At 39.8% G+C, this 121,896-nt stretch overlaps 4 protein-coding genes and 1 long non-coding RNA gene across 6 annotated transcripts in view; 2 read left to right on the top strand and 3 right to left on the bottom strand.

Moving 5' to 3' along the window:
- Positions 1-249: 249 nt before the first annotated feature.
- On the bottom strand, positions 250-22,580 carry LOC148901093 (melatonin receptor type 1C-like). The gene is made up of 2 exons (XM_089019855.1): positions 21,880-22,580; positions 250-3,577 (listed from the first exon to the last, which is right to left on the bottom strand). Exons 1-2 carry the CDS (start codon positions 22,070-22,072, stop codon positions 2,712-2,714), a joined length of 1,059 nt encoding a protein of 352 aa, XP_088875981.1. The 5' UTR covers positions 22,073-22,580; the 3' UTR covers positions 250-2,711.
- A 5,167-nt stretch (positions 22,581-27,747) lies between these two features.
- On the bottom strand, positions 27,748-78,571 carry neurl1b (neuralized E3 ubiquitin protein ligase 1B). Of its 2 annotated transcripts, none has more exons than XM_089019827.1 (6): positions 78,397-78,571; positions 44,344-44,585; positions 42,625-42,958; positions 36,130-36,849; positions 31,386-31,511; positions 27,748-29,313 (listed from the first exon to the last, which is right to left on the bottom strand). In XM_089019827.1, the coding sequence occupies exons 1-6, from the start codon at positions 78,485-78,487 to the stop codon at positions 29,075-29,077; spliced, it is 1,752 nt and encodes a 583-aa protein (XP_088875953.1). In that variant the 5' UTR covers positions 78,488-78,571; the 3' UTR covers positions 27,748-29,074. The 2 variants fall into 2 exon arrangements, with proteins under 2 accessions (XP_088875953.1, XP_088875960.1); XM_089019834.1 differs by lacking the exon at positions 78,397-78,571 and adding an exon at positions 52,381-52,505 and having other exon boundaries at positions 27,749-29,313.
- LOC148901092 (uncharacterized) lies at positions 31,417-41,898 on the top strand. The gene is made up of 3 exons (XR_016118206.1): positions 31,417-31,543; positions 39,462-39,572; positions 41,430-41,898. It is a non-coding gene; the product is annotated as an uncharacterized LOC148901092 (long non-coding RNA).
- An 11,225-nt stretch (positions 78,572-89,796) lies between the features above and the next one.
- dusp1 (dual specificity phosphatase 1) lies at positions 89,797-95,394 on the bottom strand. Its single transcript, XM_089019816.1, has 4 exons — positions 94,782-95,394; positions 94,429-94,574; positions 92,961-93,180; positions 89,797-90,739 (listed from the first exon to the last, which is right to left on the bottom strand). The coding sequence occupies exons 1-4, from the start codon at positions 95,188-95,190 to the stop codon at positions 90,384-90,386; spliced, it is 1,131 nt and encodes a 376-aa protein (XP_088875942.1). The 5' UTR covers positions 95,191-95,394; the 3' UTR covers positions 89,797-90,383.
- Positions 95,395-105,146: 9,752 nt separating this feature from the next.
- ergic1 (endoplasmic reticulum-golgi intermediate compartment 1) overlaps positions 105,147-121,896 on the top strand; it is a 38,429-nt gene continuing 21,679 nt past the window's right edge. Inside the window, exons 1-2 of the mRNA XM_089019801.1 lie at positions 105,147-105,312; positions 114,052-114,113. Coding sequence (XP_088875927.1) covers positions 105,293-105,312; positions 114,052-114,113 — 82 coding nt within the window. The 5' untranslated portion in view covers positions 105,147-105,292. The remainder of the gene's footprint in view (positions 105,313-114,051; positions 114,114-121,896) is intronic.

Here is a 121,896-nt window from a genome sequence, read left to right as displayed (position 1 = left end):
GTTGCCAACTTGAAATCTGATTGGTTAAAGCAACAGTTTGATTGACACATTTGATGCGACAGGGCCCATAGGACTGATTGTGAAGGCGTCCAGGTAGATTTCTGACCCTGGAAGCAAATGATTGCTGAAATGTGATTGTTAAATGGTTAAATATGAAAACACAAGTCTGGAAGCAGTGCAACAGTGGAAAAGCAATGAAAGGAAGCTGAAAGACAATTTGGAATTATTTAATAAGATTTCATGGTCAACATTAACATCAGTTCATGATTCAGATATTTTTAGGCCTTGACGGTCCACCACTGCTAGAAGCAAATGTTGCTAATTTTGTGTCGCCGTTAGCTGCCTGAAGTCTCAACCCTACTAAAATAGTGCTCGCATATTCCTTCTTATTAACAATAGAGACATTCCTTCATACATCAAGCAAAACTCCTGAAGTCTAAGGTAAAAGGTCAGCACAAATTCATGGACTTTTACCTACTCAAAGTGGGCTCGCGTGTACATGAGAAATGACACCTTATGTTCTGTCTTGGGTTGTTAATAATTATATTTATTACATTTGTATTAATTTGTACATATTCTTTGTCTAGCATTTGCTCGTTCTTTTGGTGAGCCTGCAGTAAAAACCCTGAGGAATTTCATTTTCAACGATCACATAAATGCCATACAACAATTGAATTATGACATATAATGACACTTTTTTGTGGATCGGACCCACCGCAAAAACATTATTATTATTATTATTATTATTATTATTATTATTATTATTATTGTTAATTAAAGGACAACCGACATCACTTTTTGGTTTCCTGACATCAGAAAAACGTTTTATAGCATCTAAAATACCCAAAACACGCAGTGTGATATTTTTATTCAAATGCAAAACACCAATAAAAATGACTTAAAGTGTCCAAAATCTGCAAAAAATTGAGCTGCGAATTGAGCATTTTCAGAAAGTCCCGCCCCCAGTTCGTGACGTCACGCCAAGACGTCTTGCATTGCTGGAGAATCAAAACAATGGCTTCAGAATCGGAGAATATGCTTTCTTGTTACACATCCAGTTATGAATATGATTCAAATAGTTCTGAAGAGGAAAGCATACATGTTTGCAATCGATTAAAGAATTTATTCCATGCCATTTTGAGGCAACATTGGGGGGAAATGGATCATCAAAAAAGAGGCACAAAATGGCGTCCGAGCTCCTGTGAGGAATTAATCAGCCCGTTTCCACAGGCTGATAAATTCCTTCCATGGAGCTTGGTCGTCCTCTTCCGGCGGCTTTTTGGTGCAACACAAGGTTTTCAGACCAAACAAGTACAGCAAAATACATTGACGTGATGGAAGGGCTGCTACAATGGGGTTTTTTTTTCCGGTCAGGGGCATTCCTTCAGTGATGTCACGTACAGACTCGTCACCAACTCAAAAACAAGACTTCCTGAATATTCAGGGCGAGTCTTAAAACGTAAAATATAGCTATATGCGGTGAAATCTTTGTAAAATACGTTCAGTAGAAGTCATTTGAAGCCATTTTACAAATTATGGACACAACTGGTCCCGAGACGTCGGTTGTCCTTTAAGTACACATTCTTTGTGAGAAAACAATGTTTTGAACAACTGCAGTGTATGCTTAGATGATGAAATTCTACAGCAGTATTACATTCAGTCATCACACTTTCAATATTCGAGGCCATTACATTCCAAGTAAGTGTGTGTAATCCTTGGAATTTGAACTAAGTGATTGCACTTAAGAGAAACATCTCTTAATTATCACTAATGTTGCATCTCAAGACCAAAACACGCACTCATATTTTCTTTTTTTTTTATTTGCTGACGTGTTCATAATGAATCTGACCAAGAGATGCAATGAGTCAGTCGCACACGTGACATGGCAATGCGGCAATAGGCTTAAAAATACAAAAAACAAAACCTGGCATTGAGGAAAAAGTTTTCTTCAGCTGTCATCTGTACTTCTTTGAAGGCGTCGGATGGTTCGCTCCTCATCCGAGAAGCTTTGTCAGCGAACTAAAATGTTGCTGGTATATCCCTAATGGACAGAGGTGGCGGTGCCAGACCTCTGCTCTGATAGGTCCTTGCTCTAAGGTTGAGGGAGCAGTGGACTCCTCCCTGATGCCAATTTGATTATTTCTATTGTTCTATCCCTGGCACTGGTTGGCCTCATTAGCATGACAAAGCCTATGTGCATGGTCTAAATTAAACCCTTTAAACCACCATGGCGATTTAGTGAAGGTTTTTACTGTTTTACAAAAATAGCCTCTTTTAGTCCTCTTTCAAACCATCTATTTTCTTTAGCTAAGATTTTAACCTCACTGTTGCCAAATGAGTGGTTGGTTGCTTTTAAGTGCAGATTGAGTCCCTCGAGTGGCTGAAGAAACCTTTTCCTCAATGGAACACTCCTGTATGACTGAGAGCCTACACAGACAAAAACCTGACATTGTTTTCTAAACTTTGGACAATCTGTCGGCACTGCTTATCACAGGAGTTGGGCTTTGCAAATTGTGATATGTATGCACCACGGCTTATATAATTGTGGATATGCTTTGGAGTTATGGATTCATTCCGACAAATATCATGTTCGTAACTGACCAACAGTCCAGGGATGAGTCTGTCTTTGGTTCGTTTGTTGTGACTGTGACTATATCAAAAGGCACTGGTGGAACACAAGATTCTTGACTTTCCTCAGGACGATATTTCAGCTATACATTTATCTCCGCTACATTATTGTTTGTTGCAGCAGCAGAGGGTTTGCTCTTTAGGCCCTCTGTGGCACATCGGGAGGTTTCCACTAGAAGCAAACGTGGGAGACACACTGCAAGGAGAATTGTCTTGTATTCTTTGCGAAAGTTTTGGTTGAGTAGTCCATATATGATGGCGTTGAGGCAGCTGTTGAAGTACGCCATGAAGTAACTGGTGACAAAAAGCCACTGGGGTATGCTGGGTGCGACTTTTGCAGGGTTTATCGCCACCGCCAGGCCTATGAAGTTCAACGGCGCCCAGCAAACTGCAAAGAGTACAAACACCATAAACATAGTCAGAAAGTTCCTCACGTCGCTTGGTTTTAGTTTGGCCCTTTGCTCTGGTTTCACCCGGTGCTTCACTTGGATGACTCTGACCCATATCCTCAAATAGCAGTAGGACACCACCAGTAGCGGGATCAGGAAGTGGATGACCACCACTGAGATGGTGTAGTATGAGCTGACAGTCTGAGCAAAAGTGCAGGAGTAGATGCGAGGATCGTACTGAAGCGAGCCCACAAAGAAATTGGGCACCGTGGCGATGGCGGTGAAAGCCCAGGTCAGCCCCAAATAGCAGCAGGTGTTCCTCAGGCTGAACACGCGATCGTATTGTAGACTGTGGCAGATGTAGCAGTAGCGGTTGATGGCAATAGCCATGATGTTGAAGATGGAGCCGATGACGCTGATGCCCATGATGAAGCCACTTGCCTGACAGTGCAGGTCCCCCATGGTCCAGTCATCATGGAAGATGGCTGTCAGGACTAGAGGATAAGGGTACAGTGCCACCACCAGGTCCGCAACAGACAGACTCACCACAAAGACGTTGCCTGAAAAAACAACAGAAAATCAATAGCCCACAGCAGAGAGCCATCGATTCCGTCTCAACTGTGAGTCTGGAAGCCCAACTGTGACTTTGCATCATTGGGTCAAAATGATTGTAGCCTGGACTGATACCACCCACTGACCCATCCATCCTTAAATCCTTCCATCTATCCATCCATCCACCCATCCACCCACCCACCCGAACCCCATCCATCTACCCATCCACCAACCCAACCCTATCCATCCATTCAACCACCCATCCATCCATTGATCCATCCATCCACCCACCCTATCCAACCATCCATCTATCCTATCCATCCATCCATAGAACCAACTCTATCCATTCATTCATCCATCCATCCATCAACCTATTTTCATAAAACATTGTCTTAACATTTGGATTTCTCGTCCTTCAAAACATTTCCACAAAAATAACCCTAACCATCCATTCATCCATCCATAACATAACGCAAATTGCCTGTATGCAGCAACGTCTGGTTTGCACTTCTGCCTCACAGTGCTTCAGTTCGGGTTCGAATCTCGACTTTTAGCTTCCTGTGTGGAGTATATGTATTCTTTTTGGGTCAGCTGCCATGTGCAGCAAGCTTTATTCACGGCACAGAATTGTGATTTTAGTGTTTCTATCCTGTGAGTGACACTGGATCATCTCAGAGGGCATGAGTCATAGAAAATGACGTTCAATGTTGTTATAGTGCAGCTGTTACTGGGCCAGGAAGATAAAATATAAATCAATCTATTATGTTATGTCAGATTACATGTCAGATAATAGAGTTCATCCACTGGACTCACAATTCAATCTGTAGTACTTTAAAAAAAAAGCATAAGGAGTCCTTTCCCCCATAGAATAATCTGCCGGTGTTTGTTTTGGTCAATGTATTTGATGAACACCTGCAAATAATCACATTTTTTTGGGGACAAATTAAATGGTCCTAATTTTAAAGATTAACAAAACTTTATTAAATCAGACAAATATAATTGGGATGATTGGGTATACTTCTAATATACTTGCAATATACTAATAAGTACGCTGTCATCGAATCCATCCTGTGTTCTTCCATCACCGTTTGGTTCGGGGCCGCCACAAAAATGGACAAAATCCGACTTCAACGGACAGTTAGGACGGCGGAAAAAATCATTGGCACCGCCCTACCCACTCTCGAGGACTTGCACACTGCAAAAATCCAAACTAGGGCGCGGAAAATCCTACTGGACCCTCCGCACCCTGCCCACCACCTTTTCCAGCTACTCCCCTCAGGCAGGCGCTACCGATCCATGCGCACCAAATCCAGCAGACATTTAAACAGCTTCTTCCCCCAAGCCATTAACTCTTTGAACTCTTTCAACAGTAGCCAAAATGGAACTGTATAGTGCCACTTAGCAGTTTTTTTTTTTGACAACGATACTAGTGCAGCGTGTTCTACCGGAAACAAATTCCTTGTGTGTTCTACATACTTGGCAATAAAGATGATTCTGATTCTGATTATGATTCTGATTCTGATTCGATAAAAAGGTTTCCTTCGCCGTCATCTGTACTTATTTGAAGGTGTCAGCGTTTCGCTTCTTATCCAAGAGGCTTCGTCAGCGAACTAAAATTTGCTGGTAGTTTTGGCCCTATATATATATATATATATATATCCCTACTGTACAGACGTGGTGGTGCCTGAGGCTACACTGATACAGTGTAGACCACTGATAAAGTGTGTAGCCTCAGGGAATAGTCCTCTGCTCCCCCCAACCTGTGAGCAGGGACCTATCATAGCAGAGTCTGGCACCGCCACGTCTGGACCTATCATAGCAGCAATGTTCGTTGGCTCATTTCTGGACCTGGATCTGATAATGCCCGTCCTCATTTGTCCCTCATAAAAAAATATAATGAAAACATTTACCTCTTTTGATACGGTTGCTTTACCGTTGCTATTTTCACACTGGTGTGCCTTTTTAAGATAGCATCAGTAAAAACAGCCTTGTCAAAATAAAAATAAATGGATATTTTTCTTCCTTCTTGAGTCAGCTCATAAGGCAAACCTGTCAGTTTGTGTTTGTGACACTCAACTTGTTGTGTGCGTTTGTCATTTTGCACATGTTTAAATTCTGGATGACAGGGTGTCCGCCTGAACTATGACAGAGCTCAAGTATCTCTCCTTCTTATTGTCAAGAGGATGGTGTAATTAATAAAACATAGCTGGGATGAGACCAGCAATTTATTTCGACATGATTTCCATCACTTTTCTTGAAAGGACTGTCTATCTTGTAATTCATCTTGCATATACCAGTTTCATTATCATCATCATTTGGACAAGGACTATAAGAAATAGTGTCATTGTCCGAAGACTGTACATCTCGTTATTTGTGCTCGTGCTAATGTACAATATAACGGTGTTAATTAAAACATGATATATACGGGCCTTAGATTTCATTGCTAGGCCTTCAGTAGTGCTACGTCTGAATAAATCTAGACTCAAAAAGGTATGGTGTGGTGTTTACTTCAAGTCCCCTCAAGGGTACCATTAGCCAGGAAATAACTGACCAACCTTTCTTCATTATGTCCATTTTTCTTGAGAAGTCCGTCTTGAATGTAGCTTAAACAGCTACATTCAGCCATTGTAGGTTGACAAAAACTGTGAGAATATCAACACAATATATATTTGTTTAGGCAGCTTGCTACCCATACAGTATGCTAGCTCTGGCCACTATGCGGCTTGTGATCAGAGCAGTTTTTGCAAACTATGATTGGCTAGTAACTATTGCCAATCACAGTTGACCACGCCTTCAAGAACGCGTTGGTACCACTTTTACATTGCCAACACTGATCGGTTAGAGCAACAGTTTGATCGACATATTTAATAATAATAATAATAAATTTAATTTCAAGCGCCTTTCAGAACACTGAAGGATACTTTACAATAAAAAACAAAGCACAATAATAAATAAAATGATAAATAATAAAATAGCTGATTGAACTAGACCATGAATGCAATTTTAAACAGATGGGTTTTGAGGTGGGATTTGAAAGTGTTACTATTACAGATGTTGGGTGGAAGTGAATTTGGGAGCAGAGCGGCTGAAAGCTCTGCATCCCATTGTGGTGAGACGGGCAGAAGGCACATAGAGGTGAAGTGAGGATGTGGATCTGAGGGACCGAGAGTGAACGGAGATTTGATGCAACAGGACCCGCAGAACTGATTGTGAAGGCGTCCAGGTAGATTTCTGACCCTGGTAACAAATGATGGCTGAAATGTGATTGGTTTAAATACTTAAATATGAAAACACACACCTAGAAGCAGCGCAACAGGGGGAAAGTAATGAAAGGAGGCTGAAAGACAATTTGGAATTCATGGACAAAATATCATTAACATCAGTCTGTGATTCAGATAGTTTTATTGCCAGCAGTGAAGGCTTGTAGGCCTTCACACACACACACACAACAGTTTTCCATGTGTCTGCATGCTGCATTTTGCTGTATTTGCAACACTTTCACAAATGTAATGTGACTCATTCTCTCCCAGCCAACAAGCTTGCATGCCAGCATAAAAATAGATTCTATATGTTGCCATGTTTATGACACCTAAAATCTTGCTGAAAGGCATACACAACAAAAACAAAGTGTGAAAGATCAGCTTAATACAATGCCATTTTTTTGCCATTCCATGGTCGCACATGATTCTCCAATTTCTCCGGTTTTATATTTATCCCTCAGTCTCACCTCACAACTAAGAGCATTAAAGTGTGCTTTTAAAGGACAACCGACACCATTCTTTTGTTTCCTAACTGACATCAGAAAAATGTTTTATAGCATCTAAAATACCCAAAGCACGCAGGCTGATATTTTTAGTCAAATGCAAAATACCATTAAAAATGACTTAAAGTGTGCTAAAACTACAACAAATTGAGCTGCGAATGGTGGCTTTTCAGAAAGTCCCGCCCCCAGTTCGTGATGTCACACCAAGATGTCTTGCCTTTCTCGAGAATCAAAACAATGGCTTCAGATTCGGAGAAGATGCTTTCTTGTTACTCATCCAGTTATGAATATGATTCAAATAGTTCTGAAGAGGAAAGCATAAATGTTTGCAATCGATTAAAGGAGTCCTACCATATCAATTCGAGCCGTCAATGACAGCAATTTAGCACCCAGAAATTGCAGAAGATGGCGCCCAAGCTCTGTTGGAAATGGGCTGATTTGTCTGCTGGGAATTTGTGTCAGCCAATATCAAATAGTTGTCTTGGTGCAACACACAACGATTCACCATCGATGTGTTTTTCTTCTAATTTTGCCATCAACACAGATCAACACGAATTTTTCAGACCAAACAAAGTAAGGCAAAATGCATTGTGTGTGGCTATCTAGGTCAGGGGCGTTCTAAAGGTGACATCACGTGGGGATCGTCATCAACTCGAAAACAAGACTTCCTGAATACTCAGCGCGAGTCTCAAAATGTAAAATATAGCTATTTGTGGTGGAATCGTTGTATAAAAACGCTCAGAAGTCATTTGAAGTGATTTTACAAATTATGGACACGACTTGTCCGGAGGCGTCGGTTGTCCGTTAAATGACTGAATGACAACAACGCTTGACGATTGTCTCCATCCAGACCACGTACTGTCAATGACCTTTTTAATCCATATAATGCAGGCATGGCCAACCCCAAGCCTGTAGGGCTATTGTCCTGCTTGTTTTTTTTTCCAGCCCTCCCGATTCAGGTGATGAGCTCATCAACCAGCTCTGAAGCAGCATTGGAACCATTCTGAATATTTGAATCTGGTGTGCTGGAAAACAGACAGGACACGAGCCCTTGTGGACCGAGGTTGAACACCCCTGATGTAATCATTGGGTGTTTGATCAAAACAGCTACTGTCCTTGTTTTCCATGTCGCCATGTTGAAACACACCTGATTCAAATGAACAGGTTGAATGTCAGTCTTGCTCAGAATCAGAATCATCTTTATTGCCAATTATGTAGAACACAGAAGGAATTTGTCTCCGGTAAAACACGCTGCACTAGTATCATCATGAAAAAATTGCAAAGAGGCACTACACAGTTAGATTTGGGTTATTGTTTAGAGAGTTAATGGCGACGGGGGAAGAAGCTGTTTAAATGTCTGCTGGATTTGGTGCGCATGGATCTGTAGCGCCTGCTTGAGGGGAGTCACTGGAAAAGGTGGTGAGCAGGGTGCAGAGGGTCCAGTAGGATTTTCCACGCCCTTGTTTCGCTTGTTGCAGTGTGCAATTCCTCGGGAGTGGGTAGGGCAGTGCCAATGATTGTTTTCCGCCTTCCTAACTGTCCGTTGAAGTCAGACTTTGTCCATCTTTGTGGCGGCCCCGAACCAAACCGTGATGTAAGAAGACAGCATTGATTCGATGACAGCTGTGTAGAAGCGTCGTAGCACCTCCTGAGGCAGGCCATGCTTCAGTTTTAAAGTCTTGACATAAATGTTCATGATCCAGTTAGTGCAGCATTTTAAGAAAACGTATGGAACATAAAGTGAAATTTGGATCGTTAGTCTTATTTTTTCCTATTTTAACTCTTTCCCTGCCATTCACAAATTTATTCAGGAATTCTAAATATGATGTAGAGCGCCATTCCCGAATTTGTTCGGGTTTTGTTTTTTTTTTTCTTTTTTGGGTGCCCATAAACTGCTTTTTTATCCTTTTGTTCCTTGAATTCCAGGACCCATAGAATATTGAGTTTTAGGACTTCGTTAAAACATTTAATGCAGCGTAAGAAACAGTACACTCTCTTCTTTCATCAGAAAAAAAGAGTTAATTCCTAAATTATATTGGTATGGAGTTAAATGAGCTTGAAATGAGGCCGGCTGTCCAAAAGGCGAATGCTGCCACCTCATGGGAGGGAAAAACATTGCCTGAAGTCTGACCAGCGCTTTATCGACACCCCCCGCAAGAAAAAAAAAACAAAACCCAAACACATTTTAGAGTTATTTCCTAAATTATATGGGTCTGGAGTTGTATGAACTTGAAATGAGGGTGGCTGCCCAAAATACAACGCAATACATACATGGTTTATATAGCACTTTAACAACAGCTGAAGCTGGAACAAAGCGCGAACATGGAGAAAAAGGTCAATGCTAACCCCATTGTGGAAAAGAAAATTGTCGGAGGTCCGGCCAGCGCTTTATCGGCACCCAAACATGAAAACCCAAACAAATTTGGGAATGGCGCTCTATGTCATATTTTCAACGCCCGAATAAATTCGGGAATGGCATTGAATGAGTTTTTAAAAAAAATCCAATCTACTGTAGCTCCACATGAGACATTCCGTTTTGCAGAAAATGTATCGGAGTGACGGAATGTAGGCATGGTTCCAACTCATACTGCAATGAGTACGTTATTACAGTAGTGCATTAACTCGGTTCATGCACAGTAAATGTTAGCCACTCTACCATATTATGTGGAGTGAAACATAAAGCAACATTGTGTGATTGTTGCGATGTTTTGCGGTATGATTTCATTTTCTAACTTCCTCCATGCTTATCATATTACAAATAAATAAAATGTCATCTTTTATTTTAGCTGCAGTGGAAATTATAACACGTAATGTGGCTTCTTAAAAGACAACTGACACCATTTTTTCGTTTCCTAACTGACATCAGAAACACGTTTTATAGCATTTAAAATACCCATATTTTTAGTCAAATGCAAAACACCAATAAAAATGAGTTAAAGTGTCCCAAAACTACTTCAAAATGACCCCGGAAATTGCAAGTTTCAGAAGGTCCCGCCCCCTTGTTCGTGACGTCACACCAGGACGTCTTCGCCTTGCTCTAGAATCAAAACAATGGCTTCAGATTCGCAGAAGATGCTTTCTTGTTACTCATCCAGTTATGAATATGATTCAAATAGTTCTGAAGAGGAAAGCATAAATGTTTGCAATCGATGAAAGAAGTACTTGCGTATAAATTCAGGACTCCAATGTAGCGTCCCAGAAAATGCACAAGATGGCGCCCAAGCTCCGTTGGAAATGGGCTGATTTTTCTGCAGGGAATTTGTGTCAACTAGAATCAAATAGTAGTCTTGGTGCAACACACAGCGATTCACCATGGCGTTATTTATGTGTTTTCCTTCTAATTTCGTTATCAACGCGTAGTTTTCAAACCAAACAAAGTACCCAAAATGCATTGTGTGTCGCTTTCTCGGTCAGGGGCGTTCCTTCAGTGACGTCACGTCAGGCATCGTCACCAACTCAAAAACAACTGAATATTCAGCGCGAGTCTTAAAACGTAAAATCTAGCTACATGCCGCGGAATCTTTGTAAAATACGCTCAGTAGAAGTCATTTGAAGTGATTTTACAAATTATGGACACAACTTGTCCGGAGGCGTCGGTTGTCCTTTAAGTGACATCTTACACCCCAAAAGCCAATTTGTCAATTTAAAATATCTGGCCTGGTTTGGCTCAGTCAGTCCAATGACTCGATTTAACCCCCCAAACCCCCCGCCACGACCACCGTAGACTCCGCCAACTCCACAAACCCTCAGTGACACCCCCAGTTTTAAGTTTTTGCTCATGACAGCAGCACGAGCTGCATTCAAAGTACCTTCCCAAATTTACATGAAGGACATGGTCTGAAATGGGAGTTCAAACACAAGTCATTTTTTCCACCATCTGTTCGCTCTGCTCTTCTCTGAGCACGTTTTCTGAGGGTATTTTTAGTTTAGTTAACCCCACTGGGACATTTACATGCTTAACACTGTTGGCAATGCCACTCTGTCATGTCCCCCTTATCAACATTCACTTTGCGGTGATCTTGGAACTGTATAGTGCCACTTAGCAGTTTTTTTGACGACGATACTAGTGCAGCGTGTTCGACCGGAAACAAATTCCTTGTGTGTTCTACATACTTGGCAATAAAGATGATTCTGATTCTGATTCTGATTCTGATCTTCTGATTCAAATGAGAGCTGAACAATTGAGAAAATACAAATCGATCTCTTATTGTTTTTATATAAAATTTTGAAATGGGAAAGGCTGCAATTTGGGAAATGTCATTTTAATCGGCTATTAGGATTTGTTTTTTCATAGACGGTATATGTGTCTGTGTAAACTCTCAGTCGTACAGGAGTGGTTCATCGATGAAAACGTTTCTTCTGCCGTCATCTGTACTTCTTTGAAAGTGTCGGACGTTTCGCTCCTCATCCGAAAAGCTTCGTCAGTGAATTAAAGTTGTGCTGGTAGCTCTAGCCATATATATATATATATATATATATATATATATATATATATATATATATATGGCTAGAGCTACCAGCACAATTTTAGTTAGCTGATGAAGCTTCTCGGATAAGGAGCGAAATGTCCGACACCTTCAAAGAAGTAAAGATGATGGCTGAAGAAACCTTTTCATCGATAGACTGTATATGTGTTCCCTTATTTTGTTGAATGCTCTATTCTAATACAAAAGCATGATAGAAAAGTTATTTAGATCCAGATTTACTCATAATATGTGCTAGCTGGACTTGCTTTTTAGAAACATGTCACACAGTGATGGACCAAATCATTATTTTTTTATTAGATTTGATTAGATGAGCCTTAGAGTCAGAGTTTTGAAAGGCGCTTAGAAATGAAATGTATGATTATTATTATTTGTCTTACAAAGGAGAAATTTACATTTCACAGCAGCAAAAAAAAATAATAAAAACAAGAGCTGCTGTTAAGGCAGCCACTCATGCGGAGCGCCATCTTGAAGTCAAAAACAAATAATGTGACACAATACAAAGGACACAGACACTCACTCATTCTTAAGCACTTGCTGTACCCTCTTTGTTCGATGAAGCAGCTCTACATAAAAGAGGAGAGTATCAAAGCGTCCCTTTCACCAATGGATCAGGGACGTCAGAATCAGAATCATCTTTATTGCCAAGTATGTAGAACACGCTGCACTAGTATCATCATCAGAAATTGCTAATTTCCATTTGGGCTACTGTTCAAAGAGTTTAATTTCTGGCTTGGGGAAGAAGCTGTTTAAATGTCTGCTGGATTTGGTGCGCATGAATCAGTAGCGCCTGCCTAGGCGGAGCAGCTGGAGAAGGTGGTGGGCAGGGTGCGGCGGGTCCAGTAGGATTTTCCGCGCCCTTGTTTCGATTGTTGCAGTGTTCAATTCCTCGAGAGTGGGTAGGACGGTGCCAATGATTTTTTTCCGCCATCCTCACATCATAGTGAAATATACACGTCTACAAGCTAAATATCAAAAGCAAACACGAAGCTGTAGCATCCATTGACGAAAACAGACTGTCTCACATCTTCTGTCCCCCATAAATCCGCTGCGACAGACTGTCCAACAGCACCGACCTTTCTGCCGAACAAAGCGGGGCTGTGAAAATGCTGCCCATTTCAGGCTCAAAATGCCACAATCGCCCCATAGTTGTTCAGCAATGACAGTAAAATGGAACGGACATTCCTCCCAATCAAAAATCGCTCTGCACAGTCTCCAGCTTGATGAATGTCATGACGAAAAATGCTAAAAAAAAAAAAAAAAAAAAATCTGTATCCGTTCCACATGACGCACAACAACACAAAGTGACAAACGAAAACGACAACAAAAAGATGTCGTAAGAGCACTTGTTGACGGCTACCTACTTGGGCGCCATCTTGGACATTGTGGGCTTTAAGGAGTTTTAATCAGCATGCTAGCAGTAATTGCTATTTGGAAGGCGAATACAGATGAGCTTGTAGTTTCAAGTGTGTTTATATGTGCATGAGAAATGCTATGTGTCAAACACTAGTCCTACGGTCTGAACTGTTTTGATAAATGAGATGGCTCGAGCGTGCACAACAAACGTAAAAGACTGTCAAGCGATGGATCCATGCTATTTGAAAAGAAGATTACATTGTGTTGGACTTTGACTCACGTAGGCAGTCCGTCCGTCCCCAAAGTTGCGAGAGACCAGAGTGTCATCAATAGCACTGACATTTAAGTGCAAGCGCCAGCTCCCCACAATCTTATCAAGGATAAGCGGTATAGAAAATGGATGGTTGAACGTTTACAACATCAGGCAATATAAACTTGAGCAGAATGAGAGCGGCATTCATCTTCAAAGGTGCTGTTTGGAGAGGCAGAGACGGTTACACACAGAGAGAGATTGAGAGAGAGAGAGAGAGAGAGACACAGTGAGAAGTAGAGTGTGAGAGGGAAACAGAGAGAGAGAGAGATTGAGGAACACGGAGAGAGAGAGAGATAGCGAGAAAGATGGATCGAGCGAGAGAGAGCAATAGAAAGAGAGATCAAGAAAGAGAGAAAGAGAGATCAAGAAAGAGAAAGAGATCAAGAGAGAAAGAGCAAGAAAAAGCGAGTGAGAGAGCAATAGGAAGAGAGACAGAGAGAAAGAGAGATTAAGAAAGTGAGAGAGAAAGAGAGATCAAAAGCAAAAGAGCAAAAGAAAGAGAGAGCTAGAGAGAGGATCAAGAAAGAGAGACAGAGAGAGAAAGTGAGAGAAAGAAAGAGAGACTGATCAAGGAAGAGAGAGAGGGGGAGATAGAGAGAGAGAGAGAAAGGGCGATCAAGAAGGAGAGAGAAAGGGAGATCAAGGAAGAGAGAGATCAAGGAAGAGAGAAAGAAAGATCAGAAGGAGAGAGAAAGAGAGAGAAAGAGAGAGAGATCAAGGAAGAGAGAGTGGAGAAAGAGAGAGAGACATCAAGAAAAAAATAGAGAGAGAGAGAGAGAGTGAGCAAGAGAGAGAGAAAGAGCGATCAAGAAAGAGAGCGAGAGATCAAGAAGAGAGGGAGAGAGAGCGAGATCAAGAAAGAGAGAGATAGAAAAGGAGAGAGAGATAGCAAGAGAGATAGAAAGAGAGAGGAAGAGAATGAAAGAAAGATCAAGAGAGAGAGAGAGAGAGAGAGAGAGAGAGAGAGAGAGAGAGAGAGAGAGAGAGAGAGAGAGAGAGAGAGAGAGAGTCAGAGAGAGGGGGAGTAACAGAGAGAAAGAGAGAGTGATGGGGGACTGCCTTGAGCAGGCAAGCATCACAGGGTTAAAACTACGTTGGAGTCAATGATTGAAAGCGAGATTAGAAAAAGGTGGATTAGGAGCTCGGGAGAAAAACATTTGGGATTGATTTATTCCACAAACAGACACACATAGTAAGCAGTAAATGTTGTGTTTCAAAATAAAACTTACCAACGAAGAAAGACAAAAATAGCTCCTCCTACTTTAGCTAACTAACGTGTATGAAAATGTGCATCGGTTGCTCTTCAAGGTGCCTCTCGTTCCTTCAGATCCTCTTCTCCCCCCCCCCCACCACCACCACCTCTGTGTGCCCCCCTCCCCCGTGCCCGTCTCAGCACGATGGGGGACAAAGCTTTCAGCTGCTCTGCCCCCAAACTTTGGAACTCACTTCCTCCCAACATTTGTAACATCGATTCTCTTCCCACCTTCAAGTCCCATCTCAAAACCCACCTATTTAAAACGGCATTTTCTGTGTAGCTCTCGCTCTTGTTTCTATTTATAATTGTATTTTATTGTAATTGTATTTTATTTATTATAGTGCCGATGCTTTTCTGTGACTGTAAAGTGTCATTGAGAGCTTTGAAAGGCGCTTAAAATTTATTATTATTATTATTATTATTATTATTATTATTATTATTATTATAAGGTGCCTTTCAAAACTCTCAAGGTCACTTTACAGTCACAAGATCAGTTTTTCTGTGGGTGAGCAGCGGCAGCCATATGCGCCACTCAACCTTCACTCAACCCGGAAGTAACTCAAATAGATAGAAAGCTCGCTAGCTAATTGATAGATGATAATAATAATAATAATAATAATAATAGTGCGTTGTTCCAGCTTCAGCTGTTATTAAAGTGCTATGTAAACCAATATGTATGAATAGCATTGTATTTTGGACAGTCGCCCTCATTTCAAGATCATATAACTCCAGATCCATATAATTTAGGAATTAACTATTTTTTTCTGATGAAACAAGAGAATCTAATGTTTCTTACGCTGCATAGAGTGTTAATGTAGTTCTAAAACTCGATATTCTGTGGGTCCTGCAATTCCCATGACAATGACAAAAACCCTGGCACTGGAATGGCCGCATTTTTGTACATTGTCTGGCAGTGAATGAGTTAATCTAATGCTCCATTTCTCGATCTACCTATTTATTTTTGGAGACTCTCATCACACATAGCAACAAAATGGGAAAACTGTAAACTATCGTACGACTGCTCATCAGTCACTCCCGCTTGTTTTTGTGTCCAGTGGCTGTGGCTAACAGAAGCCATACCTCCACGCACGCACGCAAGACTTCTTAACGGGGCTTTTTACCCCGTCAGGCTCTTGTCCGAGATCAGCCAACTGTGTGCTTTTGCAAAATCGATCATCAAAATGCCCCGCACCCCCCGCCCCGTTGGTGCGATGCTTCTTGCCAACTCGTTTTTGGCACATGAATACTGGACCATTTCTTGTTATGTAATATATTTGAACTTGGAATGGCTCATTATTGCAAGCACTCTCTGACCCAACACATTGACGGCTGGTTTTCATGTCCTCATTAGCATCCGCGATGCTAGCAGTTACTCTTGGTCATTGGCTTTCTCACAAGACTTCACCTTCACTGTGAGGCTATGGTACAAATGACCTTCCTTGTCTTTTAAGTATCAAACCTTTTATGTTAAAAACCCCGTGTGGAAATTGCTAGTGGAAATTTCCTCCAAATACAGTAAAGTCTCGTTATATCGATATTCAAGGGAGTCCGAAAAAATATCGATATAACCGGGACTATCGATATATCCGATCCTGTTTGCATGTAATTTTCTCCGTGCGTGCATAGAAATAGTATCGATATAACCGGGACTATCGATATATCCGATATCGATATAACGAGACTTTACTGTACTATAATACCCGAAGAATGACTCGGTTCTATTCAAGGTTCCAGGGCTGGCGGAATTGGTCAAAACCAAAATAACTGCATCACCCAATCACTGTCAAGTATTGTACTGAGGGTTCTACTTGGTGCGCTTTTGTTACAATTACCGTATTTTCCGGTGTATAAGGGGCACCGGGGCATAAGGCGCACCGCCAAAAAAAATTGTATTTTCAAACTTTTTTTCATATACAGTAAAGTCTCGTTATATCGATATCGGATATATCGATAGTCCCGGTTATATCGATACTATTTCTATGCACGCACGGAGAAAATTACATGCAAACAGGGTTGGATATATCGATAGTCCCGGTTATATCGATATTTTTCGGACTCCCTTGAATATCGATATAACGAGACTTTACTGTATAAGGCGCACCTTCAATGAATGACAAACATTTTCAAAATAGAATATATAAATATCTTTAAAAAAAATCAAATACTGTACAGGTAACATCCGAATTACGATCGGGTTCCGTTCTGACAAAACGGTCGTAAGTCAAATGGTCGTAAGTCGAAATCCATTCAAAACGGCTAACGTGGTGACGTTTACATGACAGGATAGTATACGATGTCAATCTGTTGTTTTAAGCAATGTTTTCTATTGAATACTATTATATACCAAACCGTTTACAGTTCATTTATAAATGGTATAACTTTTAGCATCATTTTTATCATTTTATATTTCGTATTATCAATTTGTATTACTGCATAACTGTACCTGTAATGTATACAAAACTGTTTACTGTAGAGTTCATTTATAAATATTATACTTTCCTTTTAGTGTCGTTTTTATCATTTTATGTTTCATATTATCGATTTTTTAATATTTAATATTTCACTTTTATATAGTGGGTTCAAGAAAACACTTATACTTAAAGAATACAGCTGTCCCTGCTAACGACCAGAAGAGGTCGCCCGATACACGCTCGGACTAAGATGGACGCTGAAGGAAAAAAGCAGCGTCCAGTACTACAGGAGATGTTGCCGGTATCTGCACTGTTTAACTATTGTATTGAGTGAAGTCACTCAGTAGATTGCTGTGCGGGTGTGTGACATGCTGACTGGTAAAAATTGTAGTATGCGTCGGCGGCTACTTGTGCCATGCGTAGAATTTAAAATTTAAAAAAAAGGTTCTGGTGGTCATAGTCGTAAGTACGGGTGGTCGTAAATTGTGCCGGTCGTAACTCAGATGTTATACCTATATAAGGCATACCACATTATAAGGCGCAGTAGCGGCTGGGGTCACACATTACTTTTTGGGTGCGCCTTATACACCAGAAAATACGGTACTATGAAGTAGATGCAGCCATTGCCCAAATAATGTCATCGATAATACTTTAAAAGCACAACACTACTGTGTGTACTTTAAAGTAGGCCGTGTTCTGATCTCCATAACAAATTACAACATCAGTAGGATGCTTTTATTTTGAAACTATTTTCCACCCACCACTTTGTCATTCTACTTTGACCAGCAAGGTCAGAGTGAATATTTCCTGTCATTTCACTAAAGTCCCGTCTTTTAGATAACTGCATTTTCTCAGAAGCATGAAAAATAGTTTTCAAAGTAGCTTGAATGAGCATCTTGCTCACCTTCACGATACGATGTTTGTGTGAAATGAAGCAACAGTCTCTCTCTCACCTTGGCACTACAGGTCCCTCATTCAAGGAAAGGATGTGATTTATCAGGGATGGTGGACCAAGGATAAAACCAAATGGAGTGAAGGTGGGGGGTGGGGGGGGGGGTGTTATTATTTATGGAGGGATGTGACAGAAGACAGGCAAGGCTACAGAAATTCCATCACACTTCGAGGGACTCGGTTTAGATAACAGGTTGTCAAGCATCGTGACTTCTTGGTCATTTTATGAGCATTTTAAGAAAGGATTTAGGTGCAACCAAGCTGTGTACGGCGAGAATATAGAGTAAGTGAGAATCTGTAACATCACAAACTGAAACTCTAAGTATCCGATCCGGATGAAAGATTGTGTGTGTATTGAGGAAAAGGTTTCTTCAGTGTCATCTGTACTTTTTTGAACGTGTCGGACATTTCGCTCCTCATCCGAAGAGCTTCGTCAGCGAACTAAAATTTTGCTGGTAGCTCTGGTGGCAGATCTCTGCTTTCTGTCAAGCACCGTGACTTCTTGGTCATTTTATGAGCATTTTAAGAAAGGATTTAGGTGCAACCAAGCTGTGTACGGCGAAAATATAGAGTAAGTGAGATTCTGTAACACCACAAACTGTGAAACTATGAAACACTTATGCTGTAACTGTAAAGTGACCTTGAGAGTTTTGAAAGGCGCTCAGAAATGACATGTATTAAGTATCCAATCCAGATGACAGATTTTGTGGGTATTGAGGAAAAGGTTTCTTCAGTGTCATCTGTACTTTTTTGAAGGTGTCGGACATTTCGCTCCTCATCCGAAGAGCTCCGTCAGCGAACTAAAATTTTGTTGGTAGCTCTGGTGCCAGATCTCTGCTTTGCTAGGTCCACGTTGGGGGAAGAAGTGGACTACTCCCTGAAGCTAATCTGATTACTTCTTTTATCTCATATGATTGTGTTCTATGAATGGCCCTGATTGCCCCATTCGCCCAAGTATCACCTCATCAGCATGACTAAATCTATGTGGTAACGATCTAAGAAGTCTGTTGTATGCACGATCCAAATTAAACCTCAAACTACCATGGCGATTTAGTTCAGGGTTTTGCTGTTTTACAACAACAAAAAACTGTAAACTCCGCAACCTGCTCTAAGGTTGGGGAGAGCAGTGGACTACTCCCTGAAGCTAACCTGATTACTTCTTTTTTTTTTAGAACAATAGGGGTAATCAGACAGAACCGCATGAAGGAAGCCACAAGAGCTGAAGGATTAAAAAATAAATAATAGTATTTCATCCCAACATTGCAACTGCAATATTTCATTGTATACTTCCACATTTTTTTAAAAAAAAAAAAAATGAGCCATACAATAACCCATTTACTGCCATTCAGGAATTTATTTGGGAATTGATAGTATGATGTAGAGCGGCATTCCCAAATTTGTTCGGGTTTTGTTTTATCATACTTGGTTGCCGATAAAGCGCTGGCCAGACCTCTGCTAATGTTTTTTTCCCATCCACAAGGGGCAGCATTTCCATTTTTTTCCATGTTAGCACGTTGTTCAAACTTTTTTGTTAAAGCGCTGCATAAACTAATAGGTATTCCCGAATTAGTTCGGGTTTTGGTTTTTCTTGCGGTGGTGCCAATAAAGGGCTGGTCAGACCTCTGGCAATGCTGTTTGCCTTCCACAAGAGGGCAACATTCCCTTTTTTACCAATATTAGCGCTTTGTTCCATTTCAGCTTTTGTTAAAGCGTAATATAAATCAATGTATGTATTGTGTTGTATTTTGGACAGCCACCCTCATTTCAAGCTCATATAACTCCAGACCCATATAATTTAGTAATTAACTCGTTTTTTTTTTTCAGATGAAAGAGGAGACCGTAAAGTTTCTAAGGCTGTATTGAATATTTATGTAATCCTAAAACTCAATATTATGTGGGTCCTGGAATTTGAGTGACCATGACAAAAACTCTGGCACTGGAGTGGACACATTTTTTTTTCATATCTGGCAGTGAATGAGTTAATTGTCCATCCTCATTGTAGATCACTATAATTCATTCCAACAGACTGCTGGAGCTCACTCGTGAGTTTCAAACACAGAACCTCCAAGCCCTGAGGCAGACGTCTTAACCACAAGGCAAAATTGCAAATGATCGCAAACCATTTTTACAAATAGCTATCATAAAAAACAGGAATCTATATCTAATCGTGAATCCAACTTGATATTCTCGATATGTGGGTCTATAAATCATAATTGTGCGGTTCAGGGCTTGTAAAATAAAACAGAAATGGGTGGAATGAGATTCTGGCCGGAAAATGTTTGTGTGTAAATTGTGTAAGGATTATAAAATGCATGCATTTGTTCAACAAATCCAATTAAATCAAGACAATGAAAATAATGTTTATAATAATAATAATAATAATAATAATAATAATAATATTTCATTTATAAGCGCCTTTCAAACCTCTCAAGGTCACTTTACAGTCACAGGATAAGTTTTTCTGTGAGCAGTGGCAGCCACACGCGCCAGCGTTCACGCAAGCCGGAATAATTCAAAAAGATAGAAAGCTAGCTAGCCAGCTAATAGAATGCTTGATATATAGCTAATAGCTAGCTAGCTAACTAGATAGCTAATATGTTTCCTGACTCAAATAGCTAGCTAGCTATATTGCTATTAGCTAGCTCTCTAGCTATCTCGATAGCTAATAGATAGAAAGCTAGCTCGCAGGATACGTTATTCTGTAGGTGAGCAGCGGCAGCCACTCGTGCCAGCGTTCACTCAACCCGGAAGTAACTCAAATAGATAGAAAGCTAGCTAGTTACATAGCTAATATATTGTGAATAGATAGCTAAATAGCTAAATAGCCAGCTAGCTATATAGCTAATAGATACCTAGCTATGTAGATAGCTAGTCAGCCAGCCAAAACGGCTAATAGCTAATAGATAGCAAATAGATAGCTAGTTAGCTTTTTCTGGAATTCAGACAGATACTGTATGTAACAGGCGACAATGTTGTCATTGGTTGCCATGACAACAAAAGTATAATTTTATTGCATCCAAACTTTAATGACGTAAATTTCATCGTTCTTTTGGCACACCGAAACACGTGACACGGAACTGGAAGTGATCATGACAAAATATAAATAAAGTATCGAGGATTTTAATTTAAAAAAAAAACATGAATATGAAGGTTCACATAGAAACGTTTAAACACCTTTACAAAACAACCAGCCCGAAATGATCATTTTGTTGTCATGGCAACCAATGACATTATTGCCAGTTACACTGTAAATAGAATCTTGGCTTGTTTTTCGTTTGTTCGTTTCATGCATGAACTCACCACTTAAGGGTACAGTGACCTCGGTTTACGAACCTCTTGGCTTACCGGCACAAGAAGACTTATGTCCCCTTGTGGCTACAGAACAAGCAACTCGCTCAGTAAAAGGCTCCCAAACACAACATGGTCAGTGGCACAGCAACAATAAAAATGAGTTAAAAGTGTCCCAAAACTACTTCAAAATTAACCCGGAAATAGCCAGTTTCAGAAGTACAGTTTATTTATTTAATTATAATACCATAGCTCATTTAATATACATAAAATAACGTATATTTTGTGTAGTTTCAAGGCTTAGAAAATTAGAAAATTATGTTTTATGGGGAAATGGGAACAGATTATTCTCATTTTAATGGTTTCCTATGGGAAATATTTTTTTTGGGATACACACTTTTCGCCTTACACACTCTGTCCTGGAACCAATTAAATTTGTAAACCAAGGTATCACTGTAGTTTCAAATCCGCATAATTTCAATCCCTTACCTGCATTCCGAAGTTTTTTATTCCTGTACACTGACAAAATGACGAGAACGTTTCCCAAAATATCGACCACGATAGTGAAAATCAGCACGCTGGCCAGCGCAGTGGACAATCCGGTTGAGGCTCTCAATCCGGTGCCGCTTTCATTCCCGGATAAACACGTTGAGCAGTTCAGCTCCCTCCCCTCGAAACCCATTGCCCTCCTCAAGGCACAGCGACCATGGTACAAGTGTTCCTCACGCTTTTTAGTGTCGCTCGAAAACAAAGTAAACAAACAAAAAAACTTAGCTGGAAGGCATCTGGAACTTCTTGCTCGTCGCCAATCAAAAACACGGTCCGACACGTGTCGTGTTGGAACAGCAGCAACGATGACAATTTGACGCCATTACGCGAAATAAGTTAGCAAACAAAGTGCTAAATACGAGAGTAATATCCATGTGGTCCTTGTGTGTCACCGAAGATCCTCTCAGTCCAGCACGGTACCGAATACCGCTGCTTCGTGGTGACGAGAGGGGAGGGGCATTTGAGACCTCCGGTGCGTAATGGAAGGATGCGAGCGAGCTTCATCATTCATGCACACGGAGCTCGAGTCCCGTGTCGACTTTTTTTTTCTTCTACCTATCTATATAAAGAAAGCACTTGTGCTCACGCTCTCTCCGAGGCGGATGACTCGTGAACGGTTCATGACAAAGCGTGGCGGGCTGTGCGTCCTGACCCGATCCGCGGAGCACCCACCCGGTGACTACAATGATCTCGCAGTTCAAGAGGCGATTTCATTTTGTGGTGTATATTTAAAAAAAATAAAAAAAAGAGAGAGAGAGCTTATTGATCCTCACTGCAAATACCAAGCAAATGGCGCCGTCGTGTGTCCACAAGAAATTCTTACAGCTGCAAGTATGGAGGGAGGTGTGAGGGATTGAGTTGAAATAAATCAAGTGGTTTTATTGATTAGAAGTATACGCGACATTTATGACCACGAGTACAACCAAAAGACTTTCATAGTGTTGTAGCAACTATTTTAAAGTTAACAGAGGTGGGAAAAAAATAACTTTGTATCAATGAAAAGGTTTTTTTAGCCGTCATATGTACTTCTTTCAAGGTGTCGGACGTTTCGCTTCTTATCCAAGATGCTTCGTCAGCGAACTAGTCTTTTGTTGGTAGTTTCGACCCTATATATACAGTAAAGTCTCGTTATATTCTCGGGAGTCCGAAAAAATATCGATATAACAGGGACTATCGATATATCCGACCCTGCGCGCATGTAATTTTCTCCTTGCGTTCATAGAAATAGTATCGGAATAAGCGGTACTATCGATATAACCGATATCGATATAACGAGACTTTACTGCAGGGTTGTCAAAGTCATTTTTTGCCGCGGGCCACAATGTAGTTATGGTTTCCTCTCGAGGGCCGTTATGAATTTGGGGAACCCATTACAATGTTTAAATCCCTTCAAATATTACATATAGAGCACACAGCAAATTAATGAATAACTCGTTTTCAAATCTGAAGTCAAGAATAATGACTTTTATTGTGGATGACATCCAAAAATATGAAATTTTGGCTCAGATTTTAGCAATCATCATGGAATTTAACAAGTTTGATTTGCTTTCGCGGGCCGAAAAAAATGATGTGGGGGGCCGGATTTGGCCCGCGGGCCTTGACTTTGACACCTGTGCTTTACTGTATATCCCTACTGTCCAGACGTGGCGGCGCCGGACTCTGCTATGATTGGTTCCAGGGAAGATCAGGGTGTATTTGACAAATTATATGAAATAAAGTCGACAGAAACAAAATCTCAAACAATAAAGTCATCAGAACAGAAAGGTCCAAAGTAGCAAACAAAACCACGAGTTAAAAAAATGGACAAGATGAAACAAACAATAAAGGACCAACAGCTGTGCAGCTGCAGGCATGGCCTTACTATATGCCACCCGTCGGTCACAAATGGAAATGTGACAGAGTGAGCTATTTCACACATTTTGACTCTGAAGATTGATCGAGTGGAGAGAATAATAATAATAATAATAATCAAATAGTCTACATAAATCTAAGCGTTAAAAATGCTCTTTCAGTTGTGCAACCTTGATTATTTATTGGATACAATACAAACCTTGACTTGACGAGGCATGTGCTGTCGTCTGATGTGATTCATGTGAATTCATGCTTAATGCATTTTTGACGCATAAACATTGCAGTTTTTGTTTGCCCGGGAATACAGATTTTGCCGGTCAAAAAAAGCTCATAGAACGTAATAAATAAATAATAATAATAATAATAATACATTTCATTTACAAGCACCTTTCAAAACTCTCTCTCAAGGACACCTTACAGTCACAGGATATTTTTTTCTGCGGGTGAGCAGCGGTAGCCACACGCGCCAGCATTCACTCAACCCGGAATAACATAAAGTAAAATAATAATAATAATAATATGACAACACAAAGACACAGAGTCAATTATTCTTTAGCAGTTGCTGTACCCTCTTTGTGACATGAAGCAGTTCTAAATGAAAGAGGAGGGGATCAAGGTGTCCTTTTCAGCAGTGGATCAAGGACGTCACGGTGGAATGTGCACATGTATTACAAGCTAAATGTTGAAAGCAAACACGCAGCTGTCGCATCCATTGACGTAAAGAGATTGTCTCACATCTCCTGTCCCTCATGAATCCGCTTCAATTCTAAGCCGCGACAGTTCCACATACGCATCGGCGCTCTGCGCTGACGCTCCTTTCTTCTTATCGTGGGCTATATAGCTAATAGATAGCTAGGTAGATAGCTGGCCAGCCAGCTAGATAGCAAATAGCTAGCTAGCTAGTGAGATAGCTAGCTAGCATGGATTTCGACTTACGACCATTTGACTTACGTTATAGTTGTATTAAGTTCATCCTGTCTACTTGATATCTAATTTAAAACTATTTTAAAACTATTAAAAGAGTGTCGGACACTCACTCTGACGAAGGCGGACGTATACGCCGAAACATGTCAGGTATTTGAACACCTACAACACACTGTCTGTAAGAAAATAATCCATTTTAAATTAAAAAACATTTGACTTACGACCGTTTTGTCGGAACGGAACCCGAGGGTGTTACCTGTATATGTATATATATGCAGGTAACATCCGAGTTACGACCAGGTTCCGTTCTGATAAAACGGTCGTAAGTCAAACGGTCGTAAATCGAGATCCATTCAAAATGGCCGATGTGACGTTTACACTACAGGATAGTATACGATGTCAATCTGTTATTTTTATGCAACGTTTTCTATTGAATACTATTATATACCAAACTGCTTACAGTTAAATTATAAATCTTGTAAGTTTTCATGTCATTTTTATCATTTTATGTTTTATATTATCGATTTTTATTACTGTGTTGTTCTGCTGACCCAAATACGCACGATTTCCCACGCATACGCGCTTTTGAAAAATGGCTTTCCCTGCTAACGGAGAAGTCCGAAGAGGTCGGCCAACACACACGCTCAGATTTAGGCGGACGCCGAAGGAAAAAAAAGTCTCAATGAGGCGGTGGCGGAGTGGGCCCGAGATTTGTATACCTATATCCAAATGTATATATAATGTTATATAAAACAATAACGTGTATTTATTTTAATATAACCAAAAAAACTTTTTGGGCTTTTTTTCTGACATCAAGATGTTGTGAAACTTGCAATTTTCGATGAGTTCTAAAGGTGTAAGATTAACAACATGAATGGACCAGTGGAGGAGAAGAAAAACAATGACTCCAAGAGTATTAAACATAAGCGGCAGAGCATAACAAAACACTCCATTTTACCTGCTTGCAGCTGAAATGCTGGGAAATGAAGTCACGCAAAAGTGTATTCTTCCATTTGCGCTCTTCCTCCAACTCTTACTTCATCTTTAATTTACAGTCAGCGTCATCCTTAACAATTATTAATCACTCGCTGTGAGCTGCTGTTTTATCCACGCAGCACGCATCGCCGCACAGTGCTTTTTGCACACCAAAAAAGAAAAAACACCCCAGATTCAGAAACACACACACATCCATACACACACACACCACTAACTTATTTATATTATGTCTCTTGAAAATCACGTAAAAACTTGAAAAGAAAAAGAATGACATCTCAGATAGATAGATAGATAGATAGATAGATAGATAGATAGATAGATAGATAGATGGATAGATAGATAGATAGATAGATAGATAGATAGATAGATAGATAGATAGATAGATAGATAGATAGATAGATGTAGATGGATGTAGATAGATGTAGTTGTAGATAGATGTAGATGTAGATGGATGTAGATGTAGATGGATGCAGATGTAGATACATGTAGATGTAGATGGATATATAAGTAGACAGATGTAGACAAAGGTATAGATAGATGTAGATAAAGATATAGATAGATGTAGATGTAGATAGATGTAGATGGATGTAGATAGATGTAGATAGATGTAGATGGATGTAGATATAAATGTAGATGTAGATGGATGTAGATAAATGTAGATGTAGATAGATGTAGATGTAGATGGATATAGAAGTAGATAAAGGTATATAGATGTAGATGTAAAGATATAGATAGATGTAGATGTAGATAAAGATATAGGTAGATGCAGATGTAGATAAAGATATAGATGTAGATGTAGATAAAAATAGATGTGTCTATATAGATATTGATAAATATAAATGTATATATAGATATATATACACTAGATATAGATGTAGATATTGATCGATATAGATGTGGATTAGATGTAGATATAGACAGACATAGATGTTGATATAGATAGCTATAGCTATCTAGCTATCGCTCCAGATATAGAAATAGATATAGATATAGAAATAGTTATAGATGTACCTGCGTATGCGTGTATATAGATGTATATTTTCCGATATTTAGTTATATCCTATGAACAGTGGTCAGGAAATCCGCCTCACAATTTTTTGGGATCAAGGTTTGATTTTTGCGCTCGTCTTTCTGTGCCACAATTCTCTCCGTTCTGCCAGCTGCCCCAAAATGATGTATGTTCACATCAATGGCAAATATAAATTGCATTTTAGTGATGAGACAGTCAAGTCAGCAGCTGGAAACTGCCGATGCCATTAATGACCACAAGGGGGGGCTAAAGTATTTTCTCTCAATACTGTGTTACGTTGGGCAAAACACCAAGTCTGTTGTGAAATTACAATGCAGGTTTTTGAAATTGTGTTACGTGTAATTTAATAATAATAATAATACATTTAATTTATAAACGTCTTTCAAAATTCTCAAGGACGCTTTAAAGTTACAAGATTTTCTGCGGATGAGCAGCGGCAGCCAGACGTGCCGCATTCACTAAATCCGGAAGTAACACACACCACCAATTCAAACATCTACTGCTCATATCTGACTTTGTTTACAATAAATTTACATGACATAACAATACAAACAAACAAGAGAGTTGGTATATTAAAACCTCGTTGTGTAAAAGGGTGGTATTTAATCGAAAAAAATGTCGACGTTTATAAAAAATCGCTCGTCTTGTTTCGTCCTGAGGTTCCTGAACGCAGCGGCAGGTCAGCGGATGCTCGAACAACTTAACAAATACATACCATACTGTACAATAATGATAATAATAATAATAATAATAATAATAATAATAATAATAATAATAATAAAATTATTTATAAGCGGCTTTCAAAACTCAAGGACACTACGGTCACGGGATAAGAACATTTTTTTCTCCCCACGGGTGATCATCGGCAGCCATTCACTCAACCCGGAAGTAACATAAACTCATGAAGCGATTGAATGAATGCACTCATTTTTATACATGATCATTATGCTGATTGAAATAAAAATATAAACATAAAAAATATATTTATAGCGCTGTTTTCTGTTGAAATAAAAAACACATTCAAATGTATTAACTCAGATTTATTGTTGTCGTCTCAAAGTGCAAACATTCCTTTAATGTGTGAAAATATATCTTTGTCCATCACAAACGTTATTGTACTGCACTTTAAAGGACAACCGACACCATTTTTTTGTTTCCTAACTAGCATCAAAAAAACGTTTTATAGCATCTAAAATACCCAAAACACGCAGGCTGATATTTTTAGTCAAATGCAAAACACCAATAAAAACATGACTTAAAAGTGTCCCAAAACAGCTTCAAAATGACCTCGGAAATGGCGAGTTTCCGAAGGTCCCGCCCCCTTGTTCGTGACGTCACGCCAGAATACTCCAGACACAAAACAATGGCTTCAGAGAGTTCAGATTCGGAGAAGATGCTTTCTTGTTTCTCATCTAGTTATGAATATGATTCAAATAGTTCTGAAGAGGAAAGCATACATGTTTGCAATCGATTAAAGAAGTCATTTCGTGTCATTTTGAGGCGTCTGGACTCCAATGTAGCGTCCCAGAAAATGGCACCCAAGCTCCGTTGAAAATGGGCTGATTTGTGTGCTGGGAATTTGTGTCAACTAGTATCAAATAGTAGTCTTGGTGCAATACACAACGATTCACCATTGCGTTATTTATGTGTTTTCCTTCTAATTTAGCCATTAACACGAAGTTTTCAGACCAAACAAAGTACCCAAAATGCATTGTGTGTTGCTTTCTCGGTCAGGGGCGTTCCTTTAGTGACGTCACGTACGGACTCGTCACCAACTCAAAAACAAGACTTCCTGAATATTCAGCGTGAGTCTTAAAAGGTAAAATATAGCTATATGCGATGGAATCTTTGTAAAATACGCTCAGTAGAAGTCATTTGAAGTCATTTTACAAATTATGGACACAACTTGTCCGGAGGTGTCGCTTGTCCTTTAAAATCATATGGTCCAGATTGTCAATTCATCACTTGAACACAACACGTGAGAAAACGATCATCATAAGGCACTAAATGTCTTTTTTTTCCAGCTGTAGCAAAAAAAAAAAAAAAAACATTTGCAACAAAGACATGTATTATTGTGGGAATACATTACAGAAAGCATGATGGGTAAAGAACATTGGCACATAATGCATCGCATCAATTGATACCAAAAATAGAAGCGCTCATGTATGTAGTCTTATTTGTTAAAATGATGATTAGACAGCGTAGCTTTTGTTTGTTGCTTCCAGAGATGATTAACATACAAAAATCCCACAAGCACAATGATGTCCTTTTATGGCTAATCTGCAGTTGGCATCCAACCATATGAAGCGAGACTGTTCATGCTAACAGCCATCATCACGGCCTATATGTTTTGATCACATCTTTAATGGGCTTCCTGCATATCGGGCAGCAGGCGTTGATCTGCCTTTTGAGCTTCAGTCCGCAATCGTTGCAAAGGCACATGTGACCGCACGTGTAGATGACCGTGTCCACTTCTTGATCGAAGCAAATGGTGCATTCCGCGTTCTTTTCGCTAAAGAGCCAATCGGAGCCAGCCGAGACGGGAGGACTGAGGGAGGGACTGGGGCCAGTTTCTATAGAGAAGAAGAGAACGTGTTTAGGACATATATTGATCGCAATTCTTTCTGTTTTCTAGGTGTTGGGAATTCTTACTTCTGGTAATGTTGTATCCCTTCCACAAGAGGGCAGCATTTCTCTTTTTTCACATGCTATAGTAACAATACAGTGATACCTTGGCTTACGAACTTAATTGGTTCCCAGACAGTGTGTGTAAGGCGAAAAGGGTGTATTCCAAAAATTAATTTCCCATAGGAAAACATTAAAATGAGAATAATTCGTTCCCAGGTCCCCATGAAACATTATTTTCTACTTTCTAAGTTTCTAAGCCTTAAAGGACAACCGACACCATTTTTTTTGTTTGCTAACTGATGTCAGAAAAACGTTTTATAGCATCTAAAATACCCAAAACACGCAGGCTGACATTTTTAGTCAAATTCAAAACCCCAATAAAAATGACTTAAAGTGTGCTAAATCTGCAAAAAAATTTAGCTGCGAATTGGGCATTTTCAGAAAGTCCCGCCCCCACTTCGTGACGTCACGCCAAGACGTCTTGCCTTGCTCGAGAATCAAAACAATGGCTTCGGATTCGGAGAAGATGCTTTCTTGTTACGCATCCAGTTATGAATATGATTCAAATAGTTCTGAAGAGGAAAGCATACATGTTTGCAATCGATTAAAGAATTTATTCCGTGCCATTTTGAGGCATTAAGACTGAGGTGTAGATTCCCAGAAAATGCACAAGATGGCGCCAGAGCTCCATTGGAAATGGGTTGATTTGTCTGCTTGGAATTTGTGTCAGCGAATATCAATAATAGTCTTGGTGCAACACACAACGATTCACCATCGCGTTATTTATGTGTTTTCCTTCTAATTTCGCCATCAACACGGATCAACACGAGGTTTTCAGACAAAACAAAGTACCGCAAAGTGCATTGTGCCGTCCTCATTTCCAACTCATTTAACTCCACACCCGTACAATTTAGGAATGAACTCGTTTTTTTCCAGATGAAAGAGGAGAGCGTAAAGTTTCTAACACTGTATCGGATGGTTATGTAGTCCTAAATCTCAATATTATGTGTTTCCTGGAATTTGAGTGACAATGACAAAAACCCTGGCACTGGAGTGCACACATTTTTGCACATCTGACAGTGATGAGTTAAAAGTCAAACATTACAAGGCAAACCAAGCTTGTAACAAGCTTGACGCTAACGATGCTAGCTAACTTGATCTTTTTGAGTTATTCCCAGTTGAACAGGGTCACCGTTGCTGGCTACCTAGCTAGCTAGATATTTGCTATCTATTTAGCTAGCTAACTTGGATCTATTTTAGTTATTCCCGGTTGAACGGGATCACCGTTTCTGGCTACCTAACTAGCTAGCTATTTGCTCTCTATTTGCTGTCTAACTAGCTACCTAGCTATTAGTTATTTATTAGCTAGCTAGCTAACTTGATATTTGAGTTATTGCCGGTTGAACGGGGGCACCGTTGCTGGCTACCTAGCTAGCTAGCTATTTGGTATCTATTTAGCTAGCTAACTTGATCTATTTGAGTTATTCCCCGTTAAACGGGGTCACCTTTGTTGGCTACCTAGCTAGCTAGCTATTTGCTCTCTATTTGCTGTCTAACTAGCTACCTAGCTATTAGTTATCTATTAGCTAGCTAGCTAACGTGATATATTTGAGTTAGTCCCGTTTGAACGGGGGCACCGTTGCTGGCTACCTTGCTAGCTAGCTATTTGCTATCTATTTAGCTAGCTAACTTGATCTATTTGAGTTATTCCCAGTTGAATGGGGTGTCTAGCTGTCTAACTAGCTAGCTAGCTATTTGCTAACTATTAGCTGTCTAACTAGCTAGCTAGCTATTAGCTTTCTATTAGCTAGCTAGCTAACTTGATCTATTTCAGTTATTCCCGGTTGAGTGCTCACCCACAGAAAAAGTGATCCTGTGACTGTGAATTGACCCTGAGTTTTGAAAGGGGCTGATAAATGGCATGTATTATTATTATTATTATTATTATTATTACCATGAGTCCCCACCAGTTTAGCTAATACACTTTCCTATCCAGCAATAGATGTGTTGTTCTCACCCAGAGAGGATTCAGACGCAGAGGGGGATCTGTTGACACCGAAGGCCAGTTCTGAATCGCTGTCTTCTGGACTGCTGCCCTGGGAGGTGCCGGGAGATGTCGGGGGAGGATTTGACTGTATCGTTCCTGGTCACAAAGATAAAGACACTAATGAAGAGGTATGCGGTGATGCATGACAGGAAGTGCATGTTTTTCCCCTGATGTAACCTCCACCTTTGATCTGGTCAAAGTGCTCTTTATGTCTTAAAGGACAACCGACCTCCGCCGGACAAGTTGTGTCCATAATTTTTAAAATCACTTCAGATGACTTTGACTGAGAGTATTTTACAAAGATTCCACCGCATATAGCTATATTTTACGTTTTAAGACTCGCGCTGACTATTCAGGAATCTTGTTTTCGAGTTGACGACGATGCCTGACGTGCCCCTGACCGAGAAAGCGACACACAATGCATTTTGGGTACTTTGTTTGGTCTGAAAACTTTGTGTTGATGGCGAAATTAGAAGGAAAACATAGATAACGCGATGATGAATCGTTGTGTGTTGCACCAAGACTACTATTAGATACTAGTTGACACAAATTCCCAGCAGACAAATCAGCCCATTTCCAACGGAGCTTGGGCGCCATCTTTTGGGACGCTACATTGGAGTCCAGACGGCTCGAATTGATACGAAAGGACTTCTTTCCCGACCCTTGATTTAGGGCATTTAATCAGCCTCACATGCATGTTTTTAAGATGTGGGACATTGATAAGCTCCACAGAGAAAAACCCTAGTCATAGTTCAACACCAGGAGTGCGATGTCCCAGTTTTTTGGGCTTTGCTTGTCTGCCACATAAACATAAACATCTGGTGATCACTGACTCGATGCTTTTAAAGACGCTTTAAAATTCACTTGTAATCTTTGGCATTTGACTTAGCATGATTCAGACTTGATCTTAGTTTTAACTTCTTTCTTCTATCTTTGTGACTGCTTTATTCACTGTAGATGATAGTTTTCCATGTTAAGCGCTTCGTTACAACTTCAGCTATTGTTAAATTGCTATATAAATCAAAATGTAGGTCCGCTACAGTCACCTATATTCCACCGCGATTGTTTCTATCCAGTGAACCGAGCGCACTCTGTCGTATATCATTGCCTTTTTGTGAAGTACGTAATCGTTTTTCATGGGAATTTCCAAGCTATGCAGTTTATGATGACGTATTACACGTTTCCCTCCATGCTGGTTGTTGAAATTTCCGAATCCGACAAGAAACGGGGAAAAAATGATTGAAGTTTACGCTCTTTTTTTTTCGAACATTACACTTTATAAAGGTGAGTAAGTTGTATTCTTATAACTCATAGAAGTGGCAGAATATATATTTCTCTCCGTAACTGCCAAGTTTCAAGCAAAAAGAAGCATTAGCATATATACAGTAAAGTCTCGTTATATCGATATCGGATATATCGATAGTCCCGGTTATATCGATACTATTTCTATGCACGCACGGAGAAAATTACATGCAAACAGGGTCGGATATATCGATAGTCCCGGTTATATCGATATTTTTTCGGACTCCCTTGAATATCGATATAACGAGACTTTACTGTATTTCTACAGCTCGCAATTTTCTTTCCTAGTATTCAGTGACAGCCATTTTTGATTTCTGACGAAAATCTGCCTGCATTCGATCGTTGATATTTGCTAATTTATATTTTGAATCTTTTCTTGTTATTTGCTATCTATTTAGCTAGCTAACTTAATCTATTTGAGTTATTCCCAGTTGAACGACGGGGTCACCGTTGCTGGCTACCTAGCTAGCTCGCTATTTGCTATCTATTTAGCTAGCTAACTTGATCTATTTGAGTTATTCCCGGTTGAACGGGGTGACCGTTGATGGCTACCTAGCTAGCTATCTAATTCCTATCTATTAGCTGTCTAACTAGCTAGCTAGTTAGACAGCTAATAGCTACTTGATATTTGCTAATTTATATTTTGAATCTTTTCTTGAGTTCTCTGTTCATGTTTAGAATTTCAAACGCGTTCCAATGATACATCACTCGTTTAGATTCGCCAAAAATTAAGAAAGTTATGATAGTTTAAACTGTAATAAAGAACTCGGTCACAGATTTTCATTTTTTTAACTGTGTAATTACAGGCAGAAAATCCCCTTATATTTGAAAATTAAACATTCTATTATTTCCTTATTATTTGTCATAGAACAATAATCTATACGACGTCATTTGAAAGCTATTTAAATGCACTTTAATATGGTATTAGAAAATGTGTGATGAATTATTATTGACATTTTTTGTCCCATCCCTACAAAATGTATTGTATTGTATTGTATTGTATTGTATTGTATTGTATTGTCAGATTGTTCACTCCGCATCAATCCAATATTTTTCTTTGTTAGGAAACCATTTTGTACATCCTGCCCAGTTTGTTCTGAAAAACGATTAGTCTCTACCAGTATAGTCAATAATCCCTTTATCAATAAAAACACTTAATAATTCAAAGTGCTGGGTCCGAGAGGACAGCAATTTCATCTGTGCTGTATGTCATGAATATTAGCATATTTGACAATAGAGCTGACTTTGAAATGGGCTCAGTTCTGCTGGGTTTTCATCAATCGTTTTTCGAGGATTTCATGTGAAAGGATAGGCTCCTCTGACCACTCGAGGCTTCTCCGAAATCGTTGTTCACCCTACTTGTCGAGATATGGTTCATTGTCCGCTGAACTGGCAGACTCATCAGATGTATTGTAGTTTCGGAGAGAAAATTCATTTTCACTTACCATGCGGTGAACGAGACATTTGATTTGTAACACTTGAAAATACTACCACAAAAAAATGAATGCAAATGTGGATGCGAAAAACACAGTGACAACGGCTGTTACGGAGCAAGTCTTGTAACAATGTCCTTGAAATCCACCGCTATCGCGAGAATACTTGATTCGTCCATAAAATGACTCACAAAGGCTTAAAGGACAACCAACATCACTTTTTGGTTTCCTAACTGACATCATAAAAAAGTTTTATAGCATCTAAAATACCCAAAACACTCAGGCTGATATTTTAGTCAAATGCAAAACACCAAGAAACATGACTTAAAGTGTCCAAAATCTGTAAAAAATTGAGCAGTTCGTGATGCCAAGACGTCTTGGCTTGCTCGAGAATCAAAACAATGGCTTCAGATTCGGCGAATATGCTTTCTTATTACACATCCAGTTATGAATATGTTTCAAATAGTTCTGAAGAGGAAAGTATAAATGTTTGCCATCGATTAAAGGACAACCGACGTCACTTTTTTGTTTCTTAACTGATATCAGAAAAACGTTTTATAGCAAGAGGAAAGCATACATGTTTGCAATTGATTAAAGAAGTCCCAGAAAAGAGGCAGAAAATGGCGACCTAGCTCCCTGTGAGGAATTAATCAGCCCGTTTCCACAGGCTGATAAATTCCTTATATGGAGCTTGGTCGCCCTCTTCTGGCTCTTTTTGGTGCAACATGACTTTTTCAGACCAAACAAGCACAGCAAATGCATTGACGTGATGGAAGGACTGCTACAATGTGTCGGTCAGGGGCGTTCCTTCGGTGACGTCACGTACGGACTCGTCACCAACTCAAAAACAAGACTTCCGGAATATTCAGCGCGAGTCTTAAATGGTAAAATATAGCTATATGCAGTGGAATCTTTGTGAAATACACTCAGTAGAAGTTAAATGTAACGTACGTTTATGAAAATTTTACCTTGGCATACAAATTCTTTTTCGGGATACACACGGAGCTGCCACAATGAGTGAACGACACATCACTCCTAACAAGAAAATGGTCGCCTACTGTTTTGTCCTCTATTCCCTGCCCACAGTCTTCAATTAAAGCCACATGATTGGTCAAGAAATCAGCAGTGAGTGGGGGTGGGTTAAATATTAAAGAGACAGGCAGACGACAGAGAGAGAGAAGAACACACACACACACATACGAAAGGGATACGACAGAGCTTGAAACAAAAAACAAAAGTAAGAAAAAAGTGAAATGGTGAGAAAATGGATAGAAAACAGTGACATTTGGACTTGTTTCAACTTTGATAGTTCAAAAGCAGATTGTAGACTGGAAGGTTAAAATATCCCATCAATCAGGCTCCACAAATAACCCGCACAAGCCATCTGTACACTTGATGCAAAAAGCTATCAACCCAGCTAAACAGAACACAATCAATGAGGAACTTGATGAAATTATCGCATAGAAAGCAACTACAAGGGATCATTCCTCAAGATGGTGAAAGAAGAATGTTACGTTCCTCATCAAGTGTTTAATGCTGAGGAAACCGGCCACTCCATTCCATCAAGCCATCAACGACCATCACAAAGGTAAATAAAACTACTTTATTATACTGTACAGTTTATTTCTTTAATTATAATACCATGGCACATTTGTTATACATGAAATAAGGTATATTTTGTGTAGTTTTAAGGCTGAGAAAATTAGAAAGTAGAAAATTATGTTTTATGGGGACCTGGGAACGGATTATTCTCATTTTAATGGTTTCCTATGGGAAATTATTTTTGGGGATACACACTTTTCACCTTACACACTCTGTCTGGGCACCAATTAAGTTCGTAAGCCAAGGTATCACTGTACTCTGAAGTTGTCCAAAACAAACATGCGAATCAAACCTCTGAAGAAGGAGGACACTGATTCGCTGTGGCGACCCCTGAAGGGAAAACCCGAAAAGGAAAAGAAGACCTACTCTGAACGTACCAAGTATCCTGAGTCTGTTGACAGCCCCGTGCAGGGCGAAGAAGGCCCAGAGCACCTCAGAAGAGTCCACGCAAAGCAGCCTGCCACGTCCCACCCCGTTCACCCCGTGGTGCAGCTCTCCGCTGGGCAGCAGACTGAAGCTGAGTACGTCCCCGGAACACGGCATGGGAAAACCGCGATGCACCACCCAGTACTCTTTACGGTCCAGCAGAACCTCGGGGTCGGCCGGCAGGTCCCCGGCATGCAGACTCGCCGGGTCACAGGACGTCAAACCAAATAAGAGTGCCCCAAAGTAAGGCAGACCTAAATGGCCAACCTCGACATATAAAGTCTCTCCGGTGTGTAGCGGTCGATCACCGAACACCAGAGTCCGACTACCGTCTAGAAAGTGGATCCAGGCAGCCGAGCGGTCTGCGGACAGTGTGATGTCGGAGCCGCGAATGGGGTGAAAGTGCAAGTCGGCGTCCAACGGGGAAGGAAGGTTGCGGACCACTCTGGAGATTCCGGAGGAGGCTTTGTTGGATGTGTTGGAAGAGTAGCACGGGATGAGCTGAGTGTAATTACTGAATTGGATGTTAGCCATCTTGGCGGCGGCAGCCTGGTTGGTCTCCAGTTGATTGTTGCTGTAATTAGCCGAGTCGTGGCTACTCTGGGGCAGATAGGCGCTCAGGCGGGCGCCGCTCAGGCAGCTCGATCCAACGCTCTCGGCAAACGTGCTTTCTGGAGAGGGAGAAAAAGTGCGTGACTTGATTAGATCAGGATATTTTGTGTCTTAGGCTAAAAAATGGGATCTGCGTGTGTGATGGAGAAAAAGAAGTTCTCATATTTGTAAGTTTTATGCTGTTATATGCTTAGTCAACATGTGTGACTCAAATACACAATTGAAGCACAGACAACCTGGGGTCAATCTGAGGTCAATAGACACAGTTTGTTCAAACTGTCATCTTCATCTAGGAGATCTGGCTTGGACAGAATTAAGTACTTGGGAAACTCCTTTATCAACGGAGTAATTTACGACTTGAAAGTCCTACACAGGAAGAGCTCATTAGCCAGGTTACAAATGTATCAGTTCATGCAAAAGACAATGTTTTATTGCTTACAGCTGTTCATGCTTAGAATCACAATCAGAATCATCTTTATTGCCAAGTATGTAGAACACACAAGGAATTACGCTGCACTAGTATCATCATCGAAAAATTGCAAAGCGGCACTATACAGTTCTATTTGGGTTACTGTTTAAAGAGTTGGGGGAAGAAGCTGTTTAAATGTTTGCTGGATTTGGATCGGTAGCGCCTGCCCAAGGGGAGTAGCTGGAAAAGGTGGTGGGCAGGGTGCGGAAGGTCCAGTAGGATTTTCTTTGCCCTAGTTTGGTTTCTTGCAGTGTGCAAAACCTCGAGAGTGGGTAGGGCCCAATGATTTTTTCTGCCGTCCAAACTGTTCGTTGAAGTCGGATTTTGTACATTTTTGTGGCGGCCCCGAACCAAACGGTAATGGAAGAACACAGGATGGATTCGATGACAGCCGTGTAGAAATGTTGCAGCACCTCCTGTGGCAGGCCATGCTTCTTTAGCAGCCTCAGGAAGTACTCAATAAGTGTGGTATTCTAATCAAGAAAACTATGTTTTACTACTCTCATTAAATAGCTCGGCAGAGGGCTGCAGAATTCAGGCGTCTGTCATGAATGGCTACGTCTCCTGCCGGCAGTAAAAGACAATCTTTCTGGGTTCGAACCTTTGTCCACAGTGTCGAATCAAACATCTCTGACAGTGTGTCAACAAGATCACTTTGGGGTCCTGTTCAGTTTATTTTCCCTTTTTTTACTGCTAATTAGACTCCATGTGGCTAGATGGATGCATGGCTTTAGGAGCCCACGATAAGACGAAAGGAGCGTCAGTGCAGAGCGCCGATGCGTATGCGGAACTGTCGCGATTGTGCTTTTTTCCGCAGCAATGGGCAGCATTTTCACAGCCTTGTATTGTTCAGCGGAAAGGTCGGTGCTGTTGGACAGTCGCAGCTTGGAATTGAAGCGGATTTACGTAGTAGGACAGGAGATGTGACTCAATCTCTTCCATCAATGGATGCTACAGCTGCATGTTTGCTTTCAACAGTTAGCTTGTAGTAGATGTGCACATTCTACCATGATGTCACTGATCCACTGCTGAAAAGGACGCTTTGATCCTCTCTTTCATCAATTTTAGGAACAAAATTTCACATGTAAACATGAATACTTTGAACAAGTATTTCTCGCAATAATTAAGTACAGTAATACCTCGGCCTACGAACGCTTTAGCTCACAAACTTTTCGCCTTACGAACATTAAATTCGCGAGAATATAATATTGGCATACGAACAAGTTTTCGGTGGACGAACCAAACCACACTGCGCTACGGTGGCTGACGGACTAGTTTTCCACATCTCCTTCCTTTGAGTGCAGACGTGGTTTGTTATCGAGTGGAGTACTTTTGCTATTATGGTACAGAAAAAGACCCCACCACAGGCTAGTGTTAAGCCGAAGAGGACACAAAACAAAATTACGGTCGAGCAGACGAAGGAGATCATCGAAAAACAGGAACAAGGTGTGTGACACCATGATGTCTCCAATCCACTGGTGAAAAGGAGGCTTTGATTATCTCTTCTTTCATCTAGAACGGCTTCTTGTAACAAAGAGGATGCAAAAAGTGCTGAAGATCGAGTGATTTATGTCTTTGTGTTGTCATATTATTATCTAGAATAATAATCCATTTGATTTCTAAGCGTCTTTCAAAACTCTCAAGGTCACTTTACAGTCACAGTATGTGTTTTTCTGTGGGTGAGCAGTGGCAGCCACATGCGCCAGCGTTCACTCAACCCCAAAGTAACTTAAATAGGTAGAAAACTAGCGAGCTAGCTAATGGATAGGAAATAAATAGGTAATAGCTAGCCAGCTAGCTAATGGATAGCTAACAAATAGCTAATAGATAGCCAGATAGCCAACATGGTCCCATCCTCTGGTCCATGTTAACTTTGTCGTTGTTTTGTTCTTTTGATTTCAAGATGGCACCGTGAGGGTGGCTGCCTTTACAGCAGCTCCTATATTTCGTTTTTACTCCTTCTTCCCTTCGATTCATCTTACTTCCATAACTCTGCTGTTGTGAAATGTAAATTTCTCCACTGCGAGTCTAATAAAGGCTAATCCAATACATTTTGTTAGCATCTTTGTGACTTTTCTTCCCTATGATCAACTCACTGCACCGCTAATTTGAAACGATTTCATTACACAAGTGCTGTAAAGTAAACTGGCACTATTCATGTCTCATTTGACTTATGGTCCATTCCTTTATGACTATTTCTAGTGATGGCGTCGGGCAGATGAGCGCGCTGGCCCCCTCAACCAAAGCTCCTGGGATCTGCCGCCTTGACCAAACATGGACATAGCTCTCCTGTCAAGACTGAATATAAACACGGTAAGGGAGGGAACTGCGAGGCAGGCAGCGGCGGGAATAAAAAGTAACGCAATGAGGCCCCCAACAAAAGTTTGCTAAAGAAATGGCAAAAGTCAGTTGAAGGAGCCATTAAGAGTTAGAGAGGTTCAACAAAATGGAGACTTGATGTCTCCTATACTGTATGTTGTTGCTCACTCAATGATGCGACTACCCCTAAAGGACAACCGACACCTCCGGACGAGTTGTGTCCATTATTTGTAAAATCACTTCAAATGACTTCTACTGAGCGCATTTTACAAAGATTCCCCCGCATATAGCGACAGTTTACGTTTCAAGACTCGCGCTGAATATTCCAGAAGTCTTGTTTTTGAGTTGATGACGATTCAGGAACGCCCCTGACCGAGAAAGCGACACACATACACACATACAAACATTGTATTGATCGGTGTTGATGGCGTAATTAGAAGGAAAAACACATAAATAACGCAACAGTGAATCATTGTGTGTTGCACCAAGACTGCTATTTGATACTAGTTGACACAAATTCCCAGCAGACAAATCAGCCCATTTCCAACAGAGCTTTGGCACCATCTTGTGCATTTTGTGGGATGCTACATTGGAGTCCAGAGGGCTCGAATTGATACGGAAGGACTTCTGCAGATCCATTTGAATCATATTCATAACTGGATGAGTAACAAGAAAGCATCTTCTCCGAATCTGAACTCTCTGAAACCATTGTTTTGATTCTGGAGCAAGGCAGTTTGTGAAGGAGTATCCTGATGTGACGTCACAAAAAAAAAATATTGGTGTTTTGCATTTGCGTGTTTTGGGTATTTGAGATGCTATAAAACGTTTTTCTGATGTCATTTAGGAAACAAAAAAATGGTGTCGGTTGTCCTTTACGTTGACATTGGAACTGGGCCGCACAGCTGCTCTCTGCCCTCTCTGGAAGCTTCTTAAATTAGCTCTGTATATATTGACACGATGTAAATAGGGCCCTGAGGTTTAGCTGTCTTCATAGCCATTTTAAACCTTTAAAGGCTGTCAAGTTGACCTTTTTATGTATCTGTTTGAAGTATATGGGGCAGGGGGCGATGCTATGTTCCTCATGAAGTGATCATAGAGTAGTATTAAAAAAAGGGCTACAGAGTAACACTATAGGCCTACAACCTTGAATGTTTCGAGTTCAATGCATGACTGGTACAGTAGCACAACAGCGGGGTAACAGTAACGTTTCAATTTATCAGCCAGAACTTGCCTAAAACCTCCCTTGCACATTGCCCAAAAACATAGTACTATATATCAAATTACATAATCAAATTGCATACAATTTGTCACCTCAATGGGAATTAGGTGTTACAATCGCTGAAAAGGTTTCTTCAGCTGTCATCTGTACTTCTTTGAAGGTGTCGGACGTTTCGCTCCTCATCTGAAAAACTTCGTCAGAGAACTAAAGTTGTGCTGGTAGCTCTGGCCCTATATATATATATATATCCTTAGTGTCCAGAGGTGACCCCTGCTTTGATAGGTCCCTGTTCTTAGGTTGGGGGGAGTAATGGACAACTCCCTGAAGCTAATCTGATTACTTCTTTTGTCCTTTCTGATTATTGTCAGTGACTGGCCCTTATTGCCCCATTCACTCTGGTACAATCTCTATTGATTTTATTTCTTTAATTATAATACAATAGATGAGAAGGTTTCTTCAGCCGTCATCTGTACTTCTTTGAAGGTGTCGGACGTTTGGCTTCTTATCCAAGAGGCTTCGTCAGCTAACTACAACCTTTTGCTGGTAGTTTTGGACCTATATATGTGAAATGAAGCGTAGCTAAAGAAATGGTAATCAACAATGAAAAAAGGAATCCGCGTGGTCTTTCCCAGAATCGAAACTGAACAACTGAACAACAGCTGAAGGTGGAACAAAGTGCGACTATGGCGAATATCCATGGAAATGCTTCCCCCTCCTGGAAGGATAAAGCATGAAATATACAGGTAACATCCGAGTTACAACAGGGTTTCGTTCCGACAAAACGGTCGTAATCGAAAAGCATTCAAAATGGCTGACGCGAGGATCATAACAAATGACGACACGCTGGCATCTCCGATACGACAGGATAGTATACAATGTCAATCTGTTGTTTCACGTTTTCTATTAAATACTATTATATACCAAAATGTTGACAGTTAATTTATAAATCTTATAACTTTTAGTGTCATTTTAAACATTTTATATTTCGTATTATCGATCTTTATTACTGTGTCGGCGCACACGCTTTCTGCTGACCCAAATACGCACGGCTTCCCGCGCATGCGAGCTTTCCAAAAATTGCTCTCCCTGCTAACGGAGAAGCCAGAAGAGGTCACCTGTCTCAAGTCCGACGCGGCATTTGCGTCGCGGCGATCCCACCCGCTCTGCGTCAGTGGACACCCCTTCCTCCCCCCGATTGCTGTGCGAGTGAGATGCTGTTATGCTGGAGAAAATTGTCCTACGCGTTTGTTAAGAAACATCGTGATTTTGTGCAATGCTGCTCCGGCAAATAAACCTACCTACTTGTTTGATATTGTCACGTTCGGATTGATAGCTGGGGACGGGGCCACGCCTCCCCACTTCCACCACTTCAGGACAGCGGGTACGAAAACGGGACGCTGTCAACTTGTATTTGTACTTTGTATTACTCTGGACTTTCTATATCTTTGTCCAAGCCCCTCACCCCCCCATATCCCATAATCCTTTCGGGATTGTTCCGTTTCTGCACCACTGTGTGCAAGTTGCTTCTCGCCATTGTTTCCCATTGCTCCCCTCCACTCGTTGTATTTGCTAGTCTTTATTTTTGATTATTCCCCTGGTCCTCTTTTTGCGACCAGCGCTTTGTGTTGTAGCTTAATAAATCATCCTGCACGGGTCTGTGTCGCATTGCTCGCTGTAGCGGTGGCAGCCGTAGAATTAAAAAAAAAATGGGTGGTCGTAACTCACGCCGGTCGTAAATCAGATGTTACCTGTACTTATGAACATCATTAGTGTTCGAGTGCATTACATTGAGGAGTCAATGTTGACATTGAAATATAAGTTATTTACCAAGCAGCGTGACCTCTTGAGTGATGCCATAGATATCGATGATGGCCCAGAGCGGGCAGCCAATGCTGAGGCCGCAGTGGAACAAGATTGGCTCTCCATCATTGACACTGTAAAAGACTCTCCCGTGGCGATCGGCCCAGAACGCCAGCACGCTCTCCTTCAGGGCAAGTCTCTCCGGAAGGGCTTTGGCCCAATAGCCCGGTCGCGTCACCAAATCCGGACAAGCGTACTTGGGGATGTCTGATGTCATCAAGTCGCTGGGGTCGAGACTGGTGAAGCCAAATCGTAGCGCACCACTCCAGCCGGTGTGCACGCCCGTGAGACGAAGCCGCACCTGAATCGGATACATTGATTTGGGTAAGAGATGAGTGAACATAAGTGCATTTTGCATGCATTATATATAGTTTCCCTTCAGAGACAATTGAAGTACTTTGTGTCATGGAATAGAAACGCACAGCATAGTACACGTTTTCAAAACCTTTTGGATAACTCATTCACTGCCATTCACAAATTTATTCGGGAATTGAAAATATGACGTCGAGCGCCATCCCCGAACTGTTTTTTTTTTCATGCTTGGGTGCCAATAAAGCGGTGGCCATGGCCTCTGGCAATAGTTTTCCATTCCGCAAGGGGGTAGCATTTCCCTTTTTTCCATATTAGCGTTTTGTCCCAGCTTCAGCTGTTCTTAAAGCACTATATAAACCAATATGTATGTACAGCGTTTTATTTTGAAAAGCCACCCTCATTTCAAGATCATATAACTCCCTCCCCATATAATTTAATAATAATAATACATTTAATTTATAAGCATCTTTCAAATCTCTCAATGTCACTTTACAGTCACAGGATACGTTTTTCTGTGGGTGGGCAGTGGCAGCCACACGCACCAGCCCGGAAGTAACTCAAATAGATAGAAAGCTAGCTAGCTAATAAAAAGCTAATAATAATAATAATAATAATAATACAAGACTTGCACATAAAACAAGGCTCCATGAGTCTTATCTGTTTTTGTGGTTCACATTAAAAATAAAATAAAAAATCTTAATTTCAAAGCGCGCCTGATTGAACCAGATGCCAGAGCCCATTGACCTGGTTCTTGTGTCAATGTCTGAACCTGAACCTAATTTAGGAATTAACTCTTTTTTTAAGTCTATAACCAAGTAAACTCAAAATAAACATTTTTTTTTTTTCTGATGAAAGAAGAGAGTCTAAGGTTTCGAACGCTGTATTGAAAGTTTATATAATCCTGAAACTCCATATTCTGTGAGTCCTGCAATTTGAATCACAATGACAAAAACCCTGGCACTGGACTGGACACATTTTTGCATATATCTGGCAGTGAATGAGTTAAAACTGCCCATTCAAGTACATAATTATTGGAACTAAGTACATGTAAAGAAAAGCTTTCTTCCATTAAAAAAGAGAGTTAATTCCTAAATTATATGAATCTGGAGTTATATGCACTTGAAATGAGGGTGGCTGTCCAAAATACAATGCAATTCATACATATTGATGTATATAGCGCTTTAACAACAGATGAATCTGGAACAAAGCGCTAACATGGGGAAAAAATTGAAATGCTGCCCCCTTGTGGGGAAAAAATATTGCCAGAGGCCATGGCCAGCGCTTTTTCAGCACCCAAGCATGAAAACAAAATTATGGAATGGCGCTCTATGTCATATTTTAAATTCTTTTTGCTGTCAATGGAAGCAAACTGACCTTCTCGTAGAGGTGGACGGGCTTGTGACTGAAAGTGATTCCATTGCAGAAGCTGTTCTTGCGAGTGGCACGCCGAAGTTGTCCATCCAGTCTTATATTTTTGCCTTTGGCATGTGGATGAAAGTGGGGGGACTCCATACTGATGCTAACTGGATATGCTGAGCGTCTCTCAAACCCGCTGCCACTGTTGGGCAACGTGTAGTACCGGTTACTAGCCACTGGGCGGGTTTGAACAGTCACATCTGCAAATTGAGAGTCAAAGCAGAAATAAAATGTTCTATATGTTTTGGCAAAAGGAGTATTTACCAAACCTACACAGCAACGGTCATATTGCACGAGACAAATGATAATCACACCGAAAGAAGTCACAACTTCATGTGCTGATGTTGATCTTATTTATGTGAAAATACTAACAACATCCTTAGCCAGCAGCATAAACAAACTCAATGGCCCTTTTATTGTCTCCTCAAAAATCCAGGAAAGATTCCCATCATTCAAAGGCTGTATCTTTCATCGTGTTGTCATACAATCCATTGCCTGAAGACATCATATTTTATTGAATTTATCATGAGTAAAAAAATCAAACAAGAACCAAATTCGTCAATTTATGCTGTATCAAATCAGTTGGAGCTGTAAAATATATGGACAATAAAATCGGCTGTTTGAAACAATGCAGCCTGTATGCAAAAAAAACAAAAATAAATAATGACTGAATGCCATCCATCCATTTTCCAGACCGCTTTAACCTCATTAGGGTCGCGCGGGGTGTTGGAGTCTATCCCAGCACAAGGCGGGGGACACCCTGAATTGGTTGCCAACCAATCGCAGGGCACACAGAGACAAACAACCATCCGTACTCACACTCACACCTAGGGACACTTTAGAGTGTTCAATCAGCCTGCCATGCATGTTTTTGGAATGTGGGAGGAAACCGGAGGACCCGCAGAAAACCACATTGGCCCCCGGGGAGAACATGCAAACTCCACACAGGGAGGGTCTTGAACCAGGTCCTTAACCAGGTCTTGAACTCAAGACATCTGCACTGTGAAGCCGGCATGCCAAACACTTTATAACGGACCACCCGATTATTATCCTGTCAGAGATGTTCGATCGGACACTGTGGACGAAGGCTCGGACCCAGAAAGATTGTCTTTACTGCCGGCAGGAGATGCAGCCGTTCATGACATGCGCCTGAAATCTGCAGCCCTCTGCCAAGCTATTTATTGAGATTATATGCAAATTAAAGTGATTAATTAGTAAAACATAGTTTTCTTGATGAGAATACCACACTTCTTGAGTTCTAAGCACAAACAGTCGTAAGCAATAAAACATTGTCTCTTCCATGAACTGATAAATTTGTAACCTGGCTAATGAGCTCTTCCTATGAAGGAGTTTCAAGTCATAAATTGCTCCGGTGATATAGGAGTTTCCCAAGTCCTAAATTTTGTCCAAGGCCAGATCTCCGAAATGAAGATGACAGTTTAACGAGCTGCGTCTGTTGACCTCAGATTGACCCCAGGTTGTCTGCGCTTCAATTGTGTATTTGAGTCATACATGTTGACGAAGCATATAACAGCATGAAACTTTTAAATATGATAACTTCTTATTCTCCATCATATCCATAAACTCCAAAGTAACTTGTTCATTTGTTCATCATGGGAGGAGTTCGGTGAGGCCATGCAAGCCGACTTCCAGACGACTTGGAGGAAATTCTGGTCCACCATCCGGGCGTCTCAAGAGGTGAAGCGGTGCACCACACACTGTGCACAGTGAGGATGGGGTGCTGTTGACCTCGACTCGGGATGTTGTGAGCTGGTGGGCAGAATACTTTGAAGACCACCTCAACTCTAACGACATGCCTTCCTCGGAGTAAGCAGTGTCTGGAGACTCTAAAATGGGCTCTCCAATCTCTATGGTTGAAGTCACTGATGTGGTTAAAAATCTCCTTGGTGGCAGGGTCCCAGTGGTGGATGAAATCCACCCGGAGTTCAAAGCTCTAGATCAGTGGTTCTTAATCTTGTTGGAGTCACCAAACCCCACCAGTTTCATATGCTCATTCACCGAACCCTTCTTTCAATGACTGTGACCACTAACTGCAGACTAGACTGAGGCATAGACCTCTGAGGCGGAGGATCCACCGAACCCCTGAGACCGACTCACAGAACCCCTAGGGTTTGATCGCACCCAGTTTAAGATCCACTGCTCTAGATGTTGTAGGGCTGTCCCGGTTGACACAACTCTGCAGCATCGCGTGGTCATCGAGGACAATGCCTCTGGATTAGCAGACCAGGGTGATGGTCCCCTATTTGGATCACACTCCTCAGGCTCCCTGATAAGGTCTAATCAGGGGTGCTGGGAAGCAGGGTCTGTGTGGAAGTAGAGCCTCAGATTGGGGAGAAGCAGTGTGGTTTTCATGCCAGATGATCTGATGAGGATGCCTACCGGACGCCTCGCTGGTGAGGTATTCCAGGCACATCCCACCTGAAAGACTCCCCGGGACGACCCATGACATGCTAGAGAGACTATGTCACCCAGCTAGCCTGGGAACGCCTCAAGACCGGTCAGAATGAGGTGCAATCAGTGACTAGGAAGAGGGAAGTCTGAGCTTCCCTACTAAATCTGCTAACTGACTCTGGATAAGCAGCTGAAGATGGATGGATACATTTACCAAAGCACATATTTCTTCTGTACTTTTTTTTACACTGCTGAGCACACAGTACACCAGATCACAGTGGATTACTCTGCGCATGGCTGAGCTCCTCTCAGGCAAGATTGCCAAGAGGATATTGTTGTCCATGCAGTGGAGCCATTTTAGTTCTTCCCTTTTTTGATCATCCAAAAGGTTGTGTGCTAAAAATGTAGCAGTATACTTGATCAAATGTTCTTTTCAGATCAGCAGTATCAGAGAGTCTTGTGGCCTTGCATGTTCTGGAGGGATTTGAAAATGTCTTGCATATTTGGTGGATAGTCCAGGCGCCATCTCGGAGACATAAGATAGTTCTGTGTCAAACTCCTCCATCAGCTTTTCAACACAAGGAACTTGAATACTTTTTGGGAATTGGTGGGTCATGAATGGGTATTATACAATGTGTGCAAACAGGTTCGGTATAATTCTAGGCTTAGTTTTCTGGTCTTTGCTATTTTGTCGAAATGTATTTCACAGCGTGTTACAGTACTGTCCTGTAATCGCTTGTCTATAACCAGGATACAATCCAAAACAGATCCAGATAGCATGGTGGTAAAAGACGCTCTGACATATAGCAGGAGAGTCACTGCAATCGTACAGTCGGCCACAATGAGCACAAGACACTTTGACGTAATGTGGATGATGTAATTGAATATCAGGCCCCATCGGTCAAGATGAGCAGGTCTTTTATTCTCTTTCGTCTCGAGGCCCTAATGTCTAATCAGCAGAGTCATTTATAAAAGCGATGAGAGCTTTATTGGTGTTAATGAGAATGTCATAGTCTTTTTATTGTAACTTTGTTGAAAGGCCTCAAAAGCGTCATTTTGAAACTATTCATGGCATTGATGAAAAGGTTTCTTCAGCCGTCGTCTGTACTTCTTTGAAGGTGTCGAACGTTTTGCTCCTCATCTGAAAAGCTTCGTCAGCTAAGTAAAGTTGTCCTGGTAGCTCTGAGCCTATGGACAGACCTCTGACAACATCATGAGTCCCAACAAAAACAAAACCAAGCATATAACTACTTTTTACAGCATTTAATTAAAGAATATGCAAGCCTGAATAAATGTGCTTAATAACAAAATATGTCTATGTAGGTGAGGTGAGGTGAAACCAGAGCCACGGATAGAACAATAGAGGTAATTAGATGGAACCATATAGGTAAAAATAGGTAATCAGATAGACCAAATATACGTAATCGGGAATTGAAAATATGACATAGAGCGCCATGCCCAAATTTGTTTGGGTTTTGTTTTTTCATGCTTGGGTGCCGATACAGCGCTGGCCATGGCCTCTGGCGATGTTTTTTCTTTTCCACAAGGGGGAAGCATTTTCCTTTTTTCCATGTTAGTGCTTTGTTCCAGCTTCAACTGTTGTTAAAGCGCCATATGAACCAATATGTATGTATTGCATTGTATTTTGGACAGTCACCCTCATTTGAAGCTCATATAACTCCAGACCAATATCATTTAGGAATTAACTCTTTTTTCTTATGTAAGAAGAAAGTGTAAGGTTTCTAACACTGTATTGAATGTATATGTAGTCCTAAAACCCAATATTCTGTGGGTCCTGGAATTCAAGTGACAATAACAAAAACCCTGGGACTGGAATGGACACGTTTTTGCACATGTCTGGCAGTGAATGAGTTTTCACAAATCAAAACTATCCATCCATTTTCTAATCTTTTTATCCTTACAATGGTTGCGGTCATGCTGGAGCCTATCCAAGTTGTCTTCAGGAAGTAGGCGGGATACACTCTGAACTCATTGCCAGCCAATTACCGGTCATATAAATAGACGAACAATCATCCGCACTCACCATCACTCCCCAGAGGACAATTTAGAGTGCTCACTTAACTCCTACGGCGTATGTTTTTGGTATGTGGGAAGGAACCGGAGTACCCGGAGAAAAGCCACATCGGCATGGGGAGAACATGCAAACTCAACACAGGAAGGCCACAGCCAGACTCGAACCTTGTACCTCTGTACTGAGATGTGGACGTGCTAACTAGTCGACCACTGCGCTGCCCTAAATAAACACTAGTTGATAGAGATGCTTTCAAATTATAGATACAGTGATACCTCGGTTTGCGAACCCCTTGGCTTACAAACTTTTCAGTTTACGAACCTTAAATTTATGAAACTTTTACCTTGGCATACAAACTATTTTTCGGGATACACACAGAGCTGCCACAATGAGTGATGTGTCGTTCGCGAACGATGCCATTCTCCAAAAAAAGAAAATGGCAGCCAACATTTTCTTGTCTTCCATTCCTCGCCTCTTCAGTTAAAGCCACCTGATTGGTCAAGAACTCAGCAGTGAGGAGGGGGGGGGGGGTTACAGATAGAGAGAGAGTGAGGCCATTCTCCAAAAATAAAATGGCTGCCAACTTTTTTTGTCCTCTATTCCCTGCCCCCAGTCTTCGGATAAAGCCATGCGATTGGTCAAGAACGCAGCAGTGAGGGGAGGTGGTTTAAACATTAAAGAGACAGGCATACGACAGTGAGAGAGTTTCAACTTTGATAGTTAAAAGGTTAAAATATCCCATCAATCAGGCTCCACAAACAACCTGCAGAAGCCACCTGTACACTTGATGCAAAAAGCTATCAACAGAACACAATTGATGAGGAACTAGATAAAATTATCGCAGAGAAAACACCTACAAGGCATCATTCCTCAAGATGGTGAAAGAAGAAGGCTACTTGATCAGGAATCAAGTGTTTAATGCTGATGAAACCGGCCACTCCATTTCATCAAGTGATCAACGACCATCACAAAGGTAAATAAAACCACTTTATTATACAGTACAGTTTATGTATTTAATTACAATACAATAGCACATTTATTATACATAAAATAGTGTGTATTTTGAGTAGTTTTAAGGCTTATTTAGTAGACATTCATGTTTTATGGGGACCTGGGAACGGATTATTGTCATTTTAATGGTTTTCTATGGGAAATTATTTTTTAGGATACACACTTTTCGCCTTACACACTCTGTCTGGGAACCAATTAAGTTTGGAAGCCAAGGTATCACTGTATGGGGACAAAGCATAGTTTTAAACATAGATTGGAAATAATTTACAATTGGAGATAACTTGTGTTCTATTGGCAGTTTATCCATTTACATGCAGCGCAACACCTGAATGCTTATGCACCATGTTTAGTTTTAGCTCCGGGCTACACTGAATTACCTTAGTCTGTTTACAAAACATGACATGACTGCTTCAAACAACAAAGAGGGCTCAGAAAAGTGGATTCACATCTATGACTGTCTGTTATGTGTTGTGTTGTATTATTTTGTAATTATGTTCTGATTTCAAAATGGTGGCGCGAGAGCAGTTGCCTTTATAGTAGCTTCTTCTACTTTCTTCCTTTCATAACTCAGATCTTGTAAATTTCCGCTGTGAGAAAAATAAAGGTTTGCTTACTCTTACAGTGACACCTCGGCTTACGAACGCTTTAGTTTACGAACTTTTCACCTAACGAACATTAAATTCTTTGCATACGAACTCCTTTTCGGGAAACACACGGAGCGCCACAATGGCTGGCGGACTAGTTTTCCACACCCACTTTCTCTCAGTGCAGTCAGTGCAGACGTGGTTTGCTATGGAGTGGATACTTTTGCTTTTTTGGGACCGAAAAAGGCCCCACCACAGGCTAGTGTTAAGCCGAAGAGGGCACAAAAGAAAATTATTGTCGAGCATAAGAAGGAGATCATCAAAAAACACGAACGAGGTGTGCGTTTATGTGACTTAGCGTCCCAGTACCAGTATGCTAAGTTCACCATTGTGGCTAAGGGTGTTTCTGTGTTGTCTAAGCAACGGTCTCAGGCAATAGAAAAGGTTGAAAAACTTCTGTTGATTTGGATTAATGAAAAGCAGCTAGCAGGGAACATTGTGAGTGAGGGTATTATCGCCGAGAAAGCACAGCAACTTTACTCGGATATCATCAAGAGGCAACTACATCAACGGCCATCACAAAGGTAAATAAAACGTCTTTATTATAGAGTACAGTTTACTTCTTTAATTACAATACAATAGCACATTTATATTACATAAAATAAGGTATATTTTGTGTAGTTTTGAGGCTGATTTGGTCGAAAATTTATGTTTTATGGGCACCTGGGAACTGATTATTCTCATTTTTAATGGTTTCTTATGGGAAATAAATGTTTGGAAGACTAACTTTTCACTTTACACATACTTTCTGGGAACCAATTACTGAGGTATGACTGTATTATGATTGATCAACCACCATTTTCTAGCAGTTTTTTTTTCTTTGTGTTCATGTATGAATTAACCCATTTACGCAGAGAATAGAAAATGTTTTCAGATATTTTTTTTTTTTTTGTATATGGGATAATAAGGATGTGAAAAACTTAAAAATGACATTTAGCTTTACTGTGTGTTTCTGAGATATGAGCCGTGATCATATGGACACGCTCGGCACGAGTGGTTACAAAAACGGACTATTTTCAAAAAGTGATTTTATCTGCGTTCATCTGAACACGCTCGGCGTAAATGGGTTAAACCATTAATAATTGAGTCTAGATGAAGTCATTGAATGTGGGAGCGGCATCTGCTTTTATTTTCTGCGAGTTTTGTCTTTATTCAGGTCATGGACAGCCTGGAGCCCGAATCAGAGTGACTTCAGTTGAAAGGAGGGGTACACCCTGAACTGGTCACATGAATGCGTTTTTTTTTTTTTTTTTTTTTGGTCCATTTGTGCAAAACAACGCACATTCATACCAATGGATAATTTCTTCAGTTATGCAGTTTTAGAGACATGCATAAAAAAATAGATGATGCATTCGTGGTCGCCTAAAACCGGGAATTTCAATTTTCTCGTTATCATTTGAATCGTACAACTTTAACAGACAACATTGAAATAAATTGAGATGATGCCTTCGTTGTCACCTAAAACCGGGAATTTCAATTTTCTCGTTATCATTTGAATCGTACAACTTTAACAGACAACATTGAAATAAATTGAGATGATGCCTTCGTTGTCACCTAAAACCGGGAATTTCCATTTTCTCGTTATCATTTATCTCTAAAGCAGTGTTAAAACGACCACCATCGTTAACAGGTGAATGACTACTCACTTCGGGAACACTCAACCGTGATTATTTGTTTCGCATTAGCGTGCAACAGATGATTTTTTTAAAGATTACAATGAGATAAAGATAGCTCGAGGCGAGCTTCCACAGGAATCGTTGCTCAGCTCCCCCGTGATGCACGCACAGCTCATTTCCAAAAAAAACGAGCGAGCTCAAATGGAGGAAACGGCACAAAAAAAAAAAACAACAACACGCTCACGCATTCTCCATGAAACATAATCAGCACAAATCTTACCTATTAACGGTTTAGGTGTCGTATTCCCCATTATGTCCACAAATTCTGCGCACCGGCTGTAAAATTAATCCAGATTATTAATGCCGTGTTCGCCTGCACATCCATGTGTGCAAAATCCCTCCGATCTCTCTTTCTCCCTCCCTCCCTCTCCCTCGCGCGCGCTCTCTCTAAAATGCTGACGAGAATGTGCGTGAATTTCGATTAATAAAAACGCCACCGTGTGTGCGTCTTGAGCGTGAACGTGACACCTCCAAGCGCACAACAGCTCATCCCCGCCTCCCTTGTCCTGAGGAGCGGCTCCCTTCCACGCTTTGCACCGATTGTAAAACACATGCAGCAAAATGGAAAATATCCCCGAAAATAAAGCCACGCTGAATATTCACGACTCAACGCTTGATGACTATTTCCTGGAGGGGGTTTTGAGAGGGGGGGCGCAGGTGACTAGACTGCGTGTATTTTTATGTACAGTGATACCTCAGTTTACACATTTAAGTGTGTGTAAGGTGAAAAGTGTGTCTTCGAAACATTAATTTCCCATAGGAAACCATTAAAGGACAACCGACATCACTTTTTTTTGTTTCCTAACTGACATCAGAAAAACGTTTTATAGCATTTAAAATACCCAAAACACGCAGTATGATATTTTTAGTCAAATGCAAAACACCAATAAAAATGACTTAAAGTGTCCAAAAACTTCAAACTTCAAATTGAACCCGGAAGTGGCCAGTTTCAGAAGGTCCCGCCCCCTTGTTCGTGGTGTCACCCCAAGACGTCTTGCCTTGCTGGAGAATCAAAACAATGGCTTCAGATTCGGAAACGATGCTTTCTTGTTACTCATCCAGTAATGAATATGATTCAAATAGTTCCGAAGAGGAAAGCATACATGTTTGCAATCGATTAAAGAAGTCCTTCCGTCTCATTTTGATGCATGTTCGTCTGTGTGGGAGACAGCCATTGTGGCGCTCCGTGTGTTTCCCGAAAAGGATATGCAAAGAATTTAATGTTCGTAAGGTGAAAAGTTCGTAAACTAAAGCGTTCGTAAGCCGAGGTGTCACTGTAAGAGTACGCAAACCTTTATTTTTCTCACAGCGGAAATTTACAAGATCTGAGTTATGAAAGGAAGAAAGTAGAAGAAGCTACTATAAAGGCAACTGCTCTCGCGCCACCATTTTGAAATCAGAACATAATTACAAAATAATACAACACAACACATAACAGACAGTCATAGATGTGAATCCACTTTTCTGAACCCTCTTTGTTGTTTGAAGCAGTCATGTCATGTTTTGTAAACAGACTATTTAGTGTAGCCCGGAGTTCAAACTAAACATGGTGCATAAGCATTCAGGTGTTGCGCTGCATGCAAATGGATACGTTGCCAATAGAACACAAGTTATCTGCAATTGTAAATGCTTTCCAATCTATGTTTAAAACTATGCTTTTTCCCCCCATACAGTGATACATTGGCTTACGAACTTAATTGGTTCCCAGACAGAGTGTGTAAGGCGAAAAGTGTTTATCCAAAAAAATAATTTCCCATAAGAAACCATTAAAATGAGAATAATCCGTTCCCAGGTCCCCATAAAACATGAGTTTCAACTAAATAAGCCTTAAAACTACTCAAAATACACATTATTTTATGTTTAATAAATGTGCTATTGTATTGTAATTAAAGAAATAAACTGTACTTCATCATAAAGTGGTTTTATTTACCTTTGTGATGGTCGTTGATGGCTTGATGGAATGAAGTTATTTTTAAAAAAAGCTCGTTAGCTAAAGCGTTTGTAAACCGAGGTATCACTGTATTTGGTCTATCAGATTACATATTATTACCTATATTGTTCTATTTATTGTTCTATCCCTGGCTCTGGTTTCAAAAAGTAGTTATGCTTGGTTTTGTTTGGGTTGGGATAGATAATGTGATTTTGCGCACGTGAACAAGCTCATTATCAAGGGTATCTAAAATATCCTCCAACTGTTTTCCATCTGCAGTCTTATGCAGAAACTATTAAATGATTTGCATCTCACGTTTTGAGTTATGAGGGCATTAAAGTTTGGGCCAAGAACCGGAAAATGGGGAGATTCCTATTCCAAGCTGTTTAGCCTTACGGGGAGGCAAACACTCCCATAAAGACTGAAATGACCACGGTGAAAACAACTCTGACTTTGAACAGATGCCACTTTTTTTGTCTGCGGGTGGTTTTGTTTTGTTTGTTTGTTTGTTTGTTTTTTTCATTGTTGGCTTACATTACACAGTAGAAGGAACATTTTCAGTGACAAAATACTCATCATGTTGGTCATCATCTCCATTGCAAGACTTATAAAGGCAAATACAATCCAATCACTGCCAATTAGAATACAAAACATGACCCTGTGCCTTATACGCAGGTGCGCCTTATATGTGAAATAATATTAAGTAATATTCAGGTCTCGCAACTACTGTCAGCAGCTCCGTTTCCCCCCGTAGAAGTAGTGTGCCTCCACTAAAAGTGATATATTTATACAGTACATTGTACAGTGATACCTTGGCTTACGAACTTAATTGGTTACAGAGTGTGTAAGGTGAAAAGTGTGTATCCCAAAAAAAAAATGCCATAGGAAACCATTAAAATGAGAATAATCTGTTGCCAGGTACCCATAAAACATAATTTTCTACTTTTTTAAAATTTTCCAAGCCTTAAAACTACACAAAATATACCTTATTTTACGTATAATAAATGTGCTATGGTATTATAATTAAATAAATAAACTGTACTGTATAATAAAGTGGTTTTATTTAACTTTATGATGGTCGTTGATGGCTTGATGGAATGGAGTGGCCGGTTTCATCAGCATTAAACACTTGATGAGGAACATAGCCTTCTTTCACCATCTTAATCCCTTGTAGGTGCTTTCTCTGCGATACTTTTACCTAGTTCCTCATCAATTGTGTTCTCTTTAGCTGGGTTGATAGCTTTTTGCATCAAGTGTACAGGTGGCTTCTGCAGGTTGTTTGTGGAGCCTGATTGATGGGATATTTTAACCTTCTAACTATCAAAGTTGAAACTCTCTCACTGTCGTATGCCTGTCTCTTCAATGTTTAAACCACCTCCCCTCACTGCTGCGTTCTTGACCAATCGCGTGGCTTTATCCGAAGACTGGGGGCAGGGAATACAGGAGAAAAAAAGTTGGCAGCCATTTTCTTTTTGGAGAACGGCTTCACTCTCTCTCTATCTGTAACCCCCCCCCCTCCTCACTGCTGAGTTCTTGACCAATCAGGTGGCTTTAACTGAAGAGGCGGGGAATGGAAGACAAGAAAATGTTGGCTGCCGTTTTCTTTTTTGGAGAATTGCATCGTTCGCGAACGACACATCACTCATTGTGGCAACTCCGTGTGTATCCCAAAAAATAGTTTGTATGCCAAGGTAAAATGTTCATAAATTGCACTGCGTATAAAACGGCACACTTTTGATAAAAGTCTGTGCGATCAAAGGAGGAAATCCCCGTTTTCGCTCCAACCCCTCCCGTGGCCTTGACTTACTGGACCTCTCTCAAGCTGTTTCCTGTCTTCTGTACCAGACTGCTCTCAAAGGAGTCATGGCCTGCGGAGCTTGGAGGACTGACTCAGACGAACAGTGAAAGGGAGGGTCTGGACAGTTGATTTCCCCATACAGCAAGTATCACGTTTTATTGTCTCGTCTGACCAAATCTGAAAATCTTCTTATCTAAAATGTTGTTTTCCATTGCGCGTACGTGGTATACAGTGATACCTAGGTTTACGAACCCCTTGGGTAACAAACTTTTCGGTTTACGAACGTTAAATTTATGAAAATTTTACCTTAGCATACAAACGTTTTCACACACAGAGCGGCCTCAATGAGTGATGTCTTGTTCGCGAACAGGCCCGTTCTTCTAACAACAAAATGGCAGCCGAATATTTTTGTCCTCTATTCCCTGCCCCCACTTTGGTTAAAGCCACGTGATTGGTCAAGAATGCAACAGTGAGGGGGGGGGGGGGTTTAAACATTAAAGAGACAGGCAGACGACAGTGCAAGAGTTTTAACTTTTTTTTGTTCAAAGGCAGAGTGTCGACTGCAAGGTTAAAATATCCCATCAATCAGACTCCACAAACAGAACATAATTGATGAGGAACTAGATAAAATTATCACAGAGAAAGCACCTAAAAAGAATCATTCCACAAGATGGTAAAAGAAGAAAGTTACGTTCCTCATCAAGTTCCATTCCATCAGGCCATCAACGACCATCACAAAAGTAAATAAAAACCACTTTATTACACAGTACAGTTTATTTCTTTTATTATAATACCATAGCACATTTATTATACACACAGTAAGGTATATTTTGTGTAGGCTTAGAAAATTATAAAGTAGAAAATTATGTTTTATGGGGACCTGGGAACGGATTATTCTCATTTTAATGGTTCCCTATGGAAAATTAATTTTTGGGCTACACACTTTTCGCCTTACACACTGTCTGGGAACCAATTAAGTTCGTAAGCCAAGATATCACTGTATTTATATTTGTACAATGAGGGAAAAGCCCTGCAGGTTTTATCTGATGCCAACCTGCTTGCAATGGTTCTATTCTTCTTGAGTCTATTGAGAGATGCCATTTGGGTGAAGGCAGCTCCAATCTAAATATACCCTCCATACAAAAGCATTTGTTTCGAACACGTCAGCGCTGTTTGTTTTAACAGGATATAGTGGCTCCTTATATGCCCCTTTGCTGAATGGTGTTTAGGGTTGAAGCGGAGAAGAACTGAAATCCGCCAGCACACCAACCAACAACCCACACGCCCTGTTCGTATGTAGCATGAGTGTCACAATTTGCGAGTTGGTGATGGTAGTGGACCCCCAAAAAAAGTAGACAAGGGGGAGCAGCAGGGTGTATTTGACAAATTGTATTCAAATAAAGTCAGCAGGAACAAAATCTAAAACAACAAAGTCATCGAAACAGAAAGGTCCAAAGTAGCAAATAAAACCATGACTAAAACATAAAATGAAGCAAACCTGACGGGGTGAAACAAACAATGACCCGACACTGAATGGTCGTGATGGGAGTCATTTTAATTGCCACTGATTAAAACGACAAACACCTTTGCAGCTACAAACGGGGAGCCTACAGCTTTCTATCCGAGTTACAGTGATACCTTGGCTTACGAACTTAATTGGTGCCCAGACAGAGTGTGTAAGGCGAAAACTGTGTATCCCAAAAAACAATTTCCCATAGGAAACCATTAAAATGAGAATAATCCGTCCCCATAAAACATAATTTTGTACTTTCTAATTGTCTAAGCCTTAAAAGTACACAGAATATACATTATTTTATCTATAATAAATGTGCTATGGTATTATAATTAGAGAAATAAACTGTACTGTATAATAAAGTCGTTTTATTTACCTTTGTGATGGTCGTTGATGGCTTGGTGGAATGGATATCTTTTTGGATAAAGTGTCTCAAGGAGCTCTGGGTTGTACATCTTGGAAGTTGTGATATTGCAACAGCAACAAACAACAACAAAGCAGACACAATAGAAGCATCATTAGTAGCTGGTTCCTTTGCTTGTCTTTTCATTTCAAATTGATTTGTGGAGCCTGATTGATGGGAATTTTAACCTTGCAGTCTACACTCTGTCTTTGAACTATCAAAGTTGAAACGAGTCCAAATTTCACTGTTTTCTATCCATTTTGTCACTCTTTCTCTGTCGTCTGCCTGTCTCTTTAATGTTCCAACCACCTCCCCTCACTGCTGTGTTCTTGACCAATCACGTGGCTTTAACCGAAGACTGGGGGCGGGGAATAGAGGACAAAAAAATGTCGGCAGCTATTTTCTTTTTGGGAGAATGGCTTCACTCTCTCGCTTTCTGTACCCCCCGCCCCCCTCACTACTGCTTCTTGACCAATCACGTGGCTTCAACCGACGACTGGGGGTGGGGAATAGAGGACCAAAACAAACCGGCTGCCATTTTCTTGGTATGAGAACGGGCTCGTTCGCGAACGACACATCACTCATTGTGGCAGTTCCGTGTGTATCCCGAAAAATAGTTTGTATGCCAAGGTAAAATTTTCAGAAATTTAATATTCGGAAACCGAAAAGTTCGTAAACCAAGGGGTTCGTAAACCGAGGTATCACTGTATTATTATTATTATTATTATTATTATTATTACAGTGCCACCCGTTGCTCGCCAACCGGAACGCGAAAAAGAGAGAGAAAAATCACTCCTGCTACGGCAACGGGGGATCAATATGGACTGCAATCAAGCCTTGTCTGTAAACACAGCTTGAGAGAGGTCCAGTAAATCCCGATCCCCGTGGCAGGTCGCCGTGTGAGCACATGCGCACTTGTGTTGATGAGACTGTAACGACATGCCGTGTTGATCTTTCTTCCCGAAGGCAGAGATTAAATGATCGTTAAGGAGACTGCTGAATGCCTATAAAATGGTTGACATTTGTTGAAAATGTGTCAACCTTACTGGCAAGAACATCCGCGTCTATTTTCATAAGTAGTTCTGTGCCAGACAATCAGCCCAAACAGGCCTCCCAATCAAAGTTTTGTTGAATTCCCGCTAGCGCAAAACAAATAAATAGTCTGCGATGTAACGCCAAAGCTAACAAGTTAGTCCGTCACACTGAAGGAATTTCTTGAAAGCTGATTACATTTGATGCTCTTGTTGTTGTGAAAGGATGATTTTCCAGGCGTCTATTCACCAATGTATCAGAATCAGAATCATCTTTATTGCCAAGTACAGTAAAGTCTCGTTATATCGATATTCAAGGGAGTCTGAAAAAATATCGATATAACCGGGACTATCGATATATCCGACCCTGTTTGCATGTAATTTTCTCCGTGCGTGCATAGAAATAGTATCGATATAACCGGGACTATCGATATATCCGATATCGATATAACGAGACTTTACTGTATGTAGAACACACAAGGAATAACGACACGAATGCTACTTGTTTGTGATTGGCTGGTTGAGGGTGCGAAAGGCAGACGTCAATCGCATCTTCGGTAGATTGCTCAAATGGTGAAGTTAAAATCGATCAGGGATTTTCTATCAAATGCCTGCCTCAGTGTAAGGCGAAAAGTGTGTATCCCAAAAATTCATTTCCTATAGGAAACCATTAAAATGAGAATAATCCGTTCCCACATCCCTATAAAACCTAATTTTCTACTTTCTAATTTTCTAAGCATTAAAACTACACAAAATATACATACATTATTTTATGTATAATAAATGTGCTATTGTATTATTATTAAAGAAATAAACTGTACTATATAATGAAGTCGTTTTATTTACCTTTGTGATGGTCGTTGATGGCTTGACCGAATGGAGTGGCCGGTTTCATCAGCATTAAACACTTGATGGCTTGTGCGTGTTGTTTGTGGAGCCTGATTGATGGGGTATTTTAACCTTCCAGTCTACACTCTGCTTCTGAACTATCAAAATTGAACTGGGTCCAAATTTCACTGTTTTCTATCCCTTTTCTCACCATTTCACTTTTGTTTTTTTGTTTCAAGCTCTGTCATTTCCCTTTCGTGTGTGTGTGTGTGTGTTTGTGTTTGTGTTCGTGTTTATGTGTGTGTTTTCTCACTCTCTGTCGTCTGCCTGTCTCTTTAATGTTTAACCCCCCCCCCCCCCCCCCCCCCACTGCTGCGTTCTTGACCAATCACGTGGCTTTAACCGAAGACGCCATTTTGTTTTTGGGAGAACGGGCTCACTTTCTCTCTGTCTGTAACCCCCACCCCCTCACTGCTGTGTCTTGACCAATCACGTGGCTTTAAGTGAAGACTGGGGGGTGGGGGGGGGGGGATAGAGGACAAAAAAAAGTCTTCTGCCATTTTCTTGTTCGGAGAACGGGCTCGATCGCGAACGACACATCACTCATTGTGGCAGCTCCGTTTGTATCCCGAAAAATAGTTTGTATGCCAAGGTAAAATTTTCATGAATGTAACGTTCGTAAGCCAAGAGGTTCGTAAAACGACGTATCACTGTACGCCAAAGCAACAGCTACGTTGAGTAAGGGTATTTATATATTTTTTGTGGGTCACATTATCATTGGAGCAGTGTGTTCTATTACAGTTCATTCACATCTGGATCATTAGCCTTTAACTGGGGCAATATTCGGGGTTAGTGTTATTGCCATGTGCTCAATGCCCCTGGCAGATTGTTCCAATTTCCCAAAAACCTCAAATCACGAGACTCAACACAACCATGGCAGACGAAAAATATTTGGTTTCATGGATGCAATTTCAGATTGAGATCATTTGAAAATGTCATGGCCATTAAAATAAATCGTGTTTCGTTGAAGGAAGGATGGCTTGAAATGAAGTTGAAGCAAGGACATCACCATAAGTTGTTTGGTTGACTGACACAATCCATTCAATGTGTTGATTATGATTAGCCTGAGGTAATTTCACGTTTTAATTTGAACAACTATGACTTTATACAGTGATACCTCGGTTTACGAACCCCTTGGCTTACGAGCTTTCCGGTTTACGAACGTTAAATTTATGAAAATTTTACCTTGGCATACAAACTTTTTTGGGGATACACACTGAGCTGCCTCAATGGGTGATGTGTCGTTCGCTAACGAGCCCATCCTTCTAACAACAAAATGGCAGCCGACTGTTTTTGTCCTCTATTCCCCGCCCCCAGTTTTCGGTTTAAAGCCACGTGATTGGTCAAGAACGCAGCAGTGAGGGGATGTGGGGTTTACAGATAGAGAGTGAAGCCGTTCTCCAAGAAGAAAATGGCTGCCGACTTTTTTTGTCCTCTATTCCCCGCCCCCAGTCTTCAGTTGAAGCCACGTGATTGGTCAAGAACGCAGCAGTGGGGGGAGGTGGTTTAAACACTAAAGAGACAGGAAGACGACAGTGAGAGAGTTTCAAATTTGATAGTTCAAAGGCAGAGTGTAGGCTGCAAGGTTAAAATATCCCATAAATCAGGCTCCACAAATAACCCGCACAAGCCATCTGTACACTTGATGCAAAAAGCTATCAACCCAGCTACACAGAACACAATTGATGAGGAACTAGATAAAATTATCACAGAGAAAGCACCTACTGGGGATCATTCCTCAAGATGGTGAACGAAGAAGGTTACGTTCCTCATCAAGTGTTTAATGCTGAGGAAAGCGGCCACTCAATTCCGTTAAGCCATCAACGACCATCACAAAGGTCAATAAAACGACTTTATTCTACAGTACAGATTATTTCTTTAATTAGAATACCACAGCACATTTATAATACATAGTTTTGGCCAGTTACAGCAATCAATAAATGTCTGTAATGCCGCGATGTCAGGCGTTACTGAAACCATTTTCTGTGAGATGCCTTGATTTGAGAACCACGCCTAAGTCAATTTTTTTTGTCTTCTGTTGACCTCCCAGAAGCACCCATCAAAGGGTTGAAGTTCAATGCCTCAGTTTGCAAGCAGTAAGATTTTGTTTCATTTAAAGTACAGTGATACCTCAACTTACAAACTTAATTGGTTCCCAGAAAGTGTATGTAAGGCAAAAAGTTCATCTTCCAAACATTTATTTCCCATAAGGAACCATTAAAATGACAATAATTCATTCCCAGGTCCCCAGAAAACATACTTTTCTACTAAATAAGACCTAAAACTACACAAAATATACCTTATTTTACGTATAATAAATGTGCTATTGTATTGTAATTAAAGAAATAAACTGTACTGTATAATAAAGTCAATTTATTTACCTTTGTGATGGTCAATGATGTAGTTTCCTCTTGATAATATCTGAGTGAAGTTGCCGTGCTTTCTTTTCTTTTATTATTATTATTATTATTATTATTATTATTATTATTATTATTATTATTATTATTCAGGAAATCAGAATACCTTTATTCGTCCCACAATGGGGAAATTTGCAATTATTATTATTATTATTATTATTATTATTATTATTATTATCCAAACATAAATAAATAAATAAATAATATGACAAAGCACAAAAGGCACAATCATTCAATCTCCAGCACTTTCTGCACTCTCTTTGTTGTATGTAGCAGTTCTAAATGAAACAGGAGAGAATCAAAGCGTCTTTTTCACCAATGGATCAAGGTCGTCAGGGTGAAATGTGCACGTCTGCTACAAGCTAAATATTACAAGAAAACACAAAGCTGTAGCCTCCATTGACGAAAAGAGATATCCTATCCCACGTAAATCCGCTTCAATTCCAAGCCGCGACAGATCCACAATGATAATAGCCAGAGTCTCACCAGTCTTCTGTAATGGATTCTGTTTATCCTGGATCCACTTTACATCAACACTTCATAGTAGGTGTTTTAGTAAAATATGTGCATGTTCCTAAAGGTAAACAATATGTGTCATCCTTGCAGCTATGTCCAAACACCTGCCAAAGACAGAGAATGTAGCAAAATGGGGAAATGGGTGACGCATGATCTTCATATCCTGTTGTTATTATTAAGGAAGCCCGAGTGAACACATTAATTTACCGCCGAGTTGAGAACATCCGGAGTTTTCCACTCAATATGTCTACAAGCATGTTCTAGTGCAACATGACAGCTGCAGATATCCACACAAGTACAATGCGAGCAGTCAGGCGTTGAAAAAAAGGTTCCATCTGAGCTTCTTGATGCTTGCTGCTTATTGTTAGAAATGTGTTTTGAGACTTGAAGTCGTGTTCTGGTTGTGGAGGACGGAACAGAAGCTTGCCTTCAATGTTGTTTTTGGACCCCCCTTTATGTCAGCGGGAGATGTGCTAAAAATGGCTCATCAATACATTAAAGCCAGATGCATGCATGGACAGTGTTCTTCCTCCATCTGTTCTATTGTCTCGGTGTTCTGTGAGCTGAGTAGCGGATACACCACTGATGGAGAAGCAGGAAATACTCTCAGCTTACAACAACATTGCTTGGAGGCTTATGTAAAACATCTTCGGATGTTACGACAAAGTCAAAGTTCATTCGTACGGCTGATGCTTTATACAAAAAAAAAAAAAAAAAAAAAAAAACCTTTGGTAACTATACGCAATGCAATACTGGAACTTCATGTCTTTAAAATGAGAATATTGGGGGCAAAAAAAAAAAGAACCGAACTGAAAGATTAATTGAACTATTCTTACTGTTAACTTTGATTATCTAAATTAAATGGATAAATAATAATAATAATGATGATGATAATAATAATAAGAAGAAGAAGAGAGGAAGAAGAAACATGAGAAGGAGAGGGGGAAGAAAAAGAAGAAGAGGGACAAGAAGAAGAAAGAGAAGGACAAGAAGAAAAAGAAAAGGAAAGAAGAAGAGGAAGAAAAAGAAGCAGAAGAAGAGCAATAAGAAAAAGAAATAGGACAAGACAAAAAAGAAGAAAAATAAAAGGCAAAAGAAGAAGAAAAAGAAAAGGAAAAAGAATAAGAAGAAGAAAAAGGAGAAGAAGAAGAAAAATGAGAAAAAGAATAGAAGGACAAGAAGAAAAAGAAGAAGAAGAAGAAAAAGAAATAGGACAAGAAAAAGAAGAATAAAATGAAAAAGAAAAGGAAAAAGAAGAAGAAGAAGAAGAAATAGGACAAGAAGAAAAAGAAGAAAAATAAAATGAAAAGAAGAAGAAGAAAAATAAGAAAAGAAATAGGACGAGAAGAAAAAGGAAAAGAAGAAGAAAAAGAAGAAGAAGAAGAAGAAGAAGAAATAGGACAAGAAGAAAAAGTAGAAAAATAACATGAAAAGAAGAAGAAGAAAAAGAAGAAGAAGCAGAAGAGGAAAAAGAAGAAGAAAAAGAAGAAGAAGAAGAAATAGGACAATAAGAAAAAGAAGAAAACTACAATGAAAAAGAAGAAGAAAAAGAAAAAAAAAGAAAATTATGCTGATGAGGTATTACCAGGGCCAATGGGGCAATCAGGCCAGTCGTCAGTCAGGACAATAGAAGTAATCAGTGGTGCCACAGGGAGTAGTCCTCTGCTCCCCCCAACATGAGAGCAGGGACCTATCATAGCAGAGTCTGGCACCGACACATCTGGACAGTAGGGATATATAAATATATATGGCCGAAACTACCAGCAAGACTATTTCACTGACGAAGCCTCTTGGATAAGAAGCGAAACGTCCGACACCTTCAAATTTGTACAGATGACGGCTGAAGAAACCTTTTCATCGATAAATCAAGGTAATATAAGGTCTTGACCTTTTTTTTCTTCCTTTCTTTTCCACTCTTAAGTGCTTCCACAGTCACATGCTTAACGCAGCGGAAATTACATCAATCCGCTGTTGTTACTAATCGCAACTCGCGTTGGTGTGGAGGCTCTTGGCAAAAGAATAGGAAAATCCAGAACATGTCAAGTTTTTTTTTGTTTTTTTTGTTTTTTATTTTTAACATAACTCAACATGCTTAAGACATAAGCCAGGAATAACTCTTTAAAGGACAACCAACAGCATTTTTTTGTTTTCTAACTGACATCAGAAAAACGTTTTATAGCATCTAAAATACCCAAAACACATGATATTTTTAGTCAAATGCAAAACACCAATAAAAATGACTTAAAGTGTTCAAAATCTGCAAAAAATTGAGCTGCAAATTGGGCATTTTCAGAAAGTCCCCCCCCCAGTTAGTGACGTCACGCCAAGACGTCTTGCCTTGCTCGAGAATCAAAACAAATATGATTCAAATAGTTCTGAAGAGGAAAGCATACATGTTTGCAATCGATTAAAACAGGGCTGTCAAAGTCATTTTTTGCCGCGGGCCACATTGAAGTTATGGTTTCCTCTCGAGGGTCGTTATGAATTTGGGGAACCCATTAGAATGTTTAAATCCCTTCAAATATTACATATAGAGCACACAGCAAATTAATGAATAACTCGTTTTCAAATCTGAAGTCAAGAATAATGACTTTTATTGTGGTTGACATCCAAAAATATGAAATTTTGCCTCAGATTTTAGCAATCATCATGGAATTTAACAAGTTTGATTTGCTTTCGCGGGCCGAAAAAAAATGATGTGGCGGGCCGGATTTGGCCCGCGGGCCTTGACTTTGAGTCCTCCCATATCAATTCGAGCTGTCAATGACAGCAATGTAGCACCCAGAAAATGCAGAAGATGGCGCCCAAGCTCCGTTGGAAATGAGCTGATTTATCTGCTGGGAATTTTCGTCAACTTGTATCAAATAGTAGTCTTGGTGCAACACACAATGATTCACCATCGCGTTATTTATGTGTTTTCCTTCTAATTTCGCCATCAACACGAGGTTTTCAGACCAAACGAAGTACCGCAAACTGCATTGTGTGTCGCTTTCTCGGTCAGGGGCGTTCCTTCAGTGACGTAGGGTGAGGACTCGTCATCAACTCTTAAACAAGACTTCCTGAAGCCTTAAAACGTAAAATATAGCTATTTGTGGTGGAATCTCTGTAAAATGCGCTCAGTAGAAGTCATTTGAAGTGATTTTACAAATTTTGGACACAACTTGTCCGGAGGCGTCGGTTGTCCTTTAACCATCGTAAGGTTACATTTTTAATCACCATTTTAAAACACAAGAGAATATTCTGCTTGAATGAAAATGGAATGAATTAAAATGACACAAAGTGGTCTGGATTAATGTCTTATGTTGATGTAATCATTCCAACAACACAACGTACGTTTGGTGAAACGAACATTGAAACGATGCATGTGTTTTGTTCCACTGCACCATTTTAATTTTAACACAGTTATAAAATATATCCAGCCATACTATAATGAGTCAAGACGCTTCCAATTAGGTATGTTTACATCATTAGAATTTATGACGCAGCACAAGCAATTCAGGGCTTGTCAGAAATTTTGCTCCTAAATATTAACCTCCAAATGACTTCACTTCAAGTTCTAGTAGAAGTCCATCCAAAATCTCATTAAGAAAACTTGAGCGGCGGGGAGAAATTTGATTGGATTAGATTCACCTTTATTAGTCTCGCAGTGGAGAAATTTACATTTCACAGCAGCAAAGTTATGGAAGGAAGAGGAAAGGAAAGGAAGAAGTAGAAAAACAAAATACAGTAGATGCTGTCAGGGCAGCAACTCTCGCGGCGCCATATTGAAGTCAAAACAACAACAAAAAACTAAATAAATAATATGACAACACAAAGACACGGACAGTTATTCAATTTTAAGCAGTAGAGATAAATATACAGTAAAGTCTCGTTATATCGATATCGGATATATCGATAGTCCCGGTTATATCGATACTATTTCTATGCACGCACGGAGAAAATTACATGCAAACAGGTTCGGATATATCGATAGTCCCGGTTATATCGATATTTTTTCGGACTCCCTTGAATATCAATATAACGAGACTTTACTGTATATAGATACAAAATACTGGTAACCAAGACGTCTTGCCTTGCTGGAGAATCAAAACAATGGCTTCAGATTCGGAGAATATGCTTTCTTGTTACACCTCCAGTTATGAATATGATTCAAATAGTTCTGAAGAGGAAAGCATACATGTTTGCAATCAATTTATTTTGTGCCGTTTTGAGGCAACATTGGGGGGAAATGTCTCACCCAAAAAGAGGCAGAAAGTGGCGTCCAACCTCCTGTGAGGAATTAATCAGCCCGTTTCCACAGGCTGATGAATTCCTTACATGGAGCTTGGACGCCCTCTTCTGGCTCTTTCTGGTGCAACACGAGGTTTTCAGACCAAACAAGCATTGACGTGATGGAAGGACTGCTACAATGTGTCCTTTTTTCGGTCAGGGGCGTTCCTTCAGTGACGTCACCTACGGACTCGTCACCAACTCAAAAACAAGACTTCCGGAATATTCAGTGCCAGCCTTATAACGTAAAATATAGCTATATGCGGTGGAATCTTTGTAAAATACACTCAGTAGAAGTCATTTGAAGCCATTTTACAAATTATGCACACAACTTGTCCAGCGATGTCGGTTGTCCTTTAAAACAGATTCTTTTCTTCCAAACAGTGTATTGTAAACAGGAAATTGAACACCTAAAATACACTGTCTGTAAGAAAAGAATCTGTTGTAAATTAAACAGTCGTAAGTCAAAATGGTTGTAAGTCGAAATCCATTCAACATGTTGAATAGAGACTCGGAGGCTAAATGACACACAAATTCCCCCTTTTGGTGCCATCGCACGGTCGATTGCTGTGCGAGAGTGAGATGTTGGCTAGCTGGCCAAAATTGTTGTACGCGTTACCGGCCTGCTAGCATGTTGCGGTGCCAGGCGTACATTTTTTTTAAAATAGGGTCTGGAGGTCGTGGTCGTTAGGATGGGTGGTCGTAAGTCGCGCCAGTCGTAAATCGGATGTTACCTGTCTATAGATACATACAGTGATACCTTGGCTTACGAACGCTTTGGCTCATAAAATTTTTGCCTTACAAACATTAAAATTTGCGAGGATTTAATCTTGGCATACAAACTAGTTTTTGGCGGACGAACCAAACCACACGGAGCGCCACGGTGGCTGGCGGACTAATTTTCCACACTTCCTTCCTTTGAGTGCAGATGTGGTTTGCTATCGAGTGGAGTACTTTCGCTCCTATGAGACCGAAAAAGACCCCACCACGAGCTAGTGTTAAGCCGAAGAGGATACACACAAAACATACGGTTAAGCAGAAGAAGGAGATAATCGAAAAACACAAACGAGGTATGCGTTTGTGTGACTTAGCGTCCAAGTACCAGTATGCTAAGTCGAACATTGCTATGTGTGGCTAAGGGTGTTTCTGTGTTGTCTAAGCAATGGTCTCAGGCAAAAGAAGAGCTTGAAAAACTTCTGTTGATTTGGATTAATGAAAAGCAGCTAGCGGGGGACAGTCCTTATGGAAGGTGACTCTCCTTCCAAACAGTAACTCCCTCCCTCCTCCTCCCACTCCATTCCATCAAGCCATCAACGACCATCACAAAGGTAAATAAAACGACTTTATTATAAAGTACAGTTTACTTCTTTAACTACAATACAATAGCACATTTATTATACATAAAATAAGGTATATTTTGTGTAGTTTTAAGGCTTATTTTGTCGAAAATTATGTATTATGGGGACCTGGGAACGGATTATTGTCATCTTTAATGTTATCTTATGGGAAATGAATGTTTGGCAGACAAACTTTTTGCTTTACACACATTTTCTATTTATATTTTTTATTTAAAAAATGTGTTGCACAAAAAAAACTCTAAAAAGCAGAGAGTATTTATTGAAGTAGTTCAAAGTAGTCATATGTCGACAGCTCAGTAACATTGACGCACCAACCACCCTGAATATAAATATGTCAATGATGCTAAGAGCCTTGAGCTAAGGCATGTCTGCCACCTCACTTCTGATTAGAACGTATGCGTGCGCCGCGATAGCAGCTTCTGTCTGTTGATATATCCGGGGAAACCGTTCCCATGGAGCTTTTTGAAGCCGATGTCCTCCTCCTCATTTTGCTTGACGGATGGATGGATGGATGACCTTCACGTAGTTGCATTTCTGGCTCAACAATCCCAATGTTCTGATCTTATTATTATCGCTAACGGTAGCTACAGTGAGACCTCAACTTACAAACACCTTACAAACTTTTTGTCTTACAAACGTCAAATTTATGAAAATTAAACCTTATAATAAGCACTATTTTCATAATACACACCCACCACGGCTGGCAGAGTGATCTTCGGCGGAATCACACGACCGAACAGCACCAGAGGTTAAGTTACCAACAGTCCTTATGGAAGGTGACTCTCCTTCCATAAGCCATCAACGACCATCAAAAAGGTCAATAAAACTTTATTTTACAGCACAGTTTATTTCTTTACTTACATTCGTCATGTAATGCGCCTCTCTTTCCAAACAGCAATTCCCTTTGACCTCCAACGCCATTCCATTAAGCCATCAATGACCATCACAAATGTAAATAAAGTGACTTTATGATACAATCCAGTGTATTTCTTTCATTACAATACAATAGCACATTTATTATACATAGAATAAGGTATGTTGTGTGTAGTTTTAAGGCTTATTTAGTTGAAAAGTATATTTTATGGAAACCCGGGAACGGATTATTCCCATTTTAATGGTTTCCTATGGGATTTTTTTTTTTTTTTGAGATACACACTTTTCGCCTTACACACTCTGTCTGGGAACCAATTAAGTTCGTAAGTTGAGGTCTCACTGTATTTTTTTTCACAGCGCGCTAGGGGGATGTACTGTAACCACTTTAATTTGTTCCCATGTCTTTTTTTTTGTGTTGTTTTTAAGGGGGGAGTGGGATGGGTGTAGAAAAGTATGCATAATTGTTTCCCATGCCGAAGTGGCTCTCATGACTGATGACAACGTGCAGCCCTGCAGCAGCAGCACGTGAGGCGAAAAGCAAAGAAGAGTAAAACAGCAAAAGCTTTGCTTTGTTGTTGTCTGTGTGAAAATAGCCTGCTTTTGCTTGACCCAGTTTGAAGTAGGACAACATGAACACGAGTGTCTTCAAGGGGTTATAAGAGGGAAGATGTATTGTTTTATGTATTTGTTTGTTTGTAATCAAAATGGCTATTTAACTTCTATCTGGCAAAACATGTTGACTGAATCATTTGACTACACTCAGTAGATGTGCAATAATGAGCCAATGCGACTCGAGAAAAATACACAAAATACACGTGTACAAAAATACTACAAGATACAGACGCTCCCCCGCTTATTAACATACGATGTTACGGTACATACGAACATTTTTGCGGGTACTATTAGCGGTCTAGTTGGCTGACCGCTATCTGCTGGCTATCTAGCTAGCTATCTATTCGCTAGCTATCAAGCGATCGATTTGCTATCTGTTAGTAGTTAGTTATGTAACTGGCGGGTATCTTGTCATGGCAACCGATGACAAGATACCCGCCAGTTACAAGTTAGTTATCTATTTATTAGCTATTCGCTAGCTATTAGCGGTCTAGCTGGCTGATAAGCTATCTAGCTAGCTAGCTATTAGCGGTTTAGCTGGCTGGCTGGGTATCTAGCTATTAACGGTCTAGCTGGCTGGCGGTCTATCTAGCTAGCTAACTACTGTGTGAGCTATCTATTAGCTATCAATCTAGCTTCCTATCTATTTGAGTTACTTCCAGGTTGTGTGAACGCTGGCGCGTGTGGCTGCCGTTGCTCACCCACAGAAAAACTTTTCCTGTGACTGTAAAGTGACCTTGAGAGTTTTGAAAGGCGCTTGGAAATGAAATGTATTATTATTATTATTATTATTATTATTATTATTATTATTATTATTATTATTATTATTCCAGAATAGTAATGTGTTGTTCGCGAACGAGCCGGTTCTTAGAGCCGGATCCCAACAAGGAGCCGGAAATGGGAGCCAACTTTTTTTTGTCCTCTATTTCCCGCCCCTGGTAGGAAATAGAGGAAGGCAAGATGTCTTGGGGTGACACCACGAACGAGGGGGCGGGACCTTCTGAAACTGGCCACTTCCGGGTTCATTTTTTTGCAGATTTTGGACACTTTAAGTCATTTTTATTGGTGTTTTGCATTTGACTAAAAATATCATACTGCGTGTTTTGGGTATTTTAGATGCTATGAAACGTTTTTTCTGGTGTCAGTTAGGAAACAAAAAACTGACGTCGGTTGTCCTTTAAGTGAGTCGTCAATAGTTGTTGAGTATTCGACAGAGACTGCTGTAATAGCCTCCAGCGCACCTGGTAGATAAACCAGGTAAATTATATCGAAAGTAAGCTGGGTGACATTTTGGCCATGGTATGATTTTTTTTTATTTTTACATGTTATTAACAATTTTTTCGAGCTAAGGTCTCAAAATTGGGCAAAATAGTTAACTCAGTTCTGAGTATAAAGGGACAAACACTGGGTTATTTATTTCCAACACGAGTTTTTGATCCAACAACAGTTAAAAACTGCCCTCCCCATGACTTGCAACCACCAAGAACTGGGTCACTAGGTTATCAGTGCCGTTTTTATACTGGATGGCCTTCCAATATTCTCGATGAATATTACCATTCAGTACACAAAACAGCCCACATAAAATCCAGTCTTCAAACAAATGTGCTTGGTCAAAGCGTCAGCGCAGTGCGCCTATGCGTCTGGAACTGTCGCGGCTAGGATTTGAAGCGGATTTACGTGGGACAGGTTGAAAATCTGCACACTATTACACAATGCCAGTTGCGATGTGTTATTTCAGTGATTTGCAAAGTTTGGTACAGACGCTCCCCAACTTACGAACGATATACGTTCAGAGCGGACGTTTGTAAGGTAAATTTGTGGATTCAGTGCTATATTTTGTATGGAATGTATGTTTAAAGGACAACCGACGTCTCCGGGCAAGTTGTGTCCATAATTTGTAAAATGGCTTCAAATGACTTCTACTGAGCGTATTTTACAAAGATTCCACCGCATATAGCTATGTTTTACGTTTTAAGACTCAGGCTGAATATTCAGAAGTCTTGTTTTTGAGTTGGTGACGAGTCATCACCCTACGTCACTAAAGGAATGCCCCTGACCGAAAAAAGGACACATTGTAGCAGTCCTTCCATCACGTCAATGCATTTTGCTGTACTTTGGTCTGAAAACTTCGTGTAGGACCAAAAAAAGGCAGAAGAGGGCGACAAAGCTCCGTGTAAGGAATTAATCAGCCTGTGGAAACGGGCTGATTCTTGTTACTCATCAAGAAAGAAATACACTGCATTGTATCATAAAGTCACAAAGAGAGGCACATTACATGAGGACTGTAATTAAAGAAATAAACTGCTGTAAAATAAATTTTTTTCAACTTCTTCAATTGCCCGAGACCGTCGCTTTGAGAGCACGGAAACACCTTTTGCAACAGACGCACCTTTGATGGCTTCCGGAGAATGGGAGCAATGGTTGACTTAGCATAGCCGTGCTCGGCCACTAAATCACACAAACGCACACCTCGTTCGTGTTTTTCAATCATCTCCTTCTTCTCAGCGACGGCGATTTTATTTTGTGTCTTCTTGGGCTGAACACGAGCCTGTGGTGGTTTTTTTTTTTTCGGTCCCATCATCGTAAAATTATCAGCAAAAAGCGCCAAGTAGGCGATCGACGTGTGCATTCAATGAGAGGGGGTGTGCAAAGTAGCGCCGGCTGGAGCGCTGTTCGGTCGTGTGCTTCCGCCGAAGATCACTCCGCCAGCCGTGGTGGGTGTGTATTATGAAAATAGTGCTTATTATAAGGTTTCATTTTCATAAATTAGAGGTTCTTAAGACGAAAAGTTTGTAAGATAAGGTGTTTGTAAGTTGAGGTCTCACTGTAGTTATGGGACACTTTAAGTCATTTTTATTGGTGTTTTGCATTTGACTAAAAATATCAGCCTGCGTGTTTTGGATATTTTAGATGCTATAAAACGTTTTTCTGATATCAGTTAGGAAACACAAAAATGGTGTCGGTTGTCCTTTAGACATGTTAGCATAATGTTGCGTAACCCTTGTTCATGGGTTTCAGAGTCAATGGGGGTGGGGGTGACTTGAGAGCAGTTTCATAGACACTCTGTCCCAAGTTAGCTCACCTATACTATACCGCTGAGTGCTTCCTTCCATCTGTGCCCTTTTTCTTGTTCCCAACCAATGTCCGGAACCCTTCTACCATATCACCTTATAGCCCTTTGCTTTTATCTTAATCATTATTTTCTCTCCCTCTCTTTCAAGTTGTTCCCACCTCCTTTTCATTCCTGAGACCTCTACCCCAACTCTCCCCGGTTCTCTTGTTGTTTGTATCATTGGCGTGTGACATGTGTGAGAACGTCTACACCCCCACCCCGCACCGCCCTACTTTGGACAAGACACCGATATACCAAGAGTGACGGGTGACGAGGCTATTTTAAGGGATTGTAAATATGAGAACTTCCTGCCCTAAAGTCTATGTAATGTTCCCCCGGGGGATGTTCCTCTTGTTGATATACCCGAAGCTTCTTGTTTTTATGATTCAACCTTTCGGGACTTTGCTTAAAAAGAGGAATGTGTACATAGTAGGAGAGTCGATGTCATTCTCTCTCAAGATGCTTATTTCAGCAATTGTTCCTCTCTATAATAGCATTTTTTTTCTCCCCAGACACTAGCGCAGATTAGTCTCTGGTCACCTGTTTGTAAATGTAGACCAATGTGGATCATTACCATCAGTGATAACAAACGAAATAGAGTGATATCTCGGTTTACGAACCCTTTGATTTACGAACTTTTTGGTTTACAAACGTTAAATGTATGACAATTTTACCTTGGCATACAAACTATTTTTCGGGATACACACGGACGCCACAATGAGTGATGTGTCGCTCCTATTAGTGGCTCCCTATTAAGTGCCAGATCCGGTCGTTCACTTCGTAGAGCCGGTTCATTCACGAACGGTGTGTGTGTGCGTGTGTGTGTGTGTGCGTGTGTGTGTGTGTGTGTGTGTGTGTGTGTGTGTGTGTGTGTCTGACTAGTCTTGTGAGGACCACTAACATTTTATACCGTATGTAGTGAGGACATTTTTGAGGACCTTTTGGCCGGTCCTCACAAGTTTTTCATTCTAAAGGCTTCTGGAGCACAGGTGTCAAAGTCAAGGCCCGCGGGCCAAATCCGGCCCGCCACGTCATTTTTTTCGGCCCGCGAAAGCAAATCAAGCTTATGAAATTCCATGATGATTGCTAAAATCTGAGCCAAAATGTCATATTTTTGGATGTCCACCACAATAAAAGTCATTATTCTTGACTTCAGATTTGAAAACGAGTTATTCATTAATTTGCTGTGTGCTCGATATGTAATATTTGGAGGGATTTAAACATTCTAATGGGTTCCCCAAATTCATAACGGCCCTCGAGAGGAAACCATAACTTCAATGTGGCCCGCGGCAAAAAATGACTTTGACACCCCTGTTCTAGAGGATCTATATATGCATCTGTTAAAGTTTCAGAGAGGTCCTCACAAATTCACCCAAAATGATTTTTTTTGGTGTGTGTTTTCATTTCACTTGAATACACACACTTTTTACTCACTGTGTGTGTTTATGTGTGTGTGTGTGGTTAATGAGAGGAAAATGTTCAGACCACAAAAAGTAAAACGACATTTTCACCAAATTCACCACAGGGGTGAGGACTTTGAATGTATAGTAGGAGATGATTCAGAAACCTCACTCCTGCTGTTATTTCAGTTTCAAGATCACTTTTTATTGTTTCGTTTTTAAAGGAGTTGAAGTGAGAAATGGGGTGCCATTTAGTGTTCAAATATAACACTAGTTCTTCTCTAAACTGATCAGCAACGGTGGTCCTCACTCCTTATCTGGAGTTATCTGGACCTCCCAAAACCATTGAAACAGGAACGCGTGTGCGTGTGTGTGTGTGTGTGTGTGTGTGTGTGTGTGTGTGTGTGTGTGTGTGTGTGTGTGTGTGTGTGTGTGTGTGTGTGTGTGTGTGTGTGTGTGTGTGTGTGTGTGTGTGTGTGTGTAGACATAACGTATGATATGATTCAGTCCAACAAAAATTTACTACACACTTAGATTTGTTGTTCTACTTCTTTCATTCCTTTCGTCTTCCTTTCATGACTTTGCTGCTGTGAAATGTACATTTCTCCGCTGTGAGACTAATAAAGGTAAATCCAATCCAATTCATATGTCATATTGAGGTCATGCAGATTCCACCCCGAAAGCTTCACACATGCACACACACACACACACACACACACACACACACACTGTGAACTGTGCTGCATCGCGCAAACACGAGTCCACGTAAGAAACCTTTGACAACAACACAGGAAGTACTCATGACGATTAACACTTGAAGGCTTATGTGCAATTTGACTCCCTCATTTGTCATCCCTCAAGACTAAGGTCGACCATCTTTGAGAATATGTAACCGTTTACACAAGGATTTGATGACGCTAATTCCTGAGAAAGAGACTTCTGTACCAATATTACACACATCACCTGTCATTCCAGGCCACACAAGGATCCCTTGAAGAAAAGAATACAAGCTGCTGTTTTTAATATTGTCTTTTGCAAGATTTTCTCACTGCAACCATCTCCTGAACTCATTCTCACCAAGGCTAGAGTGACGCAGCTCGTTGGCTGCAGGCTATGGAACACAGTAGAACAGCACAGCCTTGTGATGCGTAGTGGTACATAAACACAAAGGGGAGATTTCATCACGAGTCTCTTTTCAAGTTTGAAACGGCCTCCTGAATAGACATTATTCTTTATCACGATAAGAAAAGAGCATTTAAAGGACAAGCGACAGCATTTTTTTTAATGTTTTCTAACTGACATCAGAAAAACGTTTTATAGCATCTAAAATAGCCAAAACACTGGGCAGATTCAGAAAGTCCCGCCCCCTTGTTTGTGATGTCACTATTGGTCACACACTGCCTTGCTCCGGAATCAAAACAATGGTTTTCCGAGAGTTCAGATTCGGAGAAGATGCTTTCTTGTTACTCATCCAGTTATGAATATGACTCAAATAGTTCTGTAGAGGAAAACATAAATGTTTGCAATCGATTAAAGAAGTCCTTGCGTATCAATTCGAGCCGTCTGGACTCCAATGGTAGCGCCCAGAAAATGCACAAGATGGCGCACAAGCTCCATTGGAAATGGGCTGATTTGTCCGCTGGGAATTTGTTTCAACTTACACCTTCTTTATGTGTGTTACCTCAATTGGCTGCGACACACAACGATTCACCATCGCTTTATTTATGTAATTATTATTATTATTATTATTATTATTATTATTATTATTATTATTATTATTATTAGCGAGTTAGCTAGCTTTTTATCTATTTGAGTTACTTCCAGGTTGAGTGAACGCTGGCGAAAGAAGTAGAATAATAATAATAATAATAATAATAATAATGTGAGCAGCGGCAGCCAAACGCGCCAGCGTTCACTCAACCCAGAAGTAACTCAATTAGATAGAAGGCTAGCTCGCTAGCTAGCTAATAGATACAGTAATAATAATAATACATTCAATTTATAAGCGCCTTTCACAACTCTCAAGTACACTTTACAGTCACATGGGGGACCCCCGCAAGTAAAACCAAAATCCGAACAAATTCGGGAATGGCGCTCCGCGTCATATTTTCAATTCTCAAATAAATTCAGGAATGGCAGTGAATGAGTTCAATAGGTGACCATGTTTTTCGTTTTGTAACTGCTAAAAAAAAAAATCAACAAAAAGTTCAATAAAAAAAACGTAGCAGGAAAATAGACGGACACGATAATGGCAGTCATTCAGGAATGGCCAAACTTTGACCAGTTGACTTGAGGATCATAATGCATAAAATTCACAAATCGCACCTTGACCTAAAATCAGGCATTATGGATTATTGTTTTTTTTTTTTCTTTTCCTTCTTTCTGACTCTCATTTTCCGTCTTGTTCCCATCGCCCTACCCTGCCGGGCCGGTCTGGGAAAACCATGACTTCATCTTTGTTGACACAACACTACAAGCGCCTGCAGTTGAACGACTGGCATTTCCTGTCTGTCCTCAATTAATAATAACAATGTTGAATTGCTATTCCATTGGTACTCTTCAGAACACAACTAGGATTCGATACAAAATGAATCCAAACAGTGGTGGCAAAAATTCCCATAAAACAGAAAAAGAATCATTTTAATTTGACTGTCAGTTAACATATTTTTATTAATGACAACACCGCCCAGCGAATGGTGTATTTTCAAACATCTTCCATATACAGTAAAGTCTCGTTATATCGATATCGGATATATCGATAGTCCCGGTTATATCGATACTATTTCTATGCACGCACGGAGAAAATTGCATGCAAACAGGGTCGGATATATCGATAGTCCCGGTTATATCGATATTTTTTCGGACTCCCTTGAATATCGATATAACGAGACTTTACTGTATAAGGCGCACCGGACTATAAGGCGCACATTCAATGAATGAAAAAAGTTTTCCAAATATAATATAGAAATAAATATAAGTTTTTCCAAATACAGTCATACCTTGGCTTACGAACTTAATTGGTTCCCAGACAGAGTGTGTAAGGCGAAAGGTGTTTATCCCAAAAATTAATTTCCCATAGGAAACCATTAAAATGAGAATAATCTGTTCCCAGGTCTCCATAAAACATAATTTTTTACCTTCTAATTTTTAAAGCCTTAAAACCACACAAAATACACCTTATTTTAGGTATAATAAATGTGCTATTGTATTATAATTAAATAATTAAACTGTACTGTATAATAAAGTCGTTTTATTGACCTTTGTGATGGTCGTTGATGGCTTGATGGAATGGAGTGACCGGTTTGTTTAGCATTAAACACATTGATGAGGAACGTAAACTTCTTCTTTCACCATCTTGAGGAATGATCCCTTGTAGGTGCTTTCTCTGCGATAATTTTACCTTTTTCCTCATCAATTGTGTTCTGTTTAGCTGGGTTGATAGCTTTTTGCATCAAGTGTACAGATGGCTTGTGCGGGTTATTTGTGGAGCCTGATTGATCGGATATTTTAACCTTGCAGTCTACACTCTGCTTTTGAAATATCAAAGTTGAAACGAGTCCAAATTTCACTGTTCCCTATCCATCTTCCCACTCTCTCTCTGTCGTCTGCCTGTCTCTTTAATGTTGAAACCACCTCCCTTCACTGCTGCATTCTTGACCAATCACGTGGCTTTAACCAAAGACTGGGGGCGAGGAATAGAGGACAAAAACAGTCGGCTGCCATTTTCTTGTTAGGAGAACGGGCTCGTTCGCCAACGACATCACTCATTGTGGCTCTCCGTGTGTATCCGTGTGCATAGTTCGTATGCCAAGGTAAAATTGTCATAAATTTAGCGTTCGTAAACCGAAAAGTTCGTAAGCCAAGGGGTTCGTAAACCGAGGTATCACTGTATAAGGCACAACACATTATAAGGTGCGAAATTTTTATTTATTTTAATTTTAAAAAATTGTTTTAAGTGATTCAAGACACATACACACACACACATGCATATACAATACCTTACTGTATTTCTAAATCCATTCAGGACAAGTTATGACTTGAATTCCCTTTTACACACTAACCGTTATGGTTTGAATTCAAATCAAAGTTCACATACAAAACAGAAAGACAACTCACCACTTTCTGTGCGTCTCTGCTCCTTTCCTCTCTTCAAAAGACTGATAAGCTGAAAAAGTGAATGTTGTTTCTTTCCCATTTTAAATCTCATTCAGAATTCTTCCAGGAAACGTGTGAAGACAAGTTTCCAGTGTTAAACTACTCATGAGAAGTGTGGATTCACTCCGACTACTGTAACTCAAATCCCGCCTGAAATTTGAAGGTAAGTCAACATGAGCATGTGGTCTTTTGTTATCTATGGTCTGGCCAATGAAATCCAACTTCAGAGGTAAACTTGGCATGAGGTTGTGTGTGGGTGTGCGTCTGAGAGGTGTTTACTACTGTAGCTGTTTGCGGACCGTTAAAAAGACATGCCATGACTAGCTTCTGTTAGTGTCTATGTTACAGTGGTGCCGTCGTCAATTTGGAAGATTAATAAAAGTGAAATAACATATTTCATATACTTCAGGACTGACAGATAAAATACTCGAGCAGGACTGAGTACTTAAAGGACAACCGACACCATTTTTTTTGTTTCTTAACTGACATCAGAAAAACGTTTTATAGCATCTAAAACACCCAATTAAAATGTTCTACTGTAAATTGAGGGTTTGTTTTCTTTGTGTGATATAATTCCTTTTATTTGTTAGGATGGAAATTACTGTTGTATAAAATTGTTTATTATTTTACTTCCAATGCCCAGTCACTGTCTCGTTTGGTCCTTGACGCCCCCTTCTGACGTAATCACCTAGCGACACTGTAATCGAGTTGTCAACGATGACACCACATTGTTAAGAGCAGTGTTACTGATTAATGGTCAGCAACAGTTTGAACAGATTCGCACGGCTTTGACCAACGGGAGCTTTCGGTTCATCAAGGCCATTTTCATCCCGTGATATTTGCTTAACATGCATTCAAATTTGATTAAAAAAATGGCAGTTCAATTCATTAAAAATGATTCACTGAAGGCAAGCCTTCAAAGCGGATGTCAATTGCAGTACCAAAACTGTCCTGTAAGAGGCAGCATGGTGCCACGGGGAATCTACATTGCGAAAATTATACAGTACTGCTAATAATAATAACAATGCATTTGATTTATAAACGCCTTTCAAAACTCTCAAGGACAACTTACAGTCACCGGACAAGAACAAAAATGTTCTTCTGCGGGTGAGCAGCGGCAGCCAGACGCGCCAGCGTTCACTCAACCCGGAAGTAGAAGTGATGCTAAATACCAATGCTTTAATCAACGTTTCTTGTCATTTAGATTGCACTTCATGGCTTGTGAGAAACAATATCCAAACAAGAGATATTTTTTTCATATATGCAGTGAATGACGAGAATTGTATTATATTTGCTTAACGCATTTAAATTTAAGTTCGTGTGTTTCAACTTTGTAACGCACACTGATTACGGTAATTAAAAATAATTCGCTGAACGTAAACCTTCAACGCAGAAGTCTATTGTAGTACCAAAACTGTCCTGTAAGAGTCAGCATGGTGCCACGGAATCCACACTGCGAAAAAATACAAGTGTAGAAGTTAAGCTAAATGTGAATCCCATTATCAACGTTTCTTGACATTTAGATTGCACTTAGTGGCTTGTGAAATGCATTATTCAAACAAGCGATCGCGTTTTAATACATGCAGTGAATGACGTGAATTTTAATGATTTGTAAAGGCGTAGGCGGTCATCGAAAATCAATGTATTGTAAAATCGTGAAGCCATTTGTTGTTGCAGTACACCACACTTTCCAGGAGATGTCGCCAAACGATCCTAAAACGATCGTTTCTGGGCGTCCGTGCGCTCATTGAATTCCAGTGTTGATTTAATGTGTACATTTCAAATACGGAGTCAAACAATGAGTCCAAATTGTTTTATCCTACAGCCTGTGATGTACATCTGCTCTCCTGCGTATGTTTGGGGCCGTGACATCGGAGTACCGGCGGGCAGGCAGTGGCAAAAAACGCCAGAGGATGCCAGACATTCCACGAATGCCCCAAACAGAATCTGCCTGTCGTTTGCGAACACAACCCCTCCGCCTGTGGCGAGTGGAAAAATACAAGCTTTTCTTCGGGGTCGCAGGGACATACAAGACTCTCGTTTGGGGTTTACGACTGGTTGGTCGCTTTTGGAATATCTGCTGGTTCTGATTGATGTACTTGTTTTGCCATTTTGGTGTCCGTTGTGAGACGTAGCAGAGCTGAACCACTTCAAACACGTATATACAATGGTGGAGTTGATGAATAGTGGAACATGACGTGTGTTTAAAAAGCTGACATAGTGACTCTATTTACATTACACGGTCTCTTGTAGAAACAAGTCAATGATGACATGTCATGTGACGTTCCACTAGCTTGTTCATATGTTGGGCGATCAGGTTCAAGATCTGGCCTTATCTCTGCCCTTGTCACGCAACTGCAGGCTGTCTGCTTTCATTTGTTTTTGAATGGTTTTAAAAAGAACGACTGTGGCGAAAGACGTCAGGAAATGTGCTATCTGTTACGTATCGTACACCACACCACGAGCCGCCGGTGTGCATTTGTGCCACACGGTTTTGTAAGGTTGAAGGTTCAAGGTCCATAAAATTCCCACCCAGCAGTACATTCTCAGTGGATTTGTTGTACAGTATTTGTCGTATTTTCAGGCAAGTGTACCACTACACCAGGGGTGCTTAATACGTCAATCGCGATCTCCAAGGTACACTCACTTTAGTAGCGTGAGTTTGTGTTACTTCCGGGTTGAGTAAAGCTGGCGCGAATCGCTCCAACTGCGACCCGCAAAAAAAAACATCTTATCACGTCACTGTAAATTGTCTTTGAGAACTTTAAAGGCGCTTAGAAATAAAATGTATTATTATGATTGGTCGATCGCATGATAAGGTGATTTGACATTGTCAGGAATTGACGCCATACATGACGCCATGAGGTGTTTTGGGGAAAAAAGTAGACGTCTGCCTCTCAGCCGTCCCTGTACTTGATTGATACTCCGGACAGCCAATCAGATTACATTTCATTATTAGGTACACTGCGTGGACAAACAACGCAAAGTTAACAAGGTAGTCGTTAGTTACATCCTTAATTTTTCGCTTGTTTTCTTGAGAGTTTTGAAAACCGCTTGAAAATTGAATGTATTATTAATATTATTATAGGTAGATCGCATGACAAGGTGATGTGACATTGTCATGAATTGACGCTATGAAAATACACATGATTGTTTTTGGGAAAAAAACGACGTTAGCCTATCAGCCATACCTATACTAGATTGATACACCTGACAACCAATCAGATGACATCTCATTATTAGGTACACTTTGCAGCTCAAACAACGCAAAGTTAACAAGCTAGTCGTTAGTGCCATCCTAATTTTTCGCTTGTTTTCTTAAGAGTTTTGAAAGGCGCTTAGAAATTAAATGTATTTATATTATAGATAGATCGCATGATAAGGTGATGTGACATTGTCATGGATTGACGCTATACAAATAAACCTGTTGTGGGGGGGACTAGACGTTAGCCTATCAGCCATCACTATACTAGATTGAATCACCGGACAACTAATCAGATGACATCTCATTATCAGGTATACTGTGCGTCCCCAAACCACGCAAAGTGGCTAATTTTCCCCCTCTTCAATGTAAGATAGGGTATAAAATCGAGTGGGGAAACTGGACCAAGTTAGAAGAAAAAAAAGTATAACATTCATACGGAATGGGGGGAGGACTTTTTTCACGATGACGTTTTCAAAGTGCGTTTGTCTCGTCTGCCAGTTATCAGATTGAACTCAGGTAACAGCAAAAAAAAAAATGCACAGTTCATCATTATGTTGTGCAACATATGCGGTTATACATCAACGTAAATTGCAAGATTCCTCGATATATTTAGATATAAATATAACAGATCACTTTCACTTCATTTTAAAAGTAGCTCTCATGCTGAAAAAGTGTCGAAAAAGTCCATGTATAAACTACATGTCTGTAATGTATACATGGAATATATTTGTTGTGTTAGAATTTGTATTCGTTTATTTTGTTTTCTAATTCAAGTTTTCAAATTGTTGTGTGTGTGCATGTGTGGTCCGATGTGCATGTATGGGCGGGTTCCAACGAGCAAGAGCCTTTCCTGCCCCAGTTGTAATCTTCGCACAGATTTACTGCCGGTGAGTATTTTGCTATGACATATTTTTGGATATCCTGTGTGTGTACACCTCAACATGTGACAGATTTATTCTTGTCTTAAAATCCAGTGAGGTCAGCACACTGGAACTCATCATGACCCATGTAAAATCTTAAGCATAAATTAAGCATTTTTATGTCATACCTGTAACAACTGAAAAAAATAAACGCAATAACTTAAAAATTGGTCTAAAAGTTGACATTTTGGGAGGGGAAAAAAGTTTTCTGTACACATGCTGAATATGATAGTCACATTTCGGTTTGCGATCAACGGGTGGCACTGGAGGGCCCCAACTGAAGTTGTACAGGTGTTGGTCCTTTTAATCAGTGGCGGTTAAAAGGACTCCCGGCAAAGCCATTCGGTGTCAGGTCAATGTTTGTTTCACCCTGTCTCGTTTGTTTCATCTTGTCATGTATTATTCCTGGTTTTGTTTGCTACCTTTGACCTTTTTGTCCTGATGACTTTGTTTAATGTAATTTGTCAAATGCACCCTGATTTATGTTTTGCTTACTTTCTCAAGGACAAACACATATTTATACGAGGAAATTTGATTGATGGTTCCACCGGTCAGTCTTGCGATGACTTTGCAATTATTTTCGACATGTGCTTATGTAGGAGGAAAGACAAACAAAACTTTTGGGATCCCTTCTCGTTATTTTTCTTGTTTTTCTTCTAAATTTCAGTTCAGATCAATGGTACTCAATCATATTTCTGCCAGCTTTAAAGGACAACCGACACCATAATTTGTAAAATCACTTCAAATGACTTCTACTGAGCGTATTTCACAAAGATTCCACCGCATATAGCTATATTTTACGTTTTAAGACTCACGCTGAATATTCAGGAAGTCTTGTTTTTGAGTTGGTGACGAGTTTCCTGGCGTGACGTCACGTCAGGAACGCCCCTGACCGAGAAAGCGACACACGATGCATTTTGGCTACTTTGTTTGGTCTGAAAATTTCGTGTTGATGGCAAAATTAGAAGGAAAACACATGAATAACGCGATGGAAAATCATTGTGTTGCACCAAGACTATTATTTGATACTAGTTGATACAAATTTCCAGCAGACAAACCAGCCCATTTCCAACGGAGCTTGGGCGCCATCTTCTGCATTTTCTGGGATGCTACATTGCAGTCCAGATGCCTGAAAATGACATGGAAGGACTTCTTTAATCGATTGCAAGCATTTATGCTTTCCTCTTCAGAACTATTTGAATCATATTCATAACTGGATGAGTAACACGAAAGCATCTTCTCCAAATCTGAAGACATTGTTTTGATTCTAGAGCAAGGAGAAGACGTCCTGGCGTGACATCACGAACAAGGGGGCGGGACCTTCTGAAACACAATTTCCGGGGTCATTTTGAAGTAGTTTTGGGACACTAACTCATTTTTATTGATGTTTTTTATTTGACTAAAAATATCAGCCTGCATGTTTTGGATATTTTAGATGCTATAAAACATTTTTCTCACTGCTGCGTTCTTGACCAATCATGTGGCTTTAACCGGTAGACTGTTGGCGGGGAATTGAGGACAAAAACAGTCGGCTGCCATTTTGTTGTTAGAAGTACGGGCTCGTTCGCGAATGACACATCACTCATTGAGGCAGCTCCGTGTACGAAAAAAGTTTGCGTGCCAAGGTAAAGTTCGTATGCCAAGGTAAAATTTTCATAATTTTAACGTTCGTACACCGAAAAGTTCGTAAGCCAAGCGGTTGTTAAACCGAGGTATCACTGTAATGGAAAAGAAGTCAGTTACGTTTTCAATGTTATTGTGGAAAAACGTCACCTGTAGGAATAACAGCAAACTACCTCGTTGAATGTTGAAGAGGCACACATCCGTCTTCACTCTCGTTTATGAAAGTTAATAAAGTTTAGAGTCAATGTATTACACAAGAGCCACACATTGACTTTCAGTTAGTCTGTTTGTGTTTCCGTGTTCCCTTTGTTGTGTTCTCATTAAACTTTAAAGGACAACCGACGTCACCTTTTTGTTTCCTAATTGACATCAGAAAAACATTTTATAGCATCTAAAATACCCAAAACACGCAGGATGATATTTTCAGTCAAATGCAAAACACCAAAAAAATGACTTAAAGTGTGCTAAAACTGCAACAAATTGAGCTGCGAATTGTGGATTTTCAGAAAGTCCCGCCCCCATTTCGTGACATCATGACAAGACGTCTTGAATCTCAAAAAAATGGCTTCAGATTCGGAGAAGATGCTTTCTTGTTACTCATCCAGTTATGAATATGATTCGTATAGTTCTGAAGAGGAAAGCATAAATGTTTGCAATCGATTAAAGGAGTCCACCCATATCAATTTGAGCCGTCAATGACAGCAATGTAGTACACAGAAAATGCAGAAGATGGCACCCAAGCGCCGTTGGAAATGGGCTGGTTTGTCTGCTGGGAATTTGTGTCAACTAGTATCAAATAGTCGTCTTGGTGCAACACACAACGATTCACCATCGCATTATTTATGTGTTTTCCTTCTAATTTCAACATCAACACGGATAAACACGAAGTTTTCAGACCAAACGAAGTGCTGTAAAATGCATTGTGTGTCACTTTCTCGGTCAGGGGCGTTCCTTCAGTGACGTCACGTCAGGACTCGTCTTAAAATGTAAAATTATAGCTCTATGCGGTGGAATCCTTGTAAAATACGCTCAGTAAAGTCATTTAAAGTGATTTTACAAATTACGGACACAACTTGTCTGAAGGCGTCGGTTGTCCTTTAAGTGCATCAACTGCTTTGTATGGATTTAAGAACCAGCCCCCGCCAAATTTAGTACTTGATGATGTTCAAAGAGTAGTTGCATTAGCTCACTTCCTGTTATGGCAGACGGGGGGGTCTTTCACATTTCAAAGCACTTCTTTAGCATGGTGTTGATTAAAAGGGTTGACTCAAGAGTCGTTAAAATCAAACAACCACTCTCTTTGCAACACTTCCAATTAGCAAACGTCTGACTCAAAAGACAACCGAGGAGAAATGTAAGAAACAAAAACAAAGTTTGCATCCTGTTCACATCCCCCTCGACGCTTTCTCAGCCCATATAATGACAATGCTTTCATCTCTCAGCCTGACTATTGACAGAACCCCACCACCCGAAAAAAAAGTCACTTAATGACTTTCACACGCACGCAGGAAAATAAATGTAACAAGAAGTTCAAGGGACACTAAAAGGAGGGTGGGCTGGGAGTTATGGGCGCATGGGAGGGGAATCCGGGGTTATGTCGCCCATGTCTGAGGGAACTGGTGAGGTCATGGATGAGCATTTCTCACAGAGGCGTCAACATGGCTGATGCTATGTCTCAGACTGTTTACATGGCATGGGATTAACGGCCTGTTTACACAACATTGATTGTTTTATGTTGAACTAAAAACGTTTTTCATCTCTTGTTTAAAAGAAAAAGGGGTTGTTGGATTATTATTATTATTATTATTATTAAGAATAATAATAATAATAATATTATTATTACCAGCGGGAGGGGTTTGCGAGTCATTTAGCCTCCGAGTCTCTATTCAACATTTTGAATGAATTTCGACTTACGACCATTTTGACTTACGACCGTTTGGTCGTAACGGAACTTGGTCGTAAGTTGGATGTTACATACCTACCTAGCTGGCTATTTATTACCTATATAGCTATCTAACTGGCTAGCTATTTAACTAGCGAGCTATTGCTATCTATTAGCGAGCCAGCTAGCTTTCTATCTGAATTACTTCTGGATTGAGTGTGGCTGCCGCTGCTCCCCCACAGAAAAATTGATCCCATGACTGAAAAGTGACCTTGACAGTTTTGAAAGGCCCTTATAAAGGAAATGTATAATAATAATAATTATTATTATTATTCTTTCTTTTTTCCTCTCTTCACTTCTTTTTATTTATTTAGCTATGCAGCTATCTAGCTAGCTAGTTACCTAGCAAGCTAGCTATTTGCGATCTATTTGCTATCTATTAGCTGGCTAGCTAACAGGCTATCTATTAGCTATATAGCTATGTAACTGGCTAGCTATTTAACTAGCGAGCTATTGCTATCTATTAGCGAGCCAGCTAGCTTTCTATCTGAATTACTTCCGGATTGAGTGTGGCTGCCGCTGCTTCCCCACAGAAAAATTGATCCCATGACTGAAAAGTGACCTTGACAGTTTTGAAAGGCCCTTATAAAGGAAATGTATAATAATAATTATTATTATTATTCTTTCTTTTTTCCTCTCCACTTCTTTTTATTTATTTAGCTATGCAGCTATCTAGCTAGCTAGTTACCTAGCAAGCTAGCTATTTGCGATCTATTTGCTATCTATTAGCTGGCTAGCCAGCTATCTAGCTGGCTAGCTAACAGGCTATCTATTAGCTATATAGCTATCTAACTGGCTAGCTATTTAACTAGCGAGCTATTGGCTATCCATTAGCGAGCTAGCTAGCTTTCTATCTATTTCAATTACTTCCGTGTTGAGTGAAGACAAAAACACTCGGCTGCCATTTTGTTGTAAGAATAACGGGCTCGTTCGCGTATGCCAATTTTCATTAATGCAACGTTCGTAAAGCGAAAAATTCTTAAGCCAAGGGGTTCGTAAACTGAGGTAAAACTTTATATTATGATTAATAATAATAATATGATCTAAGTCAGTGGTGTCAAAGTCATTTTTTGCCGCGGGCCACATTGTAGTTATGGTTTCCTCTCGAGGGCCGTTATGAATTTGGGGAATCCATTAGAATGTTTAAATCCCTTCAAATATTACATATAGAGCACACAGCAAATTAATGAATAACTCGTTTTCAAATCTGAAGTCAAGAATAATGACTTTTATTGTGGTTGACATCAAAAATATGAAATTTTGGCTCAGATTTTAGCAAACATCATGGAATTTAACAAGTTTGACTTGCTTTCGCGGGCCGAAAAAAATGATGTGGCGGGCCGGATTTGGCCCGCGGGCCTCGACTTTGACACCTGTGATCTAAGTGGACCCTTGCTGTATCCGTTCTCCAGCACCAATGAGTTGCAGATGGCCGTTTTGTTCTTTTAAGACTTTGAGACCAAATCACTTCTTTTCTCACGGTCCACTTGCAAGTCACAGCCAATGTTTTGGTTCATTTGCAAAACCAAACATATTGCTTTCCCTTTTCAGAATGCTCTTTAGTGGTCACACTTTTCCCAAACGCCTTGCAGCTGCTTCTATTGTGGCTACATAGGGAGGACTCCTTCTCCAATTCTTTGGACCTCCTGTCGCTCTCCGGCTCTCACACAGATTCAAACAGAAGGAGGGGTTTGGCCCCAACAATGGAAGATGCCGTGACACCATGCGTCTTTTGCTATAGAAAAAAAAATCTAATGATAGGATTCCATTGCATGAACAGAGCAGCTGGTCCATATAGTGATTTATATGGATGTACATTATTATCAGAATTATACATAATAATAATATTCATAATAATGCGTTTCATTTATAGGCGCCTTTAAAAAATCTCAAGGACACTTTGCACTCACAGGAAATTTTTTTCTGCATTTGAGCAGCGGCAGCCACACGCGCCAGTGTTCATTCATCCCGGAAGTAACTCAAATAGATAGAAAGATAGCGAGCTAGCTAATAGATAAAGTAATAATAATAATAATAATACCTTTCATTTATAAGAGCCTTTCAAAACTCTCAAGGACACTTTGCATTCACAGGATATTTTTTTCTGCATGTGAGCAGCGGCAGCCACACACGCCAGCGTTCATTCATCCCGGAAGTAACTCAAATAGATAGAAAGATAGCTATCTAGCTAATAGATGCAGTAATACTAATAATATGTTTCATTTATAAGCGCCTTTCAAAACTCTCAAGGACACTTTACAGTCACAGGAGATTTTTTTTCTGCACGTGAGGAGCGGCAGCCACATGCGCCAGCGTTCATTCAACCCGGAAGTAACTCAAATAGATAGAAAGATAGCGAGCTAGCTAATAGAAAAAGTAATAATAATACGTTTCATTTATAAGCGCCTTTCAAAGACACTTTACAGTCACAAGATATTTTTTCTGCGGGTGAGCAGAGGCAGCCACACGCGCCAGCGTTCATTCAACCCGGAAGTAACTCATATAGGTAGAAAGCTAGCTAGCTAGCGAATAAATACAGTAATAATATATATTTATGAAGCTTGTAACATATACAGTGATTCCGTGGCTTATAAACTTAATTGGTTCCCAGAAAGTGTGTTTAAGGTGAAAAGTGTGTCTTCCAAACATTAATTCCCTATAGGAAATCATTAAAATCCGTTCCCAGATCCCATAAAACAATTTTCTACTAAATAAGCCTAAACTACACAAAATATACCTTATTTTATGTATAAGAAATGTGCTATGGAATTGTAATTAAAGAAGTAAACTGTACTGTATAATAATGTATATTTTGTGTAGTTTTAAGGCTGGGGGCGGGGAAATACAGCACATAAAAAGTCAGCTGCCATTTCGTTCACTTTAGACATCCAGCTCCAAGAAGCGGCTCGTTCGCTAACGACACCACTCATTGTGGCGCTCCGTGTGTTTCCCGAAAAATCGTTCGTATGCCAAGATTATATTCTTGCGAATTTAACGTTTGTTAACGTTAGGCGAAAGGTTTGTTAGCTAAAGTGTTTGTAAGCCGAGGTATCACTGTATAATGGAATTAATGCATCAAATAGATATAATGTTTAGACACAATAGCTGATAGCTTTCTTTGAACCCAAATACACATTTTACCCAGTAACCAGCCTCCACAAACAACCCGCACAAAGATTGATGCGAAAAGCTATCAACCCAGCTAAACAGAACAAAATTGATGAGGAACTAGATACAATTATCACAGAGAAAGCACCTACAAGGGTTCATTCCTCAAGATGGTGAAAGAAGGTTACATTCCTCATCAAGTGTTTAATACTGATGAAAACGGCCATGCCATTCCATAAAGACATCAACGACCAACCCAAAGGTAAATAAAACGACTTTATTATACTGCAGTTTATTTCTTTAATTATAATACCATAACACATTTATTATAAATAAAATAAGGTATATTTTGTGTAGTTTTAAGGTTTAGAAAATTAGAAAGTAGAAAATGATGTTTGATGGGGATCTGGGAACGGATTATTCTCATTTCAATGGTTTCCTATGGGAAATTATTTTTTGGGATACACACTTTTCACCTTACACACTATGACTGGGAACCAATTAAGTTCGTAAGCCTAGGTATCACTGTATTAAGTATAAACAACACACTGTCACTTTTTAAATATAGTCATCATTTTTTTATTCTCCGGTATAAAAACATTGAAATAAACATATGAAAAAACAATAGATCCATGAGAGAAATATATTACTTTAGTTCAATAAATATGTCACATAGCAATCATTGTCCACTAGCCGCCCACCAGGGCTTGCGGTACACAGTATAGAAACATGAGGTATTTCATTGTCGGGTCTCCCCATCATGTCAGGATTGAGCAGAGGCGGACATTTGCATTGAAAGTGGGGATACATTCATTGTTCTTCAAATGAAGCAGTAACTTGTTAGCATAGTTTTATAATTGGATCCCAACAAGGAAGCAAAATTTGCCAGATCCAACATTCCTGAGACGACTATTCGCCCTTTGATTTGTTTTTATGTCACGATTGTGATTATCAAGAAAAGCATTTATTTGCCTTCATGTCGCTTTACACGTCATACTGCTTCCTTGGTAGCTGCCATGTCTATAGTCCTTAAATTGACGTCAGGATACCAGGTTACGTACGTTTCGTGCAGTGATACCAGCACCACTGCTTCATAGTCACCAATTGTGAGTTGTTATTTTAAGTCCGGATATGTATGTCCTATTTTGCATCAACAGCTAGGAGAGGTCGTGATGGGACTGTGGTGGAAGGAGATTTGACCGGCAGACGAATGCACCGGGATGGACACGGGGAAATTAAAAACGGTGCCGCCGTTGCCGATGACCGGACTTCCAGCTTCGGAAGAGCAAGTGGAGGAGGCGAGCACCTGCGACTCGAACTGGAGGAGCTGCCCCATGAAGCTGAAGTTGGGTGAGATGATGCTACGGCGTTGCTTCACGAACTCGAAGGCCTCATCTAGTTTGACGCGGTTGGTACGCATGAGGTAGGCGAGGCAGATGGTGGCCGAACGGGAGATGCCCGCTTGACAGTGGACGAACACGCGGCCGCCATTATTTCGAACCGAATCTATAGAGGGGGGGGGGGGGAGAGAAAGTGGTAAAATTAGCACATTGCGCAATAAATTTTCACAGTTGACATCAGAAAAACCTTTTTTATAGCATCTAAAATACCCAAAACACACAGGCTGATATTTTTAGTCAAATGCAAAACACCAATAAAAATCACTTAGTGTCCCAAAACTGCCACAAAATGAGCTCGGAACTGGGCAGATTCAGAAAGTCCCGCCCCCTTGTTCATGATGTCACTATTGGTCACACACTGCCTTGCTCCAGAATCAAAACAATGGCTTCAGAGAGTTCAGATTCAAAGAAGATGCTTTGTTGTTACTCATCCAGTTAGGAATATGATTCAAATAGTTCTGAAGAGGAAAGCATACATGTTTGCAATCGATTAAAAAAGTCCTTCCGTCTCATTTTGAGGCATCTGGACTCCAATGTAGCGCCCAGAAAATGCACAAGATGGCGCACAAGCTCCGTTGGAAATGGGCTGATTTGTCCGCTGGGAATTTGTGTTAGCGCAATTGGCTGCGACACACAACGATTCACCATCTTGTCATTTATGTACTTTTCCTTCTAATTTCGCAATCAACACGGTGTTTTCAGATGAAAAAAAAAGGACCCAAAATGCATTGTGTGTCGCTTTCCCGGTCAGGGGCGTTCCTTCAGTGACGTCACGTCAAGCATCGTCATCAACTTGAAAACAAGACTTCCTGAATATTCAGCGCGGGTCTTAAAACGTAAAATATAGCTACATGCGGTGGAATCTTTGTAAAATGTGCTCAGTAGAAGTCATTTGAAGCGATTTTACAAATTATGGACACAACTTTTCCGGGGTGTCGGTTGTCCTTTAAATTCAACAGCCCATTAAGACACAGGAGCATGGATAATGGGTCTGTGGGGGGAGGGGGGGGCATGTACACAAAGAAAGGGAACTAACCCCCCACTGGGCATATTGATTCGGGAGGAAGACAGCCGGTGGGGGTGAGGAAAAATGGCCTTTTGTGAAGACACAACAAAAGGTCGGCGCCGAGCCAAGCCGAACCCACTATTGCCACAGAACCGAAAACTCATTTAAAAAGCTGTGTGTGTTTTGGACAAGGGAGGGGTGGGGGTGATGATGTAACCAAGGGGGCCCTAGCTGAGCCAGCTGGTCAGTTTTTGGAGGGAACTTTTTCAAATTTAAAGGACAACCGACGTCTCCGGACAAGTTGTGTCCATAACTTATAAAATGGCTTCAAATGACTTTACAAATTCCACCGCATATAGCTAGATTTTACGTTTTAAGACTCGCGCTGAATATTCTGGAAGTCTTGTTTTTGAGTTGGTGACGAGTCCTCACCCTACGTCACTGAAGAAAGGCCCCTGACCGAAAAAATGACACATCATCGCAGTCCTTCCATCACGTCAATGCATTTTGCTGTACTTTGGTCTGAAAACATCATGTAGGACCAAAAAGAGGCAGAAGAGGGCGACAAAGCTCCATGTAAGGAATTAATCAGCCTGTGGAAACGGGCTGATTAATTCCTTACACGGCTTTGTCGCCATGTTCTGCCTTTTTTTGGGTGCGACATTTCCCACCCCTGATGCCTCAAAATGACACGGAATAAATTATTTAATCGATTGCAAACATGTATGCTTTCTTCTTCAGAACTATTTGAATCATATTCATCACTGGATGAGTAACAAGAAAGCATATTCTCCGAATCTGAAGCCATTGTTTTGATTTTCCAGCAAGGCAAGACGTCTTGCCGTGACACCACGAACATGGGGGCGGGACCTTCTGAAACTGGCCACTTCCGGTTTCAAATTGAAGTACTTTTCAGCACACTTTAACTCATTTTTATTGGTGTTTTGCATTTGACTAAAAATATCATACCGCGTGTTTTGGGTATTTTAGATGCTGTAAAACGTTTTTCTGATGTCAGTTAGGAAACAAAAAAGTGACGCCGGTTGTCCTTTAAATGTCAAGGGGTGTTATTCTTTCCGCTCTTCATAACTACAGTAAAGTCTCGTTATATCGATATCGGATATATCGATAGTCCCGGTTATTTCGATACTATTTCTATGCACGCACGGAGAAAATTACATGCAAACAGGGTCGGATATATCGATAGTCCCGGTTATATCGATATTTTTTCGGACTCCCTTGAATACCGATATAACGAGACTTTACTGTACTTTACTATGAACTGAGTAGGGTTAAAAAAATAATAATAATAACTACGAACCGATAAAGTCAATGGCTTCGTTGAACCAGGAGCTGATATCTGCTTTGTGGTTGTCCTCCACCGGTATGCTCTTGTACAAAAAGGAGCCCTCAAAATGATTGGGACAGTTGGCAGAGACGTTGATCAGGGCCGTGATCCCCAGCATGTCCAGCATGTCTTTGCGCGAAGCGTGGTAAGCGCTACCGAGGTATAAAAAGGGCAGGATCTCAACTGGACCGCCCTAAGAGAAAGGGTACATGAAAAAAAAAAACACAGTCAGTCAAGAAGATGAGAAGTACAATCAACTTATGAACATTCGAGTTATGAAGAACCGTACATACGAACATTTTCTGCGGGTATGTTGAAAAATGTTCGGACAGAGATGTTGTAAGTTAGATCTTGTATTGCGCGCCTCGTCTCAACCATTTTGAATACAAAACTGACATGGCTGAGACCCAAAAAGTTCCCCACCTGAGTGAGGTTCAAGGTACAGACACTCCCATACTAATGAATATTTGAGTTACGAACAACGGTACATCGGAACATTTTTGCGGGTATGTTGAAAAAATGTTCGAACAGAAATGCTGCAAGTTAGATTTTGTATCAACTATTTTGAATGCAAAACTGACATGGCGGAGACCCAAAAAGTTCCCCACCTGAGTGAGGTTCAAGGTACAGACACTCCCCTACTTACGAACATTCGAGTTACAAACAACGATACATACGGACATTTTTGCTCTCTCTCTAACATGTAGTATTCTCTCTAGATGTACATGTACATATCTTTATTGAGCATATATTTTATTAAATGTTTATTTTTAAGTACAAACCAATACAGGTTACTTATACAAGCCTTAAACATCCTTATATAAGCCTTAAACATACTTATCTAAACATGAACTATTTCACGTATAGACACTTCCCTATTTACGAACATTCGAGTTATGAACAATGGTACATACGAACACTTTTGTAGCCGCATGTAGTATTCTCTCCAGTTGTACATGAGCATATATTTTATTAAATGTTTATTTTTAAGTACAAACCAATACAGGTTACTTATAAAAGCCTTAAACATACTTATATAAGCCTTAAACATTTCACATATAGACACTCCCATACCTACGAACATTCGAGTTATGAACAACGGTACATGCGAACATTTTTGCACATTTTCCCAGAGTGGAACTATTTAAGGCTTTCTCATTCTGATTCTGATTTTGTAGTAACATGTAGAATACTCTCTAGTTGTACATGTACATATCTTTATAGAGCATATATTTCATTAAATGTTTATGTTTCCATACAAACCAATCCGGGTTACTTAACATACTATATATACCTTAAACATACAAAATATAGCACTGAAGCAACTTACGAACTAATTCACTCTACGAACAACCGTTCGGAACGAACGTATCACGTTCACAAGTTGGGGAGTTTATGTAAACTTTTCGGGGGTAATCGTTTTAAAGAAAACAACACAAACCTGGTCATAAAGTGGCGTGTTGCACGGACTGCAGCTCGGGTCTGCGCTTCCTGGGTGGTTGGAGCTTAGGGGTAAACTGAGCCCCGGTGAAGGAGAAGGCTTGGTGCACATGTCTGGATAATCTTTACAGAATGCATCAAATCCACCTGTGGACCAAAATATGTTTAAAAAGTGAAGACGGTGTAATCACGTCACCCAAAAAGGAGGCACAACTGCTTTGTAACAGAGGCCGAGTCTATTTCTGAATTGTTTACAGCAGCGCCAGCTGGTATGGTGACAGCTGTAAACCACATTTGTTGCCACAGACACACACACAACAAACACAACAAATGCCAGTGAGACACTATTCATACCTTTTAAGATGAAAACACTTGCCCCACAAGGATCCCGGCACAAGGCTGCCACAGCCAGCATCAAAGTCCCGTCTTTCTTAGCTTGACTTAAGTCACAACTATGATCGTCCAGAAGCACTACCGACTTATACTCGCCGGATAGAAGCCGGCTCCTGGTGTCCTCGTTTGGGACAATGTGTTCGAGTCCTAAGCCGCCCCTGGCCCGTCTTCGCACGATTGTGCTGAAGCGGACGTTGGTTGAGTCCACGATATGGGAGCCATTAAAGGATAGGAAAGAACGACAATCCAGTACCAGGCAGCGCGCCGCGTCGGCCTCCAACAAACCATAGAGGGACGCACAGTCGATGGTGGGCACCTCCATTATGACCATAGTAGGGCAACGGGATAGAAAAGTTAGATCCAAATACATATAGATTGAAGTTCGAAGCTTGCGGGAAGTTTCTGGTTGTTGTCTCCGCTTTGTTCCGATTAAAATAACAACAAAAAAGAAACGTTCAGACGGCAAAAAAAAAGCTCCGTAAAGTAATTAAATACTCGTAGAGTCTTCCGAGAGTATCCGCCGCTGCTATTTTGCTTCCCTTCTGTAACAGTAGTTGACGGCGAAGTGACTGTGTGGAAGTTGCGTTCAAGCACATTTTTTTATATCCAGCCGCGGCTTGTGAATGAGAGGGTCACAGACGTCACGAGACCGCCCTAAATGGCGTCCTGCCAATTTGTATGACGTCAATGCCACGCGCCCGCCCGACCGCCCGTATTGAGTTCAACCGCACGCGGGAGCGCGCACGCTTCGAGAACATTTTGGTCTCGGGCACGCACACGTCTGCCTCGTTCGACTTCATTACCCAGCTGTACCGCTTTCTCAGTACGGGCACGTAGCAGGCGGAGACAAATATTTCAAAAATACTTTTGTCGTGTTTATCGGATGTGGCGGTTTGCATATCGATAAATACGCGTATACGTACACAGATATTATTAGTATTTGGTAAGTACAGTAATCCCTCGTTTATCGCGGTAAATACTGACCAGGACCACCTGCAGTAGATGAAAATCCGTGATGTAGCGAACCGTACACATAATAATAATAATAATACATTTCATTTTAAGCGCCTTTCAAAGCTCTCAAGGACACTTTACAGTCACAGACAAGCATGGATGCTATAATAAATAAAATACAATCACAAATAGAATACAATAAATAAAATACAGTTATAAATAGAAACAAGAGAGAGCTACACACAAAATGAGATTTTAAATTGGTGGGTTTTGAGATGGGATTTGAAGGTGGGGAAGAGAATCAATGTTCCGAATGTTGGGAGGAAGTGAGTTCCAGAGTTTGGGGGCAGTTGGTAAATTTACATGAGTATGAGTACAAAAAATACTCATAAGGCCAAATTTAGTGGAACACAGTACAGGAAAAAGGCTACCGCTGCTCACCCGCAGAAAAAAATGTTCTTATCTGTAATGTGTCGTTGAGAGTTTTGAAAGGTGCCTAGAAATACAATGTATTATTATTATTATTATTATTATTATTATTATTATTATTATTATTATTATTGTTATTGTTTTTATTACTACAGTGAGACCTCAACTTACAAACACCTTATCTTACAAACTTTTTGTCTGACAAAGGTCAAATTTCTGAAAAATTAAACCTTATAATAAGCACTATTTTAATAATACCCACCCACCACGGCTGGCGGAGTGATCTTCGGCGGAAGCACACGACCGAACAGCACCAGAGGTTAAGTTACCAACAGTCCTTATGGAAGGTGACTCTCCTTCCATAAGCCATCAACGACCATCAAAAAGGTAAATAAAACTTTATTTTACAGCACAGTTTATTTCTTTAATTACAGTCCTCATGTAATGCGCCTCTCTTTCCAAACAGCAATTACCTTTGACCTTCGACCTCCAACGCCATTCCATCAAGCCATAAATGACCATCACAAATCTAAATAAAATGACTTTATGATACAATGCAGTGTATTTCTTTCATTACAATACAATAGCACATTTATTATACATAGAATAAGGTATGTTGTGTGTAGTTATTTAATTGAAAAGTATATTTTATAGAAACCCGGGAACGGATTATTCCCATTTTAATGGTTTCCTATGGGAATTTTTTTTTTGAGATACACACTTTTCGCCTTACACACTCTGTCTGGAAACCAATTAAGTTCGTAAGTTGAGGTCTCACTGTATTATTATTGTTGTTATTGTTATTATTATTATTATTATATATATATTTTTAAATTATTTTTAACTCACACATGACAACAAAATCATCACGATTCCCCAATAGAAGCATATTAGACTATGGATGACAAATATTTCCCCCATCCAAATCTAATTAAATACAGATTAGTACATAAATACCGTACAGTATTTCAGTGCTACTATACGTATTCCAGTAAAATAGGAATTTGATGAATTTTCCATGATGTTAGCGTAACTCAATTTCTGTTTTGCCCCTTTACCAGAGGGGTTGACAAATAAGAAAATAATATGTAAATATCTGGGGGCCATAAACATTTATTCTTTGTTTTTATTAGTCGGAGGTACATAATGTTCAATGCCCCGAGAGTGAAGGCAAACCATAAAAGTTAATCACTGTATAGAAATCACAAGTCCAGTAAATTTCCACATGCTGAGAACCAAAACACAGCTTTTCCAGGAAGACAATGGCAGATGGGGATCTTTTCAAGCTGCCAGTTGGGAAGTAACTGAAACATGTATCATTACCGTCCAGATTATGGTTATCTCTTGTTTGGGTGACAGTCCCTCGGACAATCCCTTTTGATTCACTGCTATGATGACTCAGAATGAAACCTGCTGTGTCATCATAAAGTAGGAGATAGGTCATTGTTGACAACAGGTAGAGGGTGTGTTTGATTCTATTTTTTATTTTTATTTTTTGCTATACGTTGACTCCCCTGCAGTCTGCTTTTGAATTTCAGATCATGATACGTCACCAGTGATAAACCCAGAGATTTGCATACTATTATACTAAGTGTATCTTATCTTTTTCAAAAAACTTGGATTGAATTGGATTGAATTGAATTAGCAGCGCAGAAATTGACATTTCACAACAGCAAAGTTATGAAAGGAAGAGGAAAGGAAAGAAAGAAGTAGAAAAATAAAATACAAGAGCTCTTGTAAAGGGAGCCACTCTCGTGGTGCCATCTTGAAGTCATTAGCTAGTGAGCTAACTTTCTATCTATTTGAGTTATTCCGGGTTGAGCGAATGCTGGCGTCGTGTGGCTACCGCTGCTCACCCGCAGAAAAACTTCATCCTCTGACTATAAAGTGACTTTGAGAGTTTTGAAAGGCGCTAAGAAATTATTATTATTATTATTATTATTAAAAGAACAAAAAAAACTAAATAACAAATATGACAACATGACAAATATGACTTTCTGTACCCTCTTTGCTACATGAAGTTAACTTCCAGGTTGAGTGAACGCTGGCGCGTGTGGCTGCCGCTGCTCACCCGCAGAAAAAATATCCTGTGACTGTAAAGTGTCCTTGAGAGTTTTGAAAGGCGCTTGAAAATGAAATTTATTATTATTATAAGCAATTCTAGATGAAAGAGAAGCGGATCATAGCGTCCTTTTCACCAGTGGATCAGGGACATCATGGTGTAATGTGCCTGTCTAATACAAGGTAATTGTTCAAAGCAAACACGAAGCTGTAGCATCCTATTGTTGAAAAGAGATTGTCTCACATCTCCTGTCCCACATAAATCCGCTTTAATTCCAAGCCGCGACTATCCAACAGCATCGATCTTTCCGCTGAACAAAGCGGGGCTGTGAAAATGCTGCCCATTACAGGTGCAAAAAAAGCACAATCGCCCCAGTGATAACAATCAAATGGCATTGACATTCCTCCCAATCAAAAACAGTGCTGGCATATTCGTGCTGCCGAAAAGGTGCAACCGCTCAGCAGAGTCTTCTCTTTGATGACATTCCACACGACATACAACAACACAAAGTGACAAAAGATAACACAAAAAAAACAACAAAAACAAAGTTCGTGAGAACACTTGCTGATGGCTGCCTACTTGGGCGCCATCTTGGACTTCTTGCTTAAAGGACAACCGACACCCTTTTTTTTATTTCCTAACTGACATCAGAAAAATGTTTGATAGCATCTAAAATACCCAAAACACGCAGGCTGATATTTTTCGTCATATGAAAAACACCAATAAAAATGACTTAAAGTGTCCCAAAACGATCACAAAATGATCTCGGATTTGGGCAGATTCAGAAAGTCCCGCCCCCTTGTTCATGATGTCACTATTGGTCACACACGGCCTTGCTCCAGAATGAAAACAATGGCTTCAGAGAGTTCAGATTCAAAGAAGATGCTTTCTTGTTACTCATCCAGTTATGAATATGATTCAAATAGTTCTGAAGAGGAAAGCATAAATGTTTGCAATCGATTCAAGGAGTCTTCCAATGTCATTTTGAGCCGTCAGGACGGATGTGTAGCGTCCCAGAAAATGCATAAGATGGCGCACAAGCTCCGTTGGAAATGGGCTGATTTGTCTGCTGGGAATTTGTGTCAACTAGTATCAAATAGTAGTCTTGGTGCCATACACAACGATTCACCATCGCATTATTTATGTCTTTTTCTTCTAATTTCGCCATCAACATGAAGTTTTCAGACGAAACAAAGTACCCAAAATGCATTGTGTGTCGCTTTCTCGGTCAGGGGCGTTCCTTCAGTGACGTCACGTCAGGCATCGTCACCAACTCAAAAACAACTGAATATTCAGCGCGAGTCTTAAAACGTAAAATCTAGCTACATGCCGCGGAATCTTTGTAAAATACGCTCAGTAGAAGTCATTTGAAGTGATTTTACAAATTATGGACACAACTTGTCCAGAAGTGTCGGTTGTCCTTTCAGGCTATGACCTCATTCTCACTCCAAAGAAACCTGAGCAGGACTTTCAACCTGCCGAATCCACATCCATGCCATTATGACCTGGTTTTTAGCTTGGTGACAGAAAGGATAATAGATGTATTCAATGAAATTTGGTGAGGGGGTGGATAGGAAACCAAAAAGTAACTAATCACAACAGAGTGTAAAAACTCTCCAGCCGGTTTAACCTAACGCTCCTGTGAGATGAGTCAACAGCAAAGTAAATGCAACACAGGGGGAATGTTATACGCTTTCAAGTGGAGGAGGGGGTTGGAAGTACTCTGTATCCAAACATTTTCTCCTAAAAGAAAGATTGTTTTCCACTAAGTGACGATGACTCAGGTGAGCAAACACATTTGAGCAGCAAAAGAGGTAAACTATACAAGTCTAAGCTACGGTAATGTCAGAGATGTTCTGTCAGACACTGTGAACAAAGGCTCAAACACAGGAAGGTTGTATTTTACTGCCGGTAGGGGACGTAGCCGTTCATGACCGACGCTCAACCCCTGCAGCCTTCTGCCAAGCTATTTATTGAGAGTACAGTGAGACCTCAACTTACGAACTTAATTGGTTCCCAGACAGAGTGTGTAAGGCGAAAAGTGTGTATCTCAAAAAAAAAACATCCCATAGGAAACCATTTAAATGGGAATAATCCGTTCCCGGGTTTGCATAAAATATACTTTTCAACTAAATACACCTTAAAACTGCACACGACATTCCTTATTCTATGTATAATAAATGTGCTATTGTATTGTAATGAAAGAAATACACTGCATTGTATCATAAAGTCACTTTATTTACATTTGTGGTGGTCATTTATGGCTTGATGGAATGGCGTTGGAGGTCGAAGGTTAAAGGGAATTGCTGTTTGGAAAGAGAGACGCATTACATGAGGACTGTAATTAAAGAAATAAACTGTGCTGTAAAATAAAGTTTTATTTACCTTTTTGATGGTCGTTGATGGCTTATGGAAGGAGAGTCACCTTCCATAAGGACTGTTGGTAATTTAACCTCTGGTGCTGTTCGGTCGTGTGCTTCCGCCGAAGATCACTCCGCCAGCCGTGGTGGGTGTGTATTATGAAAATAGTGCTTATTATAAGGTTTCATTTTCATAAATTTGACGTTTGTAAGACAAAAAGTTTGTAAGTTGAGGTGTTTGTAAGTTGAGGACACACCTTGTCCGAAGACGTCGGTTGTCCTTTAAGTGATAACTTAGTAAAACATTGTCTTTTTGATTTGAATACCACGACCCTAGATGTCCCATGGTACTAGCATGAACATCCATAAACCAACAAAACATGGACATTTTAATAGGTTGTCCTTTCAACGAACTGATAGATTTGTTACCTTACTATTCAGAATCAGAATCAGAATACCTTTATTCGTCCCGCAATGGGGAAATTTGCAGTCCACAGCAGCAATTGAAGAGGGATGGGGTTGGGGTGGGAGTGAAAGGATAGAAAACAAGATATTCTAAGCATAACAAAATAAAAATGTCAACTGTATACTGTGCAAATGTAGATGTGCAAAAACCGTTCTATAAAAAAGACTGTACATAGTGCAGAATCAAGAAATGCATTTAGATATATTACTATTACAATTATGATTCTTCTTCTTATTATTATTATTATTATTATTATTATTATTATTATTATTATTATTATTATTATTATTATTATTATTATTATTATTATTTGATGATGATGATTATTATTATTATAATTACTATTACTATTACAATTACGATTCTTCTTCTTCTTATTATTATTATTATTACTATTATAATTATGATTCTTCTTCTTCTTCTTCTTCTTATTATTATTATTATTATTATTATTATTATGGTGATTATTATTATTATTTGATTATGATTATGATGATGATTATTATTATTATTATTATTATTACGATTACTATTACAATTACGATTCATCTTCTTCTTATTATTCTCATTATTATTATTTTTATTATTATTATTATTATTATTATTATATCTAACAGTGTGTATGTTCACCTCAGATTGACCCCAGATTTTCTGTGCTTCCATTGTGAGCCTTTTAAGCATGAAACTTTTAAATATGATAACTTCTATTCTGTCTGTTCTCTATCGGGTACATATAATACTTGACATTGTCATGACATTACAAATCCGAACAGTTAAAATTGTCTAAGTAAAATATTATCTTCCAACATCAACAAATCAATGACTTTACACCAAGGCCTGAAAATATGAAGTACCAATAATTACAGTCTGTAAATCTTCACTCAGAAGGGGGAAGTGAAAGAGACGACAGCCGCATTTTTTTTTTGCTGTCATCCTTACCCTGTTTACTGTCATTGTCACTATAGGCAACCCCTGAGCAATCATGGGAAAACACACGGCCAAAAGGAACAACTGACATCGTTTCTGACTGGAATGTGTTTAATTTTATAAACAAAAAGACATGAGATGACTCATCTTTCTCCAATGCAAATCATCATGAGGGAACTTTTTGTGACTGTTTTGTAAAATGTACAGCTGTACATTGTTTAAAGGACAACCGACGCCTCCCGACGAGTTGTGTTCATAATTTGTCAAATGACTTCTACTGAGCGTATTTTACAAAGGTTCCACCGCATATAGCTATATTTTACATTTTAAGACTTGCGCTGAATATTCAGGAAGTCTTGTTTTCCAGTTGATGACAATGCATGGCGTGACGTCACTAAAGGAACGCCCCCTGACCGAAAAAAAGAAACATTGCAGCAGTCCTTCCATCACGTCAATGTATTTTGGTGTATTTTTTTGTTCTGAAAACCTTGTGTTGCACCCAAAAGCAGCCAGAAGAGGGCATCCAAGCTCCATATAAGGAATTTATCAGCCTGTGGAAACGGAGGTGGCCACAGGAGGTAGCCATTTTGTGCCTCTTTTCTGGTGATAGTTTCTCCCCAATGTTGCCTCAAAATGGCATGGAATAAATTATTGAATCAATTGCAAACATGTATGCTTTCCTCTTCAGAACTATTTGAATCATATTCCTAACTGGATGAGTAACAAGAAAGCATATTCTCAGAATCTGAAGCCATTGTTTTGATTTTCAAGCAATGTAAGACGTCTTGGCGTGATGTCACGAACTGGGGGCGGGACTTTCTGAAAATGCCCAATTCGCAGCTCAATTTTTTTGCAGATTTTGGACACTTTAAGTCATTTTTATTGGTGTTTTGCATTTGAATAAAAATATCATACTGCGTGTTTTGGCTATTTTAGATGCTATAAAACGTTTTTCTGATGTCAGTTAAGAAACAAAAAAGTGACGTCGGTTGTCCTTTAAGTCATAATGTTAAGTGATCAGCGATATATGTGTATTCAGCGTTTGCTTTGATACAATATTCCAATTAAAATAAGTTGTATCTTATCCAACCCATTTTCTCATCCGCTTATCTTCACAGAGGTTGCGGGCATCCTGTTGCCCATCCCAGCTTTACATGTATTTCCTGTATTCCCAGGAATCCATGATTTACTACTCTAGTCTGAATTTTAACAGGATAATGCGGGGACATTGATCTGTTCTGCCTATATGTCAAAGGATACATAGATGAATGATAATTTTTTTTGTAATTATTTGTAATAAATAAGACTCTTCAGACAAATTATGTGAAACTGGAATTTACTGCAGATTTATGAATGTCATTACGGCACATTATAGTCTTCTAGTTAGGTAGCCAGCTAAGGTAGCTGGATAGTTAGACAGCTAATCCATAACAAATAGCTAGGTAGCCAGATAGATAGCTCGCTAACAGATAACTAATAGATAGCTAGCTAGCTGGTTATATAGCTAATCTATAGCAAATAGATAGCTAGTTAGATAGGCAGCCAGATAGCTCGCTAGTTAGACAGCTAATCTATAGCAAATAGATAGCTAGCTAGGTAGCCAGCTAGATAGCTAGCAGATAGCCAGCTACATAGCCAGATAGCTCAAGTGATGGTCCATCACCACATCTCATGATGACTGATTATTATTATTATTATTAATTCTTATTTGGATTTTTTTCTGAATGCTTCTTTATTTTTGCGGTAACACATTTAATTTCATTTTCACTATATGTTATAATATCAATGTCATAAACTACATAGCTAGCTAGGTAGCCCGCTAGATAGCTAACCAGATAGCCAGCTAGCTCAAGTCATGGTCCATCCCCACATCTCATGATGACTAAGTAGCTTTTTTATTTTTTTTTTTTTGGGGGGGGGTAAAAATGAATCAAAACATTGACTTTGCTTCTAAAAAAAATATTGGCTCATTGTAGATTGTATGTGGAGACATTTAATAATTTATTTTCAAAAATCTATGACATGCAAAACAGCCATGTCAAAACGAGAACAGGTCAGTTCGTTAATTTTATATCTTGTTCTTTTTAGAATTTAATCTGTGGTTGTATTTATGTCCCTTGTTTGTGATTGTAAAGTGTCCATGAGAGCTTTGAAAACTGCTTATAAATAAAATATTATTATTATTATTATTATTATTATTTGGATTTTTATTCTGATTGCTTCTTTATTTTTGAGGTAACAAATTTAATTTAATTTTCACTATCTGTTACAATATCAATGTCATCACAATAATTAATTGTTCAATTAACTTTTCAAACAAACTAAAATGATTTTCAGTTTATTATCAATAGCATAACTTCGACTTTTGAAGAATCCTCAACACATATGTGCCAGAGTGGAAACATAATATGGGAAAATCCTACAGAATAGAAGATACAGAAGCAAATTTGCGCAAATTTCTCTGTCCGAAAATTAAAGTTTCGCCATTTTGCACATAAAAGGAAATATAGAGATTTATAGTGGTACAAATTACATTTATAACAAATACCCGAAATCAAATGTTTAATTTAATATTCTAATAATTATAATTAAAGAATAATATTCATATAATTATATGTATCTGCTAACTCCCAGGGGTACGTATAATTGATATCAAGTGTATTTAATTTAATATGTGTTCGCTTTTTTGTTGAAATAATATTTACATCACGTTTCGACTGTACAGATAACATTGATTTGAATTGACAGAAATTTTTACATTTTAATATACAGGTACCTGTATATGTCCTTAATTTATATGAATAAATCATACTAGTGTAGTGTATTTAATTTCATATATGTTGGCTTTTTTGTTGAATTAATATTTACATAACGTTTTCGACTATACAGATAACATTGATTTAAATTGACAGAAATGTTGACTGTTAAGGGTCCTTGTTGAGAGTTTTGAAAGGCGCTTATAAATAATAATAATAATAATAATAATAATAATTATTATTATTATTATTATTATTATTATTATATGTTGACATTTTAATACTGTATAAAGGTACCGGTAGTTTCATTCATAATTTCAGCGTTCCTTTCCTCAGGAAGTTAAATCACGACCACCCGGAAGTAGTTCTCAGCCAATCACATAGTGCAAAGACTCCCAAGATGATGTCAACCCCGGTTCCCAAGAACAACCGGTAGCTCTGAGAAGATTCCGAGAGCTCAGTTTCGCTTCTGGCTTTGTTTAAATTCACCCCCACATTTTACCTGTACCAACACCATCATGCCTTTCGATGTGAGGAGGTGAGTACTCGACTTCCGCTTCTATTTTGGCTCGAATGTGGATGTGAGAATTTTTCGGCGCATCCCTGCAGCTCCTTCCTACCAACGAGCCACTCCAAGTTGTTGCGTTGTCACATCTGGCATGAATAGGCTTCATTGTGACATTGTTTTGTTGCTCCGTTGATGCTTTATGTATCCTTTTCCCCCACCATCCGGAGGTTCATCGGGGGGAGGGGGTTAATTCGCCTGCGGGCTCTCGTTTACGCCGATTGCCTCCTTTGCATATTTGTCGTTTGTTTGAGTGATGACGCCTTGTAAATTCAATTCACAAAAGAGTGCGAAAGGCTGTAAAAGCACATTACAGTAATCCCTTGTTACTTCACCGTTCTATGATCACGCCTCTTGATTTATCGCGGCTTTTTTTTCGAACCTAAAAAAATATAAGGCCGCAAACGGTAGCGAAAGAGTACAGTACTGTAAAACAAAAGCGGGTCCCAGAGAGGCAGCATACAGCATTCTTGGATGATTTACTGTTGTTATTGTTTAATTTATTCGTCCACTTTGAGGCATCACTATGCTGTAAATGCATAAAACCGAATAAATGTCAACAAAATGTGTACTTTTAATGATTATTTTAATTTCATGTCAGATTTTTCTATCAACGCGATCGGATTGTGGAGGTAAGTGAAAATAAGGTTGAGCAATTAATTAAATTAAAATCAACTTGCTAATGTAGAATAATGCAATTCTCAAATCGCCGTTTACATTTTTTCAAACAAAAGCAACTTCATTTCAGTTAATTAGTCAGCATTATTCATTGATTTTTTTTTTAAATAAATATGTGCCGGTACATTATTTATGCTTCTCTGGTGTCGATATAAATTCTGTGTTTAAAGGACAACCGACGTCTCCGGACATGTTGTGTCCATAATTTTAAAATGGCTTCCAATGACTTCTACTGAGCATATTTTACAAAGATTCCACAGCATATAGCTATATTTTATGTTTTAAGACTCGTGCTGAATATTCCGGAAGTCTTGTTTTTGAGTTGGTGACGAGTCCTCACCCTACGTCACTGAAGGAACGCCCCTGACCGAAAAAAGGACACATTGTAGCAGTCCTTCCATCACGTCAATGCATTTTGCTGTACTTTGGTCTGAAAATGTCGTGTAGGACCAAAAAGAGGCAGAAGAGGGCGACAAAGCTCCATGTAAGGAATTAATTACAGGATTAATTCCTTACACGGCTTTGTTGCCATTTTCTGCCTTTTTTGGGTGCGACATTTCCCACCCCTGATGCCTCAAAATGACACGGAATAAATTCTTTAATTGATTGCAAACATGTATGCTTTCTTCTTCAGAACTATTTGAATCGTATTCATAACTGGATGAGTAACAAGAAAGCATATTCTCCGAATCTGAAGCCATTGTTTTGAATCTCGAGCAAGGCAAGACGTCTTGCCGTGACACCACGAAGAAGGGAGCTGGACCTTCTGAAACTGGCCACTTCCGGGTTCATTTTTTTGCAGATTTTGAACAATTTAAGTCATTTTATTGGTATTTTGCATTTCACAAAAAAAAATGAGGTTCAATTTGGATCGTTCGTACAACAGACTTCTTAGGCAACATACACTTAGTTATGCTGATGAGGTGATACCAGAGCAAATGGGGCAAGCACGCCAGTTGTAGACCTCACGCTCAGGCAGGACAATAGAAGTAATCAGTCAGGACAATAAAAGTAATCAGTGTAGCCGCAGGGAGTAGTCCTCTGCTCCCCCCAACCTGAGTGCAGGGACCAATCATAGCAGAGTCTGGCACCGCCACGTCTGGACAGTAGGGATATATATAAGGCCGAAACTACCAGCAAAAGACTTTAGTTCGCTGACGAAGCATCTTGGATGAGAAGCAAAAGGTCCGACACCTTCAAAGAAGTACAGATGACGGCTGAAGAAACCTTTTCATCGATGTACCACTCCTGTACAACTGAGAGCTTCCACAGACGTATTGCAACGAAATGGTGGACATTTGGTACACATCTTTGGAAAGCCATAAATTGACTACAAATTGACAGAAATCGCTGAAACTCTGGTGAATGGTCTTCCATAAACTGACTATAGGGCCGAAACTACCAGTAAGACTTTAGTTTGCTGACGAAGTTTCTTGGATAAGAAGCGAAACATCCGACACCTTCAAAGACGTACAGATGGCGGTAGAAGAAACCTTTTCACCGATGGACCACTCCTGTACGACTGAGAGCTCACACAGACGCATCTTTTTCTAAGTATCCCTGCAGTTCATAACTTGTCTCAATCAGCCAACTGTAAAGCATTACTGTTTTACAGTCTGTCGGTTGTGACCATACAGTGGGGGGCAATGTGCGGGGTTCAGGGGGAACGGAGGGGATCACCAAGTGGTCAAATCCTATTGATATGTTGCACTGATGACTCATAGAAAACTTGCAATTGCAACACTGGACCAGAACTGCGTTGACTAATTAATTTACATCGGTTTCAGTAGTGTATGTCACACCTCTCTGTCAATTGCGCCATCGCGTTGACACTTTCCCAGAAGAACGTGTGTCGCACAGCATGTCCGATCACACAAACCCCATCAAGCGTGTGCTTCCTCACGCACGTATAACGCAAGGTTGATGATTTCATTGAATCGCGCCTGATCATGGGAGTTTTGCTTGTTGTGTTAAAGCATCATACGAGTACTATATTTGACTTAGTACAGTGATACCTTGGCTTACGAACTTAAAGGACAAGCGACATCAGTTTTTTGTTTCCTAACTGACATCAGAAAAATGTTTTATAGCATCTGAAATACCCAAAACACGCAGTATGATTTTTTTTTTGTCAAATGCAAACTACCAATAAAAATGACTTAAAGTGTCCAAAATCTGCAAAAAAAAAATGAACCCGGAAATGGCCAGTTTCAGAAGGTCCCGCCCCCTTCTTCGTGGTGTCACCCCAAGACGTCTTGCCTTGCTGGTGAATCAAAACAATGGCTTCAGATTCGGAGAAGATGCTTTCTTGTTACTCATCCAGTTATGAATATGATTGAAATAGTTCTGAAGAGGAAAGCATACATGTTTGCAATCGATTAAAGAATTTATTCCGTGCCATTTGAGGCAATAGGGGGGGTGTACCACCAAAAGAGAGGCAGAACATGGCGACAAAGCCGTGTAAGGAATTAATCAGCCCGTTTCCACAGGCTGATTAATTCCTTACACGGAGCTTTGTCGCCCTCTTTTGCCTCTTTTTGGTGCAACAAGTACAGCAAAATGCATTGACGTAATGGAAGGACTGCTACAATTTGTCCTTTTTTCGGTCAGGGGCGTTCCTTCAGTGACGTAGGATGAGGACTCGTCACCAACTCAAAAACAATACTTCCGGAATATTCAGCGCGAGTCTTATAACGTAAAATAGAGCTATATGCGGTGGAATCTTTGTAAAATACGCTCAGTAGAAGTCATTTGAAACCATTTTACAAATTATGGACACAACTTGTCCGAAGACGTCGGTTGTCCTTTAATTGGTTCCCAGACAGAGTGTAAGGCGAAAAGTGTGTATCCCAAAAATTAATTTCCAATCGGAAACCATTAAAATGAGAATAATCCGTTCCCAGGTCGCCATAAAACATAATTTTCTACTTTCTGATTTTCTAAGCCTTAAAACTACACAACATATACCTTATTTTATGTATAATAAATGTGCTATGGTATTATAATTAAATAAATACACTGTACTGTATAATAAAGTCGTTTTATTTACCTTTGTGATGGTCGATGGCTTGTTGGAATTCAGGAATGGCGCTCTACATCACATTTTCAATTCCCGATTAAATTGCCTGAATAGCAGTGAATGAGTTAAATATAAGATGTTGTACTTTGAATTGAGACAAATCAGCCCATTTCTAACGGAGCTTGGGCGCCATCTTGTGCATTTTCTGGGATGCTACATTGGAGGCCTGACGGCTCGAATTTATATCGGAGGACTTCTTTAATCGATTGCAAACATTTATGCTTTCCTCTTCAGAACTATTTGAATCATATTCATAACTGGATGAGTAACAAGAAAGCATCTTCTCCGAATCTGAAGCCATTGTTTTGATTCTAGAGCAAGGCAAGACGTCCTGACGTGACGTCACGAACAAGGTGGTGGGACCTTCTGAAACTGTCCACTTCCGGTTTCATTTTGAAGTCGTTTTTGGACACTTTAAGTCATTTTTATTGGTGTTTTTCATTTGACTAAAAATATCATCCTGCGTGTTTTGGGTATTTTAGATGCTATAAAAACGTTTTTCTGATGTCAGTTAAGAAACAAAAAAAATGGTGTTGGTTGTCCTTTAACTGACACAAGACTTGCTAGCAATTGACTCGTACTGATTCATTTGCGTCACACAAAACATTTGATAAGGTTCCTTCTAGAAAAAGCAACGTCGCGTTTTAATTTGTTTGGGATCGGAGTCGGACGCTACGCGATGTCCTCACTGATCACCACACGAAAGCGAGCAGAGAGAAGTGACGCTACGAGGCAGACGTGCCGATTGCAATTCAGGAAATTGCAACCGCCAAAGACGGCCTCTTTATGTCAACATTAATATTCATACTTACATAGTGTCCCCCCCCCCCGGAGAGGAAATGAATGAACGTATCAAAGGTGTGATCTCCCTCAAAGTATGTAGCGGACACACACGATGTTCTGGCTATCTTTATCGCCGTCATGAGAAATTCAGACGCGCAAATGCGTAAGAAGAGACTGGGGAGAAAAAGAAACGTAAGCAGATGTAAGTGCTGTGACACACATGCAAATGAGGTCACCTTGGTCATCATTCCCTTTGAATTTATAATAATTAAAATTAGGTTTTTAATTTATGTATTTCATAAAAAAATAATTATTATTATTAGTATTATTATTAGTAGTAGTAGTAATAATAATAATAATTGTTATTATTATTATTGTTATTATCATTATTAAAATACATGAATAAAAACATAACAATACCTATTGTTATTATTATTATTATTATTATTATTATTATTTTTATTATTATTATTATTATAATACATTTCATTTATAAGCTCATGACGCTTTCACTAAACCACTGAATAATAATACTAATAATAATAATAATAATAATAATACATTTAATTTCTAAGCGCCTTTCAAAACTCTCAAGGACACTTTGCAGTCATGGCTACTACTACTAGTCCTACACCTACTACTACTACTACAACTACTACTACTAATACTACTACCAATACTACTACTACTACTAATTCTACTAATACTAATATTAATACTACTACTACTTTACTACTACTACTACTACTTTACTCTACTACTACTTTACTACTACTACTTTACTACTACTAATACGACTAATACTAATACTAATAAATTTCATTCATAAGTGCATTTCAAAACTCTCAAGGTCACTTTACAGTCACAAGATAAGTTTATGTGGGTGAGCAGCGGCAGCCATACGCGCCAGCATTCACTCAACTCGGAAGAAACTCAAATAGATAGAAAGTTAGCTAGCTAGCTAGCCAATAGATAGCTAATAGCTAGATAGCTAGCCAGCCAGCGAGATAGATTTGTTTGCTTTCAAGTTACAAAAAGTTACCGTTTGGACAAAAAGACAAAAAACATATATATATACATTTTTTTTTTTGTAAAAAATAAAATAACTCAAGGACTAAAAATTGAAAATCAAATTGAATCGAGGCATAGCTTAATCGGATTGGATTAGCCTTTAGTGTCTCGCAGTGGTGAAATTTACATTTCACAGCAGCCAATTTATAAAAGCAAGCGGAGAGGAAAAAAAGAAGTAGAAAAACAAAATAGAGGAGCTGCTGTAAAGGCAGTAGTTTTGTCCAAACAGTAACTTTTTGTAACTTGAAAGCCAACAAATCTATCTAGCTATCAATTGGCTAGCTAGCTAGCTTTCTATCTATTTGAATTACTTCCGGGTTGAGTGAACGCTAGCGCGTGTGGCCGCCCCTGCTCACCCACAGAAAAACCTATCCTGTGACTGTAAAGTGACCTTGAAAGTTTTGAAATGCGCTTATAAATGAAATATATTTTTATCATTATTAAATCATTTTGGCTGTTAAACTACATTTCTCACAATATTGAGATTCATTTGTATTTTAGTGTAGTTTTTTTTTTTTTTTTTTTTTTTTTTTACACAGAATCAGACGTTTGTGAGTTTAAATGGATTTTCTATCAATCGTTGTATCCTTCGTAGAAAGCAAAAGTGAGGATATGGTTAAAGTGAAGTAGCAGAGTCTGACCCGGCTGGACAGGAAGCACCTCCTTCCCACTTCCTCCCCCACCCTGCATTGCCTCAGCCGTCATGATTTCACTTGCAGCCCGGGTTGGAAGATATGTCAACAGATGTGACTGTTTTGGCAGGAGATGAGGAAAGGAGTATGTGAGCGCTTGTGTGCTATGAGTGGTGCCGTTTGGCTTGAAAAATATAGCGCAGCCCAAAAAGCATGAGCTCAAGCGTGTGCATGAGCTAGCTCATGAACTATAAAATAGTTCTGTTGTTAAATCACACTTTCCCCCCCTTCTCCTCTTCACTCCCTGAAATAGTCTTCAAGGACAACTGATGTCACTTTTTTGTTTTTTAACTGACATCAGAAAAACGTTTTATAGCATCTAAAATACCCAAAACACACAATATGATATTTTTATTCAAATGCAAAACGCCAATAAAAATGACTTAAAGTGTTCAAAATCTGCACAAAAATTGAGCTGGGTACGAATTGGGCATTTTCAGAAAGTCCCGCCCCCAGTTCGTGACGTCACGCCAGGACGTCTTGCCTACTCTAGAATCCAAACAATAGCTTCATATTCAGAGAAGATGCTTTCTTGTTACACATCCAGTTATGAATATGATTCAAATAGTTCTGAAGAGGAAAGCATACATGTTTGCAATCGATTAAAGAATGTATTCCATGCCATTTTGAGGCAACATTAGGGCAACAATGGATCAACAGAAAAGAGGCACAAAATGGCGACCTCCAGTGGCCACCTCCGCTTCCACAGGCTGATAAATTCCTTGTATGGAGCTTTGACTCCCTCTTCTGGCGGCTTTTGGGTGCAACACGGTTCACAGACCAAACATGTACAGCAAAATACATTGACGTAATGGAAGGACGCTATAATGCGTCTTTTTTACGGTCAGGGGGCGGTCCTTTCATGACGTCACGTACGGACTCGTCACCAACTCAAAAACAAGACTTTCTGAATATTCAGAGCGAGTCTTAAAACGTAAAATATAGCTATATGCGGTGGAATTTTATTAAAATACGCTCAGTAGAAGTCATTTGACGCCATTTTACAAATTATGGACACAACTTGTCCGGAGACGTCGGTTGTTCTTTACATGACATTAATAGAGGAGTCACTGTATGATGATGAGTTGTGCAGTAATTCATATTTTGGAGTGTTTTTTATGGTATTGGTCCAATTTATTGCAGAGGTGGATAATTATAATAATAATAATAATGATGATGTTGACGATAATAATAATAATAAAAAACTATAATAACTATAAGCTATCTAGCTATCTGTCTAGCCACCTAGCTATTAGTTATCTATTAGCTAGCCAGATAATTTTCTATCTATTTGAGGGTTGAGTGAACACTGGCGCATGTGGCTGCCGCTGCTCACCCACAGAAAAACGGATCCTGTGACATTAAAGTGACCCTGAGAGTTTTGAAATGAAATATATTGTGATTATTGTTATTATTGTTATTAGCTATCTGTGAGCTTTCTAGCTAGCTATCTAACTTATCCTGTGACCATAAAGTGACCTTGAGCGTTTAGAAATGCGCTCAGAAATGAAATGTATTATTGTTGTTATTATTAATAGCGATCTATTAGCTAGCTAGCTTTCTATCTATTTGAGTTACTTCCGTGTTGAATGAACGCTGGCGCGTGTGGCTGCCGCTGCTCACCCACTGAAAAACTGATCCTGTGACTGTTAAGTGACCTTGAGAGTTTTGAAAGGCGCTTAGAAATGAAATGTATTATTATTATTATTAGTAGTAGTAGTAGTATTCGTATTAAAGTATTATTATTATTAAAGTATAATTATTATTAAAGTGACCTTGAGAGTTTTGAAAGGCGCTTAGAAATGAAATGTATTATTATTATTATTATTATTAGTAGTAGTAGTAGTAGTAGTAGTATTAAAGTATTATTATTATTAAAGTATAATTATTATTAAAGTGACCTTGAGAGTTTTGAAAGGTGCTTATAAATGAAATGTATTATTATTATTAGTAGTAGTAGTAGTAATAGTAGGAGTAGTAGTAGGAGTAGTAGTGGTGGTATTATTATTATTATTAATATTATTCAGTGGTTTAGTGTGTGTGTGTGTGTGTGTGTGTGTGTGTGTGTGTGTGTTTGTGTGTGTGTGCGTGGGTGTGTGTGTGTGTGTGTGTTTTTTGGGTCTTGTGCTTTCTTGTATAAATGTTATGTGTGAGGCAACTACATTGAGGTGAGGTCAAAAATGTAGTGCAAACAGCAGGGTGTGTGTTGCGGCAGGCTGTCTGGGCCTGTATAAGTAATGGCGGCGTTCCACTGCTAACATTCCAGCACTCTTCCGTCATATCGCACAGCCTGACGGGTACATTATGTTCTTCCTTTCTCATGTTTACTTTTTCAACATTTTTTTTTCCCCCACTTGACCCCCTCTTACCACCCCATTTCTCCCGTTTTGTTTTGTTTTTCCTTCCCAGGTTTGACATCTACAGGAAAGTTCCCAAAGATCTCACCCAACCCACATACACAGGCGCTTTCAGTGAGTGCACCCCATTTTACTTGAACTTCCTTTTCTTAACAAAACAGTTGTCGACTGATCTACATGGTTATTGCATTCTATTCAACTCATTTACTGCCAGACGATGTGCAAAAATGTGTCCACCCCAGTGCCAGGGTTTTTGTCATTGTCACTCAAATTCCAGGACCTACAGAATATTGAGTTTTAGGACTACATCCACATTCAATGCAGTGTAAGAACCGTACAATCCATTCTTTCATCAGGACAAAATAGTTCATTCCTAAATTATGTGTCTGTAGTTATATGATCTCGAAATGAGGGTGGCTGTCCAAAATACAATGCAATACATACATATGGGTTTATATAGGGCTTTAACAACAGCTCAAGCTGTAACAAAGCGCTAAAATGGAAAAAATGGAAATGGTGCCCCCTAGTGGAAGGGATAAAACATTGCCAGAGGTCTGGCCAGTGCTTTATCGGTGCTTGAGTGGTAAACACGTCCGCATAGGGTTACAGTTAATGGAAAGTAATGAATAACTCTATTAATAAAACTAAATTCTTTACTACAACTACTACTTCTACTACTACTACTACTACCACTACTACCACTATTACTACTACTTCTACTACTACTACTTCTACTACTACCACCACTACCACTACTACTGCCAGTACTACTACTACTACTACTACTACTACTACTACTACTAATAATAATAATAATAACAATACTAATACTACTACTACTACTACTACTACTACTACTAATAATAATAATAATAATACTTTGATTTATATGATAAATAATAATATTAATAATAATAATAATAATAATGTGTATTTATAATAATAATAATAATAACAATACTAATAATAATAATAATAATAATAAATAACAATAACACTACTACTACTAATAATAATAATAATAATACTTTGATTTATATGATAAATAATAATAATACTTTGATTTATATGATAAATAATAATAATAATGTGTATTATTATTATTATTATTATTATTATTATTATAAATGCACTGCTCAAATTAAAATACATTTGCATTGCAGTTTTCAAGTCAAAATTCACATTTTCTGTCAAAATTCACTAAATAGTAACCAAAGTTCATTTTTCATATGACAGTTTAATTTAGTTTTTGGTTTCAGTCATTAAACTAAAATTACCGTATTTTCCGGTGTATAAGGCGCACCCCAAAGCCTTGATTTTCTTCAAAAGATGACCCTGCACCTTATACGCAGGTGCGCCTTATATGTGAAGTCATATTGAGACACAACAGGTCTCATAACGACTGTCATTACCCACCGACTCCATTTCCCCCTGTAGAAGTAGTGTGTAACCGAGCCTCTGCTATAGCACCTTATAATGTAATGTGCCTTATATTTGGAAAACTTTTATATATTGACATATCATATTTGGAAAACCTTTTTCATTTATTATATATGAAAAAAGTTTGAAAATACACCATTCATTGGGGCGTGCACCTTATACTCCGTTGCGCCTTATACACCGTAAAATACGGTAATCAAAGTTTGATTGTTTGACAAAAAGTTTAATTTCTCCACTGTGAGACTAATAAAGGCAAATCCAATCCAATCCAATCCAATCCAATTCCTTATGTAGTCTTCTGATTGTATTTTTGTTTTTGTTTCTTCTATTTGCTTTCTATTGTGTGAACGTAGGCTAAATCTAGCTGTTATTTTGTGTACATGGAGATCCGCTGCTATTCAAGTCCGTAATCGTGGCATAGCGAAGTCAACGCACGTACCGTTTGTACCCTTTTGGTTCACCACAATGACAACATTGTTAATGATGGCCGCAGGCACTTTGGATACTGAATATTTTTCCGACCACGTCATGAGTTTGTCACCAGTAAGTCATCATTTAATCATTTAAAATGTTCACCACTTCAGAAGGTCCCATGACACACTTTGGGCTCTTCAGTCATCTTTTCATATCGGTCACCTGATGAAAGCGGATTGTCCGACAAGACCGACAACATGACATAATGTTTCAGCGTTGCTCATTATAAACACCTTCCTGGTTGACAGGGAGGAGAATGGGGCTGTTAAAGATGTCCGTTTCCCAATGAAGAGGGAAAAGGATGCAAGTCGTCAGTTACCACCCTTCCTGTCGCCATCTACTGTCTGGTCGTAAAGGCCATGGCTTTTTTTTTTTTTTTTTTTTTTTTTTTTGTGGATACCTCAGCTTACGAACTTAATCGGTTCCCAGAAAGTGTGTGTAAGGTGAAAAGTTCGTCTGCCAAACATTTATTTCCCATAAGAAACCATTAAAAATGAGAATAATCCATTCCCAGGTCCCCATAAAAGATAATTTTCAACTAAATAAGCCTTAAAAACTCCACAAAATATACCTTATTTTATGTATAATAAATGTGCTATTGTATAGTAACTAAAGACATCAACTGTACTATATAATAAAATCCTTTTATTTACCTTTATTATAGTAGTTGTCAATGGATGACGAACTTCCAGGTTCCCTCTTGATGATATCCGAGTGAAGTTGCAGTGCTTTCTCGGCGATAATACCCTCACTCACAATGTCCCCTGCTAGCTGCTTTTCGTTAATTCAAATCAACAGAAGTTTTTCAACCTCTTCTGTTACCTGAGACCGATACTTAGACAACACAGAAACACCCTTAGCCACACATAGCAATGGTCGACTTAGCATACTTGTAGTGGGACGCTAAGTCACACAAACGCGCACCTCATTTGTGTTCGATTATCTCCTTCTACTGCTCCACTGGAATTTTCTTTTTTGTCCTCTTCGGCTTAACATTAGCCTGTGGTGGGGTCTTTTTCGGTCCCATAATAGCAAAAGTACTCCACTCAATAACAAACCACATCTGCAGTTAAAGGGGGTGTGGAAAACTAGTCCGCCAGCCACTGTGACGCTCCGTGTGGTTTGGTTCGTTTATATTCTCGCAAATTTAATGTTCATAAAGCGAAAACTTTGTACGCTAAAGTGTTCGTAAGCTGAGGTATCACTCTATAGGGTTGACCAGCCTTTGGGAGGGAACTACAAACGACCCCTCTTTCACATCACAGAAGGCTAAATATTTGAACCCTAGCACACTTCAGTGCGTTTGTTTTAGCGCCACATTCCTTCGGGTTATGGTATTTGCATTTAACAATACGTCCATTTTTAATCACGGTGGTGCTTTTTTTCCGGAGGGACCCCCCCCCCCCCCGCCCCCAATGTCATGCGTAATATTTGTTCGGCCTGCCCCGTGCTGATAGAAAACTCTCATTGTTCTTGTTTGGTGTTTAAAACAAGCCTCAAACAAGCCGCGGGCGGGCTAACCGTCAAAAAGTGCGACTGTTTACAGAAGCATGCAGCATGGCGTCAGACTCTGGGAATTACACTACTATACGTTTTCCGGGATCTAGGTCATGTACGTTTTCTCCCCCAAGCCTCCGTGACGCCACTAAGAAAGGATGAGCTCATGTTATACTACTTGCCACTTTTTCCTCCCGTGCTTCCCCAGGAATGGATTTGGGCAGCGCCCTCTCGCCATTTACGCATTTTGACAGCCACTGGCGTAACTTTGTAACTTTACTGCGCCAGCGCCAAGTCTATTACGATTAGCGCATATGACTACATGATCTGCGCCACATATGACTTACAGTGATACCTTGGTTTGCGAACCCCTTGGCTTACGAAGTTTTCGGTTTACGAACGTTAAATTTATCAGAATTTGGCATACGAACTTTGTTCGTACACGAAGCTACCTCAATGAGTGGTGTGTCTTTCGCGAACGAGCCCGTTCTTCTAACAACAAAATGGCTGCCGACTGTTTTTGTCCTCTATACCCAGCCCCCAGTCTTCGGTTACAGCCACGTGATTGGTCCAGAACGCAGCAGTGTGGAGAGGTGGTTTAAACATTAAAAAGACAGGCAGACGACAGTGAGAGAGTTTCAACTTTGATATTTCAAAAGCAGAGTGTAGACTGCAAGGTTAAAATATCCCATCAATCAGGCTCCACAAACAACCTGCACAAGCCATCTGTACACTTGATGCGAAAAGCTATCAACCCATCTAAATAGAACACAATTGCTGAGGAACTAGGTAAAATTATCGCAGAGAAAGCACCTATAAGGGATCATTCCTCAAGATGGTGAAAGAAGAAGGCTACGTTCCTCATCAAGTGTTTAATGCTGATGAAAGCGGCCACTCCATTCCATCAAGCCATCAACGACCATCACAAAGGGAAATAAAACGACTTTATTATATAGTACAATATATTTCTTTAATTATAATACCATAGCACATTTATTATACATAAAATAGGGTATATTTTGTGTAGTTTTAAGGCTTAGAAAATTAGAAAGTAGAAAATTATGTTTTATGGGGACCTAGGAATGGATTGTTCTTATTTTAATGGTTTCCTATGGGAAATAAATTTTTGGAATACACACTTTTAGCCTTACACACTCTGTCTGGGAACCAATGAAGTTCGTAAGCCAACGTATAACTGTACTTCTGTTAAAATAGCTAAAGAAACACATTTAGTCAAACAGCAATAGAAAACTGTTCGTTTTCCTTTCATCGTCTGCTATCCCACCCTTCCGATATCTAGTCATAATCACCTTGCATTTGCTTCAGTGCGTTCCAAAGTCATAGTAGAGGATATCGCGCTTTTCCGTGATCCGGCGGAAACTTTCGAAAATGCATTTACCCATGGTGCATTGCAGTATTTACCCTCGAACTGCATCGACATCGATGGTTGCAATATGGAGCCTTAGAACAGGAGTAAAACTGTAAAATACATGAAAAACCGGCAGCAACCACTCATTTGACGACAATGAGGTTAAAATCTTAGCGAAAGAAAATAGATGGTTTGAAAGGGAAGTAAACAAAGCTATTTTTATAAAACAGCAAAATCCTTCACTAAATCGCCATGGTGGGGTGAGGTTCAATTTGGATCGGTCCTACAACAGACTTCTTAGGCAACTTACTTATGCTGATGAGGTGACACCAGAGCAAATGGGGCAATCAGGCCAGTTGTAGACCCCATAATCAGTCAGGACATAGAAGTAATCAGTGTAGCCGCAGGGAGTAGTCCTCTGCTACCCCCGACCTGAGAGCAGGGACAAATCATAGCAGAGTCTGGCACCGCCACGTCTGGACAGTAGGGATATATATATATATATATATATATATAGGGCCGAAAATACCAGCAAAAGACTTTAATTCGCTGACGAAGCCTCTTGGATGAGAAGCAAAAGGTCCGACACCTTCAAAGAAGTACAGATGACGGCTGAAGAAACCTTTTCATCGATGGACCACTCCTGTACGACTGAGAGTATTGCATTGTATTTGAGACAGCCGTCCTCATTTCACGCTCATATAACTCCAGACTCATGTAATTTAGGAATGAACTCTTTTTTTCTGATGAAATAAGAGAGTCTCGCGTTTCTTACGCTGCATTGAATGTTTATGTCGTCCTAAAATTCAATATACTGTGTGTCCTGGAATTTGAGTGACAATGACAAAAACCCTGGCACTAGAGTGGACACATTTTTACACATCGTGTGGAAGTGAATGAGTTAATTTCCTAGATGCTAGGTGCTGTTTGCGACACTGTTGTTTGTCAGTTAAACATGACCCAAAGTAGATCCGCCAACAGCCGCAAGTTTGACTGTGATGCCTTTCCAACCGCAAGGTCGTGTGACTGTGATCCTTGGTGACTGTTGCCACGTAAACACGACTCACCTGCTCAACAAGAGGCTGCTGGCTGGCCAAGGCTTCTCACCACAGCGGTCTGACCGCTGTGGTGAGAACTGGTTGTGTAACTGCGTCAGCTTCTTCCCTATTTTATTTGTTTTATTTTTTTTTTTTTTTTGAAAGGACAACCGACGTCACTTTTTTGTTTTCCTGACATCAAAAACGTTTTATAGCCTTAGACTCTCTTCTTTCATTAGTAAAAAAAACACAGTTAATTCCTAAATTGGAGTTATCTGAGTTTTAAAGGGGGGTCAGCTGTACTAAATACAATACAATATTTATATATTGATTTATATAGTGCTTTAACAACAGCTGAAGCTGTAACGAAGCGTCAACATGGGAAAAAGGGAAATGCTGACCCCATGTGGAGGAAAAAAAAAACATTTCCAGAGATCTGGCCAGCGCTTTATCGGCACCCAAACAAGAAACAAAAAAAAAAAAAAAAACAGAATCAATTCGGGAATGGCTCTCTGTCATATTTTCAATTCCCGAATAAATTTGTAAATGGCAGTGAATGGATTTATATGTTCCATTTGCTGGAGAGTACAACTCCATCTTGGACAGAAAAAAACCAAAATATATTTCAATTTTTATTAGCTTTACATGACACACTTCTGGTTCGCATTCCACAAGTTTATAATCCATGCTGAGTAAAAATGTTTAGTTCAAACTTGTGTTTACCGTATTTTCCGTTGTATAAAGCGCACTGGCGTACAAGGCGCTCCCACAATTAATGGTGTATTTTAAAAAATGTTCCATATATAAGACGCACTGGACTCATATATATAAGGCTCACGTTCAATGAATGAATGAAAAAAAAATCCAAATATAAGGCACACCAAAATTATCAGGTGCTACAGTAGAGTCCGGGGGTTACGCACTACTTCTTCTATAGGGTGAAATGGAGTCAGTGGCTGCTTACAGCCAGGGGTTAATATTACTTAAACGACAACCGACACCAATTTTTTTGTTTCCAAACTGACATCAGAAAAACGTTTTATAGCATCTAAAATACCCAAAACACGCAGGGTTCTATTTTTAGTCAAATGTAAAACACCAATAAAAATGAGTTCAAGTGTCCCAAAACTACTTCAAAATGATCTCGGAAACGGCGAGTTTCAGAAGATCCCGCCCCCTTGTTCATGACGTCACGCCAGGATACTCCAGACACAAAACAATGCCTTCAGAGAGTTCAGATTCGATTCAGATGCTTTCTTGTTACTCATCCAGTTATGAATATGATTGAAATAGTTCTGAAGAGGAAAGCATACATGTTTGCACTCGATTAAAGAAGACCTTCCGCATCAATTCGAGCCGTCTGGCGTCCAAATTAGCTCCCAGAATATGCACAAGATGGCGCCCAAGCTCCATTGGAAATGGGCTGATTTGTCTGCTGGGAATTTGTGTCAGCTAGTATCAAATAGTAGTCTTGGTGCAACACACAACGATTCAGCATTGCGTTATTGATGTTTTTTTCCTTCTAATTTCGCCATCAACACGATGTTTTCAGACCAAACAAAGTACCCAAAATGCATCGTGTGTCGCTTTCTCGATCAGGGGCGTTCCTGACGTGACGTCACGTCAGGCATTGTCACCAACTCGAAAACAAGACTTCCTGAATATTCAGCGTGAGTCTTAAAACTCACTGCTACAGGACTGTCCTTTTTTCGGTCAGGGGCGTTCCTTCAGTGACGTAGGATGAGGACTCGTCACCAACTCAAAAACAAGACTTCCGGAATATTCAGCGTGAGTCTTAAAACTCACTGCTACAGGACTGTCCTTTTTTCGGTCAGGGGCGTTCCTTCAGTGACGTAAAATGAGGACTCGTCACCAACTCAAAAACAAGACTTCCTGAATATTCAGCGTGAGTCTTAAAACTCACTGCTACAGGACTGTGCTTTTTTCGGTCAGGGGCGTTCCTTCAGTGACGTAGAATGAGGACTCGTCACCAACTCGAAAACAAGACTTCCTGAATATTCAGCGTGAGTCTTAAAACTCACTGCTACAGGACTGTCCTTTTTTCGGTCAGGGGCGTTCC

Source organism: Hippocampus bargibanti, linkage group LG02, assembly GCF_051943395.1.
Source record: "Hippocampus bargibanti isolate YZ-2025 linkage group LG02, ASM5194339v1, whole genome shotgun sequence".
Taxonomy (NCBI): Eukaryota; Metazoa; Chordata; class Actinopteri; order Syngnathiformes; family Syngnathidae; genus Hippocampus; species Hippocampus bargibanti.
Note: the sequence above shows the minus strand (reverse complement) of the source record. Positions and strands in the feature narration are given on the sequence as shown.

Excerpts from the sequence above, each read along its gene's own strand:
- dusp1 (XM_089019816.1), bottom strand. The coding sequence starts at position 95,190 with ATGTATTTGGATCTAACTTTTCTATCCCGTTGCCCTACTATGGTCATA. Across the intron at positions 94,575-94,781 it reads AAGTGTTTTCATCTTAAAAG|GTGGATTTGATGCATTCTGT; the intron begins GTATGAATAGTG and ends TTTGGTCCACAG. Across the intron at positions 90,740-92,960 it reads CGAAGCCATTGACTTTATCG|ATTCGGTTCGAAATAATGGC; the intron begins GTTCGTAGTTAT and ends CCCCCTCTATAG.
- neurl1b (XM_089019827.1), bottom strand. The coding sequence starts at position 78,487 with ATGAGATTTAAAATGGGAAAGAAACAACATTCACTTTTTCAGCTTATC. Across the intron at positions 44,586-78,396 it reads GCAGAGACGCACAGAAAGTG|ATGTGACTGTTCAAACCCGC; the intron begins GTGAGTTGTCTT and ends CTCAATTTGCAG. Across the intron at positions 31,512-36,129 it reads CAACAGACTCAGGATACTTG|GAACGATACAGTCAAATCCT; the intron begins GTACGTTCAGAG and ends CTTTGTGACCAG.
- LOC148901093 (XM_089019855.1), bottom strand. The coding sequence starts at position 22,072 with ATGGGTTTCGAGGGGAGGGAGCTGAACTGCTCAACGTGTTTATCCGGG. Across the intron at positions 3,578-21,879 it reads TAAAAAACTTCGGAATGCAG|GCAACGTCTTTGTGGTGAGT; the intron begins GTAAGGGATTGA and ends TTGTTTTTTCAG.